This window comes from Pseudophryne corroboree, chromosome 3 (assembly GCF_028390025.1).
Source record: "Pseudophryne corroboree isolate aPseCor3 chromosome 3, aPseCor3.hap2, whole genome shotgun sequence".
NCBI classification, from domain to species: domain Eukaryota; kingdom Metazoa; phylum Chordata; class Amphibia; order Anura; family Myobatrachidae; genus Pseudophryne; species Pseudophryne corroboree.
The window spans coordinates 718,483,090-718,627,268 of record NC_086446.1 but is presented as its reverse complement, the minus strand read 5'-3'; positions in this window follow the sequence as shown (position 1 = coordinate 718,627,268).

Sequence of the window (144,179 nt, the reverse complement as noted above, 5' to 3'; positions counted from 1 at the left end):
TTACATACAGTACTGACATGTACTGTATGTAATGCTTGTACATCATGTCAGTCGACCCTTATGCTGTACACTACTGTAAGTCTCACAGGGCCCATGCACTTCCAAGGAGGGTTATTTACTGTACTGTATCTGTTTCATACAGGAAACTAATTGCAGTCCATAACACTAATATTAAGCCCACTCCATTATCCACTCCTCCCCTGTGTATTAAACACCCCCTACCACCCTGGAAGTCATGTACCAGGGCCCCTTCATTCAGCACAATGCCCCCTTCTACAGTTTAGTGTTCTCCTTCCTGCCCCATCTGTGCAGTAAAGGAATAATTAGCAGAAATTATTTCTCCAGGTCCTACTGTACATACTGAGCGAAAGATAGAACCCCCCTATCCCCCGCGGAGCATCAAAGCTGCCGCTGATAGCTCCCCCCACCCCTTCCGCTGGTGAGTGGGTAGGGTCCCCAGTGCATTGCTGTGTCCAGGGGCCCACACTGCTGTTAAGATGGCTCTAGTAATTGAGCTAGGGGATTGTGACGCTCCTTCAGCATTGCCCCTGGACTGTACCATACTGTATCTCACTCCATATCCAAGCGCTGCCATGTGCTGGGAGTTCACGGTCGGTGGCCATTTTGTCAGGTTGCTAAGCGATCCAGCTCGGTATAACGTAATGTGCATAGACCTCGCTTATCCCGGTGTACTATGTGCAGTAGTACTGAATGATTGCTATCACTTGTGGTGAAACACCTATCTTATCAAATACAGTAACTACTGTACAGTATAGTTGTTCGCACAGGTGATGGTAATCATACTGTATATTTAAACTGAAGTCCGTAACAGAGCATTCTGTCCCTCCTGCAGAGGTTCTTGTTGGGAGGCACAGGGAAAAAAGGCAAATACTGTACAGTACTGTATTTGCACTTTACTGTTGTGCACTTTATTTGAAAATGTACAGTTGTTTGCTATTTTTAGCATGCTGTGCTTTACATGTTTTCTTATTGTGGTTTTTATATTTTTAGACAAAAGACAAAGAATGCAGACTACCAGATTTTACGGGAGTGCCAAAACCCACCCATCAGTGGCACAGAAACTTGCTGCAGTAGTCCCACAAAAGAAGAAGAAAACTGCCAAGGCGGCTCAGAAAGAAAATGTGGTGAAACCACGAAAAAATGCCAAGGCAAAGAATAATACGTTGGAGCTGATATGTGGTGTGGCAAATGATGTAATTGTTCCATCTCCTGCAGATCACAGTGTTCAGCCAATGAATCTGGAAATACCGGTGCTAGAGGACGTGACAAACACGCTGCATCAGGAAGCTTCTTTTTTGGACCATGTAGCCACCCCTGGACAAGAAGACATGACACATTCACCACGAAGAAGGTTGCATTTCACAGATGTGAACACCAAAGTGCAGGACTGCCAGTGTACCTGTCCTGTTTTACTAAAGGAGCTACTCAGTAAGGTGACCAATATGGAGTCAGAAGTTGGTGGACAGGTCAATCAGCTGCAGACCGATGTGGCTGGCCTTAAAGAAGGCATAAAGGAACAGATGGTAGAAGCCATGAAGAAAGTCATTGAACAAACGAGGGAAGAATGGCAAGTTGGAGTTTGCCGCACCATCATTGCAACACACCACCAAGCGGTTCAAGTCAGCGGCCTGGACGACCGAGGCCTGGAGGACCGCAGAGGAGGCCTGGAGGACCGCAGAGGAGGCCTGGAGGACCGCAGCGGACTGGACGAAGTCAGCGGCATGGACGACCACAGAGGCCCTAGGCTACGGAGCAAGTAATAGTCCAGATTGTACAGACTATGGGGCAATGCTGAAGGAGCGTCACAATCCCCTAGCTAAAATACACAGTATGCATATTATGGTACACCGGACTCGATGACATACTGTAGCACACTGGCAAAATGGCCGCCGCCCCTGAACCCTTGTGCAGGTTATGGGGCAATGCTGAAGGAGCGTCACAATCCCCTAGCCAAAATACACAGGGGAGGGATAAGCTACTGTAGGATTGCATACAGTATTACGGTACACCGGACTCAATCGCATAGCACACTGTCAAAACGACCACTTTGTGCAGGGTACGGGGCAATGCTGAAGGAGCGTCACAATCCCCTAGCTACAATACACAGGGGTGATAGAGATAATCGAGTGGCTGGAGGGGGGTCCCCTTGATTTAAGGGGCCCCCACTCCTCCAGGGTACTCCGGCCAGGTGTGACTAGTTGGGTATTTAATTCCATGGCCGCAGGGACCGGTATAAAAGTCTCCCCCGGCTGTGCATTATCTGTCCAGCTAGTGGAGCCCAGTGCTGATTCAAAAAATATGGGGAACCCCTACGCTTTTTTTGTCCCCCTTATTTTTTGCACCAGGACCAGGCGCAGAGCCCGGTGCTGGTTCTAAAAAGATGGGGGATCCCGTGTCCATTTTTTCCGTATTCCTGCCGGAATTCGACTGCAATTGCATATACAGTACTGTACCCCTTAATGTCACTGCTTACAGTATACAGTATTTAGACATGAGCTTGTGTACAGTATCTGTCATGTGGTGCTTTTTTCACTGACACTATAACTTTTTTCTATTGTGATATACTGTACAGAGGCGGCAAACTAGCGAAATGGGAATAATCAGCTTCTGCAGAATAAAATGAGATGCTACAGTACATGCCTATATTCTGTGAGTGACTGCGGCTCTATGAAATTAAATCAGAAAATTTAAATATGAAATGTATTACTAATGTGTGGCATTACTGTACTGTATGTGTACTGTATAAGGTGTACTACAATATTTTCTGGTGTAACATAAGGAAAGGGCACTACTGCATGGTCTAATGCAGTGGTTCTCAAACTTGGTCCTCAGGACCCCACACAGTGCATGTTTTGCAGGTAAACCAGCAAGTGCACAGATGTATTCATTACTAACTGACACATTTTAGAAGGTCCATACAGTAGGTGGAGCTAATTTTTTCACTTGTGATTCTGTGAGACCTGCAAAACCTGCACTGTGTGGGGTCCTGAGGACTGAGTTTGAGAACCTGTGGTCTAATGTAAATAAAGATGAATGTGGTGGGGTGTAATGTGAATAAGGGGCATTACTGTTAGGAGTAATGTGGTACTATGATATGATGTCATGAGAATAAGAGACACCACTGCATGATATAATGTGAATAAAGTTGCAGTACTGTGTTGTGTCATTTCATCTTCGGGTATTATTGTGTTACCATGCCCCTTCCCAGCAAGAACATACTGTACACTGTTTTGGGCTGGCACTAAATGTGCACATTGTTCTTATTTAGATTATAGGGGGTAGGAGCGCCAAAATGGGTGATGGTGCTGGGAAAGGGGTGCAGGGTTAGAGGCGGAACTACGTAGCATCTGTGCAAGAGGGCATCAGCCAAAATCTAGCCTAGGGCATCATGTTGGTCAGGTTTGGCTCTGATAATACTGTATACTGTACTCTTACTGTACTTTGCATTCAATACAGATACTGTTTGCACACAGGTTTTACATGAATCATTGGCAATGCTGCAGGAGTGTCTCATTAGGCAATCTAAAATATACCACGAGTATGGGTGGGGATACAGTAGGGAAGTTCTGTCACCATAAGCTGTCTGCTGTGTATAGCATATTTCCATCTGAGATGCATTTGTGTGTTTGTAATAAGAAAAAAACATTTTACTGTACATTTAGTGGATACAGTATTTCTCCCCCATAATGACGTATCATACTGTACAGGTACCCTCATGTACTGTACCGTACCATACTGTAAAATTGAATATTTATTGGAAAAACATCAATATTAATGTAAAAATAAAGTATTACAACATCCGATTCCATGTACTGCACTGATCAAAATGTACAGTACTCTTATTCAGGACTTATAAAACTGAAAATAACTGTTCATACAGTACACATCAATAACATTACTACTGTGTAATATTCTACATTAGTTTATGCAATAATCAGACAAAGGCAATTTTATCATTTTTTTTAATAATGCACCAATTTAAAATTTTAAACAGAAAATACAGAACTACATATTTGTGGCTTGACCATTTCTTTCAACTACAACAGGTAATACTTTATACAGGTGATTTATATAATTATTACAATGTTCAGGTGTGAGTACTTCTAGCCAAAATTTCTTTATCCCATCCACCAGTTGCTGTTTTGTTGTTGGCTTTGCAACACTCCTAACGTACCTCTTCAATTGAGCCCACACTAATTCGATTGGGTTCATGTCTGGTGATCTAATTAAAAAAAAAAAAAGCGTATAGAAAAAATTAATTACATTACAGTAAATAGAGAAAATTAAACATACAATATTGTACTGTTTATTAAACAAAATTTTTTTTTACAGTACTAGAGTGCTATCCAAAATTTTACTTGTACACTGTTGAAATAATACTCACTCTGGTGGTGTGCGTTCCCAATTCATACCTTTCTCTTCCATAAATTTGGCTGAGGCGGAGTGTTTAGGATCATTGTCTTGGAATATCCTATGGTGAGTTGGGTAATATTTATTCACAAATGGCACCATACATTTCTCTACTATTGTTTCTTGGAAATATTTCTTATCCATGATTCCTACAGAAATCAAAAAATGTTGTTCATTAATAAGCAACTCCTTTTATTGTGCAGTTACACGTACTCTACAGTACAACATGTATTTTTACAGAACACAGGCACAGAATAAAGTATAGTACTGTACTGTACCTTCGAAAAATAATAGGGGACCAGCTCCTAATCGTGATATGCCTCCCCATACATGGATTTTCAATGGATGCTTTGGGCGTGGTTTTAAAGAGATATGGTTACGTTTCCTGAATGACATTCTGGAGAACCGCTCAAGGGCAACAGACGATTCATCTGTGAAAATGACATCATCAAATGTTTCACCACTCTCAATCCATCGCCGTGCCTGTTCCACTCTCTTTTCTTTATTCACATCTCTTATCATTGGAGATATCCTGTGAAGAGCCAAAAATAATGAAATCAGATACAGTTATGAAATTACAGATTTACAGATTACTGTATATACAGTAGACTGTATGTGCAGTATACTGTATTATATACCTACTGTATACATTAAACTGTACATACAGTACATTAAGTTACATACAGAGTAATATATATATACTGTACATACTGTACATACACACAAACACAGTATACAGTATACAGTATGTAATCATCACAATAAGCCGGCAATGCTTCATTGCTGTCTCTGAGTGCCTATACAGTAGGTATCTCTTTTGGGATAGAATACTGTATATACAGTATATACACACACACATACTGTATATAGTATAAAGTACACACTCTGTATAATGATTTATGGCATTATTATATCACGTATCAAGGGATTATTAACAGTGCATTTACTGTATGGTTTATACTGCTTTCAGTATTTTACCTTGTTGCGCCAAAGGTCCATCCCATTTTCCGTCGCATCCTTCTGATGCTGGTGGCCGATATGTCCAGGTCATACTTGGAATGGAGAATTCGTTTTATTTGCAGAGCAGTACGCTCATCATCCTCACGAGTTAGTTCCTCCACAATTTGTTGCACTCTCCTACAGTACAATACAGTATGAAAAATATGAATTCATGAACAGCACAATCACAGTTACAATTGATGAAGTTTTTATTTTATTTCAAAAAAATTGTTTATGGTATAAAGCAAGTCATTTAAACATTACAGTAGTGTACAGTACGTACCATGTGCATTTTGTAGGAAATACAAATCTGGGCGTTGTTCTCTCGAATGCATGATAGCGCACCGTTTCTAAAGTGACTATAATGCCACTTTCCTTGAGCCATGCATGGATCTCTTTGATGGTTTTATTTTCTTTTTTCATGTTGGCGATTATCTTGCTCATCGTTTTGTTGATAGTTACTGGCATGTTGTCCAACTATAATTCCTGTATGGAGAGAAAACATTTGTGAATACTGTAGTCTAAAATTTACACATCTGAAAATGCATAAGAGTTTTATGATAGAAGTTAATACTGTACATGTTTACTATCCAGTACCTGATGTTCAAATTTAAGTATTGTATACTGTACAGTACTGAAAATACAACTTCAGTGTTATGGACTGCAATTAGTTTCCTGTATGAAACAGATACAGTACAGTAAATAACCCTCCTTGGAAGTGCATGGGCCCTGTGAGACTTACAGTAGTGTACAGAATAAGGGTCGACTGACATGATGTACAAGCATTACATACAGTACATGTCAGTACTGTATGTAAATTCTTCAATTATTGCCTAACAACAATGCTGCTTACTGTATATTAAATACTGTAGGCCTAGAAATGTGCATCTCAATATAGTAGTTAAAAACACAGGGGCCTATGTGGATAAGCGAGTTCTATGCACACTAAAAATGGCCACCGACCGTGAACCCCCAGCACGTGGCAGCGCTCGGATATGTAGTGAGATACAATATGGCATACATTTCACAGTTCAGGGGGCAATGCTGAAGGAGCGTCACAATCCCCTAGCTCAATTACATTGGGATAAGCGAGGTCTATGCACATTACGGTATACCGAGCTGGATCGCTTAGCAACCTGACAAAATGGCCGCCGACCGTGAACTCCCAGCACGTGGCAGCGCTCGGATATGTAGTGAGATACAATATGGCATACATTTCACAGTTCAGGGGGCAATGCTGAAGGAGCGTCACAATCCCCTAGCCAAAATACACAGGGGAGGGATAAGCTACTGTAGGATTGCATACAGTATTACGGTACACCGGACTCAATCGCATAGCACACTGTCAAAACGACCACTACCCATGAACCCCCACCTCCTGAACCCCCACCTCGTGGCAGGCAGCAGTTGGGTATGGAATGAGAAATGGCATAAGCTGTGCAGGCTACGGGGCGATGCTGAAGGAGCGTCACAATCCCCTAGCTCAATTACATTGGGATAAGCGAGGTCTATGCACATTACGGTATACCGAGCTGGATCGCTTAGCAACCTGACAAAATGGCCGCCGACCGTGAACTCCCAGCACGTGGCAGCGCTCGGATATGTAGTGAGATACAATATGGCATACATTTCACAGTTCAGGGGGCAATGCTGAAGTAGCGTCACAATCCCCTAGCTCAATTACATTGGGATAAGCGAGGTCTATGCACATTACGGTATACCGAGCTGGATCGCTTAGCAACCTGACAAAATGGCCGCCGACCGTGAACTCCCAGCACGTGGCAGCGCTCAAATATGGAGTGAGAGATGGTATACATTTTAAAATACACCGGGATAAGTTGTACAGGCCATGGAGCAATGTACAGGGACATTCATCATTTACGTACAGTATATAAATAATTGTAAACCGTAAATGAAAGAATTACCGGTCAAATACTGTATGACGAAACTGTGTCAATGAGCTGGAACAGTATGGCCTGTGAAGAAGTTTTCGAAGGCAGAAACGGAGAGCAAATTATCAGGAGATTTCTGAAAGGTCGGAGAAGATCCACACAGCAAGTCTGCTTACGAGGAAACAGCTTTGCAAAGTGGGTAGCTGGGCGGTGACTGAGACGCTCTTTTATTCACATTCACACAAAAGGAATTCTTATCGCTGTGATTGGTGCCAATATAGGCGCATTCATCCTTACACCAATCACAGAGCATACTGTACTTTTGAATGTGAATAAAAGAGCGTCTCAGTCACCGCCCGCTACCCACTTTGCAAATCTGTTTCCTCGTAGGCAGACTTGCTGTGTGGATCTTCTCCGACCTTTCAGAAATCTCCTGATAAGTTGCTCTCCGTTTCTGCCTTCAAAAACTTCTTCACAGGCCATACTGTTCCAGCTCATTGACACAGTTTCGTCATACAGTATTTGACCGGTAATTCTTTCATTTACGGTTTACAATTATTTATATACTGTACGTAAATGATGAATGTCCCTGTACATTGCTCCATGGCCTGTACAACTTATCCCGGTGTATTTTAAAATGTATACCATCTCTCACTCCATATTTGAGCGCTGCCACGTGCTGGGAGTTCACGGTCGGCGGCCATTTTGTCAGGTTGCTAAGCGATCCAGCTCGGTATACCGTAATGTGCATAGACCTCGCTTATCCCAATGTAATTGAGCTAGGGGATTGTGACGCTACTTCAGCATTGCCCCCTGAACTGTGAAATGTACAGTATGCCATATTGTATCTCACTACATATCCGAGCGCTGCCACGTGCTGGGAGTTCACGGTCGGCGGCCATTTTGTCAGGTTGCTAAGCGATCCAGCTCGGTATACCGTAATGTGCATAGACCTCGCTTATCCCAATGTAATTGAGCTAGGGGATTGTGACGCTACTTCAGCATTGCCCCCTGAACTGTGAAATGTATGCCATATTGTATCTCACTACATATCCGAGCGCTGCCACGTGCTGGGAGTTCACGGTCGGCGGCCATTTTGTCAGGTTGCTAAGCGATCCAGCTCGGTATACCGTAATGTGCATAGACCTCGCTTATCCCAATGTAATTGAGCTAGGGGATTGTGACGCTCCTTCAGCATTGCCCCCTGAACTGTGAAATGTATGCCATATTGTATCTCACTACATATCCGAGCGCTGCCACGTGCTGGGAGTTCACGGTCGGCGGCCATTTTGTCAGGTTGCTAAGCGATCCAGCTCGGTATACCGTAATGTGCATAGACCTCGCTTATCCCAATGTAATTGAGCTAGGGGATTGTGACGCTACTTCAGCATTGCCCCCTGAACTGTGAAATGTATGCCATATTGTATCTCACTACATATCCGAGCGCTGCCACGTGCTGGGAGTTCACGGTCGGCGGCCATTTTGTCAGGTTGCTAAGCGATCCAGCTCGGTATACCGTAATGTGCATAGACCTCGCTTATCCCAATGTAATTGAGCTAGGGGATTGTGACGCTACTTCAGCATTGCCCCCTGAACTGTGAAATGTATGCCATATTGTATCTCACTACATATCCGAGCGCTGCCACGTGCTGGGAGTTCACGGTCGGCGGCCATGTTGTCAGGTTGCTAAGCGATCCAGCTCGGTATACCGTAATGTGCATAGACCTCGCTTATCCCAATGTAATTGAGCTAGGGGATTGTGACGCTCCTTCAGCATTGCCCCCTGAACTGTGAAATGTATGCCATATTGTATCTCACTACATATCCGAGCGCTGCCACGTGCTGGGAGTTCACGGTCGGCGGCCATGTTGTCAGGTTGCTAAGCGATCCAGCTCGGTATACCGTAATGTGCATAGACCTCGCTTATCCCAATGTAATTGAGCTAGGGGATTGTGACGCTACTTCAGCATTGCCCCCTGAACTGTGAAATGTATGCCATATTGTATCTCACTACATATCCGAGCGCTGCCACGTGCTGGGAGTTCACGGTCGGCGGCCATGTTGTCAGGTTGCTAAGCGATCCAGCTCGGTATACCGTAATGTGCATAGACCTCGCTTATCCCAATGTAATTGAGCTAGGGGATTGTGACGCTCCTTCAGCATTGCCCCCTGAACTGTGAAATGTATGCCATATTGTATCTCACTACATATCCGAGCGCTGCCACGTGCTGGGAGTTCACGGTCGGCGGCCATGTTGTCAGGTTGCTAAGCGATCCAGCTCGGTATACCGTAATGTGCATAGACCTCGCTTATCCCAATGTACTGTAATTGAGCTAGGGGATTGTGACGCTCCTTCAGCATTGCCCCCTGAACTGTGAAATGTATGCCATATTGTATCTCACTACATATCCGAGCGCTGCCACGTGCTGGGAGTTCACGGTCGGTGGCCATTTTTAGTGTGCATAGAACTCGCTTATCCACATAGGCCCCTGTGTTTTTAACTACTATATTGAGATGCACATTTCTAGGCCTACAGTATTTAATATACAGTAAGCAGCATTGTTGTTAGGCTTTACGCTACCCACTTTGCAAATCTGTTTCCTCGTAGGCAGACTTGCTGTGTGGATCTTCTCCGACCTTTCAGAAATCTCCTGATAATTTGCTCTCCGTTTCTGCCTTCGAAAACTTCTTCACAGGCCATACTGTTCCAGCTCATTGACACAGTTTCGTCATACAGTATTTGACCGGTAATTCTTTCATTTACGGTTTACAATTATTTATATACTGTACGTAAATGATGAATGTCCCTGTGCATTGCTCCATGGCCTGTACAACTTATCCCGGTGTACTGTATTTTAAAATGTATACCATCTCTCACTACATATCCGAGCGCTGCCACGTGCTGGGAGTTCACGGTCGGTGGCCATTTTTAGTGTGCATAGAACTCGCTTATCCACATAGGCCCCTGTGTTTTTAACTACTATATTGAGATGCACATTTCTAGGCCTACAGTATTTAATATACAGTAAGCAGCATTGTTGTTAGGCAGTAATTGAAGAATTTACATACAGTACTGACATGTACTGTATGTAATGCTTGTACATCATGTCAGTCGACCCTTATGCTGTACACTACTGTAAGTCTCACAGGGCCCATGCACTTCCAAGGACGGTTATTTACTGTACTGTATCTGTTTCATACAGGAAACTAATTGCAGTCCATAACACTAATACAGTATTAAGCCCACTCCATTATCCACTCCTCCCCTGTGTATTAAACACCCCCTACCACCCTGGAAGTCATGTACCAGGGCCCCTTCATTCAGCACAATGCCCCCTTCTACAGTTTAGTGTTCTCCTTCCTGCCCCATCTGTGCAGTAAAGGAATAATTAGCAGAAATTATTTCTCCAGGTCCTACTGTACATACTGAGCGAAAGATAGAACCCCCCCTATCCCCCGCGGAGCATCAAAGCTGCCGCTGATAGCTCCCCCCACCCCTTCCGCTGGTGAGTGGGTAGGGGCCCCAGTGCATTGCTGTGTCCAGGGGCCCACACTGCTGTTAAGATGGCTCTAGTAATTGAGCTAGGGGATTGTGACGCTCCTTCAGCATTGCCCCTGGACTGTACCATACTGTATCTCACTCCATATCCAAGCGCTGCCACGTGCTGGGAGTTCACGGTCGGTGGCCATTTTGTCAGGTTGCTAAGCGATCCAGCTCGGTATAACGTAATGTACATAGACCTTGCTTATCCCGGTGTACTACAGGTATGTGCAGTAGTACTGAATGATTGCTATCACTTGTGGTGAAACACCTATCTTATCAAATACAGTAACTACTGTACAGTATAGTTGTTCGCACAGGTGATGGTAATCATACTGTATATTTAAACTGAAGTCCGTAACAGAGCATTCTGTCCCTCCTGCAGAGGTTCTTGTTGGGAGGCACAGGGAAAAAAGGCAAATACTGTACAGTACTGTATTTGCACTTTACTGTTGTGCACTTTATTTGAAAATGTACAGTTGTTTGCTATTTTTAGCATGCTGTGCTTTACATGTTTTCTTATTGTGGTTTTTATATTTTTAGACAAAAGACAAAGAATGCAGACTACCAGATTTTACGGGAGTGCCAAAACCCACCCATCAGTGGCACAGAAACTTGCTGCAGTAGTCCCACAAAAGAAGAAGAAAACTGCCAAGGCGGCTCAGAAAGAAAATGTGGTGAAACCACGAAAAAATGCCAAGGCAAAGAATAATACGTTGGAGATGATATGTGGTGTGGCAAATGATGTAATTGTTCCATCTCCTGCAGATCACAGTGTTCAGCCAATGAATCTGGAAATACCGGTGCTAGAGGACGTGACAAACACGCTGCATCAGGAAGCTTCTTTTTTGGACCATGTAGCCACCCCTGGACAAGAAGACATGACACATTCACCACGAAGAAGGTTGCATTTCACAGATGTGAACACCAAAGTGCAGGACTGCCAGTGTACCTGTCCTGTTTTACTAAAGGAGCTACTCAGTAAGGTGACCAATATGGAGTCAGAAGTTGGTGGACAGATCAATCAGCTGCAGACCGATGTGGCTGGCCTTAAAGAAGGCATAAAGGAACAGATGGTAGAAGCCATGAAGAAAGTCATTGAACAAACGAGGGAAGAATGGCAAGTTGGAGTTTGCCGCACCATCATTGCAACACACCACCAAGCGGTTCAAGTCAGCGGCCTGGACGACCGAGGCCTGGAGGACCGCAGAGGAGGCCTGGAGGACCGCAGAGGAGGCCTGGAGGACCGCAGAGGAGGCCTGGAGGACCGCAGAGGAGGCCTGGAGGACCGCAGAGGAGGCCTGGACGACCGCAGAGGAGGCCTGGACGACCGCAGCGGACTGGACGAAGTCAGCGGCCTGGAGGACCGCAGAGGAGGCCTGGAGGACCGCAGAGGAGGCCTGGAGGACCGCAGAGGAGGCCTGGAGGACCGCAGAGGCCTGGACCACAGCAGCGGACTGGACGAAGTCAGCGACTTGGACGACCGCAGAGGAGGCCTGGAGGACCGCAGAAGAGACCTGGAGGACCGCAGAAGAGACCAGGAGGACCGCAGAAGAGACCTGGAGGACCGCAGAGGAGGCCTGGAGGACCGCAGAGGAGGCCTGGAGGACCGCAGAGGAGGCCTGGAGGACCGCAGAGGAGGCCTGGAGGACCGCAGAGGGCTGGACGACCGCAGAGGAGGCCTGGAGGACCGCAGAAGAGACCTGGACGACCGCAGCGGACTGGACGAAGTCAGCGGCATGGAGGACCGCAGAGGAGGCCTGGACGACCGCAGCGGACTGGACGAAGTCAGCGGCATGGAGGACCGCAGAGGAGGCCTGGAGGACCGCAGAAGAGACCTGGAGGACCGCAGAGGCCTGGACCACAGCAGCGGACTGGACGAAGTCAGCGACTTGGGCGAACGCAGAGGAGGCCTGGAGGACCGCAGAAGAGACCTGGAGGACCGCAGAGGAAACATGGAGGACCGCAGAGGAGGCCTGGAGGACCGCAGAGGAGGCCTGGAGGACCGCAGAGGAGGCCTGGAGGACCGCAGAGGAGGCCTGGAGGACCGCAGAGGAGGCCTGGAGGACCGCAGAAGAGACCTGGAGGACCGCAGAGGCCTGGACCACGCTCGCATTTGCTAGTCCTCCATTCCCATTATGCATTAGCGAACTCAGACGCTCATATATTTTAAAAGCACGGTGTTTATACATTGTACTGTACATTCTTCCTTTTACACAATTACTGTAGTTGCGTCTCCATACACATACTGTACAGTACTCCATACTTTTTTCCACCGCCTCCCGTTACGCCTACAGTATTGCCAGAGCTGTAGATCAATCCGCCGCTATACTGTACGATCGAAAGTACTGGATTAGTGGAGCATTAGCGACACAGTGGTGGAGATGTGTAATGCATGATGAGTATCTAGATCGTCTCAACGCGCCTGCCTGTGATGAAACTCAGCTATCGCATTAGCGTGGCTAGACGCCCGTCTCGGCGGAGAAACAGTCAAGATAAAGGTGGCTACATCTGTATACTTTCTTTCTAGGAGCTCAGGAGAGCCCCTAGTGTGCATCCAGCTCAGCCGGGCACAATATTCTAACTGAAGTCTGGAGGAGGGTCATAGTGGGAGGAGCCAGTGCACACCAGTAGTCTTAAAGCTTTCTTTTAGTTGTGCCCAGTCTCCTGCGGAGCCGCTATTCCCCATGGTCCTTACGGAGTCCCAGCATCCACTTAGGACGTCAGAGAAACATACGTTTACTAGGACACTTATCACCTAGCTAGACAGCACTCAATGAAAGAACTTAGAGTAAATAACTGATCAGTCTGGGGCTTTGTTAGTTTGCTGAGTAATAATCAGTTTTTTTACTCCATTAAGTGTGGGTTATTGAGAAGGTTATTGGGGGGGGTCATTCAATTTAGCACAGCTACGATCATCTTTCCAGACATGCGGGGGAACGCCAAGCACAGGGCTAGTCCACCCCGCATGTCAGACCACTCCCCCCCCCCCCCCCCCCCGCACAAGTACAAAGCATGCTTTTGTACTTGAAGAGCTCTCCCGGCCAGCGCAGCTCCTGCGGCTGGCCGGGAGTTACTCGTCGCTGCCCCGGGTCGCAGCAGCTGTGTGTGATGTCACACTGCCACTGCAGCCCATCCCCCTGCACGGTCCAGCCACGCCTGCATTGGCCGTGCCGTGCCCCGATAATAGCGGCTAAACGCCGCCGTGCCGCCCCCTCCCACCCAGTGAACGCCTCTGCCTGTCAATCAGGAAGAGGCGATCGCTAGGTAATGATGGGCATCGGCCATCTGGCATGCACCGGCGCACTGCGGCTCCGGCACATGCGCAGTTCTGACCCGATTGCTGCACTTGGGTCGGAATGACCCCCATTGTGTGCGTAGAATCAAGTATCTTGAAGTAATTGAGATACTGCAGTTTCTATAGTTATAGCTAAAGAGGTGCTGCAGCAATTAGGATAAAAAACAATTAACAACTAGAGATAATTATTGCCTATTGCCTGTCTATTCCCATATCACTAATTACTGTCATCTCCTATATAATAGCCTTGTTATTCTGTGCCTGGCCCTCTAACGCTGGGCGGAGTCACAGGCACAGATCTGGGTGGCTGGACGCAGGCCAGGAACAGTCCCCTCCCTTGGTCCGCCCATCTCCGCCCAGTCCCCTCCCCATCTCCGCCCAGTCCCCTCTCTCCCCCGTCCCTGTACACTCCCTGCACCCTGGTGACACTGCAGCCGGTGAGTCTTGCTGCTGCTGCACAGTCCGGAGGAGAATGCCGTGCACGAGCTCTGACTGCCGCACCCGCGGCACCCATAGCCTTCACATCATCCGTCCCCCACCCGCGGCACACGCCCCGCACCCTCCCACCCACGGCACCCACACCTGCAGTACCCCCCACCCCTCCCCCACCCGCGGCACTCCCGCCCCCTCCCCCACCCATAGCACCCACATATGCAGCACTGAGCACACCCCACCCCTCCCCCACCCGCGGCACTCCCGCCCCCTCCCCCACCCATACCACCCACATCTGCAGCACCCCCCACCCCTCCCCCACCCACGGCACTCCCGCCCCCTCCCCCACCCATAGCACCCACATATGCAGCACCCCCCACCCGCGGCACTCACGCCCCTCCCCCACCCACGGCACTCCCGACTCTCCCTTACCCGCGGCACCCACATCTGCAGCCCATCCGCGGCACTCCCGCCCCTCCCCCACCCGCGGCACACTACCCTCCCCCACCCGTTGCACCCACACCTGCAGCACCCCCCTGCACCTCCCCCACCCACAGCACTCCCTCCCCCACCCGCGGCACTCCCGCCCCCACCCATAGCACCCACATCTGCAGCACCCCCCACCCTTCCCCCACCCGCGGCACCCCCGCCCCCTCCCCCACCCATAGCACCCACATCTGCAGCACCCCCCACCCCTCCCCCACCCGCAGCACTCCCGCCCCCTCCCCCACCCATAGCACCCACATATGCATCACCCCCCACCCCTCCCCCACCCATGGCACTCCCGACTCTCCCTTACCCGCGGCACCAACATCAGCAGCCCATCCGCGGCACTCACGCGCCTCACCCCACCCGCAGCACACTCCCCTCCCCCAACCGCGGCACTCCCGCCCCCTCCCCCACCCGTTGCACCCACACCTGCAGCACCCCCCTGCACCTCCCCCACCCACAGCACTCCCGCCACTCCCCCACCCGCGGCACTCCGGCCCCTCCCCCACCCATAGCACCCACATCTGCTGCACCCCCCACCCCTCCCCCACCCGCGGCACTCCCGCCCTCTCCCCCACCCATAGCACCCACATCTGCAGCACCCCTCCCCCTCCCACAGCACACCCGCCCCTCCCCCACCCGCGGCACTCCCGCCCCCTCCCCCATCCATAGCACTCACATCTGCAGCCCACCCATGGCACTCCCGCCCCTCCACCCACCCGCGGCACACTCCCCTCCCCCAACCGCGGGACTCCTGCCCCCTCCCCCACCCGTTGCACCCACGCCAGCACCTCCCCTACCTGCGACACTCTCACTCCTCCCCCTCCCCCACCCATGGCACTCTTCCCCCACCCGTAGCACCCACACCTGCAGCACCCCCTGCCCCCTCCCCCACCCATGGCACTCACGCCCCCTCCCCCACCCGCGGCACATGCCCCTCCCCCACCCATACCACTCCCGCACCCTCCCCAATCTGATGCACCCACACCTGCAGCACCCCCTGCCCCTCCCCCACCCGCAACACTCCCGCCCCCTCCCCCACCTATAGCACCCACATCTGCAGCACCCCCCACCCCTCCCCCACCCGTGGCACTCCCGCCCCCTCCCCCACCCATAGCACCCACATATGCAGCACCCCCCACCCCTCCCCCACCCGCGGCACTCCTGACTCTCCCTTACCCGCGGCACCCACATCTGCAGCCCACCCGCAGCACACTCCCCTCCCCCAACCACGGCACTCCCGCCCCCTCCCCCACCGGTTGCACCCACACCAGCAGCACCCCCCTGCACCTCCCCCACCCACAGCACTCCCGCCCCTCCCCCACCCACGGCACTCCCGCCCCCTCCCCCACCCGTTGCACCCACACCAGCACCTCCCCTACCTGCGACACTCTCACTCCTCCCCCACCCGCAGCACATGCCCCTCCCCCACCCATGGCACTCCCCCACCCGTAGCACCCACACCTGCAGCACCCCCTGCCCCCTCCCCCATCCATGACACTCACGCCCCCTCCCCCACCCGCAGCACATGCCCCTCCCCCACCCACACCACTCCCGCACCCTCCCCAATCTGATGCACCCACACCTGCAGCACCCCCCGCCCCTCCCCCACCCGCAACACTCCTGCCCCTCCCCCACCCGCAGCACACGCCCCTCCCCCACCCACGGCACTCCCTCCCCCACCCAATGCACCCACACCTGCAGCACCCCCCGCCCCTCCCCCACCCACGACACTCCAGCCCCTCCCCCACCCGCAGCACATGCCCCTCCCCCACCCACGGCACTCCCTCCCACACCCATAGCACCCACACCTGCAGCACCCCCCGCCCCTCCGCCACCCGCGGCACCCCCCGCCCCTTCCCCACCCGCTGCACTCACAGCACCCACCACATCCGTCCCCCACCCACGGCACGTGCCCCTCCCCCACCTGCGGCACTCCCATCCCCTCCCCCACCCGTAGCACCCGCAAACCGCTGCAGCCCCCACCCCCATACCCACCTCTCCTCCCCATAACACCCCCGCACCCTCCACCCCACCTGCCCCTCCCCCACCCGCGGCACCCCCGCACCTTCCCCACCCGCGGCACCCACAGTATCCACCACATCCGCCCCCACCCGCAGCTTCCACCACATCCGCCTCGCGCTCCCTCCCCCACCCATAGCACCCACCCCCGCAGCACCCCCACCCAAGGCACCCCCACCCGCAGCACCCACCACATCCGTCCCCCAACCCCGGCACACACCCCTCCCCCACCCGCGGCACTCCCGCCCCCTATCCCACCCGTATCACCCACAACCCGCAAAAACCTCCCACCCGCGGCACCCCTGCACCTCCCCCACCTCCATACCCACCTCACTTCCCGCTACACCCCCGCACCCTCCACCCCACCCTCCCCCACCCCACCCTCATACCCACCTCTTCTTTTCCCGCCCCCCGCACCTCCCCCACCTGCGGCACCCACAGCATCCACCACATCCGCCCCCCACCCGCTGCACATGCCCCTCCACCACCCGTAGCACCCGCAGCACCCACCACCCCTCCCCCACCCGCAGCACCCCCTTACCCAACTCTCCACCCCCGCTACACCCCCGCACCCTCCACCCCTCCCCCACCTGCGGCACCAACAGCATCCGCCCCCCACCCGCGACACACGCCCCCCCTCCCACCTACAGCATCCACCACATCCCTCTCCCCCACCCGTAGCACCCACACCCGCAGCATCCACCTCCCCTGCCCGCAGCGCATCCGGCCCCCCACCACACCCCCGCAGCCACCGCTCACCTAACCACAGCACCTCTGGCCCCCTCCCCCACCCACATCATATATAGACACCTTCCCACCTCCCACAACACCTCCGGACCCCATCCATGGCTCCCTTGCAGCCACCCCTCCTCCACCCGCAGCACTTCTAGAACCTATCACCCAACCTAACCCCCCCTGCAACCCCACCTCCCCAAACAAACCCCCACTACATCGCCCATCTCCCACGCACACCACCTCCAGAGCCCCTCCTTTATCCACAGCTCCCCGCACCCACCCCTCCCCCACCAACAGCATCTACACTCCCCTTCCGCACCCACACCTCCCCCACCAGCAGCACCTCTAGACCCCCTCCCCCATCCGTGCCCCCTCCACACCTACCCCTCCCCCACCCACAGCACCTCTGCACCCTTTCCGCCATCCGTGCCACTGCACCCACCCCTCCACCACCCGCAAAACCTCTGGACCCCCTCCCACACCCACCCCTCCACCACACGTAGCACCTCGGACACCATCCGCAGCCGCTACAAGTTATTCCCTGAAACGGGGTTATCAGCACCACAGATAGGCACCTCCACCTCACTGACCCCACCCCCTTTCCAAACCCCCCCCACACACACTGAACTTCTGTGAGTATACTTGCTACCAGTGGACATTGGATTAAATAAGAATTTACTCACCGGTAATTCTATTTCTCGTAGTCCGTAGTGGATGCTGGGAACTCCGTAAGGACCATGGGGAATAGACGGGCTCCGCAGGAGACTGGGCACTCTAAGAAAGAATTAGGACTACTGGTGTGCACTGGCTCCTCCCTCTATGCCCCTCCTCCAGACCTCAGTTAGGGAAACTGTGCCCGGAAGAGCTGACACAATAAGGAAAGGATTTGGAATCCCGGGTAAGACTCATACCAGCCACACCAATCACACCGTACAACTCGTGATACTATACCCAGTTAACAGTATGAATAATAACTGAGCCTCACGAATAGATGGCTCATAACAATAACCCTTTAGTTAGGAAATAACTATATACATGTATTGCAGACAATCCGCACTTGGGATGGGCGCCCAGCATCCACTACGGACTACGAGAAATAGAATTACCGGTGAGTAAATTCTTATTTTCTCTGACGTCCTAGTGGATGCTGGGAACTCCGTAAGGACCATGGGGATTATACCAAAGCTCCCAAACGGGCGGGAGAGTGCGGATGACTCTGCAGCACCGAATGAGCAAACTCAAGGTCCTCCTCAGCCAGGGTATCAAACTTGTAGAATTTTGCAAACGTGTTTGATCCCGACCAGGTAGCAGCTCGGCAAAGTTGTAAAGCCGAGACCCCTCGGGCAGCCGCCCAAGAAGAGCCCACCTTCCTCGTGGAATGGGCCTTTACTGATTTAGGAAGCGGCAGTCCAGCCGCAGAATGTGCAAGTTGAATCGTGGAGCAGATCCAGCGAGCAATAGTCTGCTTAGAAGCAGGAGCACCCAGCTTGTTGGGTGCATGCAGGATAAACAGCGAGCCAGTTTTTCTGACTCTAGCCGTCCTGGAAACATAGATTTTCAGGGCCCGGACTACGTCCAGCAACTTGGAGGCCTCCAAGTCCCGAGTAGCCACAGGCACCACAATAGGTTAGTTCAAATGAAACGCTGATACCACCTTAGGGAGGAATTGGGGACGCGTCCTCAATTCTGCTCTGTCCATATGGAAGATCAGATAGGGGATTTTACAGGACAAAGCCGCCAATTCTGACACCCGCCTAGCCGAAGCCAAGGCCAAAAGCATGACCACTTTCCACGTGAGATATTTTAATTCCACGGTCTGAAGTGGCTCAAACCAATGTGATTTTAGGAAATCCAACACAACGTTGAGATCCCAAGGTGCCACTGGGGGCACAAAAGGGGGCTGAATATGCAGCACTCCCTTAACAAACGTCTGAACTTCAGGCAGTAAAGCCAGTTCTTTTTGAAAGAAAATAGACAGGGCCGAAATCTGGACTTTAATGGAACCCAATTTTAGGCCCATAGTCACTCCTGACTGTAGGAAGTGCAGAAATCGACCCAGCTGAAATTCTTCTGTGGGGGCCTTCATAGCCTCACACCACGCAACATATTTTCGCCATATGCGGTGATAATGCTTTGCTGTCACATCTTTCCTAGCTTTTATCAGCGTAGGAATGACTTCAACCGGAATGCCCTTTTCCATCAGGATCCGGCGTTCAACCGCCATGCCGTCAAACGCAGCCGCGGTAAGTCTTGGAACCGACAGGGCCCCTGCTGTAGCAGGTCCTGTCTGAGAGGCAGAGGCCAAGGGTCCTCTGAGATCATTTTTTGCAGTTCCGGGTACCAAGTCCTTCTTGGCCAATCCGGAACGATGAGTATAGTTCTTACTCCTCTCTTTCTTATTATCCTCAGCACCTTTGGTATGAGAGGAAGAGGAGGGAACACATAAACCGACTGGTACACCCACGGTGTCACTAGAGCGTCCACAGCTATCGCCTGAGGGTCCCTTGACCTGGCACAATATCTTTTTAGCTTTTTGTTTAGGCGGGACGCCATCATGTCCACCTGTGGCCTTTCCCAACGGTTTACAATCAGTTGGAAGACATCTGGATGAAGTCCCCACTCTCCCGGGTGGAGGTCGTGCCTGCTGAGGAAGTCTGCTTCCCAGTTGTCCACTCCCGGATTGAACACTGCTGACAGTGCTATCACGTGATTTTCTGCCCATCGGAGAATCCTTGTGGCTTCTGCCATCGCCATCCTGCTTCTTGTGCCGCCCTGTCGGTTTACATGGGCGACCGCCGTGATGTTGTCTGACTGAATCAGCACCGTCTGGTTTTGAAGCAGGGGTCTTGCCTGACTTAGGGCATTGTAAATGGCCCTTAGTTCCAGAATATTTATGTGTAGGGAAGCCTCCTGACTCGACCATTGTCCTTGGAAGTTTCTTCCCTGACTGACTGCCCCCCAACCTCGGAGGCTTGCATCCGTGGTCACCAGGACCCAGTCCTGTATGCCGAATCTGCGGCCCTCTAGAAGATGAGCACTCTGCAGCCACCACAGCAGAGACACCCTGGCCCTCGGGGACAGGGTGATCAGCCGATGCATCTGAAGATGCGATCCGAACCACTATTCTAACAGATCCCACTGAAAGATCCTTGCATGGAACCTGCCGAATGGAATTGCCTCGTAATAAGCTACCATCTTTCCCAGGACTCGCGTGCAGTGATGCACCGACACCTGTTTTGGTTTCAGGAGGTCTCTGACCAGAGATGACAACTCCTTGGCCTTCTCCTCCGGGAGAAACACCTTCTTCTGTTCTGTGTCCAGAATCATACCTAGGAACAGCAGACGCGTCGTAGGAACCAGCTGCGACTTTGGAGTATTCAGAATCCAGCCGTGCTGTTGAAGCACTTCCTGAGATAGTGCTACTCCGACCAACAACTGTTCTCTGGACCTCGCCTTTATAAGGAGATCGTCCAAGTATGGGATAATTATAACTCCCTTCTTTCGAAGGAGTATCATCATTTCGGCCATTACCTTGGTAAATACCCTCGGTGCCGTGGACAGACCAAACGGCAACGTCTGGAATTGGTAATGGCAGTCTTGTACCACAAAACGGAGGTACACCTGGTGAGGTGGGTAAATGGGGACATGCAGGTACGCATCCTTGATGTCCAGTGATACCATGTAATCCCCTTCTTCCAGGCTTGCAATAACCGCCCTGAGCGATTCCATTTTGAACTTGAACCTTCTTATATAAGTGTTCAAGGATTTTAAATTTAGAATGGGTCTCACCGAACCGTCTGGTTTCGGTACCACAAACATTGTGGAATAGTAACCCCGTCCCTGTTGAAGGAGGGGAACTTTTATTATCACCTGCTGGAGGAACAGCTTGTGAATTGCCGCCAGCACTACCTCCCTGTCCGGGGGAGTAGCTGGCAAGGCTGATTTGAGGTAACGGCGAGGGGGAGACGTCTCGAATTCCAGCTTGTATCCCTGAGATACCACTTGTAGAACCCAGGGATCCACTTGTGAGCGAACCCACCGGTCGCTGAAGTTCCGGAGACGGGCCCCCACCGCACCTGGCTCCACCAGTGGAGCACCAGCGTCATGCGGTGGATTTAGTGGAAGCAGGGGAGGAATTCTGTTCTTGGGAACTGGCTGTATGGTGCAGCTTTTTCCCTCTATCCCTGCCTCTGGGCAGAAAGGACGCGCCTTTAACCCGCTTGCCTTTCTGGGGCCGAAAGGACTGTACCTGATAATACGGTGCTTTCTTTGGCTGTGAGGGAACCTGGGGTAAAAATGTCGACTTCCCAGCTGTCGCTGTGGAAACGAAGTCCGAGAGACCATCCCCAAACAATTCCTCACCCTTGTAAGGCAAAACCTCCATGTGCCTTTTAGAATCCGCATCACCTGTCCACTGCCGAGTCCATAATACTCTCCTGGCAGAAATGGACATTGCATTTATTCTAGATGCCAGCCGGCAAATATCCCTCTGTGCATCTCTCATGTATAAGACTACGTCTTTAATATGCTCTATGGTTAGCAATATAGTGTCCCTGTCAAGGGAATCAATATTATCAGACAGGGAATCAGACCACGCTGCTGCAGCACTGCACATCCATGCTGAAGCAATAGCAGGTCTCAGTATAGTACCTGAGTGTGTATATACAGACTTCAGGATAGCCTCCTGCTTTCTATCCGCAGACTCCTTTAAGGCGGCCGAATCCTGAGACAGTAGTGCCACCTTTTTTGACAAGCGTGTGAGCGCTTTATCCACCCTCGGGGATGTCTCCCAACGTACCCTGTCCTCTGGCGGGAAAGGGTACGCCATTAGTAACTTTTTAGAAATCACTAGTTTTTTATCAAGGGATGCCCACGCTTCTTCACACACTTCATTTAACTCATCTGAAGGGGGAAAAACCACTGGTTGCTTTTTCTCCCCAAACATAATACCCTTTTTAGTGGTACCTGGGTTAATGTCAGAAATGTGCAACACATTTTTCATTGCCGTAATCATGCAACGGATAGCCCTAGTGGAATGTACATTAGTCTCGTCGTCGTCGACACTGGAGTCAGACTCCGTGTCGACATCTGTGTCTGCCATCTGAGGTAGCGGGCGTTTTTGAGCCCCTGATGGCCTTTGAGACGCCTGGGCAGGCACTGGCTGAGAAGCCGGCTGTCCCACAGCTGTTATGTCATCGAACCTTTTATGTAAGGAGTTGATACTGTCGGTTAATACCTTCCACATATCCGTCCACTCTGGTGTCGACCCTGCAGGGGGTGACATCACATTTATCGGCACCTGCTCCGCCTCCACATAAGCCTCCTCATCAAACATGTCGACACAGCCGTACCGACACACCGCACACACACACAGGGAATGCTCTGACTGAGGACAGGACCCCACAAAGTCCTTTGGGGAGACAGAGACAGGGCCGGTTCAAGGGCAGGAAAAGGGGCGTGTCCTAATACAGGGGGCGTGGTCAGTTACGCCCCCTGTACATTGCTAGCGCCGCTTGAATGCTGAGCGGTGCGCGATGACGTCATCGCGCACCGCACAGCAAAAGGTCCTCTCCACGAAGGGAAACTAGACGCATAGTGTCTAGTTCCCATCGTGGAGAGGACCTTTGCTGTGCGGTGCGCGATGACGTCATCGCGCACCGCTCAGCAAAGTTACTCTCCACGAAGGGAAACTAGACGCATAGCGTCTAGTTCCCTTCACAGGAGGCGGACGGGGACGGCAGCGGGCAGCGGGCAGCGGAGGCGGACGGGGGACACAGCGGGCAGCAGTGGCGGATCTTGCCACGGTGCGGCGCCCTCCGGATGGCACCAGCGCCCTCCGGAAGGCGGCGCCCCGGGCAAAAGTCCTGCTTGCCCGTGGCAAGATCCGCTACTGGAGAGAGAGTATGCCAGCACACACCACAGCGCTATATAAAGGGATTTACACTACACAAAGTGATTTTCCCTATAGCAGCTATAATATACAGTATTGCGCCTAAATTTAGTGCCCCCCTCTCTTTTTTACCCTATTGAGCCTGGAAACTGCAGGGGAGAGCCTGGGGAGCGTCCTTCCAGCGGAGCTGTGAAGAGGAAATGGCGCCAGTGTGCTGAGGGAGATAGCCCCGCCCCTTTTTCGGCGGGCTTCTCCCGCTCTTTTTATTAATATTATGGCAGGGGATTTTTACACATATATAGTTTATTAGACCATATTATGTGTTTTTTGCCATTTTTAAGGTAATCTAATTGCAGCCCAGGGCGCCCCCCCCAGCGCCCTGCACCCATCAGTGACCGGAGTATGTGGTGTGCATGGGGAGCAATGGCGCACAGCTGCAGTGCTGTGCGCTACCTTAATGAAGACCGGAGTCTTCAGCCGCCGATTTTCTCCTCGGAATCTTCCGTCTTCTGGCTCTGCAAGGGGGACGGCGGCGTGGCTCCGGGACCGGACGACCGAGGCTGGGCCTGTGTTCGATCCCTCTGGAGCTAATGGTGTCCAGTAGCCTAGAAGCCCAAGCTAGCTGTAAGCAGGTAGGTTCGCTTCTCTCCCCTAAGTCCCTCGTAGCAGTGAGTCTGTTGCCAGCAGATCTCACTGAAAATAAAAAACCCAATAAATACTTTCTTTACTAAGAGCTCAGGAGAGCCCCTAGTGTGCAACCAGCTCGAGCCGGGCACAGATTCTAACTGAGGTCTGGAGGAGGGGCATAGAGGGAGGAGCCAGTGCACACCAGTAGTCCTAATTCTTTCTTAGAGTGCCCAGTCTCCTGCGGAGCCCGTCTATTCCCCATGGTCCTTACGGAGTTCCCAGCATCCACTAGGACGTCAGAGAAATAAAAAATAATAATACTGTGGCCATTATGTGTCTAAGCGACACTACTACCTGTGGGCACTGTACGTATAAACGCAGCTACTACCTGTGGCCATTGTGTGTATACACGCAGCTACTACCTGTGACCATTGTGTCTACAACCAACTCTGCTACCTGTGCCCATTGTGTCTACAACCAACTCTGCTACTTGTGCCCATTGTGTCTACAACCAACTCTGCTACCTGTGCCCATTGTGTCTACAACCAACTCTGCTACCTGTGCCCATTGTGTCTACAACCAACTCTGCTACTTGTGGCCACTGTGTATATAAGCGGCTCTGCTACCAGTGGCCATTGTGTGTATAAGCGACACTGCTACCTGTGGCCATTGTGTGTATAAGTGACACTGCTACCTGTGGCCATTGTGTGTATAAGCGACACTGCTACCTGTGGCCATTGTGTGTATAAGTGGCCCTGCTACCTGTGGCCATTGTGTGTATAAGTGGCCCTGCTACCTGTGGCCACTGTGTGTATAAGCGCCTCTGTTACCTATGGGAATTGTGTGTAGAAGTGGCACTGCTACCGGGGGCCATTGTGTGTATAAGCACCACTGCTACCTGTGGTCATTGTGTGTATAAACTGCTTTGCTACCTGTTGGCACGTTGTGTATAAGCGTCTCTGCTACCTGTGGACTATGTGTGTATAAGGGGATCTGCTACCTGTGGGCACTGTGTGTACAAGCACCACTGCTACCTGTGGTCATTGTGTGTATAAACTGCTTTGCTACCTGTGGGGGGTGTAGTACTGCTGACCGGCGGTCTCCTGACCGCCGGTCAGCTTACTGATGCCGGGATCCCGGCAGCATACCGACGCCGGGATCCCGGCGGGGAGGGGCGAGTGCAGCAAGCCCCTTGCGGGCTCGCTGCGCTCGCCACGCTGCAGGCTCGGTGGCGACCTGCGGTCGCCACGGGTTCTATTCCCACTCTATGGGTGTGGTGGACACCCACGAGTGGAAATAGTCCCTGTTGGTCGGCATGCCGACCGTCGGGATAGTGACCCGTCGGGCTGATGGAGGAGGTCATGTGACTGTCGGTCAGCTGACCGGCGGTCACATGAATACCACCCCCTGTGGGCACTGTGTGTATAAGTGTCTCTGCTACCTGTGGGCACTGTGTGTATAAGCGGCTCTGCTACCTGTGGGTATTGTGTGTATAAGCGGCTCTGCTACCTGTGGGTATTGTGTGTGTATTAGCGGCTCTGCTATCTGTGGGTATTGTGTGTATAAGCTGCCCTGCTACCTCTGGCCACTGTGTGTATATGCGGCTCCGTTACCTGTGGCCACTGTGTGTATAAGCTGCGCTGCATACACTAGCAGTATATACTACACTGCTATTCATTGTGCCCTGCGGCCACTATTCACGCCTTCACAAAGGGCTACGCCCCCTTGACAATCGCACGCCCTTCCCCCTTGCAATATTTTCCCCACATAATAACAATTATAGCACAGCTGAAGCCCGTACAGGGAATAACGGGTCGTAGCCTCTTGCAACGGTATTTTCTAACACCTTCCCTCTCTTTATCCTCTCCCTACCACCCTGCCTCTCCCTATCCTTTACCGATCGCACCGCGTTTCTTTCTGTACATTCCCTTTCTCCCCCCCTACGCCTCTCTATCTTTTCTCAACCGGACCCCATTTCTGTATGCCCTCTATACTGCCCTGTGTTTCTGATTGTGTTATCTACCGGCCTGCGCATGTCCAAAGGTGTGCAGGGGTTAACGGGGCGTAGCCCCAAACGACGGTGTGAAGAGCGCCCGCAGGGCGCGATGAATCACCTAGTATACTGTATTTATAGTATTTCATTTGTGTTGAATTGCATGTCGGTTGTATAGTGATTAATATTTTTTTCTATACTGAATCTACTAGATTATTCTATTTATAAAGACTGTCACGCTATGTCATTTTACTGTATGTATCAGCCTAGCCTTTCTGTTACAGCCTGGGAAGGATAAGCCTGTAGAGTCATTACCAGAGAAGAAGGAAGATCCATGGGAGCTGCAATCTCAACTTTAAAGTACCATCTAGACCTAACTTACATGTGCCCACACCTACACCCATGGCACCACACAGGCAGCTAGAGAGATGTCACAGGATACAGCCCATGGGGTATATTTACTAAAAATCATGTTTGTGACGATTTGCTGGGAGTTTAAACTCTATTTCTATCGGACTTATTTTGCTGCAACTTTTTGAATCCATTTTCAGAAAATTTACTAAGCTGCCGAGTTTTGGGTTTTCGTGTTTTCTGATGTCGATGTGATTCGTATTGTCAGGCAGTGTTTTACGGGAGTGATTAGTAAAACACTGCCGGACATAACACAATGAAGCCCGGCCGGATCAGTGAGATCCGTGCAGGGCTTCATTGTGCACATTATGAGAAGTGTTTAAAGAGTTAAAAGTAATTAAAAAAATTGCATGGGGTCCCCCCTCCTAAGCATAACCAGCCTCGGGCTCTTTGAGCTGGTCCTGGTTGTAAAATTACAGGGGGGAAAATGCGTAGGGTCCCCCCATATTTATACAACCAGCACCGGGCTCTGCGTCCGGTCCTGGATCAAAAAATATAGGAGACAAAAGATTAGGGGTCCCCCGTATTTTTTAAATCAGCACCGGGCTCAGCTAGCCAGGGAGATAATGCCACAGCCACCCAAGGGCCAGGGGTGAAGCCCGAGGCTGTTCCCCCATCCCTGGGCGGTGGATGGGGGGCTGATAGCCTTTGTGTAAAAAAAAAGAATATTGTTTTTTGTGGTAGAACTACAAATCCCAGCAAGCCTCCCCCGCAAGCTGGTACTTGGAGAACCACAAGTATCAGCATGCGGGGAAATAATGGTCCCGCTGGTACCTGTGGTTCTACCACAAAAAAATACCCAAATAAAAACAAAACACACAAACTTTAATTTACATACATGCACACTTACACACTCACATACTTACCTAGTGTCCCACGGAGCCCCTTGGTCCCCTTGTCAACTAGAATCCACGGGGTACCTGTCAAATAAAAATTATACCTTCAACCAATCCAGTGTAGATCTGTCCTCTTCTTATCTGACGTAATCCAAGGACTTGAATAAAATAACAAACCAGAAACCTGATCCACGCCACTAAAGGGGTTCCATGTTTACACATGGACAGGGCCGGCGCTACCATTAGGCAGCTTTAGGCAGCTGCCTATGGGCGCTGGCCACTGGAGGGCGGCAGGCTCCAATTAAATATATTTTACAAAAAAATATATATATTTTGATAAGTAAGCCCAGACCAGGGGCGGCCGCGGCGAGGGTCTAGCCTGCCACAGCCGTCAGTCACCTCACCGGCCCAGTGTATTGCTTTCCCTGCGGGCCTGCGGCTGCTCCATGTCTCTAACAGAAATAGACGGAGCCGCGCGTATGAGAGAGCAGGTCAGGAGACGGGCGCCGCCCACACTGACAGCCTAACACGCATCCTGCTAGGCGCCGTCAGCACGAACGTCAGCGCTTGTGTGGCGCCCGTCTCCTGACCTGCTCTCTCATACGCGCGGCTCCGTCTATTTCTGTTAGAGACATGGAGCAGCCGCAGGGAAATCACACTGGCGTAGGTGAGGTGACTGACGGCTGTGGCAGGCTAGACCCTCGCCGCGGCCGCCCCTGGTCTGGGCTTACTTATCAAAATATTTTTTTTTTGTGTAAAATATATTTAATTGGAGCGTCTGAAAGACAAGAGAAGTCTCTCTATCCCCTCCCGCCCCGCGCCTCCCTATCCCCTCCCTGCCGCCCCGCGTCTCCCTATCCTCTCTCTCCCACCCAGCGTCTCACTATCCCCTAACTGCCGCCTCGCGTCTCGCTATCCCCTCCCTCCCTGCCGCCCCGCGCCTCCCTATCTCCTCCCTCCCACCCCGCATCTCCCTATCCCCTCCCTTCCACCCCGCGTCTCCCTATCCCCTCCCTCCCACCCCACGTCTCCCTATCCCCTCCCTCCCTGCCGCCCCGTGTCTCCCTATCCTCTCCCTCCCACCCGCGTCTCACTATCCCCTCACTGCCGCCCCGCGTCTCGCTATCCCCTCCCTCCCACCCCACGTCTCCCTATCCCCTCCCTCCCACCCCGCGTCTCACTATCCCCTCACTGCCGCCCCACGTCTCGCTATCCCCTCCCTCCCTGCCGCTCCGCGCCTCCCTATCTCCTCCCTCCCACCCCGCATCTCCCTATCCCCTCCCTTCCACCCCGCGTCTCCCTATCCCCTCCCTCCCACGTCTCCCTATCCCCTCCCTACCTGCCGCCCCGCGTCTCCCTATCCTCTCCCTCCCACCTGCGTCTCACTATCCCCTCACTGCCGCCGCGCGTCTCGCTATCCCCTCCCTCCCACCCCACGTCTCCCTATCCCCTCCCTCCCACCCCACGTCTCCCTATCCCCTCCCTCCCTGCCGCCCCGCGTCTCCCTATCCTCTCCCTCCCACCCCGCGTCTCACTATCCCCTCACTGCCGCCCCGCGTCTCGCTATCCCCTCCCTCCCTGCCGCCCCGCGCCTCCCTATCTCCTCCCTCCCACCCCGCATCTCCCTATCCCCTCCCTTCCACCCCGCGTCTCCCTATCCCCTCCCTCCCACCCCACGTCTCCCTATCCCCTCCCTCCCTGCCGCCCCGCGTCTCCCTATCCTCTCCCTCCCACCCGCGTCTCACTATCCCCTCACTGCCGCCCCGCGTCTCGCTATCCCCTCCCTCCCTGCCGCCCCGCGCCTCCCTATCTCCTCCCTCCCACCCCGCATCTCCCTATCCCCTCCCTTCCACCCCACGTCTCCCTATCCCCTCACTCCCTGCCGCCCCGCGTCTCCCTATCCTCTCTCTCCCACCCGCGTCTCACTGTCCCCTCACTGCCGCCCCGCGTCTCGCTATCCCCTCCCTCCCCGCGCCTCCCTCCCTGCTGCCCCGCGCCTCCCTATCCCCTCACTCCCTGCCGCCCCGCGTCTCCCTATCCCCTCCCTCGCACCCCGCGTCTCACTATCCCCTCCCTGCCGCCCCACGTCTCGCTATCCCCTCCCTCCCTCCCTGCCACCCCGCGCCTCCCTATCTCCTCCCTCCCACCCCGCATCTCCCTATTCCCTCCCTTCCACCCCGCGTCTCCCTATCCCCTCCCTCCCACCCCACGTCTCCCTATCCCCTCCCTCCCTGCCGCCCTGCGTCTCCCTATCCCCTCCCTCCCACTCCACGTCTCCCTATCCCCTCCCTCCCTGCCGCCCCGCACCTCCCGATGTTGGAGTTGCCTACAGCAGCGGCAGCTCCGGAGACAACAGGCAGCGCTGTTTCCTCTATTTCCGTGCCCTCAGCATCTCCGGCAGCATCTGCTTCCTCCGGGACTGAGGAACCAGGACCACTAAGGCGAGGGGTGGGGGGGAGTTGTGCTTGGTGGCAAGTGTCTGGGCAGCTCACCCCCAGATCACTTGGACTGCAGCTCCCTGCCTTGTGATCTGGGGGTGAGCTGCAGTCCAAGTGATCTGGGGGTGAGCTGCAGTCCAAGTGATCTGGGCAAGATCACTTGGACTGCAGCACACCCACAGATCACTTGGACGCAGGGACAGGGAAAAATAAATAAAATAAATGTAAAAAAATTATATATTTATATCACAGCTGCCCGCCTCCCACCGCTGACCAGCGCTCACTTCTGCACGCTGCACCGCCATTGAAAGCTGACCACCGCAGACCACAACTGGCGGTGGTCAGAGGGACATCAACGCCGCAGCGAAGAAGGACAGCTTAGTACCGCCGCATCCCCCGCAGACCATGAGCTCATACGCCACCAACAACCACAGTCCCTTCCGCACCTCCGCTGCACATATCAGGTAATGTTACCCTATGTCCCTGCTGTCACGCTCTCAGTCCCTGCTGTCACTCTCTCAGTCCCTGCTGTCACTCTCAGTCCTTGCTGTCACTCTCTCTCCCTGTCCCTGAATTGTGGGTCATACCGTTTGCTATAATGTGAATTTCGTCTCATACCATATGGTAAAATCAGAATTTTGGCTCATACAGTATTCTGTAATGTGAATTTCGGGTCATACCGTGTGCTGTAATGTGAATTTCGGCTCATACTGTGTAGTAAAATATGAATTTTGGCTCATACTGTGTGCTGTAATGTGAATTTTGGCTCATACTGTGTAGTAAAATATGAATTTTGGCTCATACTGTGTGCTGTAATGTGAATTTCGGCTCATACCGTGTGCTGTAATGTGAATTTTGGCTCATACCGTGTGCTATAATGTGAATTTCGGCTCATACCGTGTGCTGTAATGTGAATTTCGGCTCATACCGTGTGCTGTAATGTGAATTTCGGCTCATACCGTGTGCTGTAATGTGAATTTCGGCTCATACTGTGTGGTAAAATATGAATTTCGGATCATACGGTGTGCTGTAATGTGAATTTCGGCTCATACGGTGTGCTGTAATATGAATTTCGGCTCATACGGTGTGCTGTAATGTGAATTTCGGCTCATACTGTGTGGTAAAATATGAATTTTGGCTCATACCATGTGCTGTAGTGTGAATTTTGGCTCATACCATGTGCTGTAGTGTGAATTTCGGCTCATTCCGTGTGCTGTAATGTGAATTTCTAGATAGTATAAGAATTTCTAGATAGTATAAGGGGTCCTAATACACTGAAGGACACGCCCCCATTTGAGTGGCCACACCCCCTCTTCCGGAGGCGCGCGCATAATTGCAACCTTCACTTTTCCATACCCCCACTTCAAAATGTCTACTTCGACCGCTGTATATGTATGTGTGTGTGTGTATATGTATATATATATATATATATATATATATATATATATATATAGTATTCATTCTAGCACCCTGCACCTTTCAAAATCCATGCAGTTCCCCTTTCCTGCCTGGGGTGTCACTCTCTGCTCTGGTGTTTCTCAGCACACACAGGTCTGTATCACAGCACTGAGTAACAGATCAGAGTGTGCGGAGAAGCACCACAGCAGAGAGCGACACCCCAGGCAGGAAAGAGGAACTGCACAGTATTTGAAAGGTGCAGGGTGCTAGAATGAACACTATATATATATATTGTGACAAGAACACTGGGATAGTGTTTGAGGGCAGGTATATTTGTCCCAGGTTCTTGTCTTACATGTTTTAGAAAATGTTAACTTCTAGGAAAAATGCTTTTTGTTTTGTCTGAACCTTTTCAGTTTGCTGTAAAAGCTGGGTAAAGGCTCTGAGAGAGAGATAAGGCGAGTTCTAGACATTGGGCCCAGTTCGGGTCTTTGGCCTCACAGAGGGCTAATCAGGGTTTCAGCTGTGTAAGAGTGATATAGTGCTTCTAACCTGATTAGTATGGGCAGACTGCCTGGGAAGGCTGCAGGATCTGTGTGTGAGAGACACGCTTTCTGATGCAAGTAAGCTATACAGTATGTACTGAAGAACTCTGTGTTTTGTTTAGTGACAGTTAGGAACATCTTATGTTTAGTTAGTGCCGGACAGGCAAGGTATTTTTATTTTGGGGTTTGTTTTATTTTCTGTTTCAATAAAACTGGCCGGGGTCAGTTGTACCAGAAACTGGACTTGTGTTGTTCCTCAGCTGCTGCGTGCGGCCATATTCCCCAGGAAAAGGCGCCTTGCACCCCTACAGTGTTACAACTTGGTGGAGAATGCGAGCAGGCCGTTCTGCGCATAAGTGAAAGCAGCAGCTTTGTGAGGCCTGCAGAAAACGGTGGTTTATGCAGATACAGCCCAGTGTGAAGTTACTGAGACTCACCCCTGAGGGTTTGATATATGTCCTGGGTGAAAGCAGCTGCAAAGCCGCCTGAAAAATCTGTTGACATGGAGGATCTGCTTAAAGCCTTGCTGCAAGCTACAGCGGCTCAGCAGGAGGCCAACCGACAGCAGCAGGTGGCAATGGAGGAAAATTGGAGACTACAGCGTCAGGATAGAGAGGCCTTAGCAGAAGTGGTGCAGAGACTTGCAGCTCGGGATGGAGATGTGGCCGTCAGTGCTCCAACCAGCTCTAGTTCTATACGGGCCAGTCACTTCCTGCAGAAAATGACAGAGGCTGATGATGTGGAGGCCTATCTGACCACGTTTGAAAGGACTGCCGAGCGTGAGAACTGGCCGAAAGCACAGTGGGCCAGTCTGCTGGCACCTTTCCTGTCAGGTGAGCCCCAAAAAGCTTACTTTGATTTAAGCCCTGCTGAGGCTCGGGACTATGATAAACTAAAGACTGAGATCCTGACCCGCCTGGGAGTCACGCTGTCAGTACGAGCGCAACGGGTGCACCGTTGGCTGTACGCCATGGAGAAGCCTCCGCGCTCCCAGATGCACGACCTTATTCAGCTAACAAAAAAATGGCTGCAGCCAGAGACATTAACTGGTCCCCAGATGGTGGAAAGAGTCGTCATGGACCGCTACTTGAGATCTTTGCCCATGGTCCTGCGCAAGTGGGTGAGCCATGGAAACCCGGGTACTGCTGACCAATTAGTGGACATGGTAGAGAGGTATTTGGCAGCAGAGGAACTACTGATGACCACCCAGCAACCCATAGATCCTCGACAGCGCCCTTCAGTAAAGACTGGTAAGACTGTTCCGTGGGAAAACGTTGCTGGGCGGTTAAGAGAACGCAAGGCTGGAGAGACTGTAAACACTGGCCCTGGAAACAGGCCAATGGGGCTAGAACGGTCTATGCTGCCCAAATGGGTTGGTAATCGTGTGGTTAAATGTTTTAGGTGTGGTATGCCAGGTCATGTTATTGTCAATTGCCCAGTCACGCAAGAACCCATGCAATGTGATGCTGCCTTTGAATGTCGCAGAATGTCTTTCTTTGCTAGGTTAGCCTGTACTGTGGTACCTTCACCTGAGCTGGAAAAACAAATGTGTGATGTGTTCTTAGAAGGTAACCGGGTAGAGGCCTTGCTAGATTCAGGAAGTTTAGTTACCCTCGTGAAAGCTGGGTTAGTGAACCCCTTAAAGGTCCAGCAAATACCTATTGGGGTAACTTGCATACATGGGGATACCCAATATTATGCCACTGCTGAGGTGAATATAGAAACTTGTTGTGGGTCAGCAATGGTTAAAGTGGGACTGGTCCCTACCTTGGTGCATGAGGCCATAATAGGGAGGGATTTTCCTCATTTTTGGAAACTGTGGGAATCACGGTTATCAACAGATGTGAGAAGTAAAAAGCCAGTTGATAATACCGGTGATTTTTTGGATGTACGTGGGTCTTCGGAACTTTCTGGCCCTTTGCCTTTTGCTAGTTTGGCTGGGGAAGTGACAGATGGGGAGTCCAGTGAGGACCCTCTTGCCGGGAACAGAGACATAGTAGTTAGAACTGAAAGCGTGCCTGACCTGGAGGTAAAGAAGGATCTGTTTGCGTCTGAACAGTTAAAGGATCCTACCTTAATAAAGGCTAGAGAGAATGTTAAGGTTGTTAATGGGGAACCTGTGGTACCAGGTGACAGGGTTACGTATCCCCACATGGCCATCTGTAATGAGCTCTTGTACCACATTGTCAAAAGGGGTGAGGATGTGGTGGAACAGCTGGTAGTTCCCCAGCCTTATCGGAGAACGGTACTAGATTTAGCTCATAGTCACGTTACCGCAGGACATTTAGGGGCAGAAAAAACCACTGAAAGAGTTTTACAAAGGTTCTTTTGGCCAGGGGTTTATAAAGAAGTGTCTGAATATTGTTCTTCCTGTCCTGAATGCCAGTATCATGCCCCTAGACCCCATTTCAGGAGCCCACTAGTTCCCATGCCTATTATAGAGGTCCCGTTTGACAGAATAGCCATGGATCTCGTGGGGCCCTTGTTAAAGTCTGCTCGGGGCCATCAGTATATCCTGGTAATTATGGACTATGCCACTCGATATCCTGAGGCTGTCCCTTTACGCACTATCACAACCAAGGCGATAGCTAGGGAGCTGGTGCAGGTATTTAGTAGAGTGGGAATACCAAAAGAAATTTTGACTGACCAAGGTACTCCATTTATGTCAAGGATCATGAAAGAATTGTGCAAGTTATTTAAGGTCACTCACCTCAGGACGTCCATCTACCATCCCCAAACTGACGGGTTGGTGGAAAGGTTTAATAAAACATTAAAAAGTATGTTAAAAAAGGTTGTTGAGAGAGATGGGAAAAACTGGGATTGTTTGTTGCCCTACTTGTTAATGGCCATCAGAGAAGTTCCTCAGTCCTCTACGGGGTTTTCTCCATTTGATTTGTTGTATGGTAGACACCCCAGAGGGCTGTTGGATGTTGCCAAAGAGACGTGGGAAGGACAGCCCACTCCTTATAGAAGCGTTATTGAGCATGTAACACAAATGCAGGATAGGATTGCAGCCGTGGTACCTGTTGTCAGAGAGCACATGGAACAGGCCCAAAGTGCTCAACAGAGGGTCTATAACCGGAGTGCCAAGATACGGGAATTTGCTCCTGGAGATAGAGTTCTTGTTTTGGTACCCACTGTGGAAAGCAAATTCCTAGCTAAATGGCAGGGTCCATTTGAGATTAGGGAAAAAGTGAATGAGGTTAATTACAAAGTATACCAGCCGGGAAAGAGAAAACCCGAACAGATCTACCATGTTAACTTAATCAAACCCTGGAAAGATAGGTTGTCTCTGTCAGCGGAGCCTTGCCCTTCGGTGTCTTCACCCCGGTTGCTTCCCGCAGTGAAGGTGTCAGAGACATTATCAGCTGATCAGAACAATCAGGTTAAAGAATTTCTCATCCAAAATAGGGAGGTATTTTCAGAGCTGCCTGACCGAACGACCATAATAAAACATGACATTGTCACAGAACCAGGGGTCAAGGTTCATTTAAAGCCATATAGGATTCCTGAAGCTCAGCGAGAAGCTATTTCTAAGGAAGTTAAAACCATGTTAGAACTTGGAGTCATAGAGGAGTCTAACAGTGAGTGGTCCAGTCCCATAGTGCTCATCCCGAAGCCCGACGGTAGCATACGCTTCTGTAATGACTTTCGTAAGTTAAATGAGGTGTCCAAGTTTGACGCATACCCCATGCCCCGTGTGGATGAGCTTGTAGAAAGGCTGGGAACAGCCAGGTTTCTCACCACATTGGACCTGACCAAAGGTTACTGGCAAATACCTTTATCTGATAGCGCCAAAGAAAAAACAGCCTTTTCGGTTCCGGAGGGGCTGTACCAGTATAAGATGTTACCCTTTGGGTTGCATGGGGCTCCAGCAACCTTTCAACGGGCGATGGATAAAATTTTGAGGCCCCATAGAAAATATGCAGCTGCCTATTTGGATGATGTGGTAATTCACAGTACAGACTGGGGGTCACATTTGGTTAAAGTACAAGCAGTACTGGACTCAATCAGAGAGGCAGGGTTAACTGCTAACCCAAAGAAGTGCTGCCTCGCAATGGAGGAGGTCAAATACTTGGGCTTCACCATAGGCAGAGGTCTGATTAGGCCCCAATTGAATAAAGTTGATGCTATTCAAAACTGGCCTCGTCCAGTGAATAAAAAACAGGTAAGGGCTTTTTTGGGAATTACTGGGTACTATAGACGGTTTATTCCTAATTTTGCGACCACAGCGGTGCCGTTGTCAGACCTTACCAAAGGGAAGCAGTCAAATGTGGTGAAATGGAACCCTGATGCAGAAAAGGCGTTCCAAGCGTTAAAAGTGGCTTTGTGTTCACAACCGGTGTTGATAACACCAGATTTTTCAAAAGAATTTGTGGTACAGACAGATGCCTCAGAGGTAGGGATAGGTGCTGTGCTGTCCCAAACCAGAGATGGGGACGAACACCCTATCATTTATTTGAGTAGGAAACTCAATGAGCATGAAAAAAGGTATGCCATTGTGGAAAAGGAGGCTTTGGCCATTAAGTGGGCACTAGATACCTTGAGATATTACCTCTTGGGTAGACAATTCAGACTAGTGACAGACCATGCCCCTTTAAAATGGATGTATGTAAATAGAGGCAAGAATGCTCGTGTAACTAGATGGTTTCTAGCGTTGCAGGACTTTAAGTTTACTGTTGAACATAGACCGGGAACACAATTGGCCAACGCAGATGCATTGTCTCGCATCTTCTGTTTGGGGGCTACAAGTGTTCCGGCCCCTAGGTCGAAACAGGGGAGGGGGATATGTGACAAGAACACTGGGATAGTGTTTGAGGGCAGGTATATTTGTCCCAGGTTCTTGTCTTACATGTTTTAGAAAATGTTAACTTCTAGGAAAAATGCTTTTTGTTTTGTCTGAACCTTTTCAGTTTGCTGTAAAAGCTGGGTAAAGGCTCTGAGAGAGAGATAAGGCGAGTTCTAGACATTGGGCCCAGTTCGGGTCTTTGGCCTCACAGAGGGCTAATCAGGGTTTCAGCTGTGTAAGAGTGATATAGTGCTTCTAACCTGATTAGTATGGGCAGACTGCCTGGGAAGGCTGCAGGATCTGTGTGTGAGAGACACGCTTTCTGATGCAAGTAAGCTATACAGTATGTACTGAAGAACTCTGTGTTTTGTTTAGTGACAGTTAGGAACATCTTATGTTTAGTTAGTGCCGGACAGGCAAGGTATTTTTATTTTGGGGTTTGTTTTATTTTCTGTTTCAATAAAACTGGCCGGGGTCAGTTGTACCAGAAACTGGACTTGTGTTGTTCCTCAGCTGCTGCGTGCGGCCATATTCCCCAGGAAAAGGCGCCTTGCACCCCTACAGTGTTACAATATATATATATAGCCAATGACCTCACCGCACGTCACTGCCACAAAGTTCTAGTTACAACCCTGATGCCTATCTATAATACTGTATAAAACTACAGACTGTGGTATTATACTATATATGGATGTGGGGCTGGATGCTTTTTCACTTGTGTGCATTTAATATAATATTTGTCAGGTTTTCTTTTGCTGTTATTTGGCTGCTTCAGGAGGATCAACATACTGTTAACACAGCCTCTAGATAACGTGATCACTCCACTGTCCAAGCAACAGGGGAAGGGGAGGGTCGGGAGGACGGGGGGGGGGGGGGTGTAGGCAGAAATTTTGCCTAGGGTGCCGAGAAACCTTGCACCGGCCCTGCACATGGAACCCCTTTCCCCGAATGCTGGGACCCCCCGTGACTTCTGTCACTAACGGTCCCGCCAGCCAATCAGGGAGCGCCACGTCATGGCGCTCTCCTGATTGGCTGTGCACTCCTGGTCTGTCAGTCAGGAGAAGTGCACTGGCTAGAATGGAGGAGAACGCTCCTCCATTCTACCCAATGATGGGAACTTTGCGGTCTGCAGTAAACCGCAAAGTTAATTGGGGTCACTGCAGCACGTTATATTGGGACTTAAATCTATTTTTAATGGAATTAAGCCTCTCGACTGGAAAATTTTCATACAGTATGCTGCAGCAGAGGGGGTCTGTATGGATTTACTCTTCCTTTACTCTTCCTTGGGTGTCAGAAGAGCTCTCTCAGCTTCACATATCTTCATTAAGAAGACGGATGTACTTCTGCTGTTTTCTCCACTTCCCACACTGCTAATTGATCCCCCGGGGGTTATTCAATTGTCCCCGAACGCCAGCACTATCAGGGAATTTTTTTTCACCTGCCAGGAGGCAGATGACACAAAATCCCAGATAAATGCAATTTTTCATGGCCCCAATCGCGGAAACACATGGATCCAGGAACTTATCCCGGATCCTGAGTGTTTTCATCCGAAAATGAGATTATTTTCATACAAAAAAATGGTCTGCAATTGAACTGGCTAATAAAACAATCGGACCAAAAATTACGCTAAAGCCCAACATTTATCAGGCACAATTGAATTTCCCCCTAACTCTTCAGCAGTTGTTTACTTTATTTCCCATAGTAATGTCCTAGTTAATTGTATGCCCATAATAGAATCCTAGTTAATGTTATGCCCCCTAGCTCTTTTTATGTTCCATAATACTGTAGTTCCCGGGTGGTATTCAGTATGCCGGCTGTTGAGATCCCGGCGCTCAGTATTCCGGCGCCGGAATCCCCACCCGGTATACCAACAACTATTCTCCCTCTTGGGGGTCCATGACCCCCCTGGAGGGAGAAAAAATAGCACAGCGAGTGCAGCGCGCCCACAACAGGCTCATTCGCGCCCGCCCAGCTGTCGGTATGCTGGCCGCTGGGATCCCGCCCGCCGGCATACCATACTACACCCATAGTTCCCTAGTTCATTTTATGCCCTAAAATAGTGCCATGTTCACAATATGCCACATTGTAGTGTTGCCAGTACACATTATACCACAGTACCTCCAATTTTAACACCATACAGTGTCCTCAGTACATATTATGTCACATTGTAGTGCCTCCAGTGCTATTTTTTGCCACACTATAGTCAGTGCCAGATTAAAGTCCTCATGGGCCTGGAGCTGATATTTATGAAGGGCCTATTGTGTGCACCACAGGAGGTTTGACCAGCATGGTGGGTGTGTGACTACTGATATAAGGGTGCAGCCAGTGATGTGGGGGTGTGGTCTCTGCTGTTGGGTGTGGCTAGTCGGCGTAGCTACTCACCTACCTTCTACCCAGTGGAGTATCTATAATGGGTGCAGTGTGTGCGGTGCACACAGGCCCCTGAGTCCAGAGGGGGCCCACACCGCACACACTGCACCCATTTCTTCTACACTCACCTTTCTGGCGTCCATCTGTGACTGTGTGTCGGCCCCTTTCTCTCCCGTAGCCATCACCACCGCTGCTAGTGCACTAAGCGTTAGAGACTCTGGCACAGTACCAGAGACTATAGCGCATGCGCAGGACTCCGGAAAAATGGTGCGCACGCACTCAGTAGCGGATCTTGCCACGGGCAAGCAGGACTTTTGCCCGGGGTGCCCCTTGTATGAAGCCACGCCCCCTAATGCCGCCCGGGGCGCAAGAAGCCCCGGAACCGGCCCTGCATGCACTGTAGACTCTGGCACTGTGACAGACTCTCAGCGCTGAGAGCACTAGCAGCGGCGGTGACGGCTGCAGGAGAGGAGGGGGCCCACACACGGAGTCTGCACACGGGTACCCATTATCCCAAACCTCTTAGCTTATACTGTATGAAGCATACACCCCGTTATATTACTGACCACTGAAAAAGTACATTAAGAAAATACAAACTATGGGGTAAATTTACTAAGATTCGTATTTTCCCGTTTCAGGTCAAAGTTCAATCACGAATGACATCGAAAGTGTAAAACTGCAACTTTTTTAATTTGTTACGATGGATTTACTAAGCTGTCGTATTCGGGTTTTTCTTTTGTTCCGATGTCGATGTCATTCGTGGTTTTTTTTCTATTTTTACGGCAGTGATTAGCAAAACACTGCCGACTTTTTTACAATTAATCTCGGCCGGATCTGTGTGATCCGTGCTGGGGTTCTATTTTTTTTTTTTTTTTTAATTAAACACTGTAAAATTTAAAAAAAAAATTGCGTGGGGTCCCCCCTCCTAAGCATAACCAGCCTCGGGCTCTTTGAGCCGATCCTGGTTGCAGAAATATGGGGGAAAAAATGACAGGGGTTCCCCCATATTTAAGCAACCAGCATCGGGCTCTGCGCCTGGTCCTGGTTCCAAAAATACGGGGGACAAAAAGAGTAGGGGTCCCCCGTATTTTTAAAACCAGCACCGGGCTCCACTAGCTGGACAGATAATGCCACAGCCGGGGGTCACTTTTATATAGTGCCCTGCGGCCGTGGCATCAAAAATCCAACTAGTCACCCCTGGCCGGGGTACCCTGGGGGAGTGGGGACCCCTTCAATCAAGGGGTCCCCCCCCCCAGCCACCCAAGGGCCAGGGGTGAAGCCCGAGGCTGTCCCCCCCCATCCAATGGGCTGCGGATGGGGGGGCTGATAGCCTTTGTTGTAAAAGAAAAGATATTGTTTTTAGTAGCAGTACTACAAGTCCCAGCAAGCCTCCCCCGCATGCTGGTACTTGGAGAACCACAAGTACCAGCATGCGGCGGAAAAACGGGCCCGCTGGTACCTGTAGTACTACTACTAAAAAAATACCCAAAAAAACACAAGACACACACACCGTGAAAGTATAATTTTATTACATACATACACACATACATACATACTTACCTTATGTTCCCACGCAGGTCGGTCCTCTTCTCCAGTAGAATCCAAGGGGTACCTGTTGAAGAAATTAAACTCACGAGATCCAGGGGTCCAGGGTCCTCGGGGAATCCAGGTGTAATCCACGTACTTGAAAAACAAAACAAAACGCAGAGCCGAGCCACGCACTAAAAGGGGACCCATGTTTGCACATGGATCCCCTTTTCCCGACTGCCAGATACCCACTCTGACTGATGTCTAAGTGGGTTTCTTCAGCCAATCAGGGAGTGCCACGTTGTAGCACTCTCCTGATCGGCTGTGTGCTCCTGTACTGAGTGACAGGCAGCACACGGCAGTGTTACAATGTAGCGCCTATGCGCTCCATTGTAACCAATGCTGGGAACTTTCTGCCCTGCGGTTGACCTAAAGTGACGTCACCGCTAAGCAGAAAGTTCCCAGCATTGGTTACAATGTAGCGCATAGGCGCTACATTGTAACACTGCCGTGTGCTGCCTGTCAGTGAGGACAGGAGCACACAGCTGATCAGGAGAGTGCTACAACGTGGCGCTCCCTGATTGGCTGAAGAAACCCACTTAGACAGAAGTCAAAGTGGGTTTCTGGCATTCGTGGAAAGGTGACCCATGTGCAAACATGGGTCCCCTTTCAGTTCGTGGTCGGGACACCGTTTTGTTATTTTTTTCAAGTACGTGGATTACCCCTGGATTTCCCGAGGAGCCTGGACCCCTGGATCTCGTGAGTATAATTTCTTCAACAGGTACCCCTTGGATTCTACTGGAGAAGAGGACCGACCTGCGTGGGAACTTAAGGTAAGTATGTATGTATGTGTGTATGTATGTAATAAAATTATACTTTCACGGTGTGTGTGTCTTGTCTTTTTTTGGGTATTTTTTTTGTAGTAGTACTACAGGTACCAGCGGGCCCGTTTTTCCGTCGCATGCTGGTACTTGTGGTTCTCCAAGTACCAGCATGCGGGGGAGGCTTGCTGGGCCTTGTAGTACTGCTACTAAAAACAAGGGCCCTCATTCCGAGTTGTTCGCTCGGTATTTTTCATCGCATCGCAATGAAAATCCGCTTAGTACGCATGCGCAATGTTCGCACTGCGACTGCGCCAAGTAACTTTGCTATGTAGAAAGTAATTTTACTCACGGCTTTTTCATCGCTCCGGCGATCGTAATGTGATTGACAGGAAATGGGTGTTACTGGGCGGAAACACAGCGTTTCAGGGGCGTGTGGCTGAAAACGCTACCGTTTCCGGAAAAAACGCAGGAGTGGCCGGAGAAACGGTGGGAGTGCCTGGGCGAACGCTGGGTGTGTTTGTGACGTCAAACAGGAACGACAAGCACTGAACTGATCGCACAGGCAGAGTAAGTCTGAAGCTACTCTAAAACTGCTACGAGGTGTGCTAATCGCAATATTGCGAATACATCGGTCGCACTTTTAAGAAGCTAAGATACACTCCCAGTAGGCGTAGGCTTAGCGTGTGTAACTCTGCTACATTCGCCTTGCGAGCGATCAACTCGGAATGAGGGCCAATATCTTTTCTTTTACAACAAAGGCTATCAGCCTCCCCATCCGCAGCCCATTGGATGGGGGGGGGACAGCCTCGGGCTTCACCCCTGGCCCTTGGGTGGCTGGGGGGGGGGGACCCCTTGATTGAAGGGGTCCCCACTCCCCCAGGGTACCCCGGCCAGGAGTGACTAGTTGGTTTTTTGATGCCACGGCCGCAGGGCACTATATAAAAGTGACCCCCGGCTGTGGCATTATCTGTCCAGCTAGTGGAGCCCGGTGCTGGTTTTAAAAATACGGGGGACCCCTACTCTTTTTGTCCCCCGTATTTTTGGGACCAGGACCAGGCGCAGAGCCCGATGCTGGTTGCTTAAATATGGGGGAACCCCTGTCATTTTTTTTCCCATATTTCTGCAACCAGGATCGGCTCAAAGAGCCCGAGGCTGGTTATGCTTAGGAGGGGGACCCCACGCAATTTTTTTTGAAAAAATAAGCACTTTCCCACCCCTTCCCACTGATATACATGCACGGATCTCATGGATCCGTGCATGCCTATCCAATCACGAATAAAAAAAAAAGGTCTGTTTTTTTTTAGCACTTTTTTACGAGTTGTAATTTTTCACGGCAGTGTTTGTTTTTTTTTTGCTTTGCACTTCTTAGTAAATGACCGAGATTCATACTTAAACAGCCGCGTTTTGACCGATGGTGTATTCATTCGTAATTTTTTACTTGGACTTGCAAAAAATTACGAATGCCCTCATCTCTGCCGTGATTAGTGTTTAGTAAATTACCGAGATGACACTTTGATGAAAAAACGGCATCTCGGGCAAAATCGGGAGCTTAGTAAATTTCCCCCAATGATTTATTAATAAAATGCAACAATTTGTATTTATAAAGTGCTGTAACAGAGGTTTCACTGCTCTCACACAGATAGTTTTCTGTCACACACTGTTCAAACAAATTGTGTTTTTCCTGTGCGTCAAAAAAATGCTCAATTCAAAAGTAGAGCAACGTGTTAACTTAAAGTTTGTAGTTTAATTGAACAAAACACCAACCGAAGCTTATGGGGCAGATTGTATGTCATGTGCACGTGACTGACACAAAAGTGTTGATAGTGAGGATGTGGAAGATGAGGAATATCCTGATCCTGGAAGGACTTGCAAAGACAAATGAAAATGCAGAAAAAAATTGGGACATTTTGGAACAAATTCAAGAGGATTATTTTTTTTTTTTTTTAGATGAAGTTATTACCTGTAATGAAACATGGATCTTACATTACATGAGACAAAATGCCAGTTCATGCGCTGGAAAAACAGCATCATCAGCAAGAATGAAGAAAGCACGTCAAAGGAAATCCAAATTCAAAGCTGTTACTTGTTTTCTTTGATACCGATGTGTCCGTTTACAAAAGTCGTGGCATAGCGGGTCACTTGCGTATGCATGCTCCCGCTATTCATTCACTACAATGGGACTAGCGGCCAATGCGTATGCACGCTGCATGTTGCGATGCATCCTGTGACTGGATGATCCGAAAGCCCTCACCGCCTCGTGTCCCGCTCTGTCACAGAACGGCGTTTAGGTCACACGGGACCTGGCCAAATTAGGGCATTCCCGCTTACCATCAGTATCCATCTGTTACTGATGCCACCCACTGTGCAGTAACCATCTGTTACTGACTCCACCCACAATGCTGCCACCACCAGACTCCTCCTTTCCGTGGTGTCTGGAACCACGGTTCTGCTCTGTATGCGTCAACACGCTGTCCTACCACACCTGTGTGGTATTGACTGATCCCCACCGGTCGCTTGACCGAGCCTATGCACGATAGCTGGCAGGAGGCGGAGCTTAGAGACGCTGAGTGTTACCCAAAACAGCCGGAAACAAAGCTATGTTTGGCATAGCCCTGTAGGTCACAAGAAGAAGTGGTCATCTTAAGGCAGAAGAAGTTTATTTGCCCAAATAGTTCTAAAAAGAGCTCACCAATACAGATGTTTACAGCAGAAAGTAGTTGGTATAATACCCTTTTCACAGGGCAGCAGCCCTCCTTTCCTGGGGACCCAACTCACCATCTCCAGCCTGAAATTGGGCTCCACAGATGGGCAGCCTAGATCCCCTGCCAGAGTTTCCTGCCTACAGAGGGTGATCCCACTCAGCTTGCTGGGAAGGTAAGCTGCTCCTCTCTCTCCCCATGCTACTTTCATGTGGGAGGCCAGAGGGGAAGGCATTCTGTTTTTGGAGAAAAGGGCTGGGAGAATCCAACAGCCTGCACAGTAATGGATTCCCCCCTCCTGGGACACAACAACCGGTAAGTGCATTTTTACATTAAATACACTGTACACATTTTAACACAGAGCCTGTACACAGCGCAGGCTTCCCAAAACCACACAGCACTGTAGCTGGGGACCTTCAGTCCCTGCTCAGTGCTGCACATATATGAAAATACATTTTATTTTAAACCTTTTTGCACTTTATGTGATGCAGTCCCCACAGCTTGCATGGTGGCGGGGGGCTGCACTGTACCAGGAGACGGCTTTGGTGGTTCCTGGCGTGCAGCCACTCAGCCCTGCACCGCCGCTGGGGAGCTGGCTGCCCCTGTGCTCCCAGGGCAGCACTTACTTGGTGCCTCCCCGCAGCACTCCCCAGTGGGTGATCCGGGCTGTGCCCCCCCCGCTTCCTGCCACCTGGAAGCCCGGGACAGGGCTCTGTGTCCCCATGTCGCTGAGGCGCAAGGAGCGTAGCTCCCGGATCCTAGTGCCCAACACCCTACACACTCCCCACCACATAGGGAGCCGGCTAGCCTGGACACCCGTGAGCGGAACACTCTGGGCAGCAGCGGCTGCTCCTGAAGCCTGGCAGCTTGGGACGCTCATCACGGATGCTGCGGCTCCCTGCCTCCCTACAGCGCTGAGGCGCCAGGTGTGCAGCTCCCGGACCTCAGCACACAGCGCACTATACCACGCCACACAGAGAGCGAGCCAGCCCGGTCCCCCGTGTGGGGCGCGCTCTGGCTTCCTCCTCTGCCGGCGCAGCACTCCAGGAGCCAGAGGACCCGGACTCCCAGCTGCGGCACCGGGACACAGCAGCCCCCTTCTCCCCCGGCGCACCAGGAGTTACAAACAGTGCCACAACCGCCGGAGAGGTCCGAGGACGCGGCACATCCAAATACATTTTTAAAATACATGGCGCCTAGCTGCTATACATTTAAAGATAGCGCCTAGCGCCAGTGCACAAAAAAAAGTGGCACCAAGCACCTATTGTCCATTGAAATGTTGCAGGGCAGCTGAGGGTTAACCCCTTATGTGCCACGGCCGCCACTGTCCACGTGGCAGGGGGGTCTCCAGCCACACATCCTGCTACACGCCGAAAAAAATGTAGCGAGACATATCTGTCTCAAGGGTGTAATTTTGGAAGACTCGGTGCTAGAAAGTGTAACAGTGAATCAACAATACTACAAAATGTTCTAGAATCTTTGCGGGGAAAGAATCAGTAGACAGAGGCTAGAGTTGAGGGAAATGGTTTCATCCTCCATAAGGACAACGTATCAGCTCACCCAGTTCTGTCTGTGAAGCAGTTTTTGACCGAGAAACAGATTGCAGTGCTAGATACCCTCCATGCTGGCCAAACTTAACACTGTGTGACCTCTTTCTTTTCCATGAAGTCAAATCTGTACTCAAGGGAACCCATTTTACATCAGTTACTGAGGTAAAGAAGAAAACGATCTAGCAGTTGAGACAGCTGACAGATATTAAGCTACAGCGTGGCTTTGACCACTGGAAAATAAGTGCAGCGGTGTGCGGATGCAGAAGGGGAGTACATAGAAGGGGAATGTTATAAAAAAATTTACTTAATGTAATTAAGCGTAATTATAGGATTAGTCTCGTTATCTAATAACCACACCTCGTACACACAATTTTTTTTAAAATCGGAGCTGCTGCGTGGCCCCCCGACAGCCGCAGCTGTGAATTACCTTGCGACTGATCACCCGAATGCAGCCACTGCGTATAGACGCGTGGCTGCTTTCGGGTTTGAATGACCCCCCCATGTCTGTAAACACCCTGGTGAAAGTTTTAATATTGTACCGACCCCTTCAAATCTCATATAAATATTGTGTTTGTATTAATAACACTGTAGGCTGCATCCTAAATTCTGACTTTGACAACTATAACTTCCAAACAGGCAGTGGCACTCACCTTGACAAAGGGGCAAGTTAGCCCTGAAATGTTGGTCTATGCAAGTGACACTTTAATACAAGTTTTTTTCAGTGTTCGAGTGCAGCTGTCCGTTTGCTATTATGTTATCCAGAGGGCTCCGGAGCAGATATGTAATGTTTTGGAAGAGTGCTGTTAGAATTTTTATATATGATAGATAGATAGATAGATAGATAGATAGATAGATAGATAGATATATACATACAGTATATATATATATATATATATACACACATATATATACATATATATATATATATATATATATATATATACACACCAGAGGCGTATCTAGGGTAGGGCGAGTGGGGCACGTGCCCTGGGCGCCTTGGCAGGCCCAGGAGAGGGGGGCGCAGCCGGCAGCCAGGGCATCATGCCCCACTCGCCCCCGTCAAGCCGAAATGTGAGGGGAGGAGAGCGCACCATCTCTCCCTCCCCTCACCGCCGCTGAAAGCCCTAGCAGCGCTGCTGTGCCCGGTCTCCAGCGGCGTTAGCCAATCAGAGCTTGCGGACCAGCTCTTGATTGTCTGCCGGTCCGCGAGCTCTGATTGGCTAGCGAACCGGCGCCAGACAGCTGCCGGAGACCTGGAGCGGTGAGGGGAAGGAGAGGCGCTGCGCTCTCCTCCCCTCACATATCATCAACAAGCGGTGAGTGACCGGGGGGGGGGGGGGGGGGGCGGCACAGAGGGGAATGCATCTGGCACTAAATGGGGCATGTAACTGGCACTGAGTGGGGCATGGAGCCACGGACCGGACGCTCCTGGGGGCTCTACCTGAGTGATGTCACATGCTGAAACATCAAGAAGTGCGGAGGAGGTGCCGAGACACTATGGGCGGTATTCAATTCTTTTCACCCCCTTCCACACTCATTCTGTTTCTGCTGATGGGAGTGGTATAATCATTTCAGCTCACTACCCCCGGCGTAGCGAGGGCACCCAACCCTTTATGCAGCTAAACCTGATTACTATGTGTGCAATATGCACAATAACGGGGATTACTTTAGAAAGGAGATTGGGCGTGATATAACATTTGAATACCGCCCTATACGTATTGGCGTGCAGGGAAGCCTTTTACTGCACTGCCAACATAGGTAGAATACCAGTGGCGGTAGCAGTGTTTGATCCACTGTCCTTGTGGAGGGGTGGGGGGTGTTGCGGCTGGGGCGGCAGGGCCTCGGATTGTCACTGAGAGACTGCAGTAGCAGGATTTCCTATCTACTGCAGCGCAACAATGTGAGGATGATGTGTTTTTGGAGGAGATTTATCAAACCTAAAGGAGACAAGTGGAGAAGTTACCCATAGCAAAAAAAAAAATTCTGGACTGTTGGTGGTGCCTAGTCTGTCCTAATAACATCAGTACACCGGGTACACAGTATAACTTGTATCCTGTATTCAGCAATGATTCGTACCAGGGTTGCCGACATTCCGGCTGCTGCCTCCATGAGAAGTAAGCCAGCTCTGCGCAGCAGGTGGCGGGACGGGTGGGTGTGATGCGACATAGGGGGCAGGCCATGGGCATGACTCATGATAGGAGGCCGCACAGGGGGCGTGGTGCTTGTGGTTGCATCATCGTGGTCACGCCTTTACTATCCAATGCCAATATTACAAGTATTGTATAACAGGGGGCACGGCTATGATAAGGCGATTCAGCACAATCGCGTCATCAGGCCCCGGGGAGATTGCTTCGCTGCGGGAAACTTGCCCACCTTTCTGGGATTTTTTGGGGGCCACCTGGTTGTATTTTTTGTTTTGTTTGCACTGTTTCTGTTTATGTACTATGGAAGGTGCTAAAGAACCCTCTTGGAACCACATAATAAGGAATATACTGATAGTAAGAATAACTATTCATTACATTTTTTGTGAAGCTCATTTTCTCAGCGCACACGTGTGAAAATAACATTTCTCGGCCAATGGTAACCTAAACGCACACTGTTTTCTAGTTCATCTATTAAATATCAGCCAATTTAGCTAATGAAATCCTCACTTATTGCATAAAAATTGTTGTGTACGAAAGAAATCCCAGCCCCTGAATGCAACAGGACCTCCTGAAATATTTACACATACATTTGGTGAATGTTATTAGCAGTTATATTTCGTAAGGAACTTTAGTTGTCTTAAGTATAAAAAAAACATCCTCCAAGGCTCCCCATAAAAGGTATAATAATGTGAATTTATAATTTCACATGGTCAGCAACACTTGGGGAGGAACAGAATGAGATCCCGTAATGACTGTAAGCTTCCCATCACAGCTTGGCTGAGATTACAATACAGCTGCAGGTGCTTGGACTTAATTAATAAACATTTACCAAAAGCCAAAGCTCTTGGCGCGGACGGAGCCGTTTCCACCCGAGAACTGACACATTTTCCAAAACCTACACTGCTAATTTATATGGCAAGAAAAACCAGAATAACCCTAATATCATTTTATATTCCTCAGGTGCATGTTATAAAAATATCACTGGGCATTACAAATAGTAGGTTGAAAATAAGATGACTCTATACAGGGGCGTAGTCAGAACTTTGTGGGGCCCATAGCAACATTATGAGGGGGGCCTCTGTCCCAATGCTTCTAGAGAGACACCTCTTGGCAGCAGCTGTTATTTTATGCCCCATAATACGAGTATGAACTAGTTCATTTTCTGACCCATAGTAGTGCCCTAGTTAATGTGTTATGCCCCATAGTAGTGCCCTAGTTAATGTGTTGTTATGCCCCATAGTAGTGCCCTAGTTAATGTGTTGTTATGCCCCATAGTAGTGCCCTAGTTAATGTGTTGTTATGCCCCATAGTAGTGCCCTAGTTAATGTGTTGTTATGCCCCATAGTAGTGCCCTAGTTAATGTGTTATGCTCCATAGTAGTGCCCTAGTTAATGTGTTATGCCCCATAGTAGTGCCCTAGTTAATGTGTTATGCCCCATAGTAGTGTCCTAGTTAATGTGTTATGCCCCATAGTAGTGCCCTAGTTAGTGTGTTATGCCCCATAGTAGTGCCCTAGTTAATGTGTTATGCCCCATAGTAGTGCCCTAGTTAGTGTGTTATGCCCCATAGTAGTGCCCTAGTTAATGTGTTATGCCCCATAGTAGTGCCCTAGTTAATGTGTTATGCTCCATAGTAGTGCCCTAGTTAATGTGTTATGCCCCATAGTAGTGCCCTAGTTAGTGTTATGCCCCATAGTAGTGCCCTAGTTAGTGTTATGCCCCATAGTAGTGCCCTAGTTAATGTGTTATGCCCCATAGTAGCGCCCTAGTTAATGTGTTGTTATGCCCCATAGTAGTGCCCTAGTTAATGTGTTGTTATGCCCCATAGTAGTGCCCTAGTTAATGTGTTATGCTCCATAGTAGTGCCCTAGTTAATGTGTTATGCTCCATAGTAGTGCCCTAGTTAATGTGTTATGCCCCATAGTAGTGCCCTAGTTAGTGTTATGCCCCATAGTAGTGCCCTAGTTAGTGTTATGCCCCATAGTAGTGCCCTAGTTAATGTGTTGTTATGCCCCATAGTAGTGCCCTAGTTAATGTGTTATGCCCCATAGTAGTGCCCTAGTTAGTGTTATGCCCCATAGTAGTGCCCTAGTTAATGTGTTGTCATGCCCCATAGTAGTGCCCTAGTTAATGTGTTATGCCCCATAGTAGTGCCCTAGTTAATGTGTTATGCCCCATAGTAGTGCCCTAGTTAATGTTATGCCCCATAGTAGTGCCCTAGTTAATGTGTTATGCCCCATAGTAGTGCCCTAGTTAATGTGTTATGCCCCATAGTAGTGCCCTAGTTAGTGTTATGCCCCATAGTAGTGCCCTAGTTAATGTGTTGTTATGCCCCATAGTAGTGCCCTAGTTAATGTGTTATGCCCCATAGTAGTGCCCTAGTTAATGTGTTATGCCTCACAGTAGTGCCCTAGTTAATGTGTTATGCCTCACAGTAGTGCCCTAGTTAATGTGTTATGCCCCATAGTAGTGCCCTAGTTAATGTGTTGTTATGCCCCATAGTAGTGCCCTAGTTAATGTGTTATGCCCCATAGTAGTGCCCTAGTTAATGTGTTATGCCCCATAGTAGTGCCCTAGTTAATGTGTTATGCCCCATAGTAGTGCCCTAGTTAATGTGTTATGCCCCATAGTAGTGCCCTAGTTAATGTTATGCCCCATAGTAGTGCCCTAGTTAATGTTATGCCCCATAGTAGTGCCCTAGTTAATGTGTTATGTCCCATAGTAGTGCCCTAGTTAATGTGTTATGCCCCATAGTAGTGTCCTAGTTAATGTGTTATGCCCCATAGTAGTGCCCTAGTTAATGTGTTATGCCCCATAGTAGTGCCCTAGTTAATGTTATGCCCCATAGTAGTGCCCTAGTTAATGTTATGCCCCATAGTAGTGCCCTAGTTAATGTGTTATGCTCCATAGTAGTGCCCTAGTTAATGTGTTATGCCCCATAGTAGTGCCCTAGTTAATGTGTTATGCCCCATAGTAGTGCCCTAGTTAATGTGTTGTTATGCCCCATAGTAGTGCCCTAGTTAATGTGTTGTTATGCCCCCTAGTAGTGCCCTAGTTAATGTGTTATGCTCCATAGTAGTGCCCTAGTTAATGTGTTATGCTCCATAGTAGTACCCTAGTTAATGTGTTATGCCCCATAGTAGTGCCCTAGTTAGTGTTATGCCCCATAGTAGTGCCCTAGTTAATGTGTTGTTATGCCCCATAGTAGTGCCCTAGTTAATGTGTTATGCCCCATAGTAGTGCCCTAGTTAATGTGTTATGCCCCATAGTAGTGCCCTAGTTAGTGTTATGCCCCATAGTAGTGCCCTAGTTAATGTGTTGTTATGCCCCATAGTAGTGCCCTAGTTAGTGTGTTATGCCCCATAGTAGTGCCCTAGTTAATGTGTTATGCCCCATAGTAGTGCCCTAGTTAGTGTGTTATGCCCCATAGTAGTGCCCTAGTTAATGTGTTATGCCCCATAGTAGTGCCCTAGTTAATGTGTTATGCTCCATAGTAGTGCCCTAGTTAATGTGTTATGCCCCATAGTAGTGCCCTAGTTAGTGTTATGCCCCATAGTAGTGCCCTAGTTAGTGTTATGCCCCATAGTAGTGCCCTAGTTAATGTGTTATGCCCCATAGTAGCGCCCTAGTTAATGTGTTGTTATGCCCCATAGTAGTGCCCTAGTTAATGTGTTGTTATGCCCCATAGTAGTGCCCTAGTTAATGTGTTATGCCCCATAGTAGTGCCCTAGTTAGTGTTATGCCCCATAGTAGTGCACTAGTTAGTGTTATGCCCCATAGTAGTGCCCTAGTTAATGTGTTGTTATGCCCCATAGTAGTGCCCTAGTTAATGTGTTATGCCCTATAGTAGTGCCCTAGTTAGTGTTATGCCCCATAGTAGTGCCCTAGTTAATGTGTTGTTATGCCCCATAGTAGTGCCCTAGTTAATGTGTTATGCCCCATAGTAGTGCCCTAGTTAATGTGTTATGCCCCATAGTAGTGCCCTAGTTAATGTTATGCCCCATAGTAGTGCCCTAGTTAATGTGTTATGCCCCATAGTAGTGCCCTAGTTAATGTGTTATGCCCCATAGTAGTGCCCTAGTTAGTGTTATGCCCCATAGTAGTGCCCTAGTTAATGTGTTGTTATGCCCCATAGTAGTGCCCTAGTTAATGTGTTATGCCCCATAGTAGTGCCCTAGTTAATGTGTTATGCCTCACAGTAGTGCCCTAGTTAATGTGTTATGCCCCATAGTAGTGCCCTAGTTAATGTGTTGTTATGCCCCATAGTAGTGCCCTAGTTAATGTGTTATGCCCCATAGTAGTGCCCTAGTTAATGTGTTATGCCCCATAGTAGTGCCCTAGTTAATGTGTTATGCCCCATAGTAGTGCCCTAGTTAATGTGTTATGCCCCATAGTAGTGCCCTAGTTAATGTTATGCCCCATAGTAGTGCCCTAGTTAATGTTATGCCCCATAGTAGTGCCCTAGTTAATGTGTTATGTCCCATAGTAGTGCCCTAGTTAATGTGTTATGCCCCATAGTAGTGCCCTAGTTAATGTGTTATGCCCCATAGTAGTGCCCTAGTTAATGTGTTATGCCCCATAGTAGTGCCCTAGTTAATGTTATGCCCCATAGTAGTGCCCTAGTTAATGTTATGCCCCATAGTAGTGCCCTAGTTAATGTGTTATGCTCCATAGTAGTGCCCTAGTTAATGTGTTATGCCCCATAGTAGTGCCCTAGTTAATGTGTTATGCCCCATAGTAGTGCCCTAGTTAATGTGTTGTTATGCCCCATAGTAGTGCCCTAGTTAATGTGTTGTTATGCCCCATAGTAGTGCTCTAGTTAATGTGTTATGCTCCATAGTAGTGCCCTAGTTAATGTGTTATGCTCCATAGTAGTGCCCTAGTTAATGTGTTATGCCCCATAGTAGTGCCCTAGTTAGTGTTATGCCCCATAGTAGTGCCCTAGTTAGTGTTATGCCCCATAGTAGTGCCCTAGTTAATGTGTTGTTATGCCCCATAGTAGTGCCCTAGTTAATGTGTTATGCCCCATAGTAGTGCCCTAGTTAATGTGTTATGCCCCATAGTAGTGCCCTAGTTAGTGTTATGCCCCATAGTAGTGCCCTAGTTAATGTGTTGTTATGCCCCATAGTAGTGCCCTAGTTAATGTGTTATGCCCCATAGTAGTGCCCTAGTTAATGTGTTATGCCCCATAGTAGTGCCCTAGTTAATGTGTTATGCCCCATAGTAGTGCCCTAGTTAGTGTTATGCCCCATAGTAGTGCCCTAGTTAATGTGTTGTTATGCCCCATAGTAGTGCCCTAGTTAATGTGTTATGCCCCATAGTAGTGCCCTAGTTAATGTGTTATGCCCCATAGTAGTGCCCTAGTTAATGTGTTGTTATGCCCCATAGTAGTGCCCTAGTTAATGTGTTATGCCCCATAGTAGTGCCCTAGTTAATGTGTTATGCCCCATAGTAGTGCCCTAGTTAATGTGTTATGCCCCATAGTAGTGCCCTAGTTAATGTGTTATGCCCCATAGTAGTGCCCTAGTTAATGTGTTATGCCCCATAGTAGTGCCCTAGTTAGTGTTATGCCCCATAGTAGTGCCCTAGTTAATGTGTTGTTATGCCCCATAGTAGTGCCCTAGTTAATGTGTTATGCCCCATAGTAGTGCCCTAGTTAATGTGTTATGCCTCACAGTAGTGCCCTAGTTAATGTGTTATGCCCCATAGTAGTGCCCTAGTTAATGTGTTGTTATGCCCCATAGTAGTGCCCTAGTTAATGTGTTATGCCCCATAGTAGTGCCCTAGTTAATGTGTTATGCCCCATAGTAGTGCCCTAGTTAATGTGTTATGCCCCATAGTAATGCCCTAGTTAATGTGTTATGCCCCATAGTAGTGCCCTAGTTAATGTTATGCCCCATAGTAGTGCCCTAGTTAATGTTATGCCCCATAGTAGTGCCCTAGTTAATGTGTTATGTCCCATAGTAGTGCCCTAGTTAATGTGTTATGCCCCATAGTAGTGCCCTAGTTAATGTGTTATGCCCCATAGTAGTGCCCTAGTTAATGTGTTATGCCCCATAGTAGTGCCCTAGTTAATGTTATGCCCCATAGTAGTGCCCTAGTTAATGTTATGCCCCATAGTAGTGCCCTAGTTAATGTGTTATGCTCCATAGTAGTGCCCTAGTTAATGTGTTATGCCCCATAGTAGTGCCCTAGTTAATGTGTTATGCCCCATAGTAGTGCCCTAGTTAATGTGTTGTTATGCCCCATAGTAGTGCCCTAGTTAATGTGTTGTTATGCCCCATAGTAGTGCCCTAGTTAATGTGTTATGCTCCATAGTAGTGCCCTAGTTAATGTGTTATGCTCCATAGTAGTGCCCTAGTTAATGTGTTATGCCCCATAGTAGTGCCCTAGTTAGTGTTATGCCCCATAGTAGTGCCCTAGTTAATGTGTTGTTATGCCCCATAGTAGTGCCCTAGTTAATGTGTTATGCCCCATAGTAGTGCCCTAGTTAATGTGTTATGCCCCATAGTAGTGCCCTAGTTAGTGTTATGCCCCATAGTAGTGCCCTAGTTAATGTGTTGTTATGCCCCATAGTAGTGCCCTAGTTAATGTGTTATGCCCCATAGTAGTGCCCTAGTTAGTGTGTTATGCCCCATAGTAGTGCCCTAGTTAATGTGTTATGCCCCATAGTAGTGCCCTAGTTAATGTGTTATGCTCCATAGTAGTGCCCTAGTTAATGTGTTATGCCCCATAGTAGTGCCCTAGTTAGTGTTATGCCCCATAGTAGTGCCCTAGTTAGTGTTATGCCCCATAGTAGTGCCCTAGTTAATGTGTTATGCCCCATAGTAGCGCCCTAGTTAATGTGTTGTTATGCCCCATAGTAGTGCCCTAGTTAATGTGTTGTTATGCCCCATAGTAGTGCCCTAGTTAATGTGTTATGCTCCATAGTAGTGCCCTAGTTAATGTGTTATGCTCCATAGTAGTGCCCTAGTTAATGTGTTATGCCCCATAGTAGTGCCCTAGTTAGTGTTATGCCCCATAGTAGTGCCCTAGTTAGTGTTATGCCCCATAGTAGTGCCCTAGTTAATGTGTTGTTATGCCCCATAGTAGTGCCCTAGTTAATGTGTTATGCCCCATAGTAGTGCCCTAGTTAGTGTTATGCCCCATAGTAGTGCCCTAGTTAATGTGTTGTTATGCCCCATAGTAGTGCCCTAGTTAATGTGTTATGCCCCATAGTAGTGCCCTAGTTAATGTGTTATGCCCCATAGTAGTGCCCTAGTTAATGTTATGCCCCATAGTAGTGCCCTAGTTAATGTGTTATGCCCCATAGTAGTGCCCTAGTTAATGTGTTATGCCCCATAGTAGTGCCCTAGTTAGTGTTATGCCCCATAGTAGTGCCCTAGTTAATGTGTTGTTATGCCCCATAGTAGTGCCCTAGTTAATGTGTTATGCCCCATAGTAGCGCCCTAGTTAATGTGTTATGCCTCACAGTAGTGCCCTAGTTAATGTGTTATGCCCCATAGTAGTGCCCTAGTTAATGTGTTGTTATGCCCCATAGTAGTGCCCTAGTTAATGTGTTATGCCCCATAGTAGTGCCCTAGTTAATGTGTTATGCCCCATAGTAGTGCCCTAGTTAATGTGTTATGCCCCATAGTAGTGCCCTAGTTAATGTGTTATGCCCCATAGTAGTGCCCTAGTTAGTGTTATGCCCCATAGTAGTGCCCTAGTTAATGTGTTATGCCCCATAGTAGTGCCCTAGTTAATGTGTTGTTATGCCCCATAGTAGTGCCCTAGTTAATGTGTTATGCCCCATAGTAGTGCCCTAGTTAATGTGTTATGCTCCATAGTAGTGCCCTAGTTAATGTGTTATGCCCCATAGTAGTGCCCTAGTTAATGTGTTATGCCCCATAGTAGTGCCCTAGTTTATGTGTTATTCCCCATAGTAGTGCCCTAGTTAATGTGTTATGCCCCATAGTAGTGCCCTAGTTAATGTGTTGTTATGCCCCATAGTAGTGCCCTAGTTAATGTGTTATGCCCCATAGTAGTGCCCTAGTTTATGTGTTATTCCCCATAGTAGTGCCCTAGTTAATGTGTTATGCTCCATAGTAGTGCCCTAGTTAATGTGTTATGCCCCATAGTAGTGCCCTAGTTAATGTGTTATGCCCCATAGTAGTGCCCTAGTTAATGTGTTATGCCCCATAGTAGTGCCCTAGTTAGTGTTATGCCCCATAGTAGTGCCCTAGTTAATGTGTTATGCCCCATAGTAGTGCCCTAGTTAATGTGTTGTTATGCCCCATAGTAGTGCCCTAGTTAATGTGTTATGCCCCATAGTAGTGCCCTAGTTAATGTGTTATGCTCCATAGTAGTGCCCTAGTTAATGTGTTATGCCCCATAGTAGTGCCCTAGTTAATGTGTTATGCCCCATAGTAGTGCCCTAGTTTATGTGTTATTCCCCATAGTAGTGCCCTAGTTAATGTGTTATGCCCCATAGTAGTGCCCTAGTTAATGTGTTGTTATGCCCCATAGTAGTGCCCTAGTTAATGTGTTATGCTCCATAGTAGTGCCCTAGTTAATGTGTTATGCCCCATAGTAGTGCCCTAGTTTATGTGTTATGCCTCACAGTAGTGCCCTAGTTAATGTGTTATGCCCCATAGTAGTGCCCTAGTTAATGTGTTGTTATGCCCCATAGTAGTGCCCTAGTTAATGTGTTATGCCCCATAGTAGTGCCCTAGTTAATGTGTTATGCCCCATAGTAGTGCCCTAGTTAATGTGTTATGCCCCATAGTAGTGCCCTAGTTAATGTGTTATGCCCCATAGTAGTGCCCTAGTTAGTGTTATGCCCCATAGTAGTGCCCTAGTTAATGTGTTATGCCCCATAGTAGTGCCCTAGTTAATGTGTTGTTATGCCCCATAGTAGTGCCCTAGTTAATGTGTTATGCCCCATAGTAGTGCCCTAGTTAATGTGTTATGCTCCATAGTAGTGCCCTAGTTAATGTGTTATGCCCCATAGTAGTGCCCTAGTTAATGTGTTATGCCCCATAGTAGTGCCCTAGTTTATGTTATTCCCCATAGTAGTGCCCTAGTTAATGTGTTATGCCCCATAGTAGTGCCCTAGTTAATGTGTTGTTATGCCCCATAGTAGTGCCCTAGTTAATGTGTTATGCCCCATAGTAGTGCCCTAGTTTATGTGTTATTCCCCATAGTAGTGCCCTAGTTAATGTGTTATGCTCCATAGTAGTGCCCTAGTTAATGTGTTATGCCCCATAGTAGTGCCCTAGTTAATGTGTTATGCCCCATAGTAGTGCCCTAGTTAATGTGTTATGCCCCATAGTAGTGCCCTAGTTAGTGTTATGCCCCATAGTAGTGCCCTAGTTAATGTGTTATGCCCCATAGTAGTGCCCTAGTTAATGTGTTGTTATGCCCCATAGTAGTGCCCTAGTTAATGTGTTATGCCCCATAGTAGTGCCCTAGTTAATGTGTTATGCTCCATAGTAGTGCCCTAGTTAATGTGTTATGCCCCATAGTAGTGCCCTAGTTAATGTGTTATGCCCCATAGTAGTGCCCTAGTTTATGTGTTATTCCCCATAGTAGTGCCCTAGTTAATGTGTTATGCCCCATAGTAGTGCCCTAGTTAATGTGTTGTTATGCCCCATAGTAGTGCCCTAGTTAATGTGTTATGCTCCATAGTAGTGCCCTAGTTAATGTGTTATGCCCCATAGTAGTGCCCTAGTTTATGTGTTATTCCCCATAGTAGTGCCCTAGTTAATGTGTTATGCTCCATAGTAGTGCCCTAGTTAATGTGTTATGCCCCATAGTAGTGCCCTAGTTAATGTGTTATGCCCCATAGTAGTGCCCTAGTTAATGTGTTATGCCCCATAGTAGTGCCCTAGTTTATGTGTTATTCCCCATAGTAGTGCCCTAGTTAATGTGTTATGCCCCATAGTAGTGCCCTAGTTAATGTGTTATGCCCCATAGTAGTGCTACAGTTAATGTGTTATGCTCCATAGTAGTGCCCTAGTTAATGTGTTATGCCCCATAGTAGTGCCCTAGTTAATGTGTTGTCGAATAGTAGTTTATTTTATGACCTATAGTGCCCAAGCTCAGCATGCGTATATTTGCACCTGCAATCCACAGAAATTACATTATGCGATTGTGGGTGCAAATTGCCGCCGTCAGGTGCAGCTAGTCTCACCTGCAATGTGAGCGCCCGCACGTACACATCGCGGGGGCTGAGCCCGGCTACATGTTAACCACAGCACTATGCTTTAAGAAGGCTCTCAAAACCCACTTCTTTATTAGAGCCGACCAGCTCTCATCCTAACCCGTTGCTTCTCTCTATGTCACCCTGTCTGTTTGCTCCTCCCATCTACATTGCAAGCTCCCATGAGCAGGACCCTCTTTCCTCGTGTGCTTCTTCTTCCATCACTTATACCATCACCTCCTCCTCTTAGCCATCAATGGCACCCAACCTCTGTGTTCATCCTGCACTGCTTTTATATGTATTTTTATGCAGCATTGGTTATATAGCGTGCAGAGGTGTCACTCACCTTTATGACACATGGTGTGGCCGCAAAAGGGGTGGAGCTTTGTGGGATGGGTGGGGCTAAGTGGAGGGGTGGTGCTAAGTGTCCCGACCCCCGTTTTCATCACTCCGGGGTCCGGGAGATGCTGCCTGCCCCCAGAGGCTGCCATGCTTGCTGTGCTGGCTTCTACAGGGTGACAGGAGCCGGATAGCTGCACGTAATATTACAGTGCAGCAACCGGCTCCTGTCACTGAGCCGGTTTCAGCATATTGGCGTCACCCCTCGACGGGTGGCACCCGGGTGCGGGCCGCACCCCCCGCACCCTCCTTGTGACGCCACTGATAGGGTGTATCCTATATTCTGCTTCTACAGTCAGAATATGAATCAGTAAGTATTCTCTAGTAGTCCCTAATTTTAGAAGGGAGATCTAGTAAGTTTGCATGGTCCCTGACTGTGACATAGGGCAGGGCCGAAACTAGGATTTTCAGCACCCGGGGCAAGGCAGTAAGTTAGCGCCCCCCCCCCCCCCAAAAAAATAATAATAATAATAATAATAATAAATTAAAAAAATAAAAACTTAAAATACAATTTAAAGTAAATAAATAAGTAAATACAAAAATTAAAATAGATAAATAAACATGAATAAGATGATAATAAAATTAATAACTAAAAATACAGACTATGCCACACAGTAGTGGACAGACCCTTAATTTCTTAACACTGCACAATAGTACTGCATGATAATTACGAAGTTTTGGGATTGCACACACTGTTTTCAGGAAGCATACGTTTGTGCAATCCCAGAAACATCATAATTAGCATGAAGTTTTATATATATATATATATATATATATATATAAATATATATATGAAAATAAATAAAATTATGAAACAAAATAAATATATATAGATATATATATATATATATAGATATATATATAGATAGATATATATAGATAGATAGATATATATATATAGATACAGAGATATATATATATATATATATATATATATATAGATAGATATGAAAAAAGAATAAATAACTATAGTGCATTTATAAACCTCGGGCCTCTCCACTCACCACTGCCGATCAATCCAAGCCTCCATGCAGCGAGTGAGTGAGGCCAGTGCCGGGGCTTGCAGCGGGTGCCGGATGTCAGAGGGGCGGCAGGTGACGGTGCGCGCACAGCCGCGTTTCCGTCCCCTGTAAGCAGCAGCGGCCGCCAGCCGGTAAAGATGCGGGCGGGGAGGAGGCACTACTCGGCGGGTGGCCAGGCAGGCAGAGGGAGACAGAGACGCAGCCGCGGTGGGTCCATGACGGCACCATTCGCAGCTGCGGGTGGCAATCGCGGCGGCGGCGGGGGGGGGGGGGTGAAGGAGCAGCTGTCAGGGAACCAGAAAGAGTTCCCTGCGCCCCCTCGACTCCTGCGCCTGGGGCACGTGACCCCCTAGCCCCCCCCCTAGTTACGGCTCTGCATAGGGGGACATTTACTAAGCAGTGATAAGAGCAGAGAAGTGAGCCAGTGGAGAAGTTGCCCATGGCAACCAATCAACACTGAAGTAACATCTATAATTTGCATACTATAAAATGATACAGAGCTGCTGATTGGTTGATGGGGCACTGGCTCACTTCTCCGCTCTTATCACTGCTTAGTAAATGTCCTCCATAATTTGCCCCTGCTATTGCTGCACTCTCTTGATGAATTTGGAAGTTTTTCTGGTCTTATGATGAACTAGTCGAAATATCTCAACTTGAGAAATACCTCAAAATGAAAGAGCACAGCACACCTGTGATTTAAATTCCCCGATATTCGGGTAACTAATAATACTCCCTGATATACATGTAAAAAACAAGTAATAATGATATTTCCTTTCTGATGCGGGGGGATACAATCAAAATCAGTACTCTGTGCAGATTCAATGTTTGTGGAGGCTTGCACATCCATGTTTAAAATGGTACTATCAATAATCAATAAAACATGAACCTCATATATTACCAAATAAACAGGATTTGTACTCATAAAATCGCAACTTCCCTGGCTTACGCAGACAATTAATTTAACAACAAATATATGTTATGGCTACAAAAATCTGTGTTATAGTATAATCATGCCAGAGTAAAAAGTCGTTACCACAGAATTCCTTTTTAAGAGTGAAAGAACAAAAATGTTACCCCACTCCCCCCCCCCCCCCCCATACTCTTATATCTCATTGATTTTCCTATGGACTCCTCTCATTATATAAGGAACATCTAAGGATTTATTCTCACACACTTCTTCCTTTGAAATTCAAAATCTGAAAACAAGGAAGACAGATCATCGATGCTGGCATGTGACCTTTTATTTATACTACTCTGGCTGACATAACGAAAGTATAACTTGCATCACCTAGATTACTAATTTATAAATAACGATCTAAGGGGCTGATTCTGAGGTGGGAGAAAAGCAAGTAACTTTACAAACCATACTGCAATGTATAACTTTTGCAGCAGGGTCAACTAATACTGGCTGCTTCTGCATGTAGCCCACAAATGCTGGGCAGCTTTATCTTTGCACTGCAGTTTAGTTTTAAGCATACTTGCTAAATCATCATCATCATTTCCCTTGTTGGTACACTCAGGGCCGTCTTTTCGTATGGGCTCAATGGGCTCTTGCCCAAGGACCCCAGGAGTATAAGGGCCCTAGGCTGATAGCTGAGGGTCTCCTCTTTCCAGGGGTACCAGATTTTTGAAAATCGGCACTGGGGAACCGGAGATATCCGACTTCAAAGTAGTGGTCCCCATCCAAGCCTGTTAATTGCTCTTCCCAGCCAGATATCTCGGGTTCTGTCTGATTTACAGTTTCTCTGAGGGTATAATCCAAAAGCTGGGAATCTCCCCTTTTGGGGACACTGGCAACTTGTCTCTACTTTGTCCAGAACCAGAGATATCAGCCTTCCAGCATCCGGTCCCCGCTCCAGCTCCACACACCTAATATGCAGTTTCATATTTTCATTGGTGGATTGCTCTGACTCCTGAACTCTGATCCCCAAGTACCCAGAACCTCCTGAAAGGTGGGACTCTCCAGTGTTTTATCACATTCAAAGCTAAGCAATCTATTTCCAGGAACTGGAGATATCTGCAGTCAAGCAATCTGCCCTCCCACCAGAAAATTATAAATATTAAGCCCACTCCACTATCCACCCCTCCCCTGCTTATTAAACACCCCCTACCCCCCTGGAAGTCATGTACCAAGGCTTCTTCATTTAGCCCAATGCCCCCTTCTACAGTTTAGCCCCATCTGTGCAGTAAAGGAGTAATTAGTAGAAATTACTGCTCCAGGTCCTACATGCTGAGTGGAAGATAGAACACCCTCTACCACCTGCGGGACAAAAGATTCCGCTGATAGCACCCCCCACACCTACCGCTGGAGCGTGGGTAGGGGGCCCAGTGAATTGATGTGCCCAGGGGCCTACACTGCTGTTAAGACGGCCCTGGGTACACTTGCCACAGTAATCTATTTTTTCCCCCTGTTCCCTATTGATCATGGGACTTCCGTGTTCTAGAACCCTTGGAAACTTGACAGATATCAGAGAACCTTCTACGGTGTTTGAACACTTCATATTGTGTCAGATGTTTCTCAAAGAACCAATACTGTGTACAAATTATTCCAAGAAGACTCAAATGTAATCCTACTACATAAAATTACTGATTAAATCAATCACATATTTATATTTCATGATTAACGTCAGAATCTGGCTAACACTTTAGTAGACAATATACAGCACTAGATTTATGTAAAAATAATAAAAAAAACTTTATTCTGACATCATTTCAAAGTCACATATCAATTGTTTTTTAACATGCTTTTAGGGGGATATTTACCAAACCTTCTAAAGAGGACAAGTGAAGATATTGCCCAAAACTAACCAATCAGATTCTAGGCTACCTATTTATCTAGTACAGTCTATAACATTTTATCTAGAATCTGATTGGTTCCCATGAGCAACATCTTTGCTTGTCATCGTTTGAAGGTTTGATAAATTTGTCGGACTGGGCCCCATTATTTTTGTTTATGCCCCATGGAAGTGCGAGCAAACACTATTCAAGACATTGGGCCTTAACACTAGAAGGATAAGAAAAGCAATACAGTATGTAGTTGTCCATGCATTCAGAATATTGATACTGAAAAGTACGGTACACAGATTTAAAGAAACTGTGCAGTTGTTCATATAAAAACATAGACCCTATTTCTGAGTTGATTGCTCGCTAGCTACTTTTTGCAGCCGTGCAAACGCATAGTCGCCGCCCACGGGGGAGTGTATTTTGGCTTTGCAAAGTGTGCGATCGCATGTGCAGCTGAGCGGGACAATAAAGTTTTTTGCATTTTCAGAGTAGGTCTGAACTTACTCTGCCCTTGCGATCACTTCAGCCTGTCCGGTCTCGGAATTGACGTCAGACACCCGCCCTCAAACACCTGGACACGCCTGCATTTTCCCTACCACTCTCAGAAAACGGTCAGTTGACACCCATAAACGCCCTCTTTCTGTCAATCTCCTTGCGATCACCCGTGCGAATGGATTCATCACTAGAAGCATTGCCCAGCAATGATGCTGTTTGTCCCCGTACGATGAGTGTGTGCAACAGTGCATACGCATGCGCAGTAGTAACCTGTTTGCTGCGCTGTGAAAATCAGCAGCGTGTGATCAACTCGGAATGACCCCCATAGGGGGGTATCCAATTAGACCCGAAAATTTTCAGGCACAAAAATGGGGGTTTCTTGTGTTTTTTTCGTTTTGCAATGATTTTCGTTTCAGACTATATAATTAGACCCCATTTTTTCAGCCTAAAAAATGGCCCTTTTTCGTGTGAAAACACATAGGGTCTGTGTAAAGTGGCAGACCTATGTATTTTTACGGCTGCGATCGACAAAAAAATACATGCTTATCACAGATTTGGTTTCGTCTGCCCCTGAGTCAGGCAAAACAAAATCCACAACAAATGCTGGCATTGGGGCTAATTGAATAATTGGATACCGCCCATTGGGCCTAATTCAGATCTGATCGCTGCTGTGCGTTTTTGATCAGATCTGAACTGCGTATGCGTATGCTGGTCAGCGACGAGATGGTGCGAAGGTTCCATTCGCATGGGCGTTCGCAAGGTGATTGACAGGAAGAGGCCGTTTGTGGGAGGCAACTGACCGTATTCAGGGACTGTCCGGAAAAATGCAGGCGGGCTCAAGCGTTTAGGGAGGGTGTCTGATGTCGGCTCCGGCCCCAATCAGCAGGATTCAATCGCACAGGAAGAGTAAGTCCTGGGCTGCACAGAGACTGTACAAAATCAGTTTGTGCAGCTCTGCTACACTTGCGATCGCACACTAGCACAGCAAAAATACACTCCTCCTGTAGGTGGCGACCAGGGCAAATGCCAGAGGGGCTGATGGGCAGGTGGGCCGGTCCGGTCCCACAGAGAGCCGGGAAGGCCGCGCGCAGCGCAGCCTCCAGCTCTCTGGTTTAGCCACCCCCGGTCTCCATGGAAATGAGGGCTTGGCGTGAGTCCACGCACCTGGACTTGCGGCGCGCCGCCAGCAAGCGTCGCCATAGAAATTGGGGGGTGTCACGAGTAGACACCCCTTGACTCGCGACATGCCCCCGTACATGTGATGGCACCCCCTCCCCATACACACACGCGCGCGATGTGCGCGCGTTCACAAATAACCGGGCTGAAACGGAGGCCCAGTCCTGAAAAAAGGCCCAGTATCTGAAAAAAACGCAGCCGAGCAATCAGATCTGAATTAGGCCCATTGTCTGAGACAGTCTTTGCTGGCAAAAGGATCGTCACGACAGCCAATCAAACCACATGTGGAGATAAACTTCAGATATGTTCTTGATGTTTGTTGCAAAAATACTTAAGCGGAGCTGTAGCAAGCTGATGATAACTTCTCCACTCTTTACATTGCATCTCATCCTTATATAATGACAGTTTCATATTAATACACCTGTGGAAAGCGGTTTGACATTTAATCAAAAACTAAAAATAAAACGGAACAGCATTAACTACATAATGGATTTTGCCTCTTTATGATCAGATTGATTTTACATACTGTAGATTGATACATTTTTCATTACACAGATACAGATTGTAAATACCAAATTGTTTCCTTACAAATATTTAAAATGCCCGCTCTAATATATATTGTAAACGCCTGCACCTCTTATTACCATGTGCCATGAATGTGCGCTATACATAGCAAAACACTGCATCCTATAAGAGAAAACAATACACCCACACATTATCTGAGTTCCAAAGCTCATTGATGTATATATTTGTTATTAAAAGAATATGGATTCAATATATTACAATGTACAGTATACCTATAGTTACATGGTTACAACTCATATAGTAAGCAGTTAATACATACAGTTACATAGAGTTACATACAGTTACATACAGTTACAGGCCAGCATACAATACCATTATCTTTCTCATATAAATTTGTCTCTCCATATCACTCTCTCTCTCTCTGTAAAATCATGCAGGAACTGGTCTAGAAGCAACTCCATCATCGTCTGGTACAAAACAACAGCAACTACCTCCTGTGTGATCAGCAATGTGTTATCTAGTTTTTGGGGGAGGGTACTTTCTCACTCTTGATGAGTCACTGGTTTGTTCGTGTGCTGAACAGGTTCAGCCTTGGGGACGTCTGAGGGGGCTGGCCTGAGTTTCCTGTCCATTGTACTAATAAGAGTGATTTTAGCTTTCATACATTTAATCATAACTATTTGTTGCAATGTCCTACAAATTAATAACAAGTATCAAATGAATCTACACATTAATCTGGTTGCTTAAATACCAAATATGACAGGTGTATCTTGCTTCATTCAAATAATACACATACATGACATTACTTCCTTATATAATTTTAAATTATCATGATGTCTGGCGCTTGATATTATTATAATTATGTACTGTATGAAATAAGTGTCGAATCCATCTCTGTGGCATGTCCATGTAAATGCATGTGTTACCATATATTGCTGTGCTCGCTGCGCGTATTTGCAAGTATAGCGACTCATAATGTGTGTAGTTTGTATGTTCTTTTTATGTAATATTTTTGACTTCGACAGTCCATCCTTTGGCAGTAAACAATAACTGCCATCAATTATTAACATAAGAAAAAAAAAATATTTCATACAATAATCGGTGACCTAGACACAAGTATGTATTCATTTCGCAAATCAGACACTTGCTTATATTTGGAGAAAACAGGGTGGAGGACGAGACATCCTCTATATGCACTCGGCGGTCACAGGACCACTGGTTGGGTGTGGGACAACATTCAACCTATAGAGTATGCTGGGACAGTGCTTTGGCCTATAATGTCTGATTTGCGACGAACATTTCACACATACATGTACCTACGTCTTTGTACACTGATGTTTGGATTCGATTGAGGTTCTGCTGGGTAGATGAAGAAGACACAACAAATCGTGAAATCGACATATAAAATTTTCATGATCTACATATTCCTATCACTTTCTGAACATTGTTTCCATTTCTGGAACGTATGCTAGGTCTGTTTAATCATTGAACAAGGGTTATAAGTAGTGTCCTTCCTAAATAACATAAACCTTCGGAGTTCGGGGAGAGCCACTCATAAACCTTTCTTCCACATATATTAATGAGCTCTTTATCTGCAATGTGTGAATAGCCATTGTCTGATTGTTCCTGATTACCTCCGAACTCCATAACTACTAGACCTTTGATTTTTCTCTGGCTTTAACAAACTGATCGGCTAATCCTGGGATCCTATAAGGAAATCACTCCTTCCTCCAGAACCAGTTCCAGTCCCACACTCGACTCCTCATAAAAAAAAACCTCGCAAAAATAGAATGTCCTGAAAAAAAATGTTTGTCAGTGGGAAAGAGAGAAAAGAGAAATAGAACAAAACAACTCTTGTTCATAACAAATCAATTACAATGACTGGTCTTTCTGCAATCCTTTAGTACGCTCAGGTAGTGTTCAACAGTGCCGCCTCTCAGTCTTCACGAAACAGAGTCTCTGGTGATACTTTTGCGATCTCACTCCATTTACAAGATCCTTCCGGACTACCGACTTTCCTGCAATGGGAATCGTGGACCCAAGTCTCTCTCTCGGCGACTTTCACTGGGATAGTGCTGTCAACAAAACTTGGTAGGGTCCTTCCCACCTGTCTATTAGGCAACCTGAGCGTTAGAACAATCACACAGTCTCTTGGTTCACAATCAAGACAGTTAGTATTTGGCATACCAGCAATCTACAGTTTCAAGTTCTTTTGTCAAGTTCTCAAATGCTGGCTCATCTCAATAAGGTACTGTACTGTCACCTCATTGGTGTATTTCTGATCATTGTGCGGATCAATCATGACATGAGGTTGTCTTCCAAAAACAACCCAAAAAGACACAAATACCAAAACAAAAACAAAATTTCGAAGAGGGTGATTCGTTGAGTGAAGATCTGGGAGTGGTTCCGATGCTACATAATACTAGTGGCAGTATCTATGATCACAACAGTACAATTTCAAGCTTTGCTCCTGCTTCTAGGGGTACCATTAGCTACACACAAATTTCTGCGCAATTTTTCTTTGCGGTAAACAGAGCAGCATCCGTGGCGGCAGGAAATGCCTCTACCCAGTTTGAGAAAACATCAGTGCACACCAATACATAACAATAATTCCTAAAGGGTGTTACCTGTACGAAGTCGATTTGTATTTCCTGCAAAGATCCGTCTGCAGGAGGGATATGGGATGGCTCTGTTGGTATTGCTTTACCAATATCCTTCCTCAAGCAAGTAAGACAGGTCATTGCTCTGTTACCTGCATGAGAATAGAATCCTGGCGCACACCAGTAGGCTCTCATCAGCCTGCACATACCCTCTTTGCCTAGATGAGTCAGACCATGTGACACCTCAGCTAGACTTGGAAGGTATTCTCTGGGGGCTACTGGCTTACCGTGTCCACAGTCCTGAGGACTCCTGGCCATACCCCTTTGTCCTCCAGACTGCCTTTTCCTGTAGGGAACACAAATTTTTCATTTTAATTTAACTGTTGTGTGTTTGCAATGTAGATTATCATGAGCATAACTCAAAAAAAGAAAAAGAAAAAAGAAACATCTATAGAGGAGAGAAGGAAGAAGAAAATGAAAAAGAAAATGTCAGGTTTGCCATTCACCAACAGGCATATCAGTGTTTTTACAAAATTTCCCTTCACCAGTATTCCCATTCTCCACCCTTTGTGCATGACAATGCACACTGCAGTAATACTGGTGTCATCGTGCTGTGATATACTGGGTTCGGGCAGAACTCTGAAGGACCTAGGCATGTGGAGTTTGAACTATAATTGGGTCCATGTATTGCACCACCCTTTGTGAACGCAAAAGATGAAGAGGAAACTGTAGAGAAACAGAATAGAGGTTGGTGACAGATGAGTTTGTAGAGGTGGAGAAGATTTTATTAAATTTTGACAACTGGATTGGGCACTATGGGGAAGTGATTCTCTACTTGGTCTACTCCCCTTGAAAAAAATGTGTTTATTGTATCGCTATTGGGACTATCCCAGCCATCAATCCAGTGTCCTGTCCATCCTAAATTCATAGGGAACCCGGTATCTGTGAGATAATTTCCTCTACCTGTGATGGACATGCATCTAGAACAGTAGAATGCGACATTTGCCTTTGAGGGGTGTCTAGTATATCTTGTACTTCTTGAGCATGGTTCTCAGGTATATCCAAGAAGACACCCTCAGGACTACAGTATATGACACACCGCATTTTACACAGTAAGTCTCTGCTGAGTAGATTAGTCGGAGCCGATGCAGCCAGCAGAAAAGAATGTTTGGTTTGCAAGGGCCCTATCGTAATCTCTGCAGGTCTACTCAAAGGGTATTGTTGCACCGTTCCTGTTAATCCCATTGCCCGAATCTGTGTTTTCTATATGGCTCGTGATTCCTTACTATATGTCCCTTGGTCCCGTCTATGTGTTTAATAATGTGGCTTGTGTTTTCTGTCTAGGGGGTCTATATTGACTATGTGTCCTACTACTCCTACAATCTCTGGCAAAATGCCCTTCCTTCCTACAAGTGTAACATATTATTGACCATTTGGGATCTGGGGTTTGGACTGATGGGTCTTTCCTGTATGTGCTAGTATACTTACCGTCCTCAACCTCTCCACCTGTTGTTCTCTGCGCCTAGCACTATTCTTGTGATGTTCAATAGCACACTATCTAAGATTAGCTACTGTGACCTCTTTCCAATTTTGCAAAGAAGTCTGCACCCTGACCCTCAATGCCTTATTGAGCCCGTCCATTTGCACAGAGACAACCACCTCCCATTTGCCGAATTAGTGTTTACCAGTGGTCTTATCCAGATGGACAGTTTTCTATTACTGCAAAAGACAAAAAAAAAAAAAGTTTAACAAGCTTCTAGGTCATGCGAAGTATTCATTCAATCCTTCTCATCCCGTATTAAGGGTCTGTACATGGTCCAACAAACATTTCCGAGCTCATCTTGACTAGGGGTATTACTAGGAATGAATACTTCTTATATGGTAACTGAAAGAAATACTCGGGGGTTACCTTGTCTCTGTCCGCTTTCCTACTGGCAAATACTAATGTGCGGACAGGTTTTTTTTTCCTGACGTTACTTTCATGATTTTTTTTGTTTTATTTTTTGGTTTTACTATATATGTACACGAATGATACCATACTTACCTGTTCTACTGGTCTCAGCCACTTCCCCCACAGGCTACTGCTCTTCTTTTACCGGTTGGATACTCCTCTGGGTACATGAGAAATGGCTGAAAACAATCAGGTCACCTTCTCCTCCCAAATAAAACTTCTACATTCAGTAGTACATATATAGGTTACAGTCATATTTTTCATATTTTTATATGACTTTGGTTAGACATACCACCTGCAATAACTTAGGATCAAATTCACCAACCCCTCTTGCTGCCACAGGTTTAAATAATTTGTATGTCTGACCCTTTGTTTTCTGGATTTTATCAGACATATTTTAATACCTACATTCTGCAGTACCTTTGGTTCAAAGCTGCCCACCCTAGGGAATGGTACCCTATCTTTGTCAGTCATACGTACCCATTCAAAAAGTCTTCAGTGTGTGGACCATATTTTCCACACATAACAAACCTCGCTGACCCCTTGGGCCACGGCTCTTCAACCTGAACCCTGGCTACCATACGTCCACCGCTTGTGCAATTGGATCCCATCGCAGACTTTTTCCTTTTACGCAATCCCCAATGCACGACACGGATAGACGGTGAAAGTTCTTAGAGCGCTTTCACCCACTCCTTCTCCGCTGAGTACCACGACTCACTCCAATAGTGACCACCGCGTACCCAGTGAGGCCCTATTGGTTTCTATTTACTGAAAGTGTTAGGAGTGACTTACCTCTTCCAGCAAATATCCACCGCTGGAGATTTTCCTGAGAGAGACCAGCGAAAACTCCCTATACACTTTTTATACACAAATCACGCTTGCGTATGCTCTACACAGCGCTAATTATACCGCAATTTTATGCAAAAGCTCTAAAAGGGGTATAAAGTTGCTCTATGTACCGCACGCACAAACGCGCGGTCCAATCGCACAGCATATAGGTACTTGTTACCTATCTGCCGTACGACCACGGGTCGATGTACAAACTGCGACCCTTCAGCCGGAGCGTAACAAAAAACCTTTTTACTTCAATACTACACAATGCACAATTCCCTATTACGCTCCTCTGCAAATCTCTTCACGATTTGCGTATTTCAATCTATACTAACGTGAGTCAGTCGCCTCACGCCGCCAAGCCTCCACTTACTTGGTGTACCACACGACAGGATCCCGAATTCCGGGGTTCAAATCCACTCACTCCTACGTTTGCTCACTCAAATACACTTTGTTTTTCTGTATAGAAAATTTTCACTCGTTCTGATTGGCAGCTTTACCCCCAGAGGCAATACAGTTTAAACAAAAGTTTTATACTAATCTGCTTTAGAAACCGGGTAGTTTTGTGCTATTGTAGCATGGCTACTGTCCCACCTTTTAACTAAACGAACTATCATGTGGTTTTTTTATGCGCACACAACCCTACGCAAACTTGCGTAATTATGCAACTGTGCGTGCCTCTATGCCACGTGTGCGGCCTTGCGCCACGTGCACATTTTTGTACGCTGTCCTCACGTTCCGTACCACGTGTACCAATGTGCGTACGCAATTCAACAAACCACACAGTCTCTATAAATGTGAGCAATACTAACTATAATCGCTCACTTAATACAACACCCAGTTTTTTCTTAACAACCATGCCAGAACTGCGTTTGTGTCTTTACACTTATTTCCTTAAATACTGTTATTTCAAATTTACCTATATAGCAACAAATGTATCTGGTTTCACACAGATCTATAATGACTGCAATAATCTATAATTTAAATGATATGATTCAGATTGGATAGCTATCTTGCAGAACATACACTGATATAAATATACACATAATTATAATAATATTATATATATGTACCATTCACTGGTCTCCTATGAGACACCTTACCTCTTATTTGCATATCAAAGCTATTTGCTTTTCACTGCTAAAAATAGCAGTTACACAGGTTAATTTGCATTTCAATGGCTATCCTCCCTAGTAAGCAGATTCTACAAGTCTTGAAAGGAAAAAAAAAACAAAAAACAAAACCCTTTCTTTCCTTTTTCTATCTGTGTGCAACCCCCCCACTTGATGTCAAGTAATTACGCACAGACAAGAAGGAAAGAAAAAAAAAACTTATCTCACCATTTACTCTCACTAGGCCCAACTGAAACTATTTGTAATTGACTATGGCATGGGTTAAATAAATGCATTGGTAACTCATAAAGGGTGTTTGATGTTACAAAGGAAACTGATTGTTCTGAGCAGACTGAAAATCAGCTATTTAGAAAGTGACCTTCCTAAAATGGCCACTGCTCCTCCCCCTTCCACATCCATGAGGTTTACACAAAATGGTGGACAGGCCATGTGGATAGTCCAAAATGGAGGACAGACCATGCGGCTTCCTTTGTCACAAAGAAATCACACATTATACAAGCACCAGAAGTTATTTTAGGCCTGAGTTTTTAAAAAAAAAACTATATCAAGGCTATGCAGCAACTTTTAAATGTACTTTTAAATCTACTTAACAGATAAACAATCCAATATGAATCAAACACAATATGACTTATTTGAACTTTGTTTTGCAACAATAAAAATAAATTTTAGCATCTTAAATACTATGAGAAACACATTGTCCCTTGAAATTTCATATCATTGGCTTACTGATAACACAACAATACACACGGATATGATTTTCTCAGCTTTACGATGCGTCCACCACAAGCTGATCGACCACAGCGTCGCGTTTATAATGTACAGTGCATCATTAAGACCATGATATCCCGGACGAGCCCCATCTGTAAATACCAAATTGTTTCCTTACAAATATTTAAAATGCCCGCTCTAATATATATTGTAAACGCCTGCACCTCTTATTATCATGTGCCATGAATGTGCACTATACATAGCAAAACACTGTATCCCATAAGAGAAAACAATACACCCACACATTATCTGAGTTCCAAAGCTCATTGATGTATATATTTGTTATTAAAAGGATATGGATTCAATATATTACAATGTACAGTATACCTATAGTTACATGGTTACAACTCATACAGTAAGCAGTTAATACATACAGTTACATACAGTTACAGGCCAGCATACAATACCATTATCTTTCTCATATAAATTTGTCTCTCCATATCACTCTCTCTCTCTCTCTCTGTAAAATCATGCAGGAACTGGTCTAGAAACAACTCCATCATCATCATCTGGTACAAAACTACAGCAACTACCTCCTGTGTGATCAGCAATGTGTTATCTAGTTTTTGGGGGAGGGGACTTTCTCATTCATGATGAGTCACTGGTTTGTTCGTGTGCTGAACAGGTTCAGCCTTGGGGACGTCTGAGGGGGCTGGCCTGAGTTTCCTGTCCATTGTACTAATAAGAGTGATTTTAGCTTTCATACATTTAATCATAACTATTTGTTGCAATGTCCTACAAATTAATAACAAGTATCAAATGAATGTACACATTAATGTGGTTGCTTAAATACCAAATATGACAGGTGTATCTTGCTTCGTTCAAATAATACACATACATGACATTACTTTATTATATAATTTTAAATCATCATGATGTCTGGCGCTTGATATTATTATAATTATGTACTGTATGAAATAAGTGTCGAATCCATCTCTGTGGCATGTCCGTGTAAATGCGTGTGTTACCATATATTGCTGTGCTCGCTGCGCGTATTTGCAAGTATAGCGACTCATAATGTGTGTAGTTTGTATGTTCTTTTTATGTAATATTTTTGACTTCGACAAGATGTAGATTTCTTATTCTTATAGGCCCTACACACTGGTCGACATCACTGCACGATATGAACGATCTCGTTCATTAATGAATGAGATAACGTTCATATCGTGCAGTGTGGAGGCACTAGCGATGAACGATGCGCGGCCCCGTGTTCGTTCATCGCTGGTGCCCCGTCGCCTGTGCATGCAGGCCAATATGGACGATCTCGTCCATATTTGCCTGCAGTTCTATGGAGCCGTGTGACGGGAGAGTGAAGTAACTTTACTCTCCCCTTCACTGCCCCCCGCCGCCGGGTCGCCCGTCGGTCGTATCTGCCGTCGGGCAGCTCGGCGGCGGATCGGCCAATGTGTAGGGCCCATTACATAAATATTCACAACTTAGTCCAGGAAAAAAACACATGGGGGGTGATTCAGACCTGTTCGCTACTGTGCGTTTTCACACAGCAGGCGATCAGGTCCAAACTGCACATGAGTATGGACCGCAATGCGCAGGTGCGTCGCACGGGTACAAAGCGGATCGCCGCTCAGCGATGGGTTTGTGCGGTGGATCCAATCGCATGGACGATCGCAAGAAGATTGACAGGAAGAAGACGTTTGTGGGTGTCAAGTGACCGTTTTCAGGGAGTGTCTGGAAAAACGCAGGCGTGTCCATGCGTTTGCGGGGAGGGATCCTGACGTCAATACCGGGCCCGGACAGGCTGATGTGATTGCAGCGGCTGAGTAAGTCCTGGGCTGCGCAGAGACTACACAACATCTGTTTGTACAGCTCTACTACACATGCGTTCACACACTTGCACAGCAAAAATACCCTCCCCCTGTAGGCGGTGACTGATCGCAGCAGTGCAAAAATCGCCTGCTAGCGATCAGGTCTGAATTACCCCCATGGAGGCTTGCATTTGAGTGGGGGAATCCTGAATAGTTACTGGTAACCATTATCGGGGGACATGCTGCAAATATTATTTATTACCAGTTATTTATATAGCGCACACATATTCCGCAGCGCTTTACAGAGAATATTTGGCCATTCACATCAGTCCCTGCCCCAGTGGAGCTTACAATCTAAATTCCCTGCTACATGTACATGTATATTGGCCCTCATTCCGAGTTGTTCGCTCGTTATTTTCCTTCGCGTCGGTGCGATTTTCCGCTAACTGCGCATGCGCAATGTTCGCACTGCGGCTGCGCCAAGTAAATTTGCTAAGAAGTTTGGTATTTTACTCACGACATTACGAGGTTTTTTCCTCGTTCAGCTGATCGTAGTGTGATTGACAGGAAGTGGGTGTTTCTGGGCGGTAATTGGCCGTTTTATGGGAGTGTGTGAAAAAACGCTGCAGTTTCTGGGAAAAACGCAGGAGTGTCTGGAGAAACGGGGGAGTGTCTGGGCGAACGCTGGGTGTGTTTGTGACGTCAAACCAGGAACGATAAGCACTGAACTGATTGCACTGGAAGAGTAAGTCTCGAGCTACTCAAAAACTGCTAAGAAATTTCTATTCGCACTTTTGAGAATCTTTCGTTCGCAATTCTGCTAAGCTAAGATTCACTCCCAGTAGGCGGCGGCTTAGCATGTGCCATGCTGCTAAAAGCAGCTTGCGAGCGAACAACTCGGAATGAGGGCCATTATTTCAATAAGTATGCCAATTTGAAATCAAATACTTTACATGCCAAATGCAAACTCCCAAACCTTCCAAATCACATATAATCTACTGCCAAGATACAAAATCCCATACCAGATGGTATAATAAAGCAGTCACTAACTGTGCGTGCACTGGAGCACGCATACACATATAAGTGTAAGTGTGGATGGTATGTTCCATCCATTGACAGATCACAGATCACTCTTTTCGTAAAATGGGCATTTTTGGGGTTGCAGCTTGACAAATACTTTGCTATAGTGGCCAATATTCGTATTAGCATAATGTAGTAAATAGGCTGCCTGACTCAGAGGCCCTCATTCAAGTTGGATCGCAAAAGCGATCCAATTGCAACAATTACTAAGGCCGTGCAGGCGTATGCGCAGGGCCCAGTCCTGCGCATGCACCCGCATTTACTGCGGGTGCCCTGCAGTAAATGCGAACACCTCTGCCTTCGCAGGGCGGGAGGAGGGGACGGGAGGAGGGGACGGCAGAGACAGAGCGTTGCGGGGATGGGGAAACGGGGGCATGGTGAAACGAACAGGGGGCGTGGTGTGGGCATGATGTCACATGCAGCTGATGCAATCATAAAGATGGTGCGTGCCTCCTGCAGTCACAGGCAGGCTGCACCGGCAGGAGGCTTCCCTACTTTCAGCAATCACGCTGAACCTGCAGTCGCACGGCAATTTTAGCGAGGTCTCAGAGGGGGACCGGCAGTTTGCGCGCTGGGTGGCCTTTCCCTGCAATGGGCGGCCCCCATCATGTGAACAAAAGGATTGCAAATTCTGCTTTTTAGCAGAACTTGCAATCCTTACTGAATCGGGTCCTGAGTCTGGCATAATATGTCTGGAATTAATAGTTGGAAAAGGTTAATAAATATAAACCCAATATAGCCCCTGAATCTCAGTTTGCTTCATCAGCACTTTTTAAAGCGGGCTTACATGCACATCATCATAAGGAAAGTCCTGATCATCGCAAATATACTTAATGTATAAAAAAAGACGAGCAGATAATAAAAGGCTAATGGTGCTCCTCACCTCTATGGGGGGAATTTAAGTGTTTTGTGTGCCGGCAGCCACTAGATGGCACCTGAAGGAGAAATTCAATTGTTGCTCTATTCCAGCGTGCACATCCGTCGTCACTGATTAACGTTATGTTGTTTCGTCTATTTTACGGGCTGGTAACTAGTATAGCTATATATTTTATTTAATAAGACAAGTATTTGACTGTTACAGTAGATCTTTATATCAGCACTGAAATCCTCAGAATTAATTGGTGTCAGTCTTTACTCTACATCTTAAATCCTAAGGAAACATGTACCTGGGAATCGATAAGCCAATACAGCCGGCTGTTTTCTTTGTCTCTTTTTCATTTTCACTAGCTGGAGATTTACTTTTTGGCTCGATATTGATTTGTTCTTTTAAGTGATAATTAGAATGCTGTCTGTAAGCTGCTTTAATACAGCTGAGCGTCTGTTTTCCCCCAGGTTCCAAGCTGTAATGTTTTATGCTATATTTTGGCACAGAATGCTAGGGTTAGCCTGTGCTGTCTCCCCAGCTGCTCCTTGGCACCTTATACACCTCAGTGAAGCTTGTAATAGCCCTATGGGAAACCATACATATAGGGGGTCATTCTGACCTGATCGCACGCTGCAGTTTTTCGCAGCGTAGCGATCGGGTCAGAACCGCGCACGATGCCTCTGCCTGATTGACAGGCAGAGGCGGTCGATGAGTGGGAGGGGGTGAAATGGAGGCATTTGGCCGCCGCTTCGTGGGCGCGGTCTGGCCAACGCAGGCGTGGCTGGACCGTGTGGGGAGTGGCCCGCAGCGGCTGCATGACGTCACACGCAGCCACTGTGGGCCGGGGAGCGATGAGTAGCTCCCGGCCAGCACGCTAAAGCTGCGCTGGTCGGGAACTACTCTTCGTGGGCGCGGTCCGGCAAACGCAGGTGTGGCCGGACCGTGCGGGGAGTGGGCCGCAGCGGCAGCGTGATGTCACACGCAGCCGCTGCGGGCCGGGGAGCGATGAGTAGCTGCCGGCCAGCACGCGAAAGCTGCGCTGGTCGGGAGCTACTGTTCATGGGCGCGGTCCGGCAAACGCAGGTGTGGCCGGACCGTGCGGGGAGTGGCCCGCACCGGCTGCGTGACGTTACATGCAGCCGCTGCGGGCCGGGGAGCGATGAGTAGCTCCCGGCCAGCACGCTAAAGCTGCGCTGGTCGGGAGCTACTCTTCATGGGCGCGGTCCGGCAAACGCAGGTGTGGCTGGACCGTGCGGGGAGTGGCCCGCAGCGGCTGCGTGACGTCTCACGCAGACGTTGCGGGCCGGGGAACGATGAGTAGCTCCCGGCCAGCACGCTTTAGCTGCGCTGGTCGGGAGCTACTCTTGAAGTGCAAAGGCATCGCCGCTGTGCGATGCCTTTGCACTTCTGCGGGGGAGGGGCGGCACTGACATGCGGGGCGGACTAGCCCTGTGCTGGGCGTCCCCCTGCATGTCTGAGTGCCTGATCGTAGCTGTGCTAAATTTAGCACAGCTACGATCAACTCGGGATGACCCCCTTAGATCTTTAAGATACCACAGAGAGGCATCAGGAATGGAAAATAAATGTTTTTCTGTCTATGTTAAATCCTGCAGGGGATCCTGTCTTTAGGCGGACAGCACTTAGCTCGACACTCATTAGGTCGACCACTATTGGTTGACATGGCAAAGGGCGACACATGAAAAGGTCTACACGAGTTTTTCAAATTTTTTTCCATTTTTTGAACTTTTTCATACTTTACGATCCACATGGACTACGATTGGGAATAGTAACCTGTGCCCGAGCGCAGCGAGCCATGTGAAGGGATATGGTGCCCTAATTGGGGTTCCTGGTTACTTTACAAAGGAAACTACAAAAAAACAAACTCATGTTGACCTTTTTCCATGTCGACCTAATGACCGTGTGGACCTATTTCAGCTGTCGACCTAGTCACTGTCGATCAATAGTGGTCAACCTAATGACTGTCGACCCTAAAATCCACACCCATCCTGCAGTCTCCACCTATGGTATGTAACCTGTCTTCCTGAGGCGGATCTACTGCTTTATTCAACACTAACAGTGACACAGAGTGGGTGGCAGGTGCTAATTACCACTGTGGGGTACAACTGTCCCCTATTAAAGCCACATTGCCCCCTGTGCAACCCCCGGGAAAACTATTTTTACTTTTTGAGGGGTGGGTGGCCACCCTTGGATTTGGCCACGCCCCCTCAGTGCCCGGGCCCATTGCCGCAATCAGTGGCCCTGAACGCCAAATAAAGGCTACATACAGCAAGGATCACCCTCGATCTGAAACATTACTGTTGTGTAAATAAATATGCAGGTTTATTGTTGCGTAAGTCTATTCTTGAACTTTATTACTTCATTGTTCCAGCATCTTCATCTTTAAAGTGTTTTTTGGTACTTGTCCACTATTTCAATATTCTACTTGTGTGTGTGTGTGTGTGTGTGTGTGTGTGTGTGTGTGTGTGTGTGTGTGTGTGTGTGTGTGTGTGTGTGTGTAAAAAGTGGTGTCATACTCACCAAGAGTTACATGTTGATACAAGAGTTATAGTAGGTTAGCTTCAGTACCTAGTTACAATGAGATTCATTTACGAAGCTGTAATTATTATTTAGAAATTATCTTTCAGTGCATAATTGCACATTAATTATTATAAGTTTTTATGTAAGAAGCACCACCGATTTTCGTTGCACCGTACAGAGTAAAGTTAAAAAAAGTATATGCAAAGTAACATATATACTGTACAATTAATGACAAGTATAGGCATGGTATCCGTGTGTGGCAATTAGCTGATATAGTGGACCTAAGAGGATGGATGAAACAAGAGGAGGGAGGGCACTGCTTACTTTTGAACAATGCTAAATTATCCTCAATAGATATGGAATCTTTATATAGCAAATTCCCTTTTACAGATGTTATAGAAATTATTGACATCATCCCTTTTAATAATTTGACTCTTGTTAACGGTATTATGAATAATGACCCATTTAACATTTGCCCTGTAAAGTAACTGTAGTTGTTATCTTCCTATGTGGAACATATATTTCTACTTTGCTGTAGATCTAAAGAGGGTACGATGATACAATCTCCTGAAAGCTTGTCTTTAACAATTAACTTTTAGTCCAACTAAAAAAGTTTTTTTTTATATTTTACAAGCCTTACATGTGTAATTAATAGGAAGCAGATTAAGAAGACCATTTCTCAAGCGCTGGAGAGCAGGGCAGCCATCGGGGGGGGGGGGGGGGGGGGGGGGGCAGAGCCGGCCATAGCTATAGGCAAACTAGGCAATTGCCTAGGGCATTTGATATTCCTAAGGGCATCAGCAGCTTCTGCTGATTAAAATGATATGCGGCATGCCTATATTCTGTGTAGCATTTCATATACAGATACAGCCACACTCTCACACAGTATATAGGCATGCTGCATATCAGTTTAATCAGCAGAAGCTGCTTGTGCATCCTAGCCACATAGCAATGCAATTAAGATGCATTTTCATAAAATAAAGGTGCCCGACGTTAGCATTGAGGCAAGATTTGTGAGGACACATCTGTATCCAAGCAGAGGCAGAGGTCACAGTGTTAGTGGCAGTGTGAGTGCTGTGTGCATGTGAGTGGGTTGGTTGTGCAGTAGTGTTCAGAATATGTGTAAGGAGCATTATGTGTGTCATGTAAAAATGCATTAATAATGTGCAACATATGTGTAAGGGGCACTATGTGTGTCATTATGTGTATAAGGGCATTAATAATGTGCGGTATATGTGTAAGAGGGTACTACTCTGTGTGTGTCATTATGTGTATAAGGGCATTAATAATGTGCGGCATATGTGTAACAGGGTACTACTGTATGTGTGTCATTATGTGTATAGGGGCACTAATAATGTGCAGCAAATGTGTAGGGGGCACTATGTGTGTCATTATGTGTATAAGGGCATTAATAATGTGCGGCATATATGTAAGGGACATTATGTGTAAAAGGGCATTAATAAAGGTTGTCATAATGTGTAAGGCACATTATGTTTATAAGGACATTAATAATGTTTAAGGGGCATTACTGTGTGGAATTATGTGTATAAATGCATTACTAATGTGTGGCATTATGTGTATAGGGTGCTCTACTATGTGGCATTGCGTATAGAAAGGGCACTACTGTGTCATCTAATATGAATAAAGAGCAATAGGGTGTGGTGTAATGTGAATAAGGAGCAATTCAATGTGATGGTATGTGAATAAGGGGCTCTACTGTGAGGAGTAATGTTTATAAGGTAAAGTGATACTACTGTGGGATGTAATATGAATTATGGACACTATCGCATGATCAAATGTGAATGAAGTTGCAGTACTGTGTGGCGTAATTGGAATTGGGGTTACTATTGTGTGGTCATGCCCCTTGCCACCAAAAACGCACCCTTTTTGGGCTGTGCGCCAAATGTGCGAACTGTTCCTATTTAAAATGTAGGGGGTACAAACACCAAAATAAGGACTGCTATGGGTGAGGGGTGATGGTGCTGGGAAAGAGGTGCAACCAGTGGTGGTGCTAGGGGGCACCAGCCAAAATCTTGCCTAGGGCATCATATTGGTTAGGGCCGGCCCTGGGGAGGGGGGGGGGGGAGGACTGGTGTCCTGGGCCCTTACAGAGACAGGAGCCCACTCCTGGCTCCAACTGTAGATACTCGAAGAGCTGCACCAGGTGTGTATAACAATAGCAGGCTGATGCCCAGGGAGACTTTCTTAGATCAAGCCTTCCCTGTGCCTCAGCTCTCTGTGAATCGTTCCTGCAGGTCTGTAACGCTCCAACCATATGTAACGTAACAATGTATGACATCACATAGGGGTGGAGGGCCCTGTCTCTTTTGCCAGTACCGGGCCCCACAATATCTGATGGCAACCCTGTTGGGGAGTGATAAATTGCACGGTGATAAAGTACCAGCCAATCAGCTCGTAACTGCCATGTTACAGGCTGTGTTTGAAAAATGACAGCTAGGAGTTGATTGGTTGGTACTTTATCCCCGTGCTATTTATCACTCTCCAAGGCTTGATAAATCTGGGCATAAGATTTTTTTTCTAGTAATTGTAAAGCACACCGAGCGCAGTGACATACAGGTTATCCTGTTTTTCTCCTAACTCACAAAGTAGAAAAACATGGCACAACATTCCACAGTACTCAATATCTGTACTAGACCAGCTGACAGTCCAGATTATACGTGGCTCTGGGAATGGGGCCTGTCAGTACTGGGGTTGGCAGCAATGGTCATGGTTTGGGCAGATTGTAGTCTGGTTTAGTTTTAAGTCCTTTGTAATTTCCCCAAATCACCTAATGTCTCAAACAGAGCGTTCCGCAGAGACCCCACAGAGAGACAGCTGACACTTGTTATATAACACACTTAGGATTCTTTAATCACACACTTCAGGTGACATCTACAGTAGGTACAAGTACCTCCCAAAAAATATATATCACAGTAATCACCCATAGGTAATTGAATAAGCCCCAAAATATGTTTGGCTGCCTCGGATTGTTGCTAGCACCCTGACTTTACTTGTTCATTAATGTGAGATGCTGGTGTTGGCCATAGCGCTTAAATACTACACTCCTCCTGTATTATCTGATTGAGGCTGCTTGGTTAGTATGGTCTCTAGTCAGGATATCGGGATGCTGCTGACCCAGGATATCGAGATGCTGCTGTCACTTTCTTCAGGACTCTAAGGATTCCACACTTCTGGACAACAGTATCCAGAAAGCAAGCCCTGAACTCCCTTGCTGGACCACTACAATTTAGGTGCCAAGCAGACATGACTGCTGTGCCCATTGACTGACTCAGTGACTAATGGCTGCCAGTGTATATATCATCTGGTCACAAGCTATCCTTTTGTCCTACACACCTCACAAGCCACGTCTAGACCCACCTGAGCTTTTTCACTTACATGGTTCCCTCTGCATCTGCCATTAAATGCATCCATAGTACTGATGGTGTTACCATAGCACTATTGGAGTACCTAGGCGCTAATTGTTCATGTTCACGACAGAGAATTAATCAATATATAGTCAATATTAGAACAAACAACTGCAATCCTTATTCACTGTTAGAAATACACCTCTGTGGGTTTATAAAAGTAGCAAATGGTGATTGGAAAACTAACTGTGCTCAAGAATACACAGAAACAACGTAAACCGACAATGCCAATATGTTAAAAAGGAATATATTTATTTGCTACAATCAAAGTAACAATATCAGAGAGAAATATGTATAAAAAAACTGCACAGTGGAGCTATTGAATGTTACAATGTATATTATTTGGCAGGCAACAGTTGTATCTAATGAAATTGTAATCACCGTATACTGGTTAAGCCAGAAAACCTGTTTGAATTAAAAAAGGGCGTTAAAAGCAGGTCAGGAGTAGCCGGCTATCTCGATGTGCGCTCAAGGGATTCAAAGTCTTTATTGAGCGTTGTTATTCCATGTTCCTTTTATGGAGATAGAACAATCACAATATTTATGAAATAGCAAGCTGGATGGCAGATTTATGTTCTGACATTAGCGGCACTTATATATCCTGGTATAAGGACCGGGTTTGAGTCGGAGGCCAGCGAGTGTAATAAGACATTGGTCGTGGTGCAGGCGGGAGATCGGTCAAAAGCGTCTACTTTGATGCAGTTAAGGTGAGGGTATCAAGCAGGTCAAGAAACCTGTGGCGTCCCACAGTTGTAGTTACCTGGCAGGAGAACAATGCATACATACTGTAATAAAAGACACTGGGGGGTATTCAATTGTTTGAAAAGGCAGTTGGGTGTGTGCTCCCCCCCCCCCCCCCCCTATGTGATAGACAGGAATAAACAGACACCCAACTGACTTTTTAAACAATTGAACTCCCCCCACTGATTCAACCCCCATAGCTGCCGGATGGTGGTCATTAGGTGACATGATTTAGGTCAACTTACATTGGGTCGACCGCATTTAGTCGACATGCATTAGGTCGACAAGCTCACTAGGTCGACATGTAATTTTTCCCCATTTTTCATACTTAACGATCCACATGGACTACAATTGGAACGGTGACCTGTGCCAAGCGCAGCGGAAGCGGAACGAGGCACTGTGCCCTAAGCATGGTGAGCAAAGTGAGCCATGCGAGGAGTCACGGTGCACTAATTGGGGTTCCCCGTCACTTTTTGCAGAAATCGACACCAAAAAAAGGTTAAAAAAAACCTCATGTCGACCTTTTTCCATGTCGACCTAGTACATGTTGACCCAATGACCATGTCGACCCAGTGATCATGTCGACCTAATGCATGTCAACCAAACGTGGTCAACGCAATGTATGTCGACCTAACTCGTGTTGACCTAATGAACCACACCCATAGCTGCCACCTGCATTTAATAATAGGTAGTGGGGTAACATGTAGATATTATAATAACAAAAGGACATAGCAGAAATATCTGTGCTGATCTAGAACTTACATCCGTACATTGCCAAATCAGAAGCAAAGAGATAGGTATTAAAGTACAAATGAAGAATACTACATACACCATGTACTACAGCGTAATAAAGTGTTGAATCATTATAATTATGCTTGCATGTGGTTTTTATAACCCACGAGGCCTTTTATAAACCATGAGGCCTTTCTTCTGCCCTTACTACTAATTCTATCTTCTCCTGTCGCCTTGTTTCAAGTTCAGCTCTAGTCTAGACACCCCACCAACAGCATCTGTTCCCTGTCACACCTTTATGAATATATAATACTGTAGTAAATGACAACATACATTTTTAATTTGTTTTGCCATCTGTCCCCAACTGAATTAAATGCCTTTATTTGTATTATTTAGATGCACTGAAGACAACTTCTGCCCCATAATAAAGAAAGGTTAACACCATTAATATGCAATACACTATATAAGCTACAATTGCTTTTTTTAAATGTTTTTATGTAGTAGTGTTGTGTCATTTTCTCCATCATGCTATCATGGTATTGTTGGCAAAGGGGATAGGAGGGTCAAGTCTGAAAGATTGATGAGGCATCAATATAAGCATGATAAAGCTTAACAATACATGGTCAGTGTACTGCATATAGGGGGTCATTCTGACCCATTCGCACACAGCGGTTAATCGCTGCGGTGCGAACGGGTCCGGAATGCGCATGCGTGGCATTGCCCGGCGACAGGGGTCACCGGGTTACGACGCGTCCTACGATGGAAGCAGTCGCAGAGCCGACCACAAAGAAGATTGACAAGAAGATTGACAAGAAGAAGGCGTACCTGGCAGATCCGGACCGTTGGCTGCCGTTTTCGGGGAGTGGGAAGGAAAACGCAGGCGTGTCCAGCAGAACGGAGGGTGGATGTCTGACGTCAAAGCCGGCTCCAGCATCGCAGAGATCGTCGCACAGGGTAAGTAGGTATAGGCCTAGTCTTCTTTTGCCTTAAATTTTTCAGCTTAGCAGGGATGCACAAGCGATCGCAGCCCTGCTAAGCTAAAATACACTCCCCATAGGCGTGGACTAGTTGATCACAGCAGCAGCAAAAAGTTGCTACATGTGATCAACTCGGAATGACCACCATAGCGTCTATAACGGTCAGAGTATATAGCATCTATATGGCTTGTTACATGGACAGCATGAACTGTCATATAAGAGATTTCACTACAACACCTCATAAGAGTAAATATTCCTGAACAATATTAACTAACATGGGAAATACAGCAGCTAAACTTGCAGGGTCATCTTCTGCATTCCTTACAATAATATCCTACTATAATAAAGAGACAAGTAACCTGGTGCTACAGTACCATAGCTAAAAAGTCTGGCCACACATGTGTGTTGGTCCTGTCAAGAGGTCTTATCACTCCAACATCTGTGGGGCCTGTTACTTTGGTCAGTGGGTCATACTGTACATACAGGCCACTACTGTACAGGCCCGGCGCTAGCCGCTCAGCAAGGGATGCAGTGCAGGTAGGCGCCGGGCAGGAGAGGCGCCTTCACTGCTCTGCATCCCAGCTGAAGCGCCGTCCTGTCCCCCCCTGCTGCTGCTGCGCCTGCCCTGTCACACTGACAGGCAGCCGCAGCAGCGCCGGCAGCATGACTCCTTCTCCTCTGTCCCCTGTGACAGGGAGAGGAGTGTTTTCTGTCTGACGAAAGGGGGCGGAGCTACACGGACCGAGAGGCGGAGCTACACGGACAAAGGGGCGGAGCTACACGGACCAGGCTAGCAGACTGGAAGATCTGGCCAGCAAGATTGTGGTAAGGGTATGTAAAGAGTGTGAGAAAGTGTGTGTGTGTGTGTGTGTGTGTGCGTGTGTGTGTGTGTGTGTGTGTGTGTGTGTGTATTTAAAAAGTGGACGCTGTCTGCCGTAATGTGTAAAAAGGGGGGCGCTGTCCGCCGTAATGTGTATAAAGGGGAGCGCTGTCCGCCGTAATGTGTAAAAAGGGGACTCTGTCCGCCGTAATGTGTAAAAAGGGAGGCGCTGTCCGCCGTAATGTGCAAAAAGTGGACGCTGTCCTCCGTAATGTGTAAAAAGGGGTGCGCTGTCCGCCGTAATGTGTAAAAAGAGGGGCGCTGTTCGCCGTAATGTGTAAAAAGGGGACTCTGTCCGCCGTAATGTGTAAAAAGGGGAGCGCTGTCCGCCGTAATGTGTAAAAAGGGGAGCGCTGTCCACCGTAATGTGTAAAAAGGGGGACGCTGGCTGCCGTAATGTGTAAAAAGGAGGCGCTGTCCGCCGTAATGTGCAAAAAGTGGACGCTGTCCGCCGTAATGTGTAAAAATGGGAGCGCTGTCCGCCGTAATGTGTAAAAATGGGAGCGCTGTCCGCCGTAATGTGTAAAAGGGGGACGCTGTCTGCCGTAATGTGTAAAAAGGGGGACACTGTCTGCCGTAATGTGTAAAAAGCGGAATCTGTCGGCCGCAATGTGTAAAAGGGGCTCTACCTGGTGTGGTGGCGCTACCTGTGCGGCATAGTTTGAATAATGGAGACTACTATAATATGTAATATGAATTGGTATTATTTTGTGGCCACACCCTTCCCCGCGAAGCCACGCCCCTATATTTTTTGTGCGCGCCTGCGGCGCGCACTGCCCCTATTTTACATGCAGGTGTGTGTGTGTGGGGGGGGGGGTGCCGATTCCCTCTCTTGCACACAGCGGTAAAATGTCTAGTTACGGCACTGTCTGTGTGCAGGGCCGTAACTAGCGCTGCACAGAGTGAGTGTGGGCAGAGAGTTCACATCCATAGGCTTACACGGATCTCCTGCAGCTCAGGGGCCCAAGAGGCCATGGTAACCCCCCGGCCCTACATGTAAAGTATGGGAGGGCGCAAATTTATATTTTGCAGGAGGGCGCCGAACACCCTAGCACCGGCCCTGCTACTGTAGCTGCCATCTTCCAACCACATTTATCTAGACATCCAACAATCATCCCATTCATTTCAATATGATTATTATCCGTCAACTTGGTTGTTCATCCCCGAGCCCACCGTGATACGGTCTAATCACCCGTGCCTAAACCATGTGGTCCCAGTATTCTACTCTCACATTCCCGCCCTCATGTAATTATTTCTTTATCTTTTCTTGCACAAACTACTAGCAAACAGGCAGGGCCGTTGAGAGCTTTCCCAGGCCCCGGTAATGAAAGGGGTCGTGGATAACCACAGAGGTGTGGCTAGCCCCCTCTTAACGAAATAACTTTTTATGCACCAACCTGCACCGTGTGCCCCCTAGCCAGGGTCATATCCATTGAGGGGGTGTAATCAGTGCCTCCCTGGACCTACTGCAGCCCAGCAAGCAGCAGCGTGTGCTGGGTTGGAGAAAGCAGCTGCTGCCGGTGATAGGTAAGAGGGGGGCGATGGGGAAGCACGGACTCTGCCCCCTGCCGGATCCCTTCAAGAATCCCGGGCCCAGGCAATTAGTGCCCACCCCCCTTCTCTGCGCCATTGCAAACAGGAGCACTGCGCCTCATTAACGAAGCCTGTATCATTCCATCAGATCCCAGTCTATCCCACCTTGCGTCAAAGTTGAGGGCAGGAAGCAGATAGAGAGTCCGTCTCTACAGTGGGCGTGATTGACTATCAAAGACCTAATGCAATGAAGTGTCCACCCCAGCATCCGTAACAGGTAGTGTCTCGCTCACTCTCTTTCTCTTCCTGACACCTTCTCTCTCTCTCTCTCCCGCTAACTCCCCTTCCTTCTTTCTCTCCCTTACATCCTCTCTCTCTTGCTCCTTTCTCTCTCTTTCCCTGACACCCTCCTTCTTCTCTCTCACTCTCTGACAACCTCTCTCTCTCTCTCTCTCCTGCTACCGCTCCCTCTCTACCCCTGACACCCTCTCTCTCTCTCCACTCTTTCCCCCCCCCTCTTATTCTCCCCACACCATCTCTTTCTCTCTCACTCCACTCTCTCTCACCCCCTCTTATTCAGGGGTCTATTCATGAAGGAGTGAAAAGAGTGGATAAGTGAGCCAGTGGAGAAGTTTCCCATGGCAACCAATCAGCATTGAAGTAACATTTATGAAGTGCATACTATAAAACTATACATAGCAGCTGATTGGCTGCCATGGGCAACTTCTCCACTGGCTCACCTATCCACACTTTTTTACTGCTTCATGAATAGACCCCTCATTCTTTGCTACCCACATTCTCTCACTTGCTCCTCTCTCTCTCTGACACTGTCACTCTCAATCCCCCCTCTCTCCCTGACATCCTCTCTGTCTCTCTCTCACTCCCCTCACATTCTCTCCTGCTCCCCTAAGGGCGTGGGGAAGAGACAAATTTATTGGTGGGGGCCCCCACAACTTGGTAGCCCTGGGACACATACTAATCCGGCCCTGGGTGTCTCACAGGTTAGCGTGCAATATAACCTAGGGATGGCCACCAACTATCAGTGGTTCGTAATCATTATTGGTTATCTCTCAACTGTGAAAATGGAGGGCATCAGATGGCAAAATCCCATCACTTTTAAGTATGGGTCATACACTGATCATGTCCCTGAAATTTGCATGTACACAGACCCAAACCATCATGTGGTTAATTCATAGATTACCATCCCTAATATACAGTAACCAGCACTGAGTGTACTGACTTCCTGCCCTAAATACCCACAGAATGCATGGTATTGGCTGTGACCAAGAATTGCCAAAGAGACAGTACTATAAATACTAGAGGTCTGAACCTACAGCAACTGTTGGGGCTTAGCTGGCAGGAATCCCAGTTTCAAGGTCACAAGATCAAATCCTGTGGAGCCTATATAGGCACTTTTCACTGCAGGATTGGGACACAATACATTTAAAATGTGCCAAGATTACCCACTGTATGAACCAGGTGTTCCGGTGGTCTAACAAATGAATGCAGAAGGTTATGTACTCAGACTCAGCCCGCCATCAGCAGGAAAGTATGGCCGATACTAATGTACCAGGCCTTGGATCACAGGGAGGTTGCAGTGCGCCAATGATCCCGTCTGTGAACTGCTTCTTAATCACCGGCAGAAGTCTGCCTGTGAGAAAGAAGTAGTTTGCTATCAGCAGGGCCGGATTACTGACAAGGCGGTACAGGCAGGTATCTAGGGCCCGCTGGATCCTACGGGACTCGCCTGCTGACTGACACAGCATGCAATGACCAGGCTGCTGGAGCCTCAAGGGTTAATAGGGCTAAGTTAAGAGGATTGGGGCACACAGCAGTTTGCACTACTTGGTAAATCCCATGAGACTCTTGCTGAGTGGTCAGAGAAGCATATGCTGACCTCTGATTTGAGGAGACCATGACATGCTTCTCTGACTCAGAGGTGCCAACTACAGCTTTGACTACACCTGCGCAGGCTGGGAGAGGAAGAACAAGGAGGTGTGCATCTACCACAATGGGGGGCGCTACTTGAAGGGGCTTCCCTACTCAGAGGCGTAACTAGGGTTTTCGGAGCCCAGGGTAAGATGAAGAGTGGCACCCCCCCCCAAAAAAAAACACTAAAGCAAAGTATGTGCGCGCGCCCAAGGCTCACGCTGGAAAATGCCCGTGGCCACGCACCAGAAGGCGCATGGTCACATACCAGAAGGGGGGGTGACCACTGAAAATGGGGCGTGCCAACATGACTATCACCTACCCGCTGTGTCGCCTCTCAGCACACTATCACCTCCCCCTTGTGTCGTCTCTTAGCTCTCAGAGAGAGCGGGGACAGAGTGAGAGAGCGGGGACATAGTGAGAGAGAGCGGGGTGTCAATGTCAAAAAATATTGTAATGCATACACCATGTACTAACCCCATGCACATGCCCGCTGCGCGTGCGCTTACTTCGCCGTGCGTGCACATATCCGCAATTTGCGTATGATCGCTCCCGCGTTCCTGCGCGTGGTATGGGTATTTACGGCGGAGTTTGTGAGCGCATAGAGGGTTATTAGAACATTAAATATTTAACCCAAATAGTGTACATTTTAGATATAGCTCCCTTGCACCACATCAGCGAGTATCAACAGTTTAAACAGTTCCAGGACTAAGGGATTCGCCTTCGCATGATAGGAAGGGTCAGATAAAGGTTAGAAGGTGATGTCTAGTATCCAGCTGTAGGGTATTTTAAGGGTAACATTACGGTATTGGTTAGAGAAAGATCGCATGTTCCAGCGTATAGTTATGTGCAGAAGTAGAATATAGATATGGACTGTATTTGCTGTATATTGTGTATGCGGCGGGAATCCAGAGGATACCGCCCCCAGGAGCAGTTGAGAAAGACGTCGCCCACCTTTTCGTATCAACCTATGACCTCTCCTGTAATGTAGAGATGCATCTCTGTGTCCAATAGAGATGAGCGGGTTCGGTTTCTCTGAATCCGAACCCGCCCGAACTTCATGGTTTTTTTCACGGGTCCGAGCAGACTCGGATCCTCCCGCCTTGCTCGGTTAACCCGAGCGCGCCCGAACGTCATCATGACGCTGTCGGATTCTCGCGAGACTCGGATTCTATATAAGGAGCCGCCCGTCGCCGCCATTTTCACACGTGCATTGAGATTGATAGTGAGAGGACGTGGCTGGCGTCCTCTCCATTTAGATTATAAGAGAGAGAGATTTACTGGAGCTTAGGACTAGGAGGAGTACTGTAGAAGTGTAGAGAGTGCAGAGAGTTTACTAGTGAGTGACCACCAGACAGTGCAGTTTATTTAATATATCCGTTCTCTGCCTGAAAAAAGCGATACACACAGTGACTCAGTCACATACCATATCTGTGTGCACTGCTCAGGCTCAGCCCAGTGTGCTGCATCATCTATATATATTATATATCTGTCTGACTGCTCAGCTCACACAGCTTATAATTGTGGGGGAGACTGGGGAGCACTGCAGTGCCAGTTATAGGTTATAGCAGGAGCCAGGAGTACATAATATTATATAGTGAGTGACCACCAGACAGTGCAGTTTATTTAATATATCCGTTCTCTGCCTGAAAAAAGCGATACACACAGTGACTCAGTCACATACCATATCTGTGTGCACTGCTCAGGCTCAGCCCAGTGTGCTGCATCATCTATATATATTATATATCTGTCTGACTGCTCAGCTCACACAGCTTATAATTGTGGGGGAGACTGGGGAGCACTGCAGTGCCAGTTATAGGTTATAGCAGGAGCCAGGAGTACATAATATTATATTAAAATTAAACAGTGCACACTTTTGCTGCAGGAGTGCCACTGCCAGTGTGACTGACCAGTGACCTGACCACACTGACCACCAGTATAGTTAGTAGTATACTTATATTGTGATTGCCTGAAAAAGTTAAACACTCGTCGTGTGACTTCACTTGTGTGTTGTTGTTTTTTTTATTCTATAAAAATAAAACTCATTCTGCTGACAGACAGTGTCCAGCAGGTCCGTCATTATATAATATATAATATATACCTGTCCGGCTGCAGTAGTGATATATATATATATTTTATATCATTTATCATCCAGTCGCAGCAGACACAGTACGGTAGTTCACGGCTGTGGCTACCTCTGTGTCTGCACTCGGCAGGCAGTCCGTCCATAATTGTATACCACCTAACCGTGGTTTTTTTTTCTTCTTTATACATACATACTACTACGACATCTCTTTATCAACCAGTCTATATTAGCAGCAGACACAGTACAGTACGGTAGTTCACGGCTGTGGCTACCTCTGTGTCTGCACTCGGCAGGCAGTCCGTCCATAATTGTATACCACCTAACCGTGGTTTTTTTTTTCTTTCTTCTTTATACATACATAGTTACATAGACATCTCTTTATCAACCAGTCTATATTAGCAGCAGACACAGTACAGTACGGTAGTTCACGGCTGTGGCTACCTCTGTGTCTGCACTCGGCAGGCAGTCCGTCCATAATTGTATACCACCTAACCGTGGTTTTTTTTTCTTTCTTCTTTATACATACATAGTTACATAGACATCTCTTTATCAACCAGTCTATATTAGCAGCAGACACAGTACAGTACGGTAGTTCACGGCTGTGGCTACCTCTGTGTCTGCACTCGGCAGGCAGTCCGTCCATAATTGTATACCACCTAACCGTGGTTTTTTTTTCTTTCTTCTTTATACATACATAGTTACATAGACATCTCTTTATCAACCAGTCTATATTAGCAGCAGACACAGTACAGTACGGTAGTTCACGGCTGTGGCTACCTCTGTGTCTGCACTCGGCAGGCAGTCCGTCCATAATTGTATACCACCTAACCGTGGTTTTTTTTTCTTTCTTCTTTATACATACATACTACTACGACATCTCTTTATCAACCAGTCTATATTATTAGCAGCAGACACAGTACAGTACGGTAGTTCACGGCTGTGGCTACCTCTGTGTCTGCACTCGGCAGGCAGTCCGTCCATAATTGTATACCACCTAACCGTGGTTTTTTTTTCTTTCTTCTTTATACATACATAGTTACATAGACATCTCTTTATCAACCAGTCTATATTAGCAGCAGACACAGTACAGTACGGTAGTTCACGGCTGTGGCTACCTCTGTGTCTGCACTCGGCAGGCAGTCCATAATTGTATACTAGTATCCATCTCCATTGTTTACCTGAGGTGCCTTTTAGTTGTGCCTATTAAAATATGGAGAACAAAAATGTTGAGGTTCCAAAATTAGGGAAAGATCAAGATCCACTTCCACCTCGTGCTGAAGCTGCTGCCACTAGTCATGGCCGAGACGATGAAATGCCAGCAACGTCGTCTGCCAAGGCCGATGCCCAATGTCATAGTACAGAGCATGTCAAATCCAAAACACCAAATATCAGAAAAAAAAGGACTCCAAAACCTAAAATAAAATTGTCGGAGGAGAAGCGTAAACTTGCCAATATGCCATTTACGACACGGAGTGGCAAGGAACGGCTGAGGCCCTGGCCTATGTTCATGGCTAGTGGTTCAGCTTCACATGAGGATGGAAGCACTCAGCCTCTCGCTAGAAAAATGAAAAGACTCAAGCTGGCAAAAGCAGCACAGCAAAGAACTGTGCATTCTTCGAAATCCCAAATCCACAAGGAGAGTCCAATTGTGTCGGTTGCGATGCCTGACCTTCCCAACACTGGACGTGAAGAGCATGCGCCTTCCACCATTTGCACGCCCCCTGCAAGTGCTGGAAGGAGCACCCGCAGTCCAGTTCCTGATAGTCAGATTGAAGATGTCAGTGTTGAAGTACACCAGGATGAGGAGGATATGGGTGTTGCTGGCGCTGGGGAGGAAATTGACCAGGAGGATTCTGATGGTGAGGTGGTTTGTTTAAGTCAGGCACCCGGGGAGACACCTGTTGTCCGTGGGAGGAATATGGCCGTTGACATGCCAGGTGAAAATACCAAAAAAATCAGCTCTTCGGTGTGGAGGTATTTCACCAGAAATGCGGACAACAGGTGTCAAGCCGTGTGTTCCCTTTGTCAAGCTGTAATAAGTAGGGGTAAGGACATTAACCACCTCGGAACATCCTCCCTTATACGTCACCTGCAGCGCATTCATAATAAGTCAGTGACAAGTTCAAAAACTTTGGGTGACAGCGGAAGCAGTCCACTGACCAGTAAATCCCTTCCTCTTGTAACCAAGCTCACGCAAACCACCCCACCAACTCCCTCAGTGTCAATTTCCTCCTTCCCCAGGAATGCCAATAGTCCTGCAGGCCATGTCACTGGCAATTCTGACGATTCCTCTCCTGCCTGGGATTCCTCCGATGCATCCTTGCGTGTAACGCCTACTGCTGCTGGCGCTGCTGTTGTTGCTGCTGGGAGTCGATGGTCATCCCAGAGGGGAAGTCGTAAGCCCACTTGTACTACTTCCAGTAAGCAATTGACTGTTCAACAGTCCTTTGCGAGGAAGATGAAATATCACAGCAGTCATCCTGCTGCAAAGCGGATAACTGAGGCCTTGACAACTATGTTGGTGTTAGACGTGCGTCCGGTATCCGCCGTTAGTTCACAGGGAACTAGACAATTTATTGAGGCAGTGTGCCCCCGTTACCAAATACCATCTAGGTTCCACTTCTCTAGGCAGGCGATACCGAGAATGTACACGGACGTCAGAAAAAGACTCACCAGTGTCCTAAAAAATGCAGTTGTACCCAATGTCCACTTAACCACGGACATGTGGACAAGTGGAGCAGGGCAGGGTCAGGACTATATGACTGTGACAGCCCACTGGGTAGATGTATGGACTCCCGCCGCAAGAACAGCAGCGGCGGCACCAGTAGCAGCATCTCGCAAACGCCAACTCTTTCCTAGGCAGGCTACGCTTTGTATCACCGCTTTCCAGAATACGCACACAGCTGAAAACCTCTTACGGCAACTGAGGAAGATCATCGCGGAATGGCTTACCCCAATTGGACTCTCCTGTGGATTTGTGGCATTGGACAATGCCAGCAATATTGTGTGTGCATTAAATATGGGCAAATTCCAGCACGTCCCATGTTTTGCACATACCTTGAATTTGGTGGTGCAGAATTTTTTAAAAAACGACAGGGGCGTGCAAGAGATGCTGTCGGTGGCCAGAAGAATTGCGGGACACTTTCGGCGTACAGGCACCACGTACAGAAGACTGGAGCACCACCAAAAACTACTGAACCTGCCCTGCCATCATCTGAAGCAAGAAGTGGTAACGAGGTGGAATTCAACCCTCTATATGCTTCAGAGGTTGGAGGAGCAGCAAAAGGCCATTCAAGCCTATACAATTGAGCACGATATAGTAGGTGGAATGCACCTGTCTCAAGCGCAGTGGAGAATGATTTCAACGTTGTGCAAGGTTCTGATGCCCTTTGAACTTGCCACACGTGAAGTCAGTTCAGACACTGCCAGCCTGAGTCAGGTCATTCCCCTCATCAGGCTTTTGCAGAAGAAGCTGGAGACATTGAAGGAGGAGCTAACACGGAGCGATTCCGCTAGGCATGTGGGACTTGTGGATGGAGCCCTTAATTCGCTTAACAAGGATTCACGGGTGGTCAATCTGTTGAAATCAGAGCACTACATTTTGGCCACCGTGCTCGATCCTAGATTTAAAGCCTACCTTGGATCTCTCTTTCCGGCAGACACAAGTCTGCTGGGGTTGAAAGACCTGCTGGTGACAAAATTGTCAAGTCAAGCGGAACGCGACCTGTCAACATCTCCTCCTTCACATTCTCCCGCAACTGGGGGTGCGAGGAAAAGGCTCAGAATTCCGAGCCCACCCGCTGGCGGTGATGCAGGGCAGTCTGGAGCGACTGCTGATGCTGACATCTGGTCCGGACTGAAGGACCTGACAACGATTACGGACATGTCGTCTACTGTCACTGCATATGATTCTCTCAACATTGATAGAATGGTGGAGGATTATATGAGTGACCGCATCCAAGTAGGCATGTCACACAGTCCGTACTTATACTGGCAGGAAAAAGAGGCAATTTGGAGGCCCTTGCACAAACTGGCTTTATTCTACCTAAGTTGCCCTCCCACAAGTGTGTACTCCGAAAGAGTGTTTAGTGCCGCCGCTCACCTTGTCAGCAATCGGCGTACGAGGTTACATCCAGAAAATGTGGAGAAGATGATGTTCATTAAAATGAATTATAATCAATTCCTCCGCGGAGACATTGACCAGCAGCAATTGCCTCCACAAAGTACACAGGGAGCTGAGATGGTGGATTCCAGTGGGGACGAATTGATAATCTGTGAGGAGGGGGATGTACACGGTGATATATCGGAGGGTGATGATGAGGTGGACATCTTGCCTCTGTAGAGCCAGTTTGTGCAAGGAGAGATTAATTGCTTCTTTTTTGGGGGGGGTCCAAACCAACCCGTCATATCAGTCACAGTCGTGTGGCAGACCCTGTCACTGAAATGATGGGTTGGTTAAAGTGTGCATGTCCTGTTTTGTTTATACAACATAAGGGTGGGTGGGAGGGCCCAAGGACAATTCCATCTTGCACCTCTTTTTTCTTTTCTTTTTCTTTGCATCATGTGCTGATTGGGGAGGGTTTTTTGGAAGGGACATCCTGCGTGACACTGCAGTGCCACTCCTAAATGGGCCCGGTGTTTGTGTCGGCCACTAGGGTCACTAATCTTACTCACACAGTCAGCTACCTCATTGCGCCTCTTTTTTTCTTTGCGTCATGTGCTGTTTGGGGAGGGTTTTTTGGAAGGGACATCCTGCGTGACACTGCAGTGCCACTCCTAGATGGGCCCGGTGTTTGTGTCGGCCACTAGGGTCGCTAATCTTACTCACACAGCTACCTCATTGCGCCTCTTTTTTTCTTTGCGTCATGTGCTGTTTGGGGAGGGTTTTTTGGAAGGGACATCCTGCGTGACACTGCAGTGCCACTCCTAGATGGGCCCGGTGTTTGTGTCGGCCACTAGGGTCGCTAATCTTACTCACACAGCTACCTCATTGCGCCTCTTTTTTTCTTTGCGTCATGTGCTGTTTGGGGAGGGTTTTTTGGAAGGGCCATCCTGCGTGACACTGCAGTGCCACTCCTAGATGGGCCCGGTGTTTGTGTCGGCCACTAGGGTCGCTAATCTTACTCACACAGCTACCTCATTGCGCCTCTTTTTTTCTTTGCGTCATGTGCTGTTTGGGGAGGGTTTTTTGGAAGGGACATCCTGCGTGACACTGCAGTGCCACTCCTAGATGGGCCCGGTGTTTGTGTCGGCCACTAGGGTCGCTTATCTTACTCACACAGCGACCTCGGTGCAAATTTTAGGACTAAAAATAATATTGTGAGGTGTGAGGTATTCAGAATAGACTGAAAATGAGTGTAAATTATGGTTTTTGAGGTTAATAATACTTTGGGATCAAAATGACCCCCAAATTCTATGATTTAAGCTGTTTTTTAGTGTTTTTTGAAAAAAACACCCGAATCCAAAACACACCCGAATCCGACAAAAAAAATTCGGTGAGGTTTTGCCAAAACGCGTTCGAACCCAAAACACGGCCGCGGAACCGAACCCAAAACCAAAACCCAAAACCCGAAAAATTTCAGGCGCTCATCTCTAGTGTCCAATGGACAATGAGATTACAGTGACCATTGTATTGTGTATGTAAGTTGTGTATAAAAACCCCGTTGTTGCCTGGCCGGTCAGAAGACTCTGAACGCTTTCTACCTGATAAGCGGAGGACTGGTCCAGGTTGCGCTTGCGAACATTCTCACGTATGTACATTGACTGTAGCCATTATTCTGTTGTAGATTTATCTTGTTAGCCTGTAGTGTATAATCTGTACTATTTTACCTTTTGAAATAATCCACTATGGCCTTAGAACCCTGTGGTTTCAACTACATATCGGTGTTGTGTCCTCACTTTCCTGGAAGGGTTTGAAGCGTATTTAACTGTATAAGGTTTATAAGTATTTATAAGGTGTACGCACTGCGGGTACTTTATACCGTCAGCGCTACTTAAGGTTTAAGGTATAACATCATTGCAGTGCTTTGCGGCGCATGGTTTAGAGTGTAAGAATAACATTGCATTACATTACTAATAAGGTTTAAAGGTTATCAATTGTGTGTGCGCGCGCTGTGCGTACCCTGTACACTCAGCGCGGCGTGTGTACGCCAAGTATGTACCACGTACGGGACTCTGTACGCAAATAGCGTACAAAGTGCGTAGCGCGTGTATTCAGTCTAGTGGCCATAGCGGCTCCACGGTAAAAGTGTATCTAGAGGTATAACTTTAAGGTTTAAGATAATATCGACATTATCAGGGGACAGAGAGAGACAGCGGGGACAGAAAGAGAGAGACAGCGGGGACAGAAAGAGAGAGACAGCGGGGACAGAAAGAGAGAGACAGCGGGGACAGAAAGAGAGAGACAGCAGGGACAGAGAGAGAGACAGCAAGAAGAGAGAGACAGCAGGAACACAGAGAGAGAGAGAGACAGCGGGGATAGAGAGAAAGAGACAGCAGGGACAGAAAGAAAGAGACAGCAGGGACAGAGATAGAGACAGCAGGGACAGAGAGAGAGAGAGACAGCAGGAACAAAGAGAGAGACAGCAGGGACAGTGAGAGAAAGAGAAAGCAGGGACAGAGAGGGAGACAGAAGGAACAGAGAGAAAGAGAGAGATAGAGAGAGAGAGAGAGAGAGAGAGAGAGAGAGAGACAGCAGGGTCAGAGAGACAGCATGTAACATTATCGAATTTAGGGTTCCGCTGCTTGCTCAAGTCTCCCAGTCAGTGCAGCCATGCATGGTGGGCGCTGCGGAGGAAGAGCGGGAGTCAGGATCCGCGGCAGTATACTTCTGGAGCCAACAATGAGGAGACGAAAGGAAAGGACCGTGTGCTGGGAGGTGTGACCTGTCCAGGGCCGTCTTTTAGTATGGGCTCAATGGGCTCTTGCCCAAGGGCCCCAGGAGTATAAGGGCCCTAGGCTGATAGCTGAGAGTCCCCTCTTTCCAGGGGTACCAGATTTTTGAAAATCAGCTCTGGGGAACCAGAGATATCGGACTTCAAAGCAGTGGTCCCCATCCGAGCCTGTTAATTGGTCTTCCCAGCCACATATCTCGGGCTCTGTATGACTTAGAGTTTTTCTGAGGGTACATTTCAAAATCTGTGACTCTCCACTTTTGGTGGACACTGGCAGCTTCTCTCTACTATGCCCAGAACCAGATATATCAGCCTTCAAGCAGCTGGTCCCTGCTCCAGCTCCACACGTCTAATATGCAGTTTTATATATTTGTTGGTGGATTGCTCTGGTTCCTGAACTGTGATACGCAAGTCCCAGTACCTCCTAACAGGTGGGACTCTAGTTTTTTTTATCCCATTCACAGCTAAGAAACTTGAGATATCTGCAGTCAAGTAAGCTGCTCTCTCACCAGAAAATTATGAAAATTATGCCGACTCCACTATCTACCCCTCCCTTATGTATTAAACACCCCATATCACCCTTTAAGTCATGTACCGGGGCCCCTTCATTCAGCCCAATGCCTCCTTCTACAGTTTAGTGTTCTCCCTCCCGCCCCATCTGTACAGTAAAGGAGTAATTAGCAAAAATGACTGCTCCAGGTCCTACATGCTGAGCGCAAGATAGAACACACCCTACCACCCGCGGGACATCAAAGCTGCTGCTGATAGCACCCCCCACTTCTACCACTGGAGGATGAGTAAGGGCCCCAGTGTGTTGCTGTGCCCAGGGGCCCACACTGCTGTTAAGACGGCCCTGTTGCTGTGCCCAGGGGCCCACACTGCTGTTAAGACGGCCCTGGACCTGTCAGCTGCTGCTGCACGTCGAATCAGCAAAGATCCCCGGCCTGCAGTCAGTGCTGCCACGGACTCACTCGCACGCACACACACACTTGGAGATATCACCCACACAAGACCACTGCCCTTCCCCCTCCTCCAGCCGGGTCCCGCGGCGGCGGCAGCGCAAACTGCTGATAAAGTAGAATGGTGCAAAGCCTGCGTACATCCCGCCCACCAACTGTTGCTGGCTCCGGTGGCTACCTTCCCATCCCCGCCCTTACCTTCTCCTATTGGCCAAGAAAAGACATTGCGGGCGTGGCTTCCCAGTCCCCCACTCCCTACCCACCCCTGTACAGCAGAGATCGGAGATGTGGCGGAGCAGTGGAGGCGAGCTCTTCATTCAGAAATCCGGTGGCATGTCCAGCGCGGACACTCCACAGGGTACACTCCCCTGGCCGGCTGCGCCCCCTTCTGACTGACCTGTAACGGCGCCCAGGGCAAGTGCGCTGCTCGCCCCACTCTAGACACGCCTTTGCCTACACTATGTCCGCAGAGCGCTTCAAAACGCACTGCTGAAATGGAACTGACCTGCTCCACGTCTGGCAATATCAGTTTCCCCTAAGAGGAGTGCTGCATCTACATACTGCATGGCAGACAGAAGATCACCAACCTGCAGGAGCTGCAAGAAGGAAAGGTCACCGCCTGACTACTGACACTATCATCATATACTGCATTATTATTACCAGTTATTTATATAGCGCACACATATTCTGCAGCGCTTTACAGAGAATATTTGGCCATTCACATCAGTCCCTGCCCTAGTGGAGCTTACATTCTATATTCCCTACCACATGTACTTGCACACACAGTCATGCTAGGGTTAATTTTGTTGGGAGCTAATTAACCTACCAGTATATAATGGATTGTGGGAGGATTGCAAGTACGGGGAGAATATGCAAACTCCACACAGTTAGGGCCATGTTGGCAATTGAACCCATGACCTCAGTGCTGTGATGCAGTAATGCTAACCATTACACCATCCATACTGCCATTATTTACCCACTAGTCTAATAATATCTATATTGTGATGCATATCATGTGCTGAGCCTGCAGAATGGCTAAGGGTAAGTTATCATTCAGGCATATTAGGGGTCATTCCGACCCGATCGCTCGCTGCAGTTTCTCGCAGTGCAGCGATCAGGTTGGAACTGCGCATGCGCTGGCGCTGCAGTGCGCCTGCCCATGCCAGCCGTCGTTGCCTAGCGATCACCTCTGAGGCAGAGGTGGTCGCTGGGCGGGAAGGGGCTGGATGGCGGCGTTAAGCTGCCGTTTAGGGGGGCACGGTGCGGCCAGCGCAGGCGTGGCCGGACCATTGGGGGGGGCGGGGCGCGGCGGCTGCCTGATGTCACACGCAGCCGATGCGGGCCGGGGAGCGACGATTAGTTCCCGGCCAGAACGCTAAAGCTGCGCTGGTTGGGAGCTACTCTTGAAGAGCAAAGGCATTGCCGCTGTGCGATGCCTTTGCACTTCTGCGCGGGGGGGGGCGGCACTGACATGCGGGGCGGGATAGCCCTGTGCTGGGCGACCCCCCGTATGTCAGTGTGAATGATCGTAGCTGTGCTAAATTTAGCACAGCTACGATCAACTCGGAGTGACCCCCATTGAGTCTGGCACCCAGCCGAAGGCGTTCTCAGCAAAATGGATCAGCCTTGGTTTTAGTTGTAAACATTAGGATTGTGGGATGTTCTGGAGGGTTTCTTAGGGGAAATTAATAGTCTATATAACATGTGGGATAGATACCCAAACCAGAATCTCGCCTAGGGCCTCATGAGGTTTTAATCTGGGTCTGGCTATCGGGATTATTGGGATGCTGCAGGCTGCAGAATGGATAGATTTAGATAGAGTAGTTGTGTATGCCAGTCCCTCCTCTCATAGGATGGTGGAGACTTTAGTCTGGAGACAGCCTCCATCTCCTGACTCTCAGCTATTCCTATAGCTCGCCCCAATTGTTCGTTATTCTACTCCTCCCCTTGCTCCTTACCGTGCCTTCTGACTCCCCATCCCCAGGTGTGCCTCTAACCCCCCTTCTCCAAAAGGGCCTCTCACCTCCATCCCTTCCCAGGTATGCCTCTGACCCCCTCAGGTATGCATCTGCCCCATCCCTCCGCAAGTGTGCCTTGATCCTCCCCTAAGCAGGGCCGGTGCAAGGTTTCTCTGCACCCTAGGCAAATAGTCAGCAGCAGCCCCCCCCCCCCCCTCCCCACCCAGGTAACCGCCTCACAATTTATCGGTTTGGGTTAGGATATCGGGGTTACGGTATTAGGGATAGGAAATAAGGGTTGATTTATCAGTGTGGGTTAAGGTTAGGTGTTATTATTAGGGAGATATATATATATATATATATATATGTTACATACGATATCCTGGTGCTCGGGATGCCGGCTGTCAGAATACGGACAGCGACATCCCGAAGATTAAAATCCCAACACTTGCTAATTATGTAAACTAACCCTGATCCCTAATCTTCCACCCCCCCCCTTCCTAATCCTAACCCTCCCCAGTGGTGCCTAACCTTAACTCCCCCTTCCCCCAGCCTAACCCTAACCCTTCCTCCCCCAAAGCCTAATCCTAACCCTCCCCAGGGCTGCCTAATCCCCCCTACCCACAGCAAAACCCTCCCACCCCTGCAGACCAACCCTAACCCACCCAACCCCGCAGCCTAACCTCTCCCCCAAAATAGTAATTTGGACCCATCCTACAATGCTACACTGGTTCCCCAAGCCCAGCTGTTCATACTGGAAACGCACAGACTATATAGCATTAACGTATATCTATATCTATATATCTATATTCCCTCCAATGGCGGCACTCAGGTCTCGTAAATAATGACAACAGGACACGGCTCTGATCGGCAACGTTTCAGCGCTTTTATCAAGCCACATAAAAGCACTGTGAGCACACTGAATGAGCCGAAACTCACATTGTAGCACACTAAATGAGCCGAAACTCACATTGTAGCACACTGAATGAGCCGAAACTCACATTGTAGCATACTGAATGAGCCGAAACTCACATTGTAGCACACTGAATGAGCTGAAATTCACATTGTAGCACACTGAATGAGCCGAAACTCACATTGTAGCACACTGAATGAGCTGAAATTCACATTGTAGCACACTGAATGAGCCGAAACTCACATTGTAGCACACTGAATGAGCTGACATTCACATTGTAGCACACTGAATGAGCCGAAATTCACATTGTAGCACACTGAATGAGCTGAAATTCACATTGTAGCACAATGAATGAGCCGAAACTCACATTGTAGCACACTGAATGAGCCGACATTCACATTGTAGCACACTGAATGAGCCGAAACTCACATTGTAGCACACTGAATGAGCCGACATTCACATTGTAGCACACTGAATGAGCCGACATTCACATTGTAGCACACTGAATGAGCCGAAACTCACATTGTAGCACAGTGAATGAGCCGACATTCACATTGTAGCACACTGAATGAGCCGACATTCACATTGTAGTACACTGAATGAGCCGACAGTCATATTGTAGCACACTGAATGAGCCGACATTCACATTGTAGCACACTGAATGAGCCGACATTCACATTGTAGCACACTGAATGAGCCGAAATTCACATTATAGCACACTGAATGAGCCGACATTCACATTACAGCACACTGAATGAGACGAAATTCACATAATAGCATGCTGAATGAGCCAAAATTCACATTATAGCACACTGAATGAGACGAAATTCACATAATAGCATGCTGAATGAGCCAAAATTCACATTATAGCACACGGAATGAGCCGAAATTCACATTGTAGTACACTGAATGAGCCGACAGTCACATTGTAGCACACTGAATGAGCCGACATTCACATTGTAGCACACTGAATGAGCCGACAGTCACATTGTAGCACACTGAATGAGCCGAAACTCACATTGTAGCACACTGAATGAGCCGACATTCACATTGTAGCACACTGAATGAGCCGACAGTCATATTGTAGCACACTGAATGAGCCGACATTCACATTGTAGCACACTGAATGAGCCGACAGTCATATTGTAGCACACTGAATGAGCCGACATTCACATTGTAGCACACTGAATGAGCCGACATTCACATTGTAGCACACTGAATGAGCCGAAATTCACATTATAGCACACTGAATGAGCCGACATTCACATTACAGCACACTGAATGAGACGAAATTCACATAATAGCATGCTGAATGAGCCAAAATTCACATTATAGCACACGGAATGAGCCGAAATTCACATTGTAGCACACTGAATGAGCCGACATTCACATTGTAGCACGCAGAATGAGCTGAAATTGTGACAGCAGGGACAGCCAGAGTGACGAAAGGGACAGCCAGAGAGAAGACAGGGACAGTCAGAGAGACGACAGGGACAGCCAGAGAGACGACAGGGAGGCATTCTGGCGGGCGGGATGCTGCTGTCGGGATTGTGACAGCTGGCATCCCACCCAAACGGTAAACCATACGGAACCTATATCTATATATATATATATATATATATATATAGTACAATTTTGTGTACCCCTTATATGTTTTTGTTAACCATACCCCCACCCCTTATATGCATTGTGCTTATCCCCCCCCCCCTCTCCCTTTCCTTTATATAAATTATACCTAACAACCATAATTTAGTTTAATGTCATGGTGCCATACACGATTTTCACTTACATAAATTTGATGACTGTGGCAGGGGGGACTTTTTGTCCTAGAAGTGCGGTTCCAATGCAGCACTCCATCGCTCCTCTCTGCACACAGAGCTTGCAGGGGCAGGAGGTGGTGCTGGCCGGGGTCAGGCAGATACAAGGGAGCCTGGAGCAGGTGGGCAGCCGCCAGCAGCTTGTGGAAAACGATGGGCGACTGAGAGAGCATGCAACGCTCGGGGCAGTGACCGGACCTCCCTGCCTGCGGCTTTGAGAGGGGGCGCTGCAGGACAGGAAGGGAGAAAAGGATGCTTCTGCTGGTTGTCCAGCCAGAAGAGAGACACAGCAGCATCGCGCAGCAGGCCGACTGTCAGCCTCTGACAGTCAATAAGGGTGGCCCGGCCGCAAGTGCTTTAACTGTACGTAGCCTTGCTGACTTCTTTCATTGCGGCGGCGGAGGTGAGCGGGAGCCGCAGCTGTTGACTGGCGGTTGTGTCCAGTCTGGGGTCCGTCACCAGAGGGTGGCAAACGCAATTCACCCTGGCCGGTGAGGAGGGTGACTGACAGTGGTGGCTGCGGCTGGCCAGACCCGCGCCGCGGCAGTCACTAGAATAATTTTTAAAACTGGTTCAGCAGGAGCTTGCCGCCCTCTAGTGGCCGGCGCCCATAGGCAGCTGCCTAAAGCTGCCTAATGGTAGCGCCGGCCCTGCCCTGCCACCATCCCTCCATGCCTCTGACCTCCAGTCCCTATGTGTGGCTTTTTCCTTCCCCCTCCCCAAGTGTGCATCTGCTACCATCCTCCCCAAGTGTGCCTCTGACTCCTCCTCTCCATGTGTGCCTCTGACTCCCCCTTTCCAAGTGTGCCTCTGACTCCTCCTCTCCATGTGTGACTCTGACCCCTCCCACCATGTGTGCCTCTGACACCCTCTCCAATGTGTTCCTGTGACCACCTTTCTCCATATGTTTCTCTGACCCCTTCCCCATCTCTGATCCTTCCGCCACCCTTATGCCTAAAGCTGGGTGTACACTAGAGTGATGTATTCTCAGCCGATATGTTAGCTGGGTTCACATTGATCGCTGTTAATGAAGGACGGAATGATCACTGTTCCATCCTTCATTAAGCATACGTGTTGTCGCTAGCGATATCATCAGGTTTGATATGTAGCACAGCTGTTGCTAGCAAGTGAGGGCACCCGCATATCGGGCATACTCACTGAACGATATGCGCCTATGTGAACGATATGTTTGTATGATCTGCTGGATCACATGACGTATTCCTCTATGTTGTACCCAGCTTTACTGTCACTGTGACTCCACTCCCCATGGCTGGAGGCTGCCGATCAAAAGTATTCTGGAAGAACGGAAGAAAGACTGTGCTCAATGCCACATAACTGAATTGAAAGATGACAGGTAAGCCCAATTTTTGGCAAGAGGAGAAATCTGTTTTATATGTTAATAATCAGAGACATAACCAGACACTTTAGTGCTCTGGGCGAGAGTGAACACTGGTGTCTCTGTAGACCAACATTGTCCCCTCTCCATGCACCAGATTAGTCCAGTGTCAAACGCAGGATTTCTAGAGGGGGGTTTCCAAATGCTGTACACAATCTCCCACTCTGCAGAACATTGGAGCGAGTGCAGGAGCCGGGGGAGAGGTAGAAGAACCTAGTAAAGACCCTGTGCATTAATGTAAACATTGGTCTTTTTATGCACTGTATGGAATACAGCATTAATATTTAACACTATAGATGGTCTATAGTATAGGCTGTATTAAACATTTCGATTATATAAATAAGTGGTCAGGAAAAGGTTAAACATACCATAATATATAAATGCACAAACATAATATTACTGCAGTTTCTAAGCACACATTCTCCCACCTCATGGTAAGGCTCCTGTCTCTTCTTCCTGGTAGCTACTCTACGGTCCAGTGCACTGATTGAAGACTCACATCCATACGCACAGCAAACTTGGTAGGAGAAGCTGCTACCACTGGGCATGTCATGTGTAGCAGCTCCGCTCTGTCCCTTAAAATGCATGTGGCGGCAGCTCTAGTAATCGCATTATATAGCATTGCTATTAAACAGCAACTATAAAACCCCATTTAGCCATAATAGAAAGGTCAGGTTGACCTTCTGCTTATTCACTGCCTGATGCAAAACTGCTATTTATTATCTCACCTCTGTTCAATCAAGAACCTGCAGGAAGTAAAAGTTAAGGATTAGAAAAGGAACAACTCATTTGGGATTGTGAAAGAAAGCCTTTTTCTCATTATCTACAAGTTTTTTTTCTCATTATCTCTCTCAGTTCTGCGATCACTGGAGACTTACGGAATAATGCTAATGTTTTATAAATGGTTCTAACTTTTCTAAAAACTTTAATTTACTTTTTTTAAACTGCGACCTTATATGGTTTATTTGCAAAGACAACAATATACTATTTTAAGTATCTTGGGATTATGTTGTAAAAGTGCATCCTACAAGAAAGAACACGAAGAGGAATTGCACCAAATGAAAAAAAAAATAAGAATTTACTTACCGATAATTCTATTTCTCGTAGTCCGTAGTGGATGCTGGGAACTCCGTAAGGACCATGGGGAATAGCGGCTCCGCAGGAGACTGGGCACAAAAGTAAAGCTTTAGGACTACCTGGTGTGCACTGGCTCCTCCCCCTATGACCCTCCTCCAAGCCTCAGTTAGGATACTGTGCCCGGACGAGCGTACACAATAAGGAAGGATTTATGAATCCCGGGTAAGACTCATACCAGCCACACCAATCACACCGTACAACCTGTGATCTGAACCCAGTTAACAGCATGATAACAGAGGAGCCTCTGGATAGATGGCTCACAACAACAATAACCCGATTTAGTTAACAATAACTATGTACAAGTATTGCAGACAATCCGCACTTGGGATGGGCGCCCAGCATCCACTACGGACTACGAGAAATAGAATTATCGGTAAGTAAATTCTTATTTTCTCTGACGTCCTAGTGGATGCTGGGAACTCCGTAAGGACCATGGGGATTATACCAAAGCTCCCAAACGGGCGGGAGAGTGCGGATGACTCTGCAGCACCGAATGAGAGAACTCCAGGTCCTCCTCAGCCAGGGTATCAAATTTGTAGAATTTTGCAAACGTGTTTGCCCCTGACCAAGTAGCTGCTCGGCAAAGTTGTAAAGCCGAGACCCCTCGGGCAGCCGCCCAAGATGAGCCCACCTTCCTTGTGGAATGGGCTTTTACAGATTTTGGCTGTGGCAGGCCTGCCACAGAATGTGCAAGCTGAATTGTATTACAAATCCAACGAGCAATAGTCTGCTTAAAAGCAGGAGCACCCAACTTGTTGGGTGCATACAGCATAAACAGCGAGTCAGATTTTCTGACTCCAGCCGTCCTGGAAACATATATTTTCAGGGCCCTGACTATGTCCAACAACTTGGAGTCCTCCAAGTCACTAGTAGCCGCAGGTACCACAATAGGTTGGTTCAGATGAAACGCTGAAACCACCTTAGGGAGAAAATGAGGACGAGTCCTCAATTCCGCCCTGTCTGAATGGAAGATCAGATAAGGGCTTTTACAGGATAAAGCCGCCCATTCTGACACGCGCCTGGCCGAGGCCACGGCCAACAGCATGACCACTTTCCATGTGAGATATTTTAATTCCACAGATTCAAGTGGTTCAAACCATTGTGACTTTAGGAACCCCAAAACTACATTGAGATCCCAAGGTGCCACTGGAGGCACAAAAAGGAGGCTGTATATGCAGTACCCCTTTTACAAACGTCTGAACTTCAGGAACTGAAGCTAGTTCTTTCTGGAAGAAAATTGACAGGGCCGAAATTTGAACCTTAATGGACCCCAATTTTAGGCCCATAGACACTCCTGTTTGCAGGAAATGCAGGAATCGACCTAGTTGAAATTCCTCCATCGGGGCCTTACTGGCCTCGCACCACGCAACATATTTTCGCCAAATGCGGTGATAATGCTTTGCGGTTACATCCTTCCTGGCTTTGATCAGGGTAGGGATGACTTCATCCGGAATGCCTTTTTCCTTCAGGATCCGGCGTTCAACCGCCCTGCCGTCAAACGCAGCCGCGGTAAGTCTTGGAATAGACAGGGTCCTTGATGGAGCAGGTCCCTTCTTAGAGGTAGAGGCCACGGGTCCTCCGTGAGTATCTCTTGAAGTTCCGGGTACCAAGTCCTTCTTGGCCAATCCGGAGCCACGAGTATAGTTCTTACTCCCCTCCGTCTTATAATTCTCAGTACTTTTGGTAAGAGAAGAAGAGGAGGGGACACATACACTGACTGGTACACCCACGGTGTTACCAGAGCGTCCACAGCTATTGCCTGAGGGTCCCTTGACCTGGCGCAATACCTGTCCAATTTTTTTGTTTTGGCGGGACGCCATCATGTCCACCTTTGGTTTTTCCCAACGGTTTACAATCATGTGGAAGACTTCTGCTGAGGAAGTCTGTTTCCCAGTTGTTCACTCCCGGAATGAACACTGCTGACAATGCTATCACATGATTTTCCGCCCAGCGAAAAATCCTTGCAGCTTCTGCCATTGCCCTCCTGCTTCTTGTGCCGCCCTGTCTGTCTACGTGGGCGACTGCCGTGATGTTGTTCGACTGGATCAGCACCGGCTGACCTTAAAGCAGAGGTCTTGCTTGGCTTAGGGCATTGTAAATGGCCCTTAGCTCCAAGATATTTATGTGAAGTGATGTCTCCAGGCTTGACCACAAGCCCTGGAAATTTCTTCCCTGTGTGACTGCTCCCCAGCCTCGCAGGCTGGCATCCGTGATCACCAGGACCCAGTCCTGAATGCCGAATCTGCGCCCTCTAGAAGATGAGCACTCTGCAACCACCACAGAAGAGACACCCTTGTCTTTGGTGACAGGGTTATCCGCTGATGCATATGAAGATGCGATCCGGACCATTTTTCCAGCAGGTCCCACTGGAAAGTTCTTGCGTGGAATATGCCGAATGGAATTGCTTCGTAGGAAGCCACCATTATTTCCCAGGACCCTTGTGCACTGATGCACTGACACTTGGCCTGGTTTTAGGAGGTTTCTGACTAGTTCGGATAACTCCCTGGCTTTCTCCTCCTGGAGAAACACCTTTTTCTGGACTGTGTCCAGGATCATCCTTAGGAATAGAAGACGTGTCGTCGGGATCAGCTGCGATTTTGGAATATTAAGAATCCAACCGTGCTGCCGCAACACTACTTGAGATAGTGCTACCCCGACTACCAACTGTTCCCTGGATCTTGCCCTTATCCGGAGATCGTCCAAGTAAGCGATAATTAAAACTCCCTTCCTTCGAAGGATTATCATCATTTCGGCCATTACTTTGGTAAAGACCCGGGGTGCCGTGGACAAACCAAACGGCAGCGTCTGAAACTGATAGTGACAGTTCTGTACCACAAACCTGAGGTACCCTTGGTGAGAAGGGTAAATTGGGACATGGAGATAAGCATCCTTGTTGTCCAGAGACACCATATAATCCCCTTCTTCCAGGTTTGCAATCACCGCTCTGAGTGACTCCATCTTGAATTTGAACCTTTGTATGTAAGTGTTCAAGGATTTCAGATTTAAATTAGGTCTCACCGAGCCGTCCGGCTTCGGTACCACAAACAGCGTGGAATAATACCCCTTTCCCTGTTGTAGGAGGGGTACCTTGATTATCACCTGCTGGGAATACAGCTTGTGAATGGCTTCCCATACCGCCTCCCTGTCGGAGGGAGACGTCGGTAAAGCAGACTTTAGGAAACGGCGAAGGGGAGACGTCTCGAATTCCAATTTGTACCCTTGAGATACCACCTGAAGGATCCAGGGGTCCACCTGTGAGTGAGCCCACTGCACGCTGAAATTTTTGAGACGGGCCCCCACCGTGCCTGAGTCCGCTTGTAAAGCCCCAGCGTCATGCTGAGGACTTGGCAGAAAACGGGAGAGGGCTTCTGTTCCTGGGAACTGGCTGTTTGCTGCAGCCTTTTTCCTCTCCCTCTGCCACGGGGCAGAAATGAGGAGCCTTTTGCCCGCTTGCCCTTATGGGGCCCAAAGGACTGCGCCTGATAATACGGCGTCTTCTTATGTTGAGAGGCTACCTGGGGTAAAAATGTGGATTTCCCAGCCGTTGCCGTGGCCACCAGGTCTGTTAGACCTACCCCAAATAACTCCTCCCTTTTATAAGGCGATACTTCCATATGCTTTTTGGAATCAGCATCACCTGACCACTGTCTTGTCCATAACCCTCATCTGGCAGAAATGGACAGCGCACTTACTCTTGATGCCAGTCGGCAAATATCCCTCTGTGCATCACGCATATATAGAAATGCATCTTTTAAATGCTCTATAGTCAGTAATATACTGTCCCTATCTAGGGTATCAATATTGTCAGTCAGGGAATCCGACCAAGCCACCCCAGCACTGCACATCCAGGCTGAGGCGATTGCTGGTCGCAGTATCACACCCGTGTGAGTGTATATACATTTTACTGCTTTCTGTCAGCAGGTTCCTTAAGGGCGGCCGTAGCCGGGGACGGTAGTGCCACCTGTTTAGACAAGCGTGTGAGCGCTTTATTCACCCTAGGGGGTGTTTCCCAACGTGCCCTATCCTCTGGCGGGAAGGGGTATGATGCTAATAACTTTTTAGGAATTAACAGTTTTTATCGGGGGAAACCCACGCATCATCACACACTTCATTTAATTCCTCAGATGCAGGAAAAACTACAGGCAGTTTTTTCTCACCCAACATAATACCCTTTTTAGTGGTACTGGTATTATCAGAAATGTGTAAAAACATTTTCCATAGCCTCAATCATGTAACGTGTGGCCCTACTGGAAGTCACATTCGTCTCTTAATCGTCGACACTGGAGTCAGTATCCGTGTCGGCGTCTGTATCTGCCATCTGCGGTAACGGGCGTTTTAGAGCCCCTGATGGCTTTTGAGACCCCTGGACAGGCACAGGCTGAGTCGCCGGCTGTCTCATGTCATCAATCTTTTGTAAAGAGCTGACACTGTCACATATTCCTTCCATAAGCTCATCCACTCAGGTGTCGACTCCCTAGGGGGTGACATCTCTGTTACAGGCAATTTCTCCGCCTCCACATCATTTTCCTCCTCATACATGTCGACACAACGTACCGACACACAGCACACACACAGGGAATGCTCTGATAGAGGACAGGACCCCACTAGCCCTTTGGGGAGACAGAGGGAGAGTATGCCAGCACACACCAGAGCGCTATATATATATATACAGGGATAACCTTATATAAGTGTTTTTCCCCTTATAGCTGCTGTATTGTTATACTGCGCCTAATTAGTGCCCCCCTCTCTTTTTTAACCCCTTTCTGTAGTGTAGTAACTGCAGGGGAGAGCCAGGGAGCTTCCCTCCAACGGAGCTGTGAGAGAAAATGGCGCCAGTGTGCTGAGGAGATAGGCTCCGCCCCCTTCTCGGCGGCCTTTTCTCCCGTTTTTCTGTGGAATCTGGCAGGGGTTAAAATTCATCCATATAGCCCTGGGGGCTATATGTGATGTATTTTCGCCAGCCAAGGTGTTTTACATTGCTGCTCAGGGCGCCCCCCCCTAGCGCCCTGCACCCTCAGTGACCGGAGTGTGAAGTGTGCCTGAGTAACAATGGCGCACAGCTGCAGTGCTGTGCGCTACCTTGTTGAAGACAGATGTCTTCTGCCGCCGCTTTTTCCGGACCTTTTCTTGCTTCTGGCTCTGTAAGGGGGCCGGCGGCGCGGCTCTGGGACCGAGCTCCGAGGCTGGGCCTGTGTTCGGTCCCTCTGGAGCTAATGGTGTCCAGTAGCCTAAGAAGCCCAATCCACTCTGCACGCAGGTGAGTTCGCTTCTTCTCCCCTTAGTCCCTCGATGCAGTGAGCCTGTTGCCAGCAGGTCTCACTGAAAATAAAAAACCTAAAACTAAACTTTCACTAAGAAGCTCAGGAGAGCCCCTAGTGTGCACCCTTCTCGGCCGGGCACAAAAATCTAACTGAGGCTTGGAGGAGGGTCATAGGGGGAGGAGCCAGTGCACACCAGGTAGTCCTAAAGCTTTACTTTTGTGCCCAGTCTCCTGCGGAGCCGCTATTCCCCATGGTCCTTACGGAGTTCCCAGCATCCACTAGGACGTCAGAGAAACATGTTTGTAATAGCCACTTCTTTTGACTTGGAAGATTCAGAAGTGAGCAGGAGCTGTAGAAGGGCCTAAATAGGTAACTTGTGGTGGGTACACACTTAGCGATAAAGTAAACAACACTACTCATTTTGACCCTTCCTGAGCGACGTTGTTTACTTTATCGCTAAGTGTGTATGCCACCGCCGAGGGATTCGCGGCCCTGCGGGTCAGTAATGACCCTCGGTGTCGTTCGTGCATGCAGCTCAATTTGGACTTATCGTCCAAAACAGCATGCTCCGGCCGGGTTGTGGCATGACGTCACTGCACGATATCATTAGTGATATTGCACAGTGTGTATGCCTGCAGCCGGCCAGTCCAGCCCGGTAGGGGAAACACTAGGCGATATCGCTCATAGAGCACATCGCCTAGTGTGTACCCACCTTTACTGTAGCTTCATCATCTATTTAACCATGGAATTTCAGACCCCAGCGTCAGCTCCTTGTTGCCTTGAAGTGGGATGCAGTCGAAATACTGTTGTTGGAATCCTGACCGCCCGGCATAAGACCGGCGTCAAAATCCCGATGGAGGTCGGGATCCTGGTGTTAAAATATAGACGTCCGGAATCCCAATCGTTGTTATAGCAGGACATGTCCTGCCACTGGTGATGGGAGGTTAGGTTTAGGCATTAGAAGGGGCGTTAGGGTGCAAGATGGGAAGGTTATGGTTAGGTACAGGGGAGGTGGGGTTAGGGTTAGGCACTTTCAATGAGAGGTTAGGGTTAGGCACCAAGCGGAGAGATAAACACAGCAAATTGACTGAGGAAGCTGCCAAAAAGCGGAGGAAGGCGGAGAAACGCGTTTTAGTACCCTGTGGACATCAGGAGACATTCTATATTTCTAACATCTTTATGCTGTGGAACCTGTTTTGGACCTCCAGATATGACCCAATAAAGGAATTTTGCTACCAGGGCCGGGAGTGAATGGACCAGTGTTCCCCATTAGTCCAGTGAGGACGGATGTGGTAAAATCGATCTTTTAAATCACCAAACATGGCCATGTTTTAATTACATTGGAGTGGTGCCTGCCACTTTAAGAGCTGTATCTTAAGTGATCACTGAGGACTTTGGCATGCAAAGAAACTGCTGACACAATTTGAGCACAAGTTGTTTAATAGATTGCCGTTTATGGATTAAGACTCTCAGTGGTTAAACAATTAAGACTTTTTATGATATGGTGTTTTAAATCCACGGATGTGGATAATTCCCCCTGAAGCACAATGGGGACACAATATATCTTTTATAAAGTGGTTAAAAAGTATTTTTTCTAGATGTGGAAGTTTGGATAAGAAACAATTTGCAACAAGTGTAATGTTATTTATCCAAGCTCAGCAGAGGTTGTCAGTATAACTGTACCTATTGATTTAATCTATCTCTGGAGCTTGGAGAAATAAAATTGGAACACTGTATATGTTCTATACAAATATTATTGCACATTATGTACTAAGACTATATTGAAGTTCATGTATGAGATATAAATACTCTTATTTTAGGATGTTTTAGAAAGGAATAATAGATAAAAATAAAAAAAAGCCTTGTTACACGCAGTTACCAGCGCTTTCTATTGTTTTTGTTTTTATACCAAGCGGAGAGGGTAAGGTTTAGGCGATGGGGAAGGGAGCGTTAGGGTTACGCTGCAGAGCTGAGAAGGTTAGGGTTAGGGACCAGGGAGGGAGGGTTAGGCACATAAAAGGGGAGGTTAGGGTTAGGCATCAAGCAGGGAGGGTTAGGGTTAGGCACCACCGGGGAGGGTTAGGTTTAGGCACCACTGGGGAGGGTTAAGGTTAGGCACCCACAAGGGAAGGTTAGCGTAGGGGGCAGGGGAGGTTTAGGGTACTTTCTGGGGCACTGTTGGGGTTTTGATGGTCTGGATGCCTGTGTCGGTATTCTGACCGCCGGCATCCCGCCCATCGGGATATCATAGTTCTCCCAATGAATGCCCAGTATACAGATGTACCTATTATTTTTTTAGTCCTATTATTAACTTATGAACCAAGACTAATTTTAATGGCCAGGGCGCCTTGCGTCACATAACAAGATACATATACTTCGTCATCCCCAAAAAATTGCTGTCAGTTCAATGATCCCGGATGCCTAAGTGATTCTGCAACGCATTATGATATCTGTCTATAGAAAGATTGCTGCAATCATGCCATCACGGCTGCTCTAGCACAAGTGGCAGCACAGAGGGCATCATGTTAGATGTAGAGATGAGCGCCTGAAATTTTTCGGGTTTTGTGTTTTGGTTTTGGGTTCGGTTCCGCGGCCGTGTTTTGGGTTCGACCGCGTTTTGGCAAAACCTCACCGAATTTTTTTTGTCGGATTCGGGTGTGTTTTGGATTCGGGTGTTTTTTTCAAAAAACCCTAAAAAACAGCTTAAATCATAGAATTTGGGGGTCATTTTGATCCCATATTATTATTAACCTCAAAAACCATAATTTCCACTCATTTTCAGTCTATTCTGAATACCTCACACCTCACAATATTATTTTTAGTCCTAAAATTTGCACCGAGGTCGCTGGATGACTAAGCTAAGCGACCCTAGTGGCCGACACAAACACCTGGCCCATCTAGGAGTGGCACTGCAGTGTCACGCAGGATGGCCCTTCCAAAAAACACTCCCCAAACAGCACATGACGCAAAGAAAAAAAGAGGTGCAATGAGGTAGCTGTGTGACTAAGCTCAGCGACCCAAGTGCCCGACACAAACACCTGGCCCATCTAGGAGTGGCACTGCAGTGTCACGCAGGATGTCCCTTCCAAAAAACCCTCCCCAAACAGCACATGACGCAAAGAAAAAAAGAGGCGCAATGAGGTAGCTGTGTGAGTAAGATTAGCGACCCTAGTGGCCGACACAAACACCGGGCCCATCTAGGAGTGGCACTGCAGTGTCACGCAGGATGTCCCTTCCAAAAAACCCTCCCCAAACAGCACATGACGCAGAGAAAAAGAAAAGAAAAAAGAGGTGCAAGATGGAATTGTCCTTGGGCCCTCCCACCCACCCTTATGTTGTATAAACAGGACATGCACACTTTAACCAACCCATCATTTCAGTGACAGGGTCTGCCACACGACTGTGACTGATATGACGGGTTGGTTTGGACCCCCACCAAAAAAGAAGCAATTAATCTCTCCTTGCACAAACTGGCTCTACAGAGGCAAGATGTCCACCTCATCATCATCCTCCGATATATCACCGTGTACATCCCCCTCCTCACAGATTATCAATTCGTCCCCACTGGAATCCACCATCTCAGCTCCCTGTGTACTTTGTGGAGGCAATTGCTGCTGGTCAATGTCTCCGCGGAGGAATTGATTATAATTCATTTTAATGAACATCATCTTCTCCACATTTTCTGGATGTAACCTCGTACGCCGATTGCTGACAAGGTGAGCGGCGGCACTAAACACTCTTTCGGAGTACACACTTGTGGGAGGGCAACTTAGGTAGAATAAAGCCAGTTTGTGCAAGGGCCTCCAAATTGCCTCTTTTTCCTGCCAGTATAAGTATGGACTGTGTGACGTGCCTACTTGGATGCGGTCACTCATATAATCCTCCACCATTCTTTCAATGTTGAGAGAATCATATGCAGTGACAGTAGACGACATGTCCGTAATCGTTGTCAGGTCCTTCAGTCCGGACCAGATGTCAGCATCAGCAGTCGCTCCAGACTGCCCTGCATCACCGCCAGCGGGTGGGCTCGGAATTCTGAGCCTTTTCCTCGCACCCCCAGTTGCGGGAGAATGTGAAGGAGGAGATGTTGACAGGTCGCGTTCCGCTTGACTTGACAATTTTGTCACCAGCAGGTCTGTGCACCCCAGCAGACTTGTGTCTGCCGGAAAGAGAGATCCAAGGTAGGTTTTAAATCTAGGATCGAGCACGGTGGCCAAAATGTAGTGCTCTGATTTCAACAGATTGACCACCCGTGAATCCTTGTTAAGCGAATTAAGGGCTGCATCCACAAGTCCCACATGCCTAGCGGAATCGCTCCCTTTTAGCTCCTTCTTCAATGCCTCCAGCTTCTTCTGCAAAAGCCTGATGAGGGGAATGACCTGACTCAGGCTGGCAGTGTCTGAACTGACTTCACGTGTGGCAAGTTCAAAGGGCATCAGAACCTTGCACAACGTTGAAATCATTCTCCACTGCGCTTGAGACAGGTGCATTCCACCTCCTATATCGTGCTCAATTGTATAGGCTTGAATGGCCTTTTGCTGCTCCTCCAACCTCTGAAGCATATAGAGGGTTGAATTCCACCTCGTTACCACTTCTTGCTTCAGATGATGGCAGGGCAGGTTCAGTAGTTTTTGGTGGTGCTCCAGTCTTCTGTACGTGGTGCCTGTACGCCGAAAGTGTCCCGCAATTCTTCTGGCCACCGACAGCATCTCTTGCACGCCCCTGTCGTTTTTTAAAAAATTCTGCACCACCAAATTCAAGGTATGTGCAAAACATGGGACGTGCTGGAATTTGCCCATATTTAATGCACACACAATATTGCTGGCGTTGTCCGATGCCACAAATCCACAGGAGAGTCCAATTGGGGTAAGCCATTCTGCGATGATCTTCCTCAGTTGCCGTAAGAGGTTTTCAGCTGTGTGCGTATTCTGGAAAGCGGTGATACAAAGCGTAGCCTGCCTAGGAAAGAGTTGGCGTTTGCGAGATGCTGCTACTGGTGCCGCCGCTGCTGTTCTTGCGGCGGGAGTCCATACATCTACCCAGTGGGCTGTCACAGTCATATAGTCCTGACCCTGCCCTGCTCCACTTGTCCACATGTCCGTGGTTAAGTGGACATTGGGTACAACTGCATTTTTTAGGACACTGGTGAGTCTTTTTCTGACGTCCGTGTACATTCTCGGTATCGCCTGCCTACAGAAGTGGAACCTAGATGGTATTTGGTAACGGGGGCACACTGCCTCAATAAATTGTCTAGTTCCCTGTGAACTAACGGCGGATACCGGACGCACGTCTAACACCAACATAGTTGTCAAGGACTCAGTTATCTGCTTTGCAACAGGATGACTGCTGTGATATTTCATCTTCCTCGCAAAGGACTGTTGGACAGTCAATTGCTTACTGGAAGTAGTACAAGTGGGCTTACGACTTCCCCTCTGGGATGACCATCGACTCCCAGCAGCAACAACAGCAGCGCCAGCAGCAGTAGGCGTTACACGCAAGGATGCATCGGAGGAATCCCAGGCAGGAGAGGACTCGTCAGAATTGCCAGTGACATGGCCTGCAGGACTATTGGCATTCCTGGGGAAGGAGGAAATTGACACTGAGGGAGTTGGTGGGGTGGTTTGCGTGAGCTTGGTTACAAGAGGAAGGGATTTACTGGTCAGTGGACTGCTTCCGCTGTCGGCCCAAGTTTTTGAACTTGTCACTGACTTATTATGAATGCGCTGCAGGTGACGTATAAGGGAGGATGTTCCGAGGTGGTTAACGTCCTTACCCCTACTTATTACAGCTTGACAAAGGGAACACACGGCTTGACACCTGTTGTCCGCATTTCTGGTGAAATACTTCCACACCGAAGAGCTGATTTTTTTTGTATTTTCACCAGGCATGTCAATGGCCCTATTCCTCCCACGGACAACAGGTGTCTCCCCGGGTGCCTGACTTAAACAAACCACCTCACCATCAGAATCCTCCTGGTCAATTTCCTCCCCAGCGCCAGCAACACCCATATCCTCCTCATCCTGGTGTACTTCAACACTGACATCTTCAATCTGACTATCAGGAACTGGACTGCGGGTGCTCCTTCCAGCACTTGCAGGGGGCGTGCAAATGGTGGAAGGCGCATGATCTTCACGTCCAGTGTTGGGAAGGTCAGGCATCGCAACCGACACAATTGGACTCTCCTTGTGGATTTGGGATTTCGAAGAACGCACAGTTCTTTGCGGTGCTACTGCTTTTGCCAGCTTGAGTCTTTTCATTTTTCTAGCGAGAGGCTGAGTGCCTCCATCCTCATGTGAAGCTGAACCACTAGCCATGAACATAGGCCAGGGCCTCAGCCGTTCCTTGCCACTCCGTGTGGTAAATGGCATATTGGCAAGTTTACGCTTCTCCTCCGACAATTTTATTTTAGGTTTTGGAGTCCTTTTTTTTACTGATATTTGGTGTTTTGGATTTGACATGCTCTGTACTATGACATTGGGCATCGGCCTTGGCAGACGACGTTGCTGGCATTTCATCGTCTCGGCCATGACTAGTGGCAGCAGCTTCAGCACGAGGTGGAAGTGGATCTTGATCTTTCCCTAATTTTGGAACCTCAACATTTTTGTTCTCCATATTTTAATAGGCACAACTAAAAGGCACCTCAGGTAAACAATGGAGATGGATGGATACTAGTATACAATTATGGATGGACTGCCGAGTGCCGACACAGAGGTAGCTACAGCCGTGGACTACCGTACTGTACTGTGTCTGCTGCTAATATAGACTGGTTGATAAAGAGATGTAGTAGTAGTATGTATGTATAAAGAAGAAAGAAAAAAAAACCACGGGTAGGTGGTATACAATTATGGACGGACTGCCGAGTGCCGACACAGAGGTAGCTACAGCCGTGGACTACCGTACTGTACTGTGTCTGCTGCTAATATAGACTGGTTGATAAAGAGATGTAGTAGTAGTATGTATGTATAAAGAAGAAAGAAAAAAAAACCACGGGTAGGTGGTATACAATTATGGACGGACTGCCCAGTGCCGACACAGAGGTAGCTACAGCCGTGGACTACCGTACTGTACTGTGTCTGCTGCTAATATAGACTGGTTGATAAAGAGATGTAGTAGTAGTATGTATGTATAAAGAAGAAAGAAAAAAAAACCACGGGTAGGTGGTATACAATTATGGACGGACTGCCGAGTGCCGACACAGAGGTAGCTACAGCCGTGGACTACCGTACTGTACTGTGTCTGCTGCTAATATAGACTGGTTGATAAAGAGATGTAGTAGTAGTATGTATGTATAAAGAAGAAAGAAAAAAAAACCACGGGTAGGTGGTATACAATTATGGACGGACTGCCCAGTGCCGACACAGAGGTAGCTACAGCCGTGGACTACCGTACTGTACTGTGTCTGCTGCTAATATAGACTGGTTGATAAAGAGATGTAGTAGTAGTATGTATGTATAAAGAAGAAAGAAAAAAAAACCACGGGTAGGTGGTATACAATTATGGACGGACTGCCCAGTGCCGACACAGAGGTAGCTACAGCCGTGGACTACCGTACTGTACTGTGTCTGCTGCTAATATAGACTGGTTGATAAAGAGATGTAGTAGTAGTAGTATGTATGTATGTATAAAGAAGAAAGAAAAAAAAACCACGGGTAGGTGGTATACAATTATGGACGGACTGCCCAGTGCCGACACAGAGGTAGCTACAGCCGTGGACTACCGTACTGTACTGTGTCTGCTGCTAATATAGACTGGTTGATAAAGAGATGTAGTAGTAGTATGTATGTATAAAGAAGAAAGAAAAAAAAAACACGGGTAGGTGGTATACAATTATGGACGGACTGCCCAGTGCCGACACAGAGGTAGCTACAGCCGTGGACTACCGTACTGTACTGTGTCTGCTGCTAATATAGACTGGTTGATAAAGAGATGTAGTAGTAGTAGTATGTATGTATAAAGAAGAAAGAAAAAAAAACCACGGGTAGGTGGTATACAATTATGGACGGACTGCCGAGTGCCGACACAGAGGTAGCTACAGCCGTGAACTACCGTACTGTGTCTGCTGCGACTGGATGATAAATAATGATATAAAAAATATATATATATCACTACTGCAGCCGGACAGGTATATATTATATAATGACGGACCTGCTGGACACTGTCTGTCAGCAGAATGAGTTTTTTATAGAATAAAAAAAAAAACACCACACAAGTGAAGTCACACGACGAGTGTTTAACTTTTTCAGGCAATCACAATATAGTATACTATACTACTAACTATACTGGTGGTCAGTGTGGTCAGGTCACTGGTCAGTCACACTGGCAGTGGCACTCCTGCAGCAAAAGTGTGCACTGTTTAATTTTAATAATAATATGTACTCCTGGCTCCTGCTATAACCTATAACTGGCACTGCAGTGCTCCCCAGTCTCCCCCACAATTATAAGATGTGTGAGCTGAGCACAGTCAGATACGAGTGTTTAACTTTTTCAGGCAATCACAATATAGTATACTATACTACTAACTATACTGGTGGTCAGTGTGGTCAGGTCACTGGTCAGTCACACTGGCAGTGGCACTCCTGCAGCAAAAGTGTGCACTGTTTAATTTTAATAATAATATGTACTCCTGGCTCCTGCTATAACCTATAACTGGCACTGCAGTGCTCCCCAGTCTTCCCCACAATTATAAGATGTGTGAGCTGAGCACAGTCAGATATATACATAGATGATGCAGCACACTGGGCTGAGCAGTGCACACAGATATGGTATGTGACTGAGTCACTGTGTATCGTTTTTTTCAGGCAGAGAACGGATATATTAAATAAAACTGCACTGTCTGGTGGTCACTGTGGTCAGTCACTAGTAAACTCTGCACTCTCTACAGTTCTACAGTACTCCTAAGCTCCAGTAAATCAGGTCAATCTCTCTCTCTCTCTTCTAATCTAAATGGAGAGGACGCCAGCCACGTCCTCTCCCTATCAATCTCAATGCACGTGTGAAAATGGCGGCGACGCGCGGCTCCTTATATAGAATCCGAGTCTCGCGAGAATCCGACAGCGTCATGATGACGTTCGGGCGCGCTCGGGTTAACCGAGCAAGGCGGGAAGATCCGAGTCGCTCGGACCCGTGAAAAAAAACATGAAGTTCGTGCGGGTTCGGATTCAGAGAAACCGAACCCGCTCATCTCTAGTTAGATGGTTTTTCAGATTCAGCCTCTAATAAAATGTCACTGCCAAAACAAGTCACATCACTCGCTAGAGCTGGATTGTGCCTTATTAGTTTTTCTTTTATCCATAAGACTGTCTTTCTGAGAACACAACCAAGAATACAGAACAGCATTATAGTGATATATATCTAATCTGCTATCAAATGCAAAGCAAGTATATATCTGGACAATCGTAGAATGTCAGCCAGGAACATGAATTTAGGGGAACAATAACATTATGTTATCGGTGGAACAAGTGAGCTAAGTGTCAGTTTTGTAATGTGTTTTTCCACTCTGATTGTGTTATATATTTGGCCTTCTTTTTAAATATATCTGATGGTTCGGAGTGTTCTACAATGAGGTTATCAGATTTTTTTTTATAGCGTTGTTTATTTATAGTAGACCAATAAGAGTTAACGGTTTATTTAAGAGTATAGTAATCACTTCTGAAAATGTTTAGTTTCTCGTGAACTCATGTCGCCGGTGATGGCGTTTAATGACATTCTGAGAAATGGGGCCGGATGTAATGATACCCAAGTTCGGCGGCCGTGCAGGTTGCGGGCCAAACTCGGATGTTTTTTTAAAGGGGCAATGACTAACAAGGCAAAACCATAAAAGAAAACCCTGCGTTTGACCAGCATCCCGCACGGCCGCCGAACTCGGGGGATAATTCAGATCTGATCGCTGCTGTGCGTTGTCACACAGCGGTGATCAGGTCCAAACTGCGCATGCATATGTACCGCAATGCGCAGGTGCGTCAGACAGCTACAACGGCCATTGCCGGTCAGCGATGGGATGGTGAGAAGGATCCATACGCACGGGTGTACGCAATGTGATTGAAAGGAAGATGCCACTAGTAGGTGACAATTGACCGTTTACAGTGAGTGTCCAGAAAAACGCAGACGGGCCCAAGTGTTTTGAGGGAGGGTGTCTGACGTCAGCTCCGGCCCCGATCAGTAGGATTCAATCGCGCTGGAAGAGTAAGTCCTGGGCTGTGCAGAGACTGCACAAACTGATTGTTAGCAGCTCGGTGTACACACAGGAACGCATACTTGCACAGCGAAAATACACTCCCCCTGGAGGCGGCGACTATCTAGTATAAGGGGCTAATCGCATGACAGCAAAAACCGCAGCCCAGCGATCAGATCTGAATTACCCCCTCAGGTATCAGGTCCATGGTCTTGTTCTTTGGTGGCACATGAGGTGCTCTGCATTGTCATTCATACAAATTACTTTAAGGGGCATTAGTTTGTGGCATAATGTGTAAGTGGTTCTACTGTGTGACATAACGTGTAAGGGGTGCTACTGTGTAGCATAATGTGAATAAGGGGCTCTAGTGTGTGATTTAATGTGTATAAGGGGTACTACTGTGTGGCGTAATGTGTATGAAGGGGTACTACTGTGCTGTGTAATGTGTGTAAGGGGTGCTACTTTATGGCGTAACATATAAGAGAGGTACTAATGTGTAGCATAACGTATATAAGGGGTACTACTGTGTGGTATATTATGAATAAAGGACACTCCTGTGTGGTGTTATGTGAGTAAGGGGGACTATTGTGTGGCCACACCCCTTCACCATGAGACCATGACACATTTTACGTGATGACCCTACTTAAAATATGCGGGGAGCACCAGAGCTTGTACTAGCAACGAGTACCAAAATAGTAGTAGTGGTGGTGGCAGGGGGGAGGGGTGCTGGTCCCTTACTTTGCCAGGGGCACATGGACCCCTAGATGGTGAGGAGGACTGATGAGGAAAGAGGAGGAGGAGGAGGAAGAAGGGCTCTCCCATGGTATAATAGATATAAGTGGCTCTACTGTGATGTAACAGGTATAAGGGGTGCTATTGTGTGGCGTAATGTGTATAGGGTAGCCATCGCAAACTCATTCGCAATTGCTTACACATATGCAACTTATACGCAAAAGCAAGGAACACTGAGGCTAAGGATAAGCCTATGGCTACGTAGACTGGACACAGCAGTAGTGACTCAAACGCCATGTTTTTGCACGTGCGAGCTCACAGTAGATGGCAGATACACGCCATAAAAATGGCCATGACACACCTGCGTTTGTGTAACCACTCCCTATAACCTCCCCATTAATACCTCCAAATAGTCACTTCCTGTCAATCACTTTTCCATTAAATCCTCATTGATCCATTGCGTAAACATCAGCCATTGTGTCCAAACATGTTCAAACATGTATAGAACTTTGCTGCAGTCCGTGTACAATAAAGGTAGCTGACCGCACGTCATCTTTTCCTTCAAACCGAAGAGAAGTTCAACCGATTTTTAATTAAAGTTGAAGAAAAGCCTGATCTCTCTTGGATGCTTGGATATAGACAGACAGTATTAAAAAGCCTCAGGATCTTTCCGTTCAAGCACACAGCCTGTGACATCGCATGCAGTTTGTCTAGTGAAGGATGAGATTACTTTTGCCTTCGGCTCCCTCATTTAATCTTAAATTGTCTGATCAAAGTCCAAATTTTGTATTCTTTATGACAACTTAGTGAAGCGTTTACAGAAAGCTTACAATATTATTTATAAAGAGGTTGCATCTCGGCTTAAACATGTCACCCTGCAACTTTTACCAGATAGCCTTAGCTCTATCTTTTGGCGTTGTGCTGTATCTTCTATTAGCTCTTTATATCACCCAAGCAGGTTTGTTTATTTCTCTTGACCTTTGATACAACACAGAGCGCTTTTTGCTTTCTGCATTGGATATGGCACTATCCAGACAACACTTGTATGTTTTATCTAAGTTAAACAGTAAACAAACACATACATACCTACTCTCCCGGAACCTGCACAAGACTGATTTTTCAGGTAGACCCCCGGGCTCCCCGTAGAGTAGGTGCTCCTCAGGGGTGTAACTAGAACTTTGTTGGACCCATAGCAAACCTTGAAATGGCCCCCAAACACCTCCACCCAACCCACCCACTATTGGCACTACAATACCCCAACTGTCCCGATTCTAGCAGGACAGTCCCGCTATTCGGACACTGTCCTGCTGTCCCGCTGGTGGGGGAGGGTGGGGGGGAGGCAGTTGGAGGAGCCTTTGATCACCTGCTGCTCTACAAAGCAGAGAGTGATCGCTAACTACATGCTGTGCGCATGTCATGTATTCAGCGCTGGGAGGTGAGCAGGGGGCTGCCAGCTGCTCGGGAAGTGCTGGGCATGTCCCCAAAATGACGAAAAATGGTGGCAGCTGACACGGGGCGGCATACACTTCATTTCCTTCCCCCCTCCCCCCCCCCCAACGAGATTCAGCAAGCTCTTCCCCCTCATGTTGCTGCTGCGGCTGACTCCCTCCGCGTCTGCCAGCCAAGTCCCCAGAGAAAACACAGCCACGCTCTCTGGCCCTCATTCAATCACCAGCTAAACAAGGCAGCATTGTAGCTGCCATAAGTGGGGCAGCACCAGCGGGCGGTTGCGGCTTTCAGCGCTGCGCATCAATCCAGGTCACTGGGCAGGGGGAGGGCATGAGGGGGGAAGCGGGCGGGTTTGCATACACACTGAGACTCCGGGATATTGCAGACACCCGGAAGTCTTGCTGTTACCAGGTTACCATGTCAGCCTGTACTCCAACATGCACAGAGTGGCCTCCGTGTGTGTGTTTGTTCTGCCGTGCGTGCACATGCCCGCACGCTGCGTACATTGGCTCATGAGACCCTGCGTATTAGCGTATGTTATGAGTAAATACGGTAGCATACGCATTCGCATGGAAAAGCCACAAATACATAACTGACATTTCATCCACGTAGTGCATAATTATACACATAGCCTACATGCACCACACCAGCAAGTTACATTTACTTTAGAAATGGAACAATAGAAGGATTCAACCTTACAGGATTTGAGGGGACAGAATTAGGTTAGGAGGTGGTGTTTGGTATCCAGTTGTACAGTATTTCAAGGGCAATATTCCGATGGCAGTTTGCAGAAAGTAGCACGCTTCTGCACATAGATATGCGCAGGAATATATTATTAATGTCACACTGTATGTACTGTACTCTTGATATTCGGCGGGAACCCAGTGGAAGACATCTGCAAGTACACCTGGACTAAGCATCGCCCACCTATTCAAACCGACCTATGACCCCTCATGTACTGTAAATGTCCAGCTCTTTGACCTATGAAAGAAGAGATTACAGTTTCCTTTGTTTAATGCTTTGGACCATTGTATAAAAACAAGCCTCCTGGCTGGCCTCAGTCTATTCTCTGAAGGTCATCTATCCAGATTGACTGAGGACCGGAACCGGGTTGCGCAGGCGAACAAACGTATGTATCCATTGATTGTAGCCTTTTCTCTTATGTGATTGTATTTCTGTTGTACCCCCTTTTGAGTAAATATTTGTTGCTGGGTTGGACCACAACATTACATAACAACTGGTGTCGCATTGCTTTCCTGTTAGGCGTTATAAAGTGTATTCCGCCGCACGTGTAGCTACTTTGTGCTTACAGCGTGACGGTGTGCTTACGCAACGTGTACGCATTTCATAGGGGTTTCACACACATGATTAGAGGGTTGCAGCAGCCTGAACATTTCTGTATTTAAGGTATTGCTTTTTCTTCCTGTAAGTCAATTGAACTTAACAGTAGCTATAATAATGATTACGTTGTTTGTACACTAATAACAATAAATAAGTCATTATGTGTATGGGATCGGGATGAAAGTACGTCATTGTAGTTGCATCATCAAACATCAGATTGGCTAGACATGCCCATGATTACATTGTGGAAAAGCCAATACTACATGCTTAGTGAATTGTGTGCTCCTGTCTGGCGATTTGTGCCAAGATTCATAGAACCACCTTTCTCATGTCACTTGTGAATTACATCAAGTGCCAGCAGCCATTAGAAAGGCACAGGAGCCGAAAGACGGTATTTAACTGACTGCAAACTTTTAGCACAGACACAAATGTGTGGGCTAGCGGAGTCTATTTATATAATGAATTTGGTTGTTCATTTTAACTGACAATTCTACCTAAGACTAGATATATGATGCTGTATTATAGATTAGGTTGATAATTACACATTTAAAAGTAATCATATGTAAGCTCATTTTGTGTACTTCTATGTATGTAGGGTATGCAGTCATTGTGTTGACATTCAGAATGTTGCCATGGAGATAATGTGGACATGGGGGGTAATTCAGAGTTGATCGCAGCAGCAAATTTGTTAGTAGGTGTGCAAAACCATGTGAACTGCGGGGGGGGGGGGGGGGGGGGGCAGATATATCAAGTGCAGAGAGAGTTAGATTTGGGTGGGGTGTGTTCAAACTGAAATCTAAATTGCAGTGTAAAAATAAAGCAGCCAGTATTCACCCTGCACAGAAACAATATAACCCACCCGAATCTAACTCTTTTTGCAAATGTTATATCTGCCCCCCCCCCCCCCCCCCCCCTTCAGTGCACATGGTTTTGCCCAACTGCTAACAAATTTACTGCTGCGATCAACTCTGAATTGCCCCCATGGTCATAGTGTCAACTTTGTAAATGGCAACAGTTGATTTTAGGGCTAAAGTTAGGGTTAGGTTGTAGTGAGAATTAATGTTAGGCTGCGGTTAGGGTGAGTCTGCTGTGAGAGTTAGGGTGAGGCTGCAGTTAGAGTGAGGCTACAGTTAGAGTTAGGTTGTAATTAGGGTTACAGTTAGGGTGCGGCTGTAGTTAGGGTTAGGTTGTGGTTAGGGTTAGGCTGTAGCTAGGGCAATGGTTAGGCTGTAATTAGAGCGAGTTTGCGGTTAGGGTGTGTACACACGGTGAGATCCTTGCTATGCCCGATTTTTACTTGCGATTTCCCTTGAACTCCCCGGAGCCCAGACAGCATAGATTTTGACTAACTTTTCTTGAGATATGGACTAAGGCCCTCATTCCGAGTTGATCGCTCGTTATTTTTTTTTCGCAACGGATCGAATAGTCGCTAATGCGCATGCGCAATGTCCGCAGTGTAAAGTAAATTTGCTATTAAGTTAGGTATTTTACTCACGGCATTACGAGGTTTTTTCTTCGTTCTGGTGATCGTAGTGTGATTGACAGGAAGTGGGTGTTTCTGGGCGGAAACTGGCCGTTTTATGGGTGTGTGCGAAAAAACGCTGCCGTTTCTGGGAAAAACGCGGGAGTGGCTGGAGAAACGGGGGAGTGTCTGGGTGAACGCTGGGTGTGTTTGTGACGTCAAACCAGGAACTAAACTGACTGAACTGATCGCAATGTAGGAGTAAGTCTGGAGCTACTTAGAAACTGCTAAGAACTGTCTATTCGCAAATCTGCTAATCTTTCGTTCGCAAATCTACTATGCTAAGATTCACTCCCAGTAGGCGGCGGCTTAGCATGTGCAAAGCTGCTAAAAGCAGCTTGCAAGCGAACAACTCGGAATGACCACCTATGTGTGCTTACGATTTTGGCTTACAGTATGTGAGATTTTGGCTTATGTGAGATGTCACTGACATGTGAGATGAACAGATAGTACACCGATCTAGCAAGGATTGACTTGCCTGCACAGTCTATCTTTTCTTGCGATGCCGACCTGGCGGGACCGCGCATTGGGATCGAATCGGGATCGCAAGGTGACTTTCACCTTGCGATCTGCACTAACTTTTCTTGAGATTTTGACTATATAGTCAAAATCGAAAGAAAATATCTCACCGTGTGTACACACCCTAAGGCTACAGTTAGTGTTAGGCTGTAGTTAGAGTTAAGCTGCGGTTAGGGTTATTATTATTCTTATTTTCTGCTGCGGGGTACACTGGGCTCCACAAGGAATAGACATAGGGGTGTAGAGTAGGATCTTGTTCCGAGGCACCAACAGGCTGAAAAGCTTTGACTGTTCCCAGAATGCATAGCGCCGCCTCCTCTATAACCCCGCCTCCCTGCACAGGAGCTCAGTTTTGTAGTTGGTGCTGCAGATAGCAGGCACATAACAGAGGGGCTGCTCCAGGCAGCCCTAAGAAGAGCTTTTTTGAAGAAAAAGTGAAGACTACAAGGGCAGCAGCGGTGTGCAAATGTCAGAGACATTCACTGCTGCAGCTCAGCTCTCCCCAGCAGCGCTGTACACTCCCGAGCCCTGGTTGCCGGGTAACTACAGCAGGACGCTACGGTTTTCTTCATGGTCAGACACACACGACGGGGGCTCTCCGGGATCGCGTGGACGCACTTCGGGAGGTGGAGAGTGAGTCCCGCTTGCGGGACCCGTACTTTATCGCGATCCGGCGCGGTCAGTGGGAGGCGGGCCACGCGCGCTGGCGGTGGACACTGTGGCAGTACAGGCGATCCCACTAGATCACCAGGGCATGGGCGCAGGTCAGGTTTTCTCTCTAAACCATTTTAATAGTAGCCCACAGTACCCGGTGGTTTTGCCAGCAGGGGGATAAGGCTTAGACCTGAAGCCCCTCCCCCAGCCCCAGGGCGCCATTTCCCGCAAATGTTCCCGCCCTGGAGCTGCATATCTGTCTCTCCCTCACTCCCTGTCAGTGTCTGGGCGCCATTTCTCTCAGTTTCACTGTTCTTGGGACTGCTTCGGCAAATCCTCCTGTGTAAAGCCGCCTGGTTGTCTGTGCTGTGACTTTACATGACACTTAAGTATTCTACCTGCCTTTTTGACAGTGTTAGTTAAGAAAGAGTGCATTTAGTCAAGGTTTTCTAGTACAATTACCCTGTGATATACATCCAGTTCTTACTGTGCAGTGTTATATCTATTGACTATATAGCTATATATAAGCTAGTCCAGTGCAGTATTATTGTTAGTAATAACCTCTGCATTGTACAAACTGTGACTATCTGTGTGTGCATTAGCTGGCTGAGTGGTGTCCATTTCGTGTCTCTCACTCAACTTGCTATCCCTATATTCTATAACCTGAGGATGCTTGGTGCGTCAGGTTTTATATTTATATAGGATTTTCACAAAGATATACTTTAATACGTATTTTTCTCTGTGATATTAGTCACCATATCTCTCCTTTATCTCTGCTAGTGCTGACTACACTGCGCAGGGGTTTGGGTACGAGGTATTGTGCTGCTGCCAATTGTACTGTGTTACCTGATACTGCAAGTTACATCATGTCTGCTTCTGAGGGTAACGGTTCTGGGGCTGACCACACTGCCGGTGTTGCTGAAGCCACAGATCCCTATGAGGAGAATATAGCAGCTGTGGGCTCTGGTTCTGGGGGCTCCTTGCCCCCCAGTGGTACTGTGGCAACGGAGGTACATAATGACCCACCGTGGGCCGCATTTTCCACGCTTCTACATACGCTAGTTAATAAACTAACACCCCCTGTGGGACCCCCTATGCCGGTACAACCGTATGTGGTCCCTGCAGCTAACCCGCCGTGGGTGGACGATTTATCTGCTCAATTGAAGAAGTTGAACCAGTCCCTGACTACTAAAATGTCTGACCCTCGCTCGTCCAAGCCCAGGGGGTCCACTAAGCGAGCTCTTATCTCCTCACAATCCACTGCTGTCACTGACACCTCGTCTGATGAAGACGGCACTTACACTGACCCCACAGATTCTGACACAGATACTGCTGATGGGGAGGGTAGTTCACATGTTGATGTTCCTGATCTTTTGGAGGCTATTAAGTTGATTTTACAGATTACGGATGATCCCGAGCCATCCGTCCCTCCTAAGAAACCAGATAGGTTCAAGCGTCAGAAGGTGGTTAAACAAGTTTTACCTCACTCTGACCACCTAGTGGATATACGTCAGGAACCCTGGGAAAACTCGGGTAAGAAGTTTGTGCCTCAAAAGAAGATGCTGGCTCGCTATCCCCTCGCACCAGAGCTTTCTAAAAATTGGGAAACGCCTCCTCCAGTAGACTCACATGTGGCTAAGATGGTGGTTTCCTCAGCTCTACCTGTCACTACCGTCACGTCTCTAAAAGAGCCTACGGATAAACGTGTGGAGGGTTGTCTGAAAGCGATTTACACCCTCACGGGTGCTGGACAAAGGCCCACTATTGCAGCAACATGGGCTGCAGAGGCTATTGAAGCATGGGCCTTGGAGTTAGAAGCTGAAATCTCTTCTAACCATGCTAGACAATGCTTGTCATATAGTGTCACAGCTTCTCGCTATATTAAAGAGGCAGCTTCTGATGCCGGTATCCTAGCAGCCAAGGCCTCTACTACATCAGTCCTGGCTCGCCGGATATTGTGGCTGAGATCCTGGTCTGTGGATCTGGACTCTAGAAAAACCCTGGAGGTACTCCCTTTCAAGGGAGATATTCTGTTTGGGGAGGACTTAAATAAGATAGTGGCTGACTTGGCTACTGCCAAAACTGCCTGCCTGCCAAGTACCACTCCTGTGTCGAAGGCTAAAGGTACTTCCTTTCGCCCCTTTCGTACTTCAGGTAAAGCAAAAGGTCAGGCGTACAACAAGCAGACCCGCACTTCCAAACCTGGTAAGCCAAAGCCCAAAAGAGCCTGGGCAGCCCATCAGCCAGCTTCCAAGACCGATAAGCCTGCCGCATGACGGTGCGGGCCTCCCCCTGCGGCAGGCTTATCGGAGGTCCGTCTGTCGCTGCACTGGTGGCTCCAGGACCAACCATTATGCAGGGGCCGTCACTTCTGGATATCCGACTGGGTCCTGTTGACGACAGATGCCAGTCTCAGAGGTTGGGGAGCGGTGCTGGAGCAACACTCCCTGCAGGGTCGGTGGACCAAGGAGGAGTCCCTCCTCTCAATCAACATTCTGGAGTTGCGGGCGGTCTTCAATGCATTGAACCTGGCCCAGCATTTGATTCAGAACCGTCCTGTTCAAGTACAGTCAGACAACACCACCACGGTGGCTTACATAAATCATCAAGGCGGCACTCAAAGCCGTTTGGCAATGAAGGAAGTCTCACGGATTCTACATTGGGCGGAACGCCATCTACCGGCCATATCGGAAATATTCATTCCGGGAGTCCTGAATTGGGAAGCGGACTTTCTCAGTAGTCAGGATGTACATGCCGGCGAGTGGGGCCTCCATCCAGAAATGTTTCAACTCCTAGTGGAAAAGTGGAGCCTTCCAGACGTAGATCTGATGGCGTCTCGACACAATCACAAGGTTCCGGTCTTCGGAGCAAGGACAAGGGTTCCTCAAGCAGCATTCGTGGATGCGCTGGCGGTGCCGTGGAGTTTTTGGCTGCCGTACGTGTTCCCTCCGGTGTCACTTCTGCCCAGGGTAATTCGGAAGTTCAAGCAAGAAAAAGGAAATCTGCTTCTCATAGCTCCAGCGTGGCCCAGACGGCACTGGTTCTCAGACCTGCAAGGCCTATCGTCAGAGCGTCCAATTCTACTTCCACAATGCCCAGGCCTCCTTGTTCAGGGCCCCTGTGTCTACCAGGACCTATCCCAGCTGTCTATGATGGCGTGGCTCTTGAAGCTTCCGTCTTAAGGGCTAAAGGGTTTTCTGAGGCGGTCATTCAAACTATGTTGCGGGCCCGTAAACCGGCTTCGGCTCGGATTTACTATAGGGTCTGGCATTCTTACTTTGTTTGGTGCGCATCTAACGATTATGACACTTCCAAGTTTAGTATAGCCAAGTTGTTGGCTTTTCTTCAGCAGGGCCTGAACTTAGACCTGCGTCTGGCCTCCCTCAAGGTTCAAATATCTGCCTTGTCTGTGTTTTTTCAGAGAAAAATTTGCGACCTTACCTGATGTGCATACCTTTACTCAGGGCGTGTTGCGTATCCAATCTCCCTATGTCCCGCCTGTGGCTCCTTGGGACTTGTCGGTAGTTTTGGAGGCGTTACAAGAGTCTCCGTTTGAACCTCTTGGTTCGGCTGACCTTAAGTGGCTTTCCCTTAAGGTGGTGTTTCTGCTGGCTATTGCTTCAGCTAGAAGAGTGTCGGATTTGGGTGTCTTGTCCTGTAGTTCCCCTTATGTGATATTTCACAGTGACCGGGCGGTTCTTAGGACTCGTCCCGGATATTTACCTAAGGTGGTTTCTTTGTTCCACATTAACCAGGAGATTATGGTTCCGGCACTTGTTTCTCCTGATCTGTCTCCCAAAGAGCGGTCTTTGGATGTGGTACGGGCTCTCCGTATCTATGTGAAGAGAACTGCTTCTATTAGGAAATCTGATTCTCTCTTTGTGCTGTTTGGATTTCACAAACGGGGCTGGCCTGCTCACAAGCAAACTTTGGCCAGATGGATTAGAATGGTGATTGCACATGCTTATGTGAGGGCTGGTCTGTCAGCTCCTGCTCACATTACAGCCCATTCTACTCGGTCTGTTGGACCTTCTTGGGTGGCCCGCCGTGGTGCGACCCTTGAACAATTGTGCAAGGCGGCTACGTGGTCCTCTGTGAACACGTTCATAAGGTTCTATGCCTTCAATACTGCCGCTTCCCAGGATGCTTCCTTTGGACGCCGGGTTCTTGTGCCCGCTACAGTGCGTCCCCTCCCATAAGGAACTGCTTTAGGACATCCCCTATGTCTATTCCTTGTGGAGCCCAGTGTACCCCGCAGCAGAAAACAAGTTTTATGGTAAGAACTTTGTTAAAACTCTTTCTGCGAGGTACACTGGGCTCCACAAGGCGCCCACCCTGACGCACTTAGCTTCTTTGGGTTGGTATGGCAATAGCCGCTGACACTTCTCCTGTCGTGAGAGTGTGGTGTATGTGGCTACTAACTGTTGTCGTCTCTTTTCCTGCTACTGCATTGGGCTGGTTAACTAAAAACTGAGCTCCTGTGCAGGGAGGCGGGGTTATAGAGGAGGCTGTGCTATGCATTCTGGGAACAGTCAAAGCTTTTGAGCCTGTTGGTGCATCGGATCAAGATCCTATTCTACACCCTTATGTCTATTCCTTGTGGAGCCCAGTGTACCTCGCAGAAAGAGTTTTAACAAAGGTAAATTCTTACCATAAAACTCGTTATTATTACATTTGATTTATAAGGCGCCACAAGTGTTTGCAGCGCCGTACAAAGGACAGCACAGGGAGACAAAACTTAGCATTAAAGTACATAAATAACAGAAATAGAGTACAGGTAACAAAGAGCACCACAATTCTCAAAACATAATACAGCTAAGATGTAAGTAGCGAGGGAGTAACCATCGTACTACTTGGGGCTGGTGGCTATAAATGGAGATGAGCCTTGACCAGCAGGAGAAAAAGCGTGTAAAGATGGTCGCTGAGTAGGAGAGAGCTGTGAGTGAAATGTGTCGAGAAGAGGGCTTTGACAACAAGAGGAAAGAGGGCCCTGCTCTGAGGAGCTAACAATCTAGTGGGAAGGGGCGACAGACAGATGACATGAGGTGCAAGCAAGCGGGAGGTAGCCTGATGGCAGTATGTAAGCAAAGCCGAGATGTTCAAGGCATGAGGCAGGGGAATGGAGGAGCAGCCTCAGGACTAGGTTATGCATCGGGAGGGTATGCTTTGATGAATAGGTGGGTTTTTAGTGCCCGTTTGAAGCTTTACAAGGTTGGGGAGAATGGAGCGGGGGAGAGAATTCCACTGAAGGGGTGCAGCACAGGCATAGTCTTGAACTCGAGCATGGAAAGCAGTGACCAGGGCAGTGGAGAGGCGACAGTCATTGCCGACCGTAGGGGGCGGGAGAGAGTATGAAGGGAGAGGAGGTTTGAGATGTAAGGAGCTGTGGAATTAGAGATGGCCTTGTATGTGAGGGTGAGGAGTTTGAAGAGGATTCTGTAGGGAAATGGGAGCCAGTGTAGATTTTGTCGAAGGGGAGTGGCAAATGTGGAGTGGCGGGAGAGGAAGATAAGCCTAGGTGCAGAGTTAAGGACAGACTGGAGGGGAGCAAGATGGGAGCAAGCGTGGCCAGTGAGAACATTGCAGTAGTCGAGTCGTGAGATGACCAGTGAGTGGATGATAAGTTAAGTTGCACTCTGGGAGAGAAATGGCCTGATGCGAGCAATGTTGCATAGCTGGAACCGACAGGATTGTGCCAGAGCTTGGATGTGGGGTGCAAAGGAGAGGAAGGAGTCAAGAGTGACGCCCAAGCAGCGGAGTTGGGGAATTGGGGAGATGATGGTCTTGTCAACCGTGATATAGATATTGGTAGGGGGTGTTGCTCTGGGTGGAGGAAAGTTGATGAGTTCAGTTTTGTCCATGTTGAGCTTCAGAGAGCGCTCAGGGTTAGGCTTTAGTTAGGGAGAGGCTTTGTATAGAGTTAGAGTTAAGCTGCGGTTAGGGTGAGGCTGTGGTTAGGGTTAGAATTTAGTTAGGGTTAGGGTGAGGTTGTGGTTAGAGTAAGAGTGAGGCTACAGTTAGGGTTAGGCTGTAGTTAGGGTCAGAGTTAAGCTGCAGTTAGGGTTAGGCTGTAGTTAGGGTTAGGGTGAGGCTGCGGTTCGGGTTAGGCCAGAGATTCTCAAACGTGGTACTCAAGGCACCCCAACGGTCCAGGTTTTAAGTATATCCATGGCTCAGCGCAGATGGTTAAATCAAATTGACTGAGGTGCTAATTAATTCACCTATAGCCAAGCATGGATAAACTTAAAACATGGACCATTAAGGTGTCTTAAGGACCGCATTTGAGAACCTCTGGATTAGTCTTTAGTTAGGATTAGGTAACGGCTACAGTTATGGTTAGGGTGCAGCTGCAGTTAGGGTTAGGCTGTAGTTAGGGTGAGGCTGCAGTTAGGGTTAGGATAAAGTTAGGGTTAGGGTGAGCGTTAGGCTGTAGTTAGGGTTAGGCTGTGGTTAAGGTTAGTAAAAGGCTGTAGTTAGGGTTAGGCTGCAGTTAGAGTTAGAGTGAGACTGCAGTTAGGGTGAGACTGCGTCCAGGCTGCGGTTAGGGTTAAGCTGTATTTAAGATGTGATGGGGCTGCAGTAATGGTCAGGCTGTAGTTAGGGTTAGGCTGTACTTAGGGTGAAGCTGTGGTTAAGGTGAGGCTACAGTTATGGTTAGGCTGTAGTTATGGTGAAGCTTCGGTTAAGGTTAGAGCAGATCCAGATTAAAAAGGGGCACATGGCTCAAGTGCCACAGGGCCTCCCATTCTCAGGGGGCCCACCAAACCAGATATTCATGTTCTTACTATTGGAACTGACCCTTTGTGATCAATTAGTAGCACAAGCTATCTGCATCAATTATATTTCTGTTTAATAGGTGAGACATTAGTATGGGGTTTGGTAATGAGAAGAGCAGCGTGACAGCTTGGACTGCCCCCATTCCAACTGCAGTCCCACACCCAGCAACTTTACTGGAGCCTGGAGGCACATGCATGCCACCTGATGACCTTCTGTTCCTCCTTCACTGAACAATGTGTCTGTGTTTCTCTAAAGTCCCACATACATCACAGATATATTGCTGTAATCAGGGGCAGATCCACAAGAAAATGAAAGGGGGGCGGGGGGGGGGGGCACCATGATAGGGGAACGGTAATAGTTATATTTACATGCACCTAAGGCACACGAGCTCCCAGATAAGAGGAGTGGTATCACAGGGGGCGTGGCCTCACAGAATACGCCTCAGGTAATGATTGGCTGTAGGCAGAGCCGGCCCTAACCAATATGATGCCCTAGGCAAGATTTTGGCTGGTGCCCCCCTAGCACCACCGCTGGTTCCGCCTCTGACCTTGAACCTCTTTCCCAGCACCATCACCCCTCACCCATAGCAGTCCTTATTTTGGTGTTTGTTCCCCCTATATTTTAAATAGGGACAGTTTGCACATTTGGCGCACACCCCAAAAAGGAGTGTGTTCTTGCTGGCAAGGGGCATGGCCACACAATAGTAACCCCAATTCCAATTACGCCACATAGTACTGCAACTTCATTCACATTTGATCATGCGATAGTGTTCATAATTCATATTATATCCCACAGTAGTATCACTTTACCTTATAAACGTTACTACTCACAGTAGAGCCCCTTATTCATATTACATCACACCACACCATATTGCTCTTTATTCACATTAGATGACACAGTAGTGCCATTTCTATATGCAACGCCACATAGTAGAGCACCTTATACACATAATGCCACACATAAGTAATGCATTTATACACATAATTCCACACAGTAATGCCCCTTACACATATGAGACACATTATTAATGTCCTTATAAACATAATGCGCCTTACACATTATGACAACCTTTATAAATGCCCTTTTACACATAATGTCCCTTACACATAAGCCACACATTATTAATGCCCTTATACACAATGACACACATAGTGCCCCCTACAGATTTGCTGCACATTAGTGCCCCTATACACATAATGACACACATACAGTAGTACCCTTTTACACATATGCCGCACATTATTAATGCCCTTATACACATAATGACACGCATAGTGCCCCTTACACATATGTTGCACATTATTAATGCATTTTACATGACACACATAATGCTCCTTACACATATTCCGAACACTACTGCACAACCAACCCACTCACATGCACACAGCAATCACACTGCCACTAACACTGTGACCTCTGCCTCTTCTTGGATACAGATGTGTCCTCCCAAATATTGCCTCAATGCTAACATCTGGCACCTTTTTTTAATGAAAATGCATCTTATTTGCATTGCTATGTGGCTAGGATGCACAAGCAGCTTTTACTGATTAAAATGATATGCAGCATGCCTATATACTGTGTGAGACTGTGGCTGTATCTGCATATGAAATGCTACACACAGAATATAGGCATGCCACATATCATTTTAATCAGCAGAAGCTGCTGATGCCCCTAGGCATATCAAATGCCCTAGGCAATTGCCTAGTTTGCCTATGCCTATGGCCGGCTCTGGCTGTAGGAGCGCATCCTGGTTTATTGCCAATGTTTCACCCTGATGAAAAGACTGATTGGGCCTTGAAATGTTGGTCACCTGTTCCATTAGTTATGGGAGCCTGGAAGGCACCCCAGCACAATATAATTATTATAGTTTTTAGTTGGTGGTGGCAGGTGCAGCAGCAGAATACCTTGTTTTGGGCACTGCACTCAGACTCAGACTGCAGGACACGATCTGCCCATCTTTGATTAGCAGAAGCAGCCAGCTGGATCTCCAACAAGCAGCATAAGACATCTGCAGGACAGCCTTGTCACAATCACACGCTCCCGCGCACGCAGGGGGGGTCCGACTACCTAGAAAACCCCCCTGTCAGCGGATCCATCGGAGAGCTTAGGCAGGGTTTCCTCCTTACACGGCTCCCGAGAAGAAGCTGGCTGTGTGGCTGCTGGCTGCCTGTAGGGGTAGCAGCAGCGTAACCGCACAGCTCCTCTCAGGCAGATCAGAAGTGAAAGTGAAGGAGGAGGTTTGAAACCGTTACAGAGCTGGGAGAGGCTGTGGTTGTCACCAGTATTCCCAGTCACTCTGCAGCAGCCAGGTGGGTGTTTCATTATTTTCGGGGGTGAAGGAAGGCCAGTAATGTCAGTGGAGTTACAGGAGGTCCCAACTACAGCAGCAGTTTGTGTGAATTGTTTGAATAACATGTGTAAGGGAAGGGGGTAGGGGGGGCGGTTCTGTCCTGCTGAGTTTCATGTTAATGGTATGTATGTATGTATGTATGTATGTATGTATGTATGCTGTGTGCATATATACTGTGTATGTATGTATGTATGTATGTATGCTGTGTGCATGTATAGTGTGTGTGTGTGTGTGTGTGTGTGTGTGTGTGCTTTGTGCATGTATATTGTGTGTGCATGTATACTGTGTGTATATATATATGTGTATGTGTGTATGCTGTGTGCATGTATACTGTCTGGGTGTGTATACTGTGTGCATGTATACTCTGTGTGTGTGTGTCTATGCTGTGTACATGTTTACTGTGTGTGTGTATGTATATATATATATATATTAGAGATGAGCGCCTGAAATTTTTCGGGTTTTGTGTTTTGGTTTTGGGTTCGGTTCCGCGGCCGTGTTTTGGGTTCGAACGCGTTTTGGCAAAACCTCACCGAATTATTTTTGTCGGATTCGGGTGTGTTTTGGATTCGGGTGTTTTTTTCCAAAAACACTAAAAAACAGCTTAAATCATAGAATTTGGGGGTCATTTTGATCCCAAAGTATTATTAACCTCAAAAACCATAATTTACACTCATTTTCAGTCTATTCTGAATACCTCACACCTCACAATATTATTTTTAGTCCTAAAATTTGCACCGAGGTGGCTGTGTGAGTAAGATAAGCGACCCTAGTGGCCGACACAAACACCGGGCCCATCTAGGAGTGGCACTGCAGTGTCACGCAGGATGTCCCTTCCAAAAAACCCTCCCCAAACAGCACATGACGCAAAGAAAAAAAGAGGCGCAATGAGGTAGCTGTGTGAGTAAGATTAGCGACCCTAGTGGCCGACACAAACACCGGGCCCATCTAGGAGTGGCACTGCAGTGTCACGCAGGATGGCCCTTCCAAAAAACCCTCCCCAAACAGCACATGACGCAAAGAAAAAAAGAGGCGCAATGAGGTAGCTGACTGTGTGAGTAAGATTAGCGACCCTAGTGGCCGACACAAACACCGGGCACATCTAGGAGTGGCACTGCAGTGTCACGCAGGATGTCCCTTCCAAAAAACCCTCCCCAAACAGCACATGACGCAAAGAAAAAAAGAGGCGCAATGAGGTAGCTGTGTGAGTAAGATTAGCGACCCTAGTGGCCGACACAAACACCGGGCCCATCTAGGAGTGGCACTGCAGTGTCACGCAGGATGTCCCTTCCAAAAAACCCTCCCCAATCAGCACATGATGCAAAGAAAAAGAAAAGAAAAAAGAGGTGCAAGATGGAATTATCCTTGGGCCCTCCCACCCACCCTTATGTTGTATAAACAAAACAGGACATGCACACTTTAACCAACCCATCATTTCAGTGACAGGGTCTGCCACACGACTGTGACTGATATGACGGGTTGGTTTGGACCCCCCCCAAAAAAGAAGCAATTAATCTCTCCTTGCACAAACTGGCTCTACAGAGGCAAGATGTCCACCTCATCTTCACCCTCCGATATATCACCGTGTACATCCCCCTCCTCACAGATTATCAATTCGTCCCCACTGGAATCCACCATCTCAGCTCCCTGTGTACTTTGTGGAGGCAATTGCTGCTGGTCAATGTCTCCGCGGAGGAATTGATTATAATTCATTTTAATGAACATCATCTTCTCCACATTTTCTGGATGTAACCTCGTACGCCGATTGCTGACAAGGTGAGCGGCGGCACTAAACACTCTTTCGGAGTACACACTTGTGGGAGGGCAACTTAGGTAGAATAAAGCCAGTTTGTGCAAGGGCCTCCAAATTGCCTCTTTTTCCTGCCAGTATAAGTACGGACTGTGTGACGTGCCTACTTGGATGCGGTCACTCATATAATCCTCCACCATTCTATCAATGTTGAGAGAATCATATGCAGTGACAGTAGACGACATGTCCGTAATCGTTGTCAGGTCCTTCAGTCCGGACCAGATGTCAGCATCAGCAGTCGCTCCAGACTGCCCTGCATCACCGCCAGCGGGTGGGCTCGGAATTCTGAGCCTTTTCCTCGCACCCCCAGTTGCGGGAGAATGTGAAGGAGGAGATGTTGACAGGTCGCGTTCCGCTTGACTTGACAATTTTGTCACCAGCAGGTCTTTCAACCCCAGCAGACCTGTGTCTGCCGGAAAGAGAGATCCAAGGTAGGCTTTAAATCTAGGATCGAGCACGGTGGCCAAAATGTAGTGCTCTGATTTCAACAGATTGACCACCCGTGAATCCTTGTTAAGCGAATTAAGGGCTGCATCCACAAGTCCCACATGCCTAGCGGAATCGCTCCGTGTTAGCTCCTTCTTCAATGCCTCCAGCTTCTTCTGCAAAAGCCTGATGAGGGGAATGACCTGACTCAGGCTGGCAGTGTCTGAACTGACTTCACGTGTGGCAAGTTCAAAGGGCATCAGAACCTTGCACAACGTTGAAATCATTCTCCACTGCACTTGAGACAGGTGCATTCCATCTCCTATATCGTGCTCAATTGTATAGGCTTGAATGGCCTTTTGCTGCTCCTCCAACCTCTGAAGCATATAGAGGGTTGAATTCCACCTCGTTACCACTTCTTGCTTCAGATGATGGCAGGGCAGGTTCAGTAGTTTTTGGTGGTGCTCCAGTCTTCTGTACGTGGTGCCTGTACGCCGAAAGTGTCCCGCAATTTTTCTGGCCACCGACAGCATCTCTTGCACGCCCCTGTCGTTTTTTAAAAAATTCTGCACCACCAAATTCAAGGTATGTGCAAAACATGGGACGTGCTGGAATTTGCCCATATTTAATGCACACACAATATTGCTGGCGTTGTCCGATGCCACAAATCCACAGGAGAGTCCAATTGGGGTAAGCCATTCCGCGATGATCTTCCTCAGTTGCCGTAAGAGGTTTTCAGCTGTGTGCGTATTCTGGAAAGCGGTGATACAAAGCGTAGCCTGCCTAGGAAAGAGTTGGCGTTTGCGAGATGCTGCTACTGGTGCCGCCGCTGCTGTTCTTGCGGCGGGAGTCCATACATCTACCCAGTGGGCTGTCACAGTCATATAGTCCTGACCCTGCCCTGCTCCACTTGTCCACATGTCCGTGGTTAAGTGGACATTGGGTACAACTGCATTTTTTAGGACACTGGTGAGTCTTTTTCTGACGTCCGTGTACATTCTCGGTATCGCCTGCCTAGAGAAGTGGAACCTAGATGGTATTTGGTAACGGGGGCACACTGCCTCAATAAATTGTCTAGTTCCCTGTGAACTAACGGCGGATACCGGACGCACGTCTAACACCAACATAGTTGTCAAGGACTCAGTTATCCGCTTTGCAGTAGGATGACTGCTGTGATATTTCATCTTCCTCGCAAAGGACTGTTGAACAGTCAATTGCTTACTGGAAGTAGTACAAGTGGGCTTACGACTTCCCCTCTGGGATGACCATCGACTCCCAGCGGCAACAACAGCAGCGCCAGCAGCAGTAGGCGTTACACGCAAGGATGCATCGGAGGAATCCCAGGCAGGAGAGGACTCGTCAGACTTGCCAGTGACATGGCCTGCAGGACTATTGGCATTCCTGGGGAAGGAGGAAATTGACACTGAGGGAGTTGGTGGGGTGGTTTGCGTGAGCTTGGTTACAAGAGGAAGGGATTTACTGGTCAGTGGACTGCTTCCGCTGTCACCCAAAGTTTTTGAACTTGTCACTGACTTATTATGAATGCGCTGCAGGTGACGTATAAGGGAGGATGTTCCGAGGTGGTTAACGTCCTTACCCCTACTTATTACAGCTTGACAAAGGGAACACACGGCTTGACACCTGTTGTCCGCATTTCTGGTGAAATACCTCCACACCGAAGAGCTGATTTTTTTGGTATTTTCACCTGGCATGTCAACGGCCATATTCCTCCCACGGACAACAGGTGTCTCCCCGGGTGCCTGACTTAAACAAACCACCTCACCATCAGAATCCTTCTGGTCAATTTCCTCCCCAGCGCCAGCAACACCCATATCCTCCTCATCCTGGTGTACTTCAACACTGACATCTTCAATCTGACTATCAGGAACTGGACTGCGGGTGCTCCTTCCAGCACTTGCAGGGGGCATGCAAATAGTGGAAGGCGCATGCTCTTCACGTCCAGTGTTGGGAAGGTCAGGCATCGCAACCGACACAATTGGACTCTCCTTGTGGATTTGGGATTTCAAAGAACGCACAGTTCTTTGCGGTGCTTTTGCCAGCTTGAGTCTTTTCAGTTTTCTAGCGAGAGGCTGAGTGCTTCCATCCTCATGTGAAGCTGAACCACTAGCCATGAACATAGGCCAGGGCCTCAGCCGTTCCTTGCCACTCCGTGTGGTAAATGGCATATTGGCAAGTTTACGCTTCTCCTCCGACAATTTTATTTTAGGTTTTGGAGTCCTTTTTTTTCTGATATTTGGTGTTTTGGATTTGACATGCTCTGTACTATGACATTGGGCATCGGCCTTGGCAGACGACGTTGCTGGCATTTCATCGTCTCGGCCATGACTAGTGGCAGCAGCTTCAGCACGAGGTGGAAGTGGATCTTGATCTTTCCCTAATTTTGGAACCTCAACTTTTTTGTTCTCCATATTTTATAGGCAGAACTAAAAGGCACCTCAGGTAAACAATGGAGATGGATGGATTGGATACTAGTATACAATTATGGACGGACTGCCACGGTTAGGTGGTATAAAAAAACCACGGTTAGGTGGTATATATTGTAATACAATTATGGATGGACGGACTGCCTGCCGAGTGCCGACACAGAGGTAGCCACAGCCGTGAACTACCGCACTGTACACTGGTTGATAAAGAGATAGTAGTATACTCGTAACAACTAGTATGACTGACTATGACGGTATAAAGAATGGAAAAAAAACCACGGTTAGGTGGTATATATTGTAATACAATTATGGATGGACGGACTGCCTGCCGAGTTCCGACACAGAGGTAGCCACAGCCGTGAACTACCGCACTGTACACTGGTTGATAAAGAGATAGTAGTATACTCGTAACAACTAGTATGACTGACTATGACGGTATAAAGAATGAAAAAAAAACCACGGTTAGGTGGTATATATTATAATACAATTATGGATGGACGGACTGCCTGCCGACTGCCGACACAGAGGTAGCCACAGCCGTGAACTACCGCACTGTACACTGGTTGATAAAGAGATAGTAGTATACTCGTAACAACTAGTATGACACTATGACGGTATAAAGAATGAAAAAAAAACCACGGTTAGGTGGTATATATTATAATACAATTATGGATGGACGGACTGCCTGCCGACTGCCGACACAGAGGTAGCCACAGCCATGAACTACCGCACTGTACACTGGTTGATAAAGAGATAGTAGTATACTCGTAACAACTAGTATGACACTATGACGGTATAAAGAATGAAAAAAAAACCACGGTTAGGTGGTATATATTATAATACAATTATGGATGGACGGACTGCCTGCCGACTGCCGACACAGAGGTAGCCACAGCCGTGAACTACCGCACTGTACACTGGTTGATAAAGAGATAGTAGTATACTCGTAACAACTAGTATGACACTATGACGGTATAAAGAATGAAAAAAAAACCACGGTTAGGTGGTATATATTATAATACAATTATGGATGGACGGACTGCCTGCCGAGTGCCGACACAGAGGTAGCCACAGCCGTGAACTACCGCACTGTACACTGGTTGATAAAGAGATAGTAGTATACTCGTAACAACTAGTATGACTGACTATGACGGTATAAAGAATGAAAAAAAAACCACGGTTAGGTGGTATATATTGTAATACAATTATGGATGGACGGACTGCCTGCCGAGTTCCGACACAGAGGTAGCCACAGCCGTGAACTACCGCACTGTACACTGGTTGATAAAGAGATAGTAGTATACTCGTAACAACTAGTATGACTGTCTATGACGGTATAAAGAATGAAAAAAAAACCATGGTTAGGTGGTATATATTATAATACAATTATGGATGGACGGACTGCCTGCCGACTGCCGACACAGAGGTAGCCACAGCCGTGAACTACCGCACTGTACACTGGTTGATAAAGAGATAGTAGTATACTCGTAACAACTAGTATGACACTATGACGGTATAAAGAATGAAAAAAAAACCACGGTTAGGTGGTATATATTATAATACAATTATGGATGGACGGACTGCCTGCCGACTGCCGACACAGAGGTAGCCACAGCCGTGAACTACCGCACTGTACACTGGTTGATAAAGAGATAGTAGTATACTCGTAACAACTAGTATGACACTATGACGGTATAAAGAATGAAAAAAAAACCACGGTTAGGTGGTATATATTATAATACAATTATGGATGGACGGACTGCCTGCCGAGTGCCGACACAGAGGTAGCCACAGCCGTGAACTACCGCACTGTACACTGGTTGATAAAGAGATAGTAGTATACTCGTAACAACTAGTATGACTGACTATGACGGTATAAAGAATGAAAAAAAAACCACGGTTAGGTGGTATATATTATAATACAATTATGGATGGACGGACTGCCTGCCGACTGCCGACACAGAGGTAGCCACAGCCGTGAACTACCGCACTGTACACTGGTTGATAAAGAGATAGTAGTATACTCGTAACAACTAGTATGACACTATGACGGTATAAAGAATGAAAAAAAAACCACGGTTAGGTGGTATATATTATAATACAATTATGGATGGACGGACTGCCTGCCGACTGCCGACACAGAGGTAGCCACAGCCGTGAACTACCGCACTGTACACTGGTTGATAAAGAGATAGTAGTATACTCGTAACAACTAGTATGACACTATGACGGTATAAAGAATGAAAAAAAAACCACGGTTAGGTGGTATATATTATAATAATACAATTATGGATGGACGGACTGCCTGCCGACTGCCGACACAGAGGTAGCCACAGCCGTGAACTACCGCACTGTACACTGGTTGATAAAGAGATAGTAGTATACTCGTAACAACTAGTATGACTATGACGACGGTATAAAGAAAGAAAAAAAAATACCACGGTTAGGTGGTATATAATTATACAATTATGGATGGACGGACTGCCTGCCGAGTGCCGACTGCCGACACAGAGGTAGCCACAGCCGTGAACTACCGCACTGTACTGTGTCTGCTGCTAATATAGACTGGTTGATAAAGAGATAGTATACAACAATATACTACTATACTGGTGGTCAGGCACTGGTCACCACTAGTCACACTGGCAGTGGCACTCCTGCAGCAAAAGTGTGCACTGTTTAATTTTAAATTAATATAATATTATGTACTCCTGGCTCCTGCTATAACAACCTGCAGTGCTCCCCAGTCTCCCCCACAATTATTATAAGCTTTTATACATTGATGTGCAGCACACTGGGCTGAGCTGAGTGCACACAGACTGAGTCACACTGTGTGACTGCTGTGTATCGTTTTTTTCAGGCAGAGAACGGATATAGCAGAGAACGGATATATTAAATAAAAGTTAACTTAACAACAACTGCACTGGTCACTGTGGTAAACTCTGTCTGCACAATCTCTCTCTCTCTCTCTCTCTTCTAATCTATTCTAATGGAGAGGACGCCAGCCACGTCCTCTCCCTATCAATCTCAATGCACGTGTGAAAATGGCGGCGACGCGCGGCTCCTTATATAGAATCCGAGTCTCGCGAGAATCCGACAGCGTCATGATGACGTTCGGGCACGCTCGGGTTAACCGAGCAAGGCGGGAAGATCCGAGTCGCTCGGACCCGTGAAAAAAAAAGTGAAGTTCGTGCGGGTTCGGATTCAAAGAAACCGAACCCGCTCATCTCTAATATATATATATATATATACATACACACACACACACACACACACACACATACAGAAACCCCCCCATGAAAATCCTGCGTTTACCACTGACACGGGCCGCCTTCTCAAAGCTGAAGCTGAGTTTGACTGC